At 29.8% G+C, this 144,179-nt stretch overlaps 8 protein-coding genes and 2 long non-coding RNA genes across 22 annotated transcripts; 5 read left to right on the forward strand and 5 right to left on the reverse strand.

Annotated features, from left to right (window-relative positions):
- Nucleotides 1-11,265: 11,265 nt before the first annotated feature.
- On the forward strand, nucleotides 11,266-90,671 carry LOC148227273 (uncharacterized protein C01C4.2). Of its 7 annotated transcripts, none has more exons than XM_088202601.1 (6): nucleotides 11,266-11,501; nucleotides 28,753-28,854; nucleotides 85,272-85,513; nucleotides 86,235-86,753; nucleotides 90,024-90,142; nucleotides 90,205-90,671. In XM_088202601.1, the coding sequence occupies exons 1-6, from the start codon at nucleotides 11,366-11,368 to the stop codon at nucleotides 90,356-90,358; spliced, it is 1,272 nt and encodes a 423-aa protein (XP_088058727.1). In that variant the 5' UTR covers nucleotides 11,266-11,365; the 3' UTR covers nucleotides 90,359-90,671. The 7 variants fall into 7 exon arrangements, with proteins under 7 accessions (XP_088058727.1, XP_088058733.1, XP_088058728.1 ...); XM_088202607.1 differs by lacking the exons at nucleotides 11,266-11,501; nucleotides 28,753-28,854 and adding exons at nucleotides 63,873-63,993; nucleotides 78,133-78,536; XM_088202602.1 differs by lacking the exons at nucleotides 11,266-11,501; nucleotides 28,753-28,854 and adding exons at nucleotides 63,884-63,993; nucleotides 78,133-78,545.
- A 4,585-nt stretch (nucleotides 90,672-95,256) lies between these two features.
- Nucleotides 95,257-98,044, forward strand: S2P (membrane-bound transcription factor site-2 protease). The gene is made up of 2 exons (XM_088202623.1): nucleotides 95,257-95,412; nucleotides 95,484-98,044. Exons 1-2 carry the CDS (start codon nucleotides 95,338-95,340, stop codon nucleotides 96,885-96,887), a joined length of 1,479 nt encoding a protein of 492 aa, XP_088058749.1. The 5' UTR covers nucleotides 95,257-95,337; the 3' UTR covers nucleotides 96,888-98,044.
- LOC148227275 (LYR motif-containing protein 2) lies at nucleotides 95,741-99,290 on the reverse strand. The gene is made up of 2 exons (XM_088202624.1): nucleotides 99,176-99,290; nucleotides 95,741-99,105 (listed from the first exon to the last, which is right to left on the reverse strand). The coding sequence occupies exons 1-2, from the start codon at nucleotides 99,212-99,214 to the stop codon at nucleotides 98,887-98,889; spliced, it is 258 nt and encodes an 85-aa protein (XP_088058750.1). The 5' UTR covers nucleotides 99,215-99,290; the 3' UTR covers nucleotides 95,741-98,886.
- A 902-nt stretch (nucleotides 99,291-100,192) lies between these two features.
- On the forward strand, nucleotides 100,193-104,277 carry LOC148227276 (uncharacterized). Of its 3 annotated transcripts, XR_015811965.1 has the most exons (6): nucleotides 100,193-100,264; nucleotides 100,392-100,456; nucleotides 100,524-100,590; nucleotides 102,147-102,232; nucleotides 102,309-104,018; nucleotides 104,104-104,277. XR_015811965.1 is itself a non-coding variant. In XM_088201989.1 (5 exons), exons 1-5 carry the CDS (start codon nucleotides 100,219-100,221, stop codon nucleotides 103,797-103,799), a joined length of 1,755 nt encoding a protein of 584 aa, XP_088058115.1. In that variant the 5' UTR covers nucleotides 100,193-100,218; the 3' UTR covers nucleotides 103,800-104,277. The 3 variants fall into 3 exon arrangements, 2 of the variants coding, with proteins under 2 accessions (XP_088058115.1, XP_088058117.1); XM_088201989.1 differs by having other exon boundaries at nucleotides 102,309-104,277; XM_088201991.1 differs by lacking the exons at nucleotides 100,193-100,264; nucleotides 100,392-100,456; nucleotides 100,524-100,590 and adding exons at nucleotides 100,657-100,683; nucleotides 100,759-101,519; nucleotides 101,606-102,057 and having other exon boundaries at nucleotides 102,309-104,277.
- Nucleotides 104,278-105,954: 1,677 nt separating this feature from the next.
- Pfdn2 (prefoldin 2) lies at nucleotides 105,955-106,783 on the forward strand. Its single transcript, XM_088202424.1, has 2 exons — nucleotides 105,955-106,126; nucleotides 106,188-106,783. The coding sequence occupies exons 1-2, from the start codon at nucleotides 105,996-105,998 to the stop codon at nucleotides 106,486-106,488; spliced, it is 432 nt and encodes a 143-aa protein (XP_088058550.1). The 5' UTR covers nucleotides 105,955-105,995; the 3' UTR covers nucleotides 106,489-106,783.
- A 1,481-nt stretch (nucleotides 106,784-108,264) lies between these two features.
- On the reverse strand, nucleotides 108,265-114,221 carry Mocs1 (Molybdenum cofactor synthesis 1). 4 transcript variants are annotated; one of them, XM_088202423.1, is made up of 10 exons: nucleotides 114,040-114,210; nucleotides 113,882-113,978; nucleotides 113,604-113,771; nucleotides 113,375-113,538; nucleotides 113,226-113,310; nucleotides 111,411-111,474; nucleotides 111,102-111,351; nucleotides 110,923-111,043; nucleotides 110,635-110,701; nucleotides 108,820-109,097 (listed from the first exon to the last, which is right to left on the reverse strand). In XM_088202423.1, the coding sequence occupies exons 1-9, from the start codon at nucleotides 114,133-114,135 to the stop codon at nucleotides 110,646-110,648; spliced, it is 1,101 nt and encodes a 366-aa protein (XP_088058549.1). In that variant the 5' UTR covers nucleotides 114,136-114,210; the 3' UTR covers nucleotides 108,820-109,097; nucleotides 110,635-110,645. The 4 variants fall into 4 exon arrangements, with proteins under 4 accessions (XP_088058546.1, XP_088058547.1, XP_088058548.1 ...); XM_088202420.1 differs by lacking the exon at nucleotides 110,635-110,701 and having other exon boundaries at nucleotides 108,265-109,097; nucleotides 114,040-114,221; XM_088202421.1 differs by lacking the exons at nucleotides 110,635-110,701; nucleotides 114,040-114,210 and having other exon boundaries at nucleotides 108,265-109,097; nucleotides 113,882-114,014.
- Nucleotides 114,222-116,087: 1,866 nt separating this feature from the next.
- Nucleotides 116,088-124,242, forward strand: LOC148227279 (nuclear exosome regulator NRDE2). 2 transcript variants are annotated; one of them, XM_088202455.1, is made up of 15 exons: nucleotides 116,088-116,240; nucleotides 117,370-117,652; nucleotides 117,725-117,965; nucleotides 118,037-118,253; nucleotides 118,401-118,562; nucleotides 118,685-118,726; nucleotides 120,504-120,670; nucleotides 120,740-120,933; nucleotides 121,002-121,225; nucleotides 121,288-121,627; nucleotides 121,701-121,839; nucleotides 122,260-122,480; nucleotides 122,548-122,840; nucleotides 122,904-123,109; nucleotides 123,176-124,242. In XM_088202455.1, exons 1-15 carry the CDS (start codon nucleotides 116,180-116,182, stop codon nucleotides 123,290-123,292), a joined length of 2,907 nt encoding a protein of 968 aa, XP_088058581.1. In that variant the 5' UTR covers nucleotides 116,088-116,179; the 3' UTR covers nucleotides 123,293-124,242. The 2 variants fall into 2 exon arrangements, with proteins under 2 accessions (XP_088058581.1, XP_088058582.1); XM_088202456.1 differs by lacking the exon at nucleotides 118,685-118,726.
- On the reverse strand, nucleotides 116,098-117,548 carry LOC148227280 (uncharacterized). The gene is made up of 2 exons (XR_015812017.1): nucleotides 116,641-117,548; nucleotides 116,098-116,597 (listed from the first exon to the last, which is right to left on the reverse strand). It is a non-coding gene; the product is annotated as an uncharacterized LOC148227280 (long non-coding RNA).
- A 2,313-nt stretch (nucleotides 124,243-126,555) lies between the features above and the next one.
- On the reverse strand, nucleotides 126,556-133,304 carry LOC148227281 (galactoside 2-alpha-L-fucosyltransferase Sec1-like). Its single transcript, XM_088202634.1, has 2 exons — nucleotides 132,610-133,304; nucleotides 126,556-129,371 (listed from the first exon to the last, which is right to left on the reverse strand). The coding sequence occupies exons 1-2, from the start codon at nucleotides 133,194-133,196 to the stop codon at nucleotides 128,957-128,959; spliced, it is 1,002 nt and encodes a 333-aa protein (XP_088058760.1). The 5' UTR covers nucleotides 133,197-133,304; the 3' UTR covers nucleotides 126,556-128,956.
- A 2,201-nt stretch (nucleotides 133,305-135,505) lies between these two features.
- LOC148227282 (uncharacterized) lies at nucleotides 135,506-136,438 on the reverse strand. Its single transcript, XR_015812051.1, has 4 exons — nucleotides 136,237-136,438; nucleotides 136,119-136,156; nucleotides 136,018-136,044; nucleotides 135,506-135,943 (listed from the first exon to the last, which is right to left on the reverse strand). It is a non-coding gene; the product is annotated as an uncharacterized LOC148227282 (long non-coding RNA).
- Nucleotides 136,439-144,179: the final 7,741 nt, after the last annotated feature.

Here is a 144,179-nt window from a genome sequence, read left to right on the forward strand (position 1 = left end):
TAATTAAAGATGGCTCGACCAGTCACAAGAGCGAAGCCCCGGCGACGAACCTTATGCATACTTGAATATCTGGAGGTGTCAGACATCTAAAAGTCATAGACCTTCTCCGTGAAGCAGGTTCTTCAATGTGGTCTTTTGTGGGGCCGAAGGCAGAGCCGTGTCTTACTCCTACATCCGTCCTCGTAGGGGACTCACCTGCGAGTGACGCTCATATTTTTGTTTCAGATTACATTTTGAAAAACAGAAATGCGTATTTGAATCACTTACCAAAATTTTATTGCTGAGTCATCCCTTATCTCGTCGTCTTGCTACGGCATTGAAATTGCGTTATTTTTCGTCCGTGTGACACTTGTAACCGCAACGTTGTACAACATTTAGTTGAGCTTCATAACTAAATTCAATTGGAAAATGTTGTTTTTTTATTAGAGCACAAATTATTAAATTTAATTATTGTTAAATTATATTAAATAAGTTAGTTTTTTTCTGTATTTGATTAAATTTTGATATGATTTTCATTTGTAGCACATTTTATAAATACTTAACACAAACGGATTTTGTAGAGCGCTATAACAGAACTATGATATATGACGTAAGTAAAACAAATTATATCGATTGATTGCTTTAGAAAAAGACTGAAATAATTTATTTTCTTTCAGCAAATTAACGTTAGTCAAATATTTGAAAACAAGCGAAGGAAATAGTAAAACGTAATTAAGCGAGTTAGTGGTTAACTGTTCTTTTAATATTAGTAAGGACTACTAAGAGTAATTTTTCTTTTGTATTATGTATAAAATAAATGTAAGTATTAAACAATTTGTTTGTTCATTTAGTGGCAGGTGAGCAAGTCGCCCATCAGCGATTTACTTCGCAACTGAAGATAGTATTTTATCCCTTACTTTATAAGATTTCCTTACTCTTCAGGCGTTTCCTGTATTGGACTTGTATTAAATCCATCGTAAGTTGATTAAGATGATTCGTATTATACTTTATATTTTATGTTTTTTCCTATAGATCTCTTTTTTCACCATTGCCATATTTATGTCCCTGATTTTGGAACAAACCATTGGGTGTCCAATATTGTTCTTAGCATTTTATTTTGGTCTCTATGGTTTTGGTTTTATGACGCTACTAGCTGTTTATTGTCAACTGACAATTGGGATTTTCTCCTTATAGCCAATAATATTTTCTTAGGGCACATTCTAAGTGTTTGCGTTTGATCTTTGTATATATATGTCTTCCATGTGAGTCTTTTGACCATTTGCATCCCCAGATATTTGCCATTATCTGCTTGTGATAATAACTCAGTAGAAATGAGTAAATTAAATTGAAATATTTATTTATTTTTCCAGCAAGTGAATTAGTACAATAATAATTAAGGTATTTAATTTACTTCTACCTAATTAAATTTAATAAAATAAAATAGCTATTTATTAAAAATATACAAAACTCTTGGTATTTTATTTTAAGAAAATAACAGTGTGGTTTTAAAATATAATTCCTTAGCATTTCCTTGACATAATAGCAGTTATGAAACTATGCTTTTTATAATTATGTCTCAAAAATTTTCCTTAAATAAAATATTAGTTTCAAGTAAAATACCAAAAAAATGATACTTAAGAGTTTGGTCACGCCTGACTTATATACATACACAATTGTCTGTATATATTTCTCTCTATATAACTACATTTTGACTGATCCAAATAAAATTTACAAATTTACTATTCAGGACCTTGCTCGAAACATAGGCAACTCTAAGCTAGCTTAATTCAAACCCTACTATCCTTCTCGATATAAATGTTTATTATATTGAATGCCATCCACCTCATTTTTTATTAGTTGCACATTAGGAGAATGATAAAATTATAGCTCTTTCGTCTTTCGCCCTTCTTTACCTAGAGATAATTTTTCAACTATCGTTTAGGTCTTAGAAAAACTAAGACACACATCATCAATCATTAAACATAATACGCATTAATTTAAATAAAAACAAACAAATACTTTTTGGTTATTTTCTGTTAAAACTTTGACGTTAAATTTTGTTATATTATTTATGTATACTTATGATCTATGCATATATAAAAATATAACACTAATGATTCCCTCGAACTGAAAGTTTATTTGCGTTAAGTCTTAGGGCCCATACGCACTGTCGGCTAGCCGCCGGCGACTAGCAGCCGCCGGCTCAAAAACGTAGGTAACAAGACTAGGCGGCTAAGCCGAGCGACTCGAAGTCGGGTAGTACATTCGCGAAGAAATTGAAATATTAATTTTAAAGAGAAAAAAATATTATTTTAATTTCAATATAATATTCAATTTCCCCGTATGAAATATAAATGTATATATCTCACACAATTTTTTAGATGCTAAATTCATTAAATAAATCGAGAAGCAAGAAATAATATAATATAATTACACATATTATTTTACAATATATTTTTTTCGTTATCAATATTCATATAAAATTATTGTAAACAATTCAGGATTCAATTTCTACGATGAGGTTTTCTGTGTCGAAGCCATTTTGTGTGAATGATGTATAAGTCGTCTCGAAAGTTGCTCCTCGTGCGAATGCACTCATCTAAACCCATGCTTTTATAGGTTGCCGCGACAGGCAAGTCGCCTGTGCATCACCTCTGCGCAGGATCGCGCCTGACGCTCCGGCGACTCGGCGCCTGCGTGCGTATGCACCCATTTAAAACCATATAAAGTACAGTCGCCGGGCGGCTAGTTGCCGGCGGCTAGCCGACAGTGCGTATGGGCCCTTAATGCCGGGAAATGCTGGGATCATAAGATTCCCTATCGAGCTCGACGGTTTACCGTTACATTCTAATTAGAATCCACTACTATTTGCCTCTCAGCCATACACCGTGGGGGTGTTACCCTGCGCTTCTAAAGAAATATTAACCATTTTATTTTTATTATATAATAATGCTCTTTTCTTATAATAAATACAAATATTTTATTGCTTTTGGAAACATAGTAAGAACACAAATAGTAGGAACACAATTAATAATGACTATAAAAATTATATTTATTTAAAAAATCGTTGAAATTCTGCGCAAAGTTAAAAAATCAGATACATAAGTAGCAAAATTATGGAATGAAGTTAGTGGTATTGTAGGTTAATCAAATTCATTTATTTAACAATCCAGAACTGACGCCGATCCCTTAGAAATAAAAGTGGGAGGGGTGTCGCACGCAACGAAGAAAGAGATAAAGCATGCTATTTCGTGTAACGGTACTTCGTCCAGACGACATGGGAATCTTATGAAGCAGAACGTTAGGATCTTATGTCAACTCAAGAAATATATGTACTTATTTACTCAAATTACTCAAATTACATTATTTTATATTTCTAAAATATATTTTCCTACGTAAATTCATATTTATAATTGGAACAATGTTTATAATTTTATTTTCTATTATTATGTGTTTGGTATGTAAAACATTATATTCTTCAGTCATTAAATTATCTTTTCTGTTACTCTTAATTGATTAATCTAGAATCAGAACATCTCTAATGTCGAAGTAATAATTATATCATCAACACCTGTTTATGCATGGATCGATTGGCACACTATCGCTTCTTTTAATAACGGTCGTATTAATATTTTCAATACACATAATCGAATAGCTGCAACCAACGTCGAGTACGTACCTAGGCACGTATTATTTTGCAATTCAATTTGCGATTGAATATTCAATGCGCTATACGTTGCATCCCAAAACCTAGATACATGCTATGCTTGAAATATCCGTTTTACCTATGACATCATACCAGCTGTCAAGAGTAACGATAACAAATCACTTGTTGATCTCTTGGCGAGCGCTATATGGAAACCACCCTCGAGAGGGGGTGAATTGGTGGGTGGTCTAGTTGTTGGCATGACCGCGTTCAATTGACTTTCGATGTTGGTCTTGAAAAATAAATTAAGCGTGCGCAGAACAAGTGTTAGTGGTAGCGAAGGGAAAATATTACACTGTAAACGTAGTTTACGTTTATTTGCGCGGAGGCGTGGACAAGATAGATGGAGGCTGAGCCCCCGGAGGAAACAGGCCTGACCCTGTGAATATGTACGTGAACATACAACAAAAAATGCTAAATAATGCTACTGTGTTTAAAGTTAGGGTATTGTCGAAAGACGGCATTTTCCCGACTACAGTGTGATTCAGAATTGATATATTAGTTAAGTATATAAATAGAACTTTTAAATAAAAAATACATAGGCTTAATAAATAATCAATAAATAACGTATTGTTTATATATAAAAAAATATTCTACACTTAAGGTCATACTTTTCATATCTAGCATATGCGGGAAGACATAGTAACACATATCGAATGGTCCACCTAAGTTGACCTTCAATGAATAGTTTTAATTGGACGAAAGATACACATTAATAAAGTTTAATATACCTACATTTTAAAAATAAATGATAAATAGGTAGTGCCACAGACTTATGATGCTTGACTTGAAAAACGTGGCACAGGAGTTGTGTTACTTCGCAGTAACTGTTGGCGGAAACATGGTACACCTGCTGTGCCATCGGACCTAAACGATTGTCCAAGTCAAGACATATATCTTGTATCATTAGTCTATATAGTGCACTAAATGTATGTACACTGAAATGTAGTTGTTTTACTGTGGCGATCACTAGTGTCATACAGTTCACAAATAACGAAATTAAAATGGCGCTAATGAGGTCATTTAGGGGGGGGGGGAGCAAGTAGGGGTAGGTCCTTCCTAAATTTAGTGAGAAAAATTCTTATCATTTAATGAAGAATTATGAATCTTAATGTAATCGAAATATTAAAAAATAGACCACTAACTGGCCAACTTTTGCTACCTTCCCTTCTGAATAAAGCTAAAATGACGTCCCTGATTCTAAACCAGATTTTTTTTGGGTTATCCCTACACATTCTTGAATCTATCCCGAAAATAATCATATCGGAATACATTCTCACGGGTAGATGCATATTTTTACCAGTGAAAATATATTTGATCTGGCTGGTAATGATAAATTTATATGATTCTATCTTTTCCATACGTAGTATATACATTTATATACTTATCATTATTTATTTACACGCGATGTATCTGAATTTTTCAGCGAAGTTAAATTTTATCTAATGATATTTAAATACATTTTCACTAGTAGATATACATATATTTCTATTTAAATTTTAGTCAAATTATATGCTGCTATAAAATGTCTATGAAACTCAATTTGACAGTTGCGAAGCGTTCATTGCTGTTCAAACCCAAATCTAACCTACACAAATTAACCTAACCCAACTTGCCTAATGACATTTTTAAAACCAATTATAGTTTTAGAACTTTCATTAGGTCAAGTGCAAAATATAAGCTAAACCAACTCATCTCTCAGAGGAAAATAAGCTGAAGACTAAGTACAAACAGACGTAGCATCTCACATATTGCTCCATAGTTGTCTGTACTTCGATATTACACTATGTTTTAAAAATAGGATAGCTATTTTTACCGATATAACTTCAGACTTCTGATATGAGAGTTTTGGTCAAAGTATATTTATATCAAATTTTGGTCAACAATTATCACATCTCAGAAGTGATAATTATTTTTGTCGCAGCGTTCCCACTGTGACGACAACGGCACGATTTTATTGCTTTTGACGTGGATTTTTAACTTCTGACATTTTGCAGTGTTGCTTTCAATGACAATGAAATTGTTAAATGGTTTTTAAGACTACTTAATATTTAAGAGATGTGAGATTTTCATAGAATATTTTATAGTGGTGGGAGTAAAATAGCGTTATTAAACAGTTTTGAGAAAAGTTAGGCAATTTACACTTTGGGATATACATATATAATATTTTACCAAGAATATATACATGTTTAAGAAAATAAAAGCAATTTAATGAGGTATTTGTAAGCATATAAAATGTACACTTATTAACAAGAGTCCATGTGACTGGTTTTATTTACGCTGATCTAAAATTGATAGACTTGTTATCTTTTTCAACTAGTTTGTCCATCTTGAAGTTGTTATTCTAAATATATTTTGCTTTAGAAGCTTTTCAATTGATAGTGCTGGTATATGTATATAATATACTATAATATAATTAAGAATCAGAATTACTTTACTTATTGAATTTTAATTGCATTTTAATTATTGCACGCACTTGAATCAATTTGATATTTTTTAGAAAAATCTTGTTATTAACTGCTGTATTGAAAATGATCGACAGGGGTCTTTATTCTCGTTATTTTAGCAACCCACAGGTATTTATCACACAAACATACCATCGATTTCAATAAAGAATTAAAACACCAGACTTCATTATATTTATAGTAGAAAATATTTTTTATAAATAACATTTATAATATATACATTGTTTTCGTATACATACATACTATTACTGAAAAGAGATATAAAAGCTCTTTGTAGAGAACATATCATGTAGGTCATGCTTTAATCTTATTTATTCTCTTCGATATTCATTCATGAGATTGTCCAATGAAATAGAAATGCCTAATATAAGGTGATCGAAATAATGTCTTACAGACACGATGGATAATTAAGAAAATTCGTTTAGAATTCATATATAAACTGCTGCATCACTATGATTTTTTGACAATAGTTACATAACTATCGCTATACGTATAATCTGTAAAAATCCGCATATATGAAATTGGATATAATAAATTATATTCAAGGAACGTCGAACATCCCTTTTTTTAAAGTCCTAATCGAATTTTCATGGCTTTTTTTTATATATATCATTATAGGCACTTGGAAAAAATGCCTATTTGACCTCGACCCTAAAATCTTTCGCATTATATTATATTACAGAAATTTAAATTCATTGCCAATATTAATTTTCCTTTCATGTTTAAAAAAGCATTTTTTAAAGAGATCATCAGTCATTTTATTTCAGGAATAATGAGATCAATTCTTAACATATTTTCATGTAACTTGATCGAGACGTAATTTACGAGTGTTTTTCGCGAATATATCATAGTTTGCGAAAGCTTTTTATTGCTTTGTTTTCACAAGCAGTATGCTCAGAATGTGAAGGAGATAAATAAATCAAACCAAAAGGGTGTTTTATTTTTTATGTCTTAGTGTAAATATTGTACAGTATATTTGTATACATGTTTATGTAAAACACAATTTACGTAATGCGCTATAGTAATTATTTTTAGATTTATCTGAACACTTAAATTAATAAATTATAACAAATCCGTCCAAAATGTATTTTACCATGATAAAATATATACCAATATATAAAGATTTTGATCTACTCTTAAATTTTAGTATTATAAATATTTATAAGAAATTTTAAGAGATAATTTACCGAAAATAGGTCTATAAAAATATGTTCAATTCTATAAAAGAAATTATTATCAAAACAGTAAGCCTAATTAGTTTACTGCGAACACTAAGTGACTAGATATAAATAAAATATTGTTAAGATTCATATTGGCAAACAGAATGAAAGTTTATTATAAAATAAAATTTCTAAAAATATGCTCATGCTGATATAAAAGACATTCGCAACAATAAATTATGAAAGATAAACCGCAAAGCCTTTGCGCAATTTTTCATTCCGTTTGTGATAATTTAATATTTTTTACGCTATTGTAAATGCTCAAAGCAATTTTTATACATGTTTTATTAATTATTATCATCATAAAATACAGTTATTTTGGTTATTTTTGCAATCAGAGTCGCTTTAATAAATTTTCAGGGGAAACGTTATTAATGGGATCGCATTACGCGAAAAAACGACAATAACTTTCGCTTTTAATTATTAACCGTCATATAATATCCGAGGTTTTACATTTCGCTTTAAATGTCGAAAACGACAAAGGGCAAAGGATAAAATTATAGCTTGATTATGAAAGGCGATAGTTTCCCCTTGGGGCTGAAATCTAATTATCGACATTCTTTGCATCGAAAAGGCGTGACTTTGTAAGGTAGTCGAGCCAGAATTATCGCAATCAATCATTTCCTTCAATAGTATGCCTTTTGAAAAATTCATCAGGTGAATACGGTAAGAGTTTGCGCAAATACGTATAATACGTACGTACATGTGCCCAATATAAGGTACAAACCCGAGAATCGAACGCACCCATACACTTTCCATCAAACATTGCGAGAAATTATTATATCGTAATATTATATTATGCTGTGCACCATTATCTAAATGTGTTTCTTGATACCTTCTACGTTAGGTGATCAGAGTAGAGCGAGAACGTGTTAATAATAAATATTTAATAAATATACTAGTAGAAATTATATTTTCACATATCTTTCATTGTACAGAATCTTGAAAACCCAGAATTTTGGTGCAAATAAGCTTTAAAATAAAAGTAAGCGATAAGTTTGATAAATTGATTTAATAATAGACTTATCGAATTGCTTGTATTTATTTTTTCCTCATTTTATATGCTGTATAATATATATTATTATAATATGTTTGATATTTGCTTAATGTAATCACAGCGAGTACAGTAATCAGAAGTATTTTATCAGAATTTATATTGTAATATACTAAAAGATTTTCAGAATCACTCATAATCGTTGGGTAAAAATGAATTAAATAAGTATTTAATAACAGTACTAAAGCAATTTAAAAATAATATCGTTACCAATAATAATTAAAATTTGATTAGTATTTCAGAAAATAGCCTAAAAATAAAACTTTTCATATAGCACTTTAATTAAAAAGAATTATAATTTTTAATAAGGAAATTAATAATGGAATATAATAAATTTTAATTATATATTATTTTTTTTGCAATATCAGTAAAAAATGATTTGTCCATTGAATGTATTTTTTTAAATTATGTACTTTAATGCTTTTACTAAATTTATTAATAAAATGTTTTATACATTAATGATTGATTTTGTCATGTTCATCAAATGAACCATTCTTCTATTATATTTACAATTAAAGAGATTAACTTATGCTATGAAATTATAAAAAAGGCTAATTCGGCATGTAATAAATCGTTTTAAACGTCTAAGAAAAAATGGAGTTCCTAGATTAAATAAGACACCACCGTGGAAAACGTTTTAATAGATAAGGTCACTAAGTACATGGCATAAATCGGTAGGGGTTAGAGGGTGAAAAAATAAAGCGTGCATTCGGGGTTTCCCTCGAAACGGCCATTCCAAATTCACTCTAGCATAAAAAAACTTTCTGCCTTTTTTAAATTATATGTTCCACAAAAAAGGAGCGGATAAGAATATATTTTATGGAGGAGAACGCGGGCAACTAAAAAAACACATTCTCAGTCATTTTTTCATAGACAAAAATCACAGAATTCCTCTGAGATTTTTTTTATGATATTTACACAATACATTAACTTGGATTTCAATCAAGAAAAGGTCAACCCAAATCTCTTCACATCCCCTGATCCAGATCTTAGAGCTAACCCACTTTAGAGACGCATACAAATTTTACGCACAAACGAAAAAGATTTCCTAATTGTTGCAAAACGTATCGATATCTATTTGTAAGCTCACAAAATTTTACAAAATAATTAAAATTAAAAATTAATACTGCAGAGACAATAGAAAATTTTTCAGAACAAATGTCCTGTTGAATCTGCTGAAACTGCGCGGGTAAATATATTTAATCCCTTGCTTGCTTTGAACCTAATAATACATACTTTAAATAAGTTCATAGATAAAAAAATAATAAAAAAGTAATAAAAAATGTAAAAACGTTTATTATTGGGAAAAAATTGAAGTAAAATTATGTATGTTTTATTGTGATGTTGTTGAACATTATATATATATATTTTATGAAAATATGTTATATATTTATTATATAATAAAACTAAAAAGCCGTAAAACAAGCACGCAAATATTAATTTAGAACTATTACTATTTGTTTCTTCACATCAACGCGAAGACTACTACTACGTAAATGTAAACAACTAGCTAGTTATTATTTAAACATGAATTAGTCAAGTTGTCATGCTCTTTATATAAAAAATAATTTAACAACTAACCTCAAAGCTTTCATTAAGTTGAATAAAAAAGTATTGCGCTGAACTTTTTTTTAAAATAATAAATATTTTAAAATAATAAATATTTTAAAATTAAAATTATTTAAAAATATATTAGAAATACGACCAATAACACTTAAACATTATATTTTGAGAGAATAGCAGTATATTATCAGAACATCCAAAGATAAAGTTTGCTACAAGCTTAGTTTCCGAACTTCATTTTAAATCAAATGTTTGAATAATAAAAAAAGAGCTTTTTAAAGTTCATAGAATGTTCTATAGAAGTATAAAAAACACGTATCTAAGGATATCTTCGGATTTTCAGTCATAGTTGCTAAATCGTAGAATTTTAGCAGAGTCAGAGTCATAAAAAAAAATCGATTTCGACTCCTTTTTTTTTAATAAATATTGTTTTAAAAATGCATAATGAATTTTTTGACAAAAAAAATAATTTTGAAAAAATTATGACAGCCAAAAGTTTTTCAATTATTTTCTACTTTTTTATATTAATTATTAAAATTAAAAGATTATCGGTGAAAATATTTCAATTTTAATAATTTTATACGCTTCCAAAAAAGGTTAATTTGATCAAAATTGTTTAAATTAGAGTGGGAGTCGAAACAACTCTACATTCATTAAAAGTAAAACTCCTTGAAATGAACTCAAATATTTTCGAAACAACTTCAATATAAGAAGTAAAACACTAGACTGAAATCAAAATATGAAAATCAATAACAGCTATGTTATTAATTAAAAACTGCTATTACAGCTTACAATCAACTGATGTGCCTAATTTAATTTTGCTTATTCATCACGATATTCACTTTATGATTAGAAACAAATATGAAACCTTACGATTTCCCAAACACACTAAAAATTATAAAATAGTAGGGAACATATGGGCTTTCATGTATTTATCACCGACTTAAATCAATATTTTAACGTGTGATATAAGTGATTTGTAAGAAGATATTAAAAAATACATTTGTGAATTTTATATGTACTACATACAACTATGTTTACCTTCGGTTTTGATTGAAGCTTTGAAAAATCTTGTTATCTATGTATGTAGATTTGGAATACATTTCTACGACACCTTCGACAAAAAAATGCTTTCAAATCCAACTCCAAGACTCGATATAATTCTAAAAAAAAAATTAAAAATAATGTGAATATTTTGAAACTCCGCAGAGGACGTTCAGCGGCGCTGCCGAGCGTGTATGGGTCCCAGCTGGCGCTGGCGGCTGCGGCTCTCCGATTGTACCGGCAGTGGCGTTCCGCGGCCGTAGCGAGCTGATGCTGCGGCGTCGCCGGGCGTCGTTTTTTGACATGGACGCGGGAGAAACGAAAAATTCAAACCATGAGTGACAGGGGCCGGTTCAGCAGAATATCACCATCCCCAGGGCGGAACGGCAAGGGTCCCCAGTATGGGTACACGCCGTGTCCCAGGTCTGAGGAAGTTGGCACCGACATCCTATCACCCACCAATCACGAAGGTAAAATCATTGACTTTTGTATGTCAAGTTCAATAATATTATTATTATTTACTAGCTTACCCGTTTTATAATGCTTAAGAAAGTTAAACAATATCGATTATATTCAAAAACTATTTATAACAAAATACTGAAAGCTAAAATATAAACGTCATTAATAATACAAATTTGAAGCAATTATAAAACAGGATTTTTTACTGTAATTATGATTAAAATCTATAGCGCAAACAAAACTTAACAAAAAATATGTAGTAGGGCTTAAAACAAATATTTTTTACCTTTTTTAACGTAAAAGCTTTGATTAACCTTGAAGGTAAGACTATTAACAGAAATCACTATTTGAATATATAATATTCATATAATTAAATTTTTTTGTCTCCGTTATATTTTTTTTTTGTTTATGTTATTTTGTTTATACAAATTTGAATATATGTTACACCTTAAATTTTTAGAATACTAAGTATTTTCGTTTAAAAAATATGTGCTTTATATTTGTTGTAAAATTTCATTGTGGAATAAAAATAATTCATTAATTAATCACTGCAAAAACAAATAACCAATAATAGTTTTTAATTAAAAATACATTTTACTTTATTGTAAACTAGAACTGAAAATTAATTTCAATAATCAGATTCGTGTTCAGAAAGTTTATTTTAGTCAAATTCATATAACTTTATTATCGAAACAATTTATTGCTGAATGGTAGGAGTTTATATTAAACACAAATTTCTCTGTAAAATTTAACCTAAATATTAAAAATATTATTGTTATCAACATATTTAGTATTGAATATATTTTCATATTCAATATTTTACAGTAAAAATATATAATACATATAAAAACACTTTTAATAAGTACATTTTTATATCGTCTTTAAATTTAATAGTTAATTTAAATTTAAACTTTATTCTGTTGTTTATATGCTGTTTCTTATGAGCAAGACTAGTAACCAATCATATAGTTTTAAAAAAAATAGTTTGCAATTTTACGAATTAAGTTGCAAACTAATTTTTTACTCCTCCGTTCTTAAAATATTATTTATAAGCATTCCAAGTTATCAATCAATGACGAAAACATCACAATTATAAGATATTTACAAAGATCCAGATTAAAGATTTTTTACAACTAAATATAATAATGCCAAAATATAAGTTTTTCCATATTTCAGGCTTGCAAAATTGAGCAGAATCCTTGAGAATGTATGTTCAACTTTTTGAGCTTAGGTCATGTCACAGAACTCAAATAAAAAAATGGTATTTGAGAGAATATCTTCTATATAAAAATGTTTAAATAAATGGTTTTGCAAGCCGCATCAACAGGCGGTGTGGGCCGCATATTGTACATATATACATTGGATCACAACACAATTTTGAAGAGCCTACATTTTTTTTATTAGCGATGGACTGCGTAATAAGAATGATGTTTATAAAAGCAATCTTAACTCATAAGGTTTTTGTTTCACGAGCGAAAAGGATTAAGTTAGATTTTTACAGCAGTATAGAATTACGCCATTAATAAAACATATGTCTGTGTTGTCAAAGACAGTTCTCGATTGCAGCTTCAGTGTTTATTTATTTACTTAAATTATGATTTTTGTGACGTAATAGGTTAGCATAATGCGTCAAATAATATATAAGAAAGGAAAAAAAACATAAAATATTAAAAGTATATGATACGTATCAGACCAGCTCCTCGTAGCTGACATTAAGTAAATTAATGTGCAATGCCAGCGTATAAGAATCTGGATAGCGACTTCAGAAGAAACTCTAATATGTATCGGAACTCTCGTAGGCATTTCGGATTCCTAAACTACAATTATTCAAGAATAGTTAGATTATCAATAGCACCCCTTAGGACAAACTTTCTTCGAGAACTCAGATAAAAGAAAGGCGCTGGGATACAAAACGGATAATAAAAATATCTCAGGAACATTTTCTGAAATTTTCCGATTAAGAGTTGATTATACTGTGATTCTAAATTATAGATCTAGATTCAAAAATGCGGTAAACAAAATCGCAATACAGGATAATAATAAATAAATGATCATCAAACGTTCCTCATAATAGAGCCGAGCATCTTTAAGGATTTATCGCAAATATCGTTAACGTGAAGAGAGAACATGATTCAGAGATTTTCCAAGGACGTATCTGAAACCAGAACTTTCCCATCGAGATTGTATGAATATTTTGACGATAAAAGAGCTCGGGAAAATTGCTTAATATGCCATTTTCTTACACTAAAGTGCAGACGGTTGATGGAAGCTCATATCATCACAGAGAGTAAGAGTCCGCAACAAATCTAATGCTTTTTAATAATTTTAGTTGCACCTTAGAGTCAAAAATATTATTTGCCAACCGCCATATGTTACGAATTAACTGCGATTACTTAAATAATACAGGAATAATCGATTCAAATTCACTTTTTTAATAATAATTTTTAACTTTGTCAAATGCTTTATCAAAATCAGTGTGTATGATGTTTATTTTTATTTCTGTATGAAGAGATTTCGACGCTTTTTGCTGAAATACTGCTGAATAAATGTGACGAAAAACAAGAAGATGGTGTAATAAAACTTGCTGAAAGTGATTGAAGTCGTAACTATGGATAATTATTTTTTTATAATTTACAAGAAGATGACAATACTGGTGCATAGTTCTTGCTGCAAAATTTATCACACAATTTCATAATTAAATATCAACATGTGTATCGGTTTTTGAGGCTTGTTTCAGTCTGAATACCAATATAATAATAATTAAATCGTACCTTCTTATAAAAACAACGAGGAATATTTTTAATTAATTAAAATTTTGCTTTACAAAATGAATAATTCATTTCTATGCTTTACGTTGATTTTAATAAAAAGATTATTGCTATGGCTCCCATTCTGGAGCATATTTTCAATACCGGTATTTTAGCAATTATTTTAATAATGATAAAACATTTTTCATGATTATTCTTGACTTGATATAATATTTTTTTATTGACAATATATTAAAGCATAATTGTTTTTGGGTTCAAGTACTTATCACCATATTAAAAAAACATTATATAAATTATAAATTGTAAGCAAGTACTTATTTGGCGTTGTTTTCACTACTATTTTTTCACTATATCACGATATTTTTATTGAATGTTGCTGCAAAAAATTAAAAATTATATACGTGTCACAATGCTTATTTAAAAAATGTTTTTAATAAAACATAGATATGCGTACCTAAAAAAATAAATGCCCATTGACTAGTGCAAAATTAAGTACTGAAAATACGTACTTTATTCACATGCAATGGTCTGTATGTTAGTAGTCTATTGCAGTAGTAATTAGTAGGTAGTATATGAATGACAAAAACAATATGAAGAAAACGATACAATTATTATAAAAAAAAAGAATAAATTATGACTCATTAATTTCAATTATTTATAAACTATTATTTTTTCCGTTGTAACGCATTGGGTTTACGCCTGTCAAGTTGCAACGATATACTTGCTAAATAAAATATATATAATAATATTTATTAGTATTATATTCGTGATGATTATGTTAAGCGAACGCATGGAATTAAAACGAAACGACCGTTTAGCCGATCGATTAACATTTGGGAACGCTTGTATATAGGCACTAATGGGTTATTTATACGTTTTGTGCGAGTCGGTGATTTGCCACGTTAATTTAAAGTTTTGTGCCGCATCGTTCGTTATGCGTTAAAATCGCAGTTACTTGGTGGTATGTTGTGTGTATTGTTTTTTATCGCGTGTCTATACGAAAATAAATATTAATGTAAAATAATTTCGATGTTCGTGTTATTGAAAATATCAGAACCATGTATAAGTACCTACTGGAATCGTACCAATGAAAAATCAACGGAGAGTATTTTTAGTTAACAACTAGCTTAACCAACCATCTATTAAAAAAATATTACTTAAACGTTTTTTTTAATCTAAATAAAACAGAATCAATGACCATTTTATGAATTTCTTATTTTACATTTAGAAAATTGTACAATATAATGACCTAAATAAATGGAACAGAATCGTCACATTTGATTGCACGTTGTCATGGTGAAAAACAACCCTTTTCTATTCAGTAATTCATGTCTGAACCTTAAAAAAAATAATTTGCTTAATTGCTTAGAATTTATTTGTTTAGTTGATAATATAAGTCATATACATACATAGTTATATATGTATATATATACTATATAAACATAATCTTTATTTTATTGTAGGTTCGAGCTTAGGAAATTCTAAATTGAACTTCGTCTATGGTGACCTAATTTTTTATGAAAATCTGTGGTAGACTAACCGTTTTAAATATTTAATTACCAATCAATACAAAGATAAACATTTGTTAAAACACGAACCATTAAATTTGCAGCCGGCTATTCACAAGAAATTTAAAGGTCGTACCTTAAAGCCATGTCAAATCACGAATGATTTGTTGGCGCTAATGATACGTCACTAGTGATAATTTTAATGATTATCTAGGCATTCTATTTAGTTTCTCAATGTGTTTCAGTTTTTGATAAATGAGAATTCTAATTTTTACTTGTTATTTTAATATACAATATTATTGATGAACATAAGACTGAATAATTATTGAAGAGAATAATCTTTATTAGGATGATGATTATTTTATAATGGCCACGAATAATTATAGAGCATATAGTTACAAAAAAAATTTTGGCTGCCGTACTTATACACGAATCGTAGAGAAAACTATCAAAAACATTTTTTATATTCCGGGCAAGATTAAGATCATTAAAAAATCGAGATTAAAGTTCGCCAACATATTATTACGAAACTCGATGAAAAGTTCCCATACATTTTTACAATCTACCGCTTTTTTATTATCTGCTTATTAATGTAGTTCTTTGGATATCAAAGCAACGATTAGACCGATTAAAGTAGCTTAGAAAGTCGTAAATATTTTAATGTCATTCAAATACTGCCGACCTCTATTAAAAACTTCTAAGAAAAAATGCATATTTTAAATTATCTGGCACGGACGCACCCTTTTTTATGCAGCGGTTTAAAAAATAAATCGGCTGTAAACAATTTAAAAATATTTGTATAAGATTTAATTTTGATTAAAAAGAGTTCTCGATATGGTATTTTTCTTAAAAAATTCTCAGAAAGAAACACACTTAGTAAACTTGTTGATACATACGCAAGTAACAAATAAACGCTTTTAAGTATAATGTTATCATATTAAATTAATACTAAAATAAATTATATTATGAATTACAGGACATCAAAAAACAATATTTAAACCAAAATAAGCATGGCTTTAAATTACTGATAATAAAAACAGTATATAATTATTAATAATTTTTTTGTAATACTAATGTGTCATTTGAATGTTATCTTCTTTCTTTAATGTATACCTTAAGGCCGGTTTCACACGTGCCGGATAGATTCACCCGGCACCGGGCCGGCGCCGTTTACAAAGCTTTCACACGTAGCCGGTCTCTGGCCGGTTTCTGGCCGGTTTCTTCCCAACCCGACCTAAACCCCGTCAACTGGTGCCAGTAATTTAGGATTAACGGCTTCACATAAGTCCTTCCACACATTTCGCGTTATTTTTTTATTTTTGTATGTATTCTACTAAGATAATTAAAAGAGATTACATTAATATAATTAAAATTTCGAGGTCTATTTCTTCCGCTATTGCCTAAACACGAGGAATATATATTATATTTTATTACAAGATACCACAATCACTGTCAACGGCCCGGTTCATGTTTGAGTTTTACCCCCACCACACTCAACTCGGTACCCGGCGCCGGACAGTTTAGTGAGCGCGGCCGGCGACAACCCGGCAGTCAGCGTCGGGCCGGCGCCGGGTAGATTTGTCCGGCACGTCTGAAATGATAAGTACTAGCCCATACAACACCATCCCCACTACACGGCGCCGGCCCGGTGCCGGGCAAATCCACCCGGCACGTGTGAAACCGGCCTTAGGATCTTAAGTCAACTCAAGAAATATATGTACTTATTTACTCAAATTACTCAAATTACTTTATTTTATATTTCTAAAATATATTTTCCTACGTAAATTCATATTTATATTTGGAACAATGTTTATAATTTTATTTTCTATAATTATGTGTTTGGGGATGGTGTTGTATGGGCTAGTACTTATCATTTCAGACGTACCGGACAAATCTACCCGGCGCCGGCCCGACGCTAACTGCCGGGTTGTCGCCGGCCGCGCTCACTAAACTGTCCGGCGCCGGGTACCGAGTTGAGTGTGGTGGGGGTAAAACTCAAACATGAACCGGGCCGTTGACAGTGATTGTGGTATCTTGTAATAATATATAATATATATTCCTCGTGTTTAGGCAATAGCGGAAGAAATAGACCTCGAAATTTTAATTATATTAATGTAATCTCTTTTAATTATCTTAGTAGAATACATACAAAAATAAAAAAATAACGCGAAATGTGTGGAAGGACTTATGTGAAGCCGTTAATCCTAAATTACTGGCACCAGTTGACGGGGTATAGGTCGGGTTGGGAAGAAACCGGCCAGAAACCGGCCAGAGACCGGCCACGTGTGAAAGCTTTGTAAACGGCGCCGGCCCGGTGCCGGGTGAATCCATCCGGCACGTGTGAAACCGGCATTAGAGCGGTGGTTCTTAACCTTTTTAGTGAGCCGCACCTTTTTGAGTCTGAAAATACGTTTCCGCACCCCATTGAAAAATGTGTTCTTATTTTTTAATTAATAAAATACATTTGCTGCAAGATATATTTATTTATTTGAAAATATATATAATACATTCATATATTACATACAAAATAATATCATTTTTTTAGTTGCTAGGCTGTTGTTGATTTTTCATAATAATACTTGTGAAGCGAAGCTCCTTTTTTTAAAAAGAGACACGCGTAAGTTCAATTAATTTACATTTAAGCGATTTCTTGCTTTAGTTTTTATATGAAAAAGCAATAAAAATTCCATTTTACACATGTAGGTGGTGTCAAATTATAGAAGTAACTGCAATGCTTCTTTCACTAGGTGTGGATAAAGGACCATCTTTGTACACCAGAATTGCGATCGTCCATCAAATGTAGCTTATATAGAAATAGAGTTTTGCTAACATTAAATGGCTCACGTAATCGTTTAAAATAGATTGCAAATTCAGGTACATATAATAGTATTTTTTTAATTTTCCAGAACATTTTAATCAACCAAGTGAAATATTGGATAATTCCCATTTTTAACTCGAGGTGTCCAGATTTTTAGTTTTTCAATAAATGAAGAGAATTTTTTACCTAATCCTTGGCTTGGTGTGTAACATTCATTCAGGTAGCTGAATATATCTGCTAAGTATTGTATCATTTTTTTCAAAGTCTTTACTAAAAAGGAGTATTTATTAATTTATTTTAGAATTCTTCACGCAATTCAAAAACCCTGTTTAGAGAACAGCTGTATTTCGGTGTGAAAAAAACCACAGTATAAGCAGCACCGATTTCTTCACAAAAGGTACAAAAATACAATGATTAAGGTCTCGTTCTCGTATATTTTTTATTTATTTCTTTATTTTATTAATTTATTTAGCTTAATAGCTAATCTTTTACTACATTTATTGCAGTAGTTAAGTGTTGTTTTATATTTTCTGGCAAAGCTTTCGATTTAAGTGCATGATGGTGTAATATTCAATGCTTTTTTGTAACTTGCTGTAATTCTGTCTTGATGTATGTAAAAAAACTGAAATTTTTGCCCAACATTGCTGTGGCACAATTAGTGCAAATTGAGCTTATTTAATGGTGAAAAAATCTTTGCTGTGATTGAAAACATCAATTCCTCTTGAAGTTTACTACAGTGGCTCATTAAATAGGAATTCTTGTATCAAATAATTCATCCAGTTGTATGCTTACTTTTGGAGTAATGGCTTTTATGTATTCTACTACTTGCAGTAAAATATCTTCACTGAGATCATTTATTTCGTTGTAACAGAATCTAATACTGTTTTCGCAATTATTAATGAACAAAGTTTTATTAATTCCCCAGTGGTTGTGTGAGGTTTTTTATAAATACTTAGCGCACAGATATGACGCTTCTAAATTTTGTGATAGTACCACTGGTAAAAATCGAGACTTTTTTGACTTCAAGATGTACATACTATGTCCTGCACCTTCACCACCATGCACATTGTTGAAATGATCTAACAACTTTGATGGTTTAATATTGAAGTTTGAATATATCTTGGAACATAATATGCATTGTGGTTATTGCGTACCATCCTTTTCTGTTGTACAAGTGAATCCATAAGCAGCCTAATCGTCTTTCCATTGGCTTTTTTTTGACATAGCGAGGGTTTACTACAATTAATTAAATAATAATTATAAATCGCGTATCAAATAATTATAGTTATATTATATAATATATTATTCAAAATTTGCGAGAAAAATGTTTCTGTAATCAATTTATCCTATTCTGGTTTTATTTATTTATTAATTAAGTATATGCTTGTTTCTGCGTCAAATTGCTATGTAACGTTCGTATGCTCATCTCAAGAAGTTTCTCAATATATTGCCAATGTCACAAAAAGCAGTGGTAGATACAGAGTAAGTGAATAGGCAGCCAAACCTGTCAATCCTGTTTCAAAAAAAAAAATTGACTGATGCCATCGAAAATGTTAATATTTTTCTAATACCACAAAAATAAATTTATGTAGTTAGAAACTTCTCTCGCACTCCCAGAAATACCTTGACGTATGCTTCATAAGATTCCCATGTCGTCTGGATGAAGTACCGTTACACGAAATAGCATGCTTTATCTCTTTCTTCGTTGCATGCGACACCCCTCCCACTTTTATTTCTAGGGGATCGGCGTTAGTCCTGGATTTTTAAATGAATAAATGTGATTAACCTACAATACCACTAACTTCATTCCATAATTTTGCTACTTACGTATCTGATTTTTTTAATTTTGCGTAGAATTTTAACGATCTTTTAAATAAATATAATTATTATAGTCATTATTAAATGTGTTTCTACTATTGTTGTTACCAAAAGCAATAAAATATTTATATTTATTATAAGAAAAGAGCATTATTATATAATAAAAATAAAATGGTAAATATTTCTTTAGAAGCGCAGGGTAACACCCCCACGTTGTATGGCTGAGAGGCAAATAGTAGTGGATTCTAATTAGATTGTAACGGTAAACCGTCGAGCTCGTTAGGGAATCTTATGATGCTTCCCGTATCACAGGTTAATATCCACTACTTTAGGGAATTGCATATTGTTTCTAAGATATCAGAAATTAATCTTAAGGTAGCATACATCATAGTTCAACCATATTCATTGACTATCTTACTAATTTAAAAATATTATATAGTAACTATTTTCAAATTGATGATGATAATAATGTTGAATTAAATTAAAATGCTGTTTAATAATAACAAACACACGTTCATATTACACATATATGTATGTATTATATTTATATACATATGTATAACATCTCATTCTATAAAATACGGTGCATCACGCTCCCACGTCGACCATAAAATGTTCCACGGTCGACACTATCAATTTCGCTCTCAAATCGGTATTTTCATGGTAAACCTATATCATTGATTTAATTAAATATTTATAGGGGCTTATCCAGATATTGCCCAAAAACGTCGATATGGTACTCGTCACGTTCTTTGTTTAGGGTTTGAGTACTTACAAATATAGTTTGGTTACTGCTTTGTATAATATAATGTACTCAGTAATATCTGAAAAATTATTAAATTATTAAAATAAAATATATTTTAGTTTATTGCTGTTATTTTTAACCAAAATTAGACACAAAACAGTAAAAATTGTATCACTGATCAATTAAGTCAATAAGCCGCGTTTTTATTCAAAATATTTATTATCTAAGCCTTAACGGTTGACATTATTGACAACAGTTAAAACCGTCGCTCTTTTTATACCCCCGGCACACGAAAGACAAAAAGACAGTTAACGGTCGGACCGAAAGGGAAAACTCACAAAAGCTCACACACATACGAAGCTCTTTTCGATTTCCTCCATATCGAATATGTGTATATAACATTTGTTTAAATTCGGCAAGCAGCTCGTCACGCTATGCGAATTTTGATAATTAAAGCAATGTGCGAATCGTCCGAAAGCTCTGTAAGTTTTGGTCGGATCATCATCGTAGTTATTTCGGGCCTGTACCTTTTTTGCCCCCCGATAATTATCTTAACGACTCAGCTGGATTAACTTTAAAACAATTTCGTCGCAGATACCTACCCCAATAATGTCGTGACGAAAGTTTATTTTGGTTACCTCACATTGGCGCATATGAGTCACTATGAATGAACACACATGTACAGAATGTTTTCATTGGAATGTCAAATGAATTCTTGTAATCATATTTTTTAATGTAGTTCTACATATGTGGCTCGTGATATGTATAGAGCACGTATTAATCGACTGATAAATGAATCGGAAACCTTTTTAAGCTCATGTTTTTTTTATATATTTTATATTTATATTCTTATGTGATTCATTTAAGCTCAAAGTCGCATTTAACTCGGTTAATTTTTGATTGAATTAATTTTCTTAAAATACTATTTTTATTTTAATACAATTTTTAATAACAGTGCTAATATTAAAATAATAAAAAAATAGTTTACTTTGCAATTCGACTAAAAGCTTGCGAACCACCGTTTATCGACCAGTGGTGTGAGGCTTAGCTAAATTTAGAAATGAGTGTATCTTCCTTATTGAAATTCTTGAACATATCCATAAGGCAATTTATTATTTAAAAATGTTTGTTTCGTATCCGACGTTGCTCGCGCTTTGCTTTACATAATATTATATTATTCAACACTTGGCCACAAGTAATGTTTTTTTGCTGACTTGATTTCATTGTTTTTTGCTTGTGATAATGCGACATAAAATTGACCACGAGAGAAGCAATCTCAAATAAAATATATTGCAACCGCTTAAAATGAAATTTCAATCTTATTTTCACGTTGGTTACTAACATTAAGAATAAATTTGCGCCGAACATATTACGAATTAGGGAACTCAACTTATCTTAATATTTGAGTAGAATATGGTGCTTTCATTGTCGTTTCCTAAATTGATAAATTGCTTTCATTGACTTTTGGATTATATGGCGTGTTTAGTTTTGCTCGTTTAAAGTAATTAGATGTAGTTAATTAGCAAAAATAAAAAAAATGTTCTTTGAAAGCTCATTACGGTGTTGTTGTAATTAAAATAATGGTCTAATAACTAAACATTATATACTATATATTTTTTTTAAATCACAGCAATATGTTATGGTATAATATATTTCACTTAAGTGTTCTATTTATGATTTTTTTTTTAAGATAAACTCTATAACTTATAGTATACGTTTTTATTTATGTTTAAATTTTATATGAAAAACACTTTCACACAATAATTTTTATCAGATTAGTATTTTCCTAATTATTGATGTTTATAAACTAAGCTTAGCCTCATACACTAAATTATTTACGAAAACATTTTTTTAAATATGCTTTTAAAAAGACGATTAAAAATATCAAATAAAATGTAATTTATAGCTAAAATGTGACGTTAGCTGAATGACAATTACGCAATCTTACTAACTTCATATATTTATCCTATTATTAAATTAAATGTAAACAAAATTTCCTAGTATTTAAGAAGGTGCCTTTTTAATTGTTTACTTCACGTGCTCAAATTTTTTTTAGCCTCTTATCAAATCACTATCAAATTCCTATTGCTGTGAACATCCAAACAAATGGAAGGGAAATGTTATATAGTATCAATAATGGATGTATTTCTATGTGTTTTATTACAAAACAATTGTTTAAAAATATGATACAGGTGTAGTGGGTTTCAATGATTTATTTAGAGATCCCAAAATAACAAATGCGGTGCCGTACTTTATGAATTAAGACCTCACGCGAATAATATTAATTAACTTTAAAAAACGATATAGAATCTTGCCATACAGTAACAGAGTTGTGCAACAATGAATATAGTAATCGTGCAGGACACCCAATATCGCACAATAACCACAAACTTTCAAAAGTCAATAATAATCATTCATAACCTGGTTCTTAATAAAAATTTAAATATTTTTTGGTGTTAAGATCAGTTATTTTATGAACACATATTATTTTATACACATATATTACACCGCTATCAGGCGGTTAAGTTTATATGATAGGTCTTGGAAGTTGGAGTCTTTGCTGGCGTGTCGAGTTGTATTATTGTCGGCTATGATATCTGTAGAGTGCTCTCGTGATTGCAGTCCCCGGGCTCGTATCTGCTGCAGTGACTTCGTGGAGTCTCTCCTGGTGCGATTTCACCGCATATTAATCATGTCTTTTCTGATTTTTTTATCAAGTGTCACATTTTTTATAATGCTGATTCGAGACAGAAAATGATATTTGCGGGGCAATTGCATTGCTGCCTGGACTCACGCACAAAATATATTTAGAGCCTAAAATAGAAACGGTATATATGGCCACTCCGGCGATCGTTAACCAAATAGTAGAAGAATTTAATTTTGCCGAGGATGTAATGCATCGTCTAGCTAGAACAATTTTGAAACAATATAATTTTGCATAATAAGCTAGCATTCTTTATTTTTAAATAAGGGATTCAATAGTATTTATGAAATATTTCCAATTATTCCTTAGTCACAAGATCTCTCTTCCATTGTAATGGAAAATTCTGTTGATTGCTTTAATTTCGAGACGTGATTTAGTTTGTTCGAAATGGTCATTAAAATGAGCTCTAAATTATAATAAATTGTGCATGTGGTTGAAACCTTCATATGACGATTTTTCTCAAGAAATATACTTTTTTGAACTTCACTGCCTGAGATCAACATATATATTTCTCTTTATGTTTAGTAAATTATATATGCTTCTGAAAATAAACTGTAACTAGATTTTGCGGTAGCTAACTAGCTTCAAATTTACACGATTTGGCCGCAAAACCCAAAAAAATTATGGTATAATTCGCGTGTGTGTTACTTTGCACACGCTTGGGCCCACATACTAAGTCCGCGAATTTCCGCGTAGATGTCAGCATTGATTGTGAGAAAAAAACAACCTAGTGTCTTTTTAACTTTGTAAATTATTTTGAACATATCAACTTTAGTTCATTTAGTAAACTGAGGAACAAATTGATCTTTTTTCGGCACTTAACGCGTAAAGACTTATTTATTGTAAAATGTAAAGCACATATTTTTCATCAACGATGACGTACAACCTTTTCTTGACAATAAACGTTATAACATCAATATGTATTTTTCCACATATTGCCATAAGCAGAAGCAAATTGGCTAATTATATTAGCGGCATATTCTTCTTGCGCATAAAATATACAGATCACTGGTATTTTATATTTTGAATAATCACTGCAAACAATTCACAACCTATTAAAAATTGCTACGTTACACAGATCCTACCGGAAACCGCAGTATTTTCAACCTAGTAAGAAAATTGCATTTAGTTTTACTATTTTTTTTTAGTTTAACTATGTTTTCGGTTAAGTTAGATTAGTTGTTAAATTACTTCACAAATAATATATGGTTCACTGTTGGTTTAGTTCTTGCAATTTGTATAAATATACATTGAAATTTTAGTAATGATCGTTTTATTGTTCGTCTCATTACTTTATTTTCTTGTAACATCGGCGAAAAAAAAAAGACAAAATGATATTATTAGATCGATATTGGTACGGTAGTTTCTCAGCGACCTTAATAAGTTTTCGGTCTTCGTGTCTAATATATAACGAAATCAAACGAAAAGAATTCAAGGACGCAATGGAAACCAACAAATTAACTCTGCACCAGGAGGATATTAATCGGTCACAAAGTGAGAGAGAGAGTAATATTTTCTTTTAATTACCGAATTTGGCAAGATTCCAATCACGATTTTACGGAACAGATTAAAATAAAAAAATGTTCGAACGGATTAAGTTGATTGGTTTGGTGATTAAATAGTGAAATAGATATATGTGTGTAATTTTGTTAAATATATTATTTACCATAGTTCCACAATTAGTATGCGAAATGCGGAGTTGAATTCTAAAACGCAAGTAAATTAAGATGATTGTGAAAATTCATCCGCTTAAAACGAGTTAGGTTACGAATTTTAAATATCAGAATTAATTAAAATGTTTAATTATCTGTTTGAATAAATTTATGTTATGTTCAATACTCTAATAAATATATTTATTTAATTTTATAGCCGCGCGATCTTTGAGTTTGTAACAATTAATTATGTTTGACTCGCAATTCAGTGAGGTAGCCAATATGCATTGATGTTTTATATTACATTCATGCTCAACATATTTAAGTATGCATGTATGATATGAAATCCCAATATAATTTTTTAATCATTGTCATTAAAAAGGATACATAAAAAAATCCTAATTTACTTGTATCCAAAGGAATAATATTTCGTCTGAATAAATTTAACTAATTTCCCATAGATTATTTTATTTTCCCACGTTGTCATTCTACGCTATTTTTTTTTCTCCGGTGTTCCGATTTCATTGTGTTTCTACCCATTTTAACGAAATCAAACACACATATAATCTAGAGATATATTTTCTTATATTTGTAATTATCAGTATGTCGCATATTTTAATATCCTAATATTACTATTTAGCATCCATCTAATAAATCTAAACATATTTGTTTAAATTATTTTAACCGTTTTTCGAAAATTAAACTTTATTATTTTATACACAGATAACCTAATCTAATGGTTTTATTATGCTAATTAAAACATTACACAATGATCTTGCTATTCTAATTAATATTTAATCATATAATATTATTTTAGTAAAAAATATAAACATAAATATATTATTAAAGAGGCTTTGTGGAGCAAAACCCCTAATCTAGACGACCTTCCAGTTCGCTTACGTAGATTATTTCTCACGCTTTGTCTTTATAGATTAAAAGCTTTAGATTATCAAATGTGAAATGTGTTTGTGAGTCTTTGAACAGAACGATAACACTCAAGTTATACAAAAATGAATCTATTTAATCCATATACGTTTTTAATTGAAAGAATCAAAATTATTAACAATTAAATAGACACGCATTACTGAAATTCCTTAGAAAACTTTTATTTTTTTAAAGATTTATGGATCATGATCTCACAAGATTGTATGACATACACTAGCACTGTCGCAAATACAAATTAGCTAATTAACTTATTTAATTGTTTTATAATCACTTGCTATTTTAGAGATTTTATTCAACTTATGTTTATCAGAATATTGGGAACAAAGGTTGCTAAAAATATAAAAATTAGGTATTACACTTAATTAATAAAATACCTTGCATAATATTAAAATACATTTTAATCTCTGGTTTTTATGAATATGCCACTGATTTTCTTTAAAACGTAATGCGTTTTTACCCTTTCGTGTTTGGTAATTCATAAAAATTATGCTAAATGCCCGGAAGAGAGTATTTGCCCTATTTCCGCTCCTGTTGCCGCAATCTAGATCGTAATTGGTCAATTAGTACAATTTTATGCCCTGAAACGGAACCTGAAATGTGAAATTATTTAAAATTGTGTGCTCGCTTAATATAACATAATTTTAATTGAACTGAGCTTTATTGCAACACGTTATATTATACACTAGGTAATTGTATATGAGCGAAATCTTCACGAGCGATTTAATTTCACGCTCTGTGGTATTAAATAAACCAACTATACGATAGTATGAAAGCTAGTCATGACTGAGGTTAGTTGTGCGAATTTACCATTTGAACTGACAAGTTATTGTGCTGGGCTTAATGAACAACTTGAGTTAATTTAATATATGAAATGAGAAATACTGCATAATCTTTTCTATATGTAAAAGTGTTGATTCGAAAATCTAAGTATATGAAAAGTCTAAAAAATATTTGTCGGATTGACTTATACTCACTTTAAAAGAAACTTATTTATTTTTCAACAAAGTCTTATTGACCACAATTAATTTTGTAAGTAAAAGACGCGTGTACTAAATAACAATAATTCTGAACATTTTATTTATATATTTTTTTCTAATTTTCCGCAACAACTTATGAAGTATTTTTTTTGTTTAAGTACTGTACTAAAAAAATACAAATTTTTGTCTCTAAAGAAATTTTCCTTTATTTTTTAATTTATAACACAAGTTAAGCTCTCTTGAGAATGCTAGAATACTTTTGTGTGATACAGCAAAACTTTTTGTCCCGCAAAACTTACATTTTGTCCCGCAAATCTTGAGATGAAATGTATTTAGCAACTTGAATAGATGTATACATAACAGATTTCAATCTTGGAGGAAGTTTGATTCCACATGTGACAATATAAAACACAATGAAATATCTTTTTAGACCTTCGCATTCAATAAAGCTGCCTTTGGTTTTTCTTTTAACATTAAATATGTATCTGCATTTGATAGCCAATTTTGTCTTTCAGTCAAGTCTAATCTCTGGTATATTTTACAAATAATAACTATTTTATGAGCTAATCTAAGTTTATTAACGCTATATGGCAAATGATTCGTTTCCCATATCAATGCAAAAGAACAAATTTGTTTGATCAGTGTTTCGTTAAGAGTTACTAAAAAATGTTTAACTCAAACATACATTTTCATTCGATAAAATCTTGTGGTATGAACTAACTAAACTTATTTACAGCAATCTGCTCATTTAAACTATAACGATTTATTCTTCGATTGGTTCATTTTTTAACCTTGCTTCTGAATTTGTTAATGATTTATGTATTAAATAATATAAAAAAGCAGCGACAACTTTTTAGACTAATGGTTACCAATTTGTTTGCCGTTTACAATTTATAGCCAAATATAGAATCACAGCTATTTTTAGTAATAAAATAATTTTATAAAAGTTATTTATGAATTACATTTCAAGTAATTGTCTATAAAATTTAAGATTAAAATTTGGTGGAGAACTGAAAATCGAATCTGCTGCGCCATTGCTAACCTTGATAATATGAAAATGATATTAATAAAACGAGTTAAGAAAAACTTTCATATATATTAATTAACGCTGCTATTTAATTTTCTAAAAATTGTAATAATACAGCAACGATATTTTGCCATGTCATGTAATTGAATATCCTTTATTTTACTTTCATTAATAGGATGTTCATGCCGCAATATTACATTTTTTGTTCTTACATATTATATATGTATACTTACGTTTATACAAATACATTTATGAATATGCATATATTGTTATACATAATTTAAAATATTTATTATTCAGGTGAAGGCCGTTCCAAAATGGGTGTGGATTTCGCCAAATCCAACTCCGTCAAACAGCCGCTTCTCAGCAAGGAGATTCCTTTGCCTATTTCGCTGCCTCCAGGTACGTACTTATTTAACTACAAATTTCCGTAAGAAGGCTTGCCCTTTTATCTCATCGCCGACATTTGTGGATAATTGCGATTATACCCTTCTCGAGACACCGCAAAAAAAACTTTACTCGGAATATATATTTCAAGATGTTTCCGCGTTAACTTATTCCACTCGGTATATGTGTAAACTTTAAAGTTTATTCCCTACGTACTTTGCGGAAAATATGTACTTTTTTATCGTTTAGGATGCTTGGGTAATACTATATATAAAATTGAATGTATGTATACTAAAAGAGAACCTAAAATTATTTTGTTAAATTGGGCGAAAATTTTTATGTAAGGTTTTCAGTAAATTGCCTTCTTGCAATGACGTACCATTTATATCAGAGAAACTTGGTTCTACCATAACACTTCTCTTGGTTTTATTATTACGATCATGCGGCAAACTTTCTTAATAAATATTTTAGCTAAAATTCTAAATGATTGAAATATTTAACACAGGATTTAAATTTAAAAAAGCTTTATAAAAATATAAATACAATACCAGTATTACTGCGTGATACTAAAAAAGTTTTTAATATATCGTTCCCAACATACACATACCTTCCGTATCACATACAAAATACGTTTGTTACATTTTTTTTAGTATTTAAATATTCACAATATTTTATATAATTTTAAGTAATTATTTGGAATTATAATAAAAAATTAAAATACGCCAGCTTTCATGTGGGATTCGATCCCATGTCTTTCATTTTTTCGACACTGCTCTATCGTGCTAATTAAAATAATTTATTTAACATTATATTTTGCAGGAAATTAAAGAAATACATCAATCAACGCAGGATGTAGCAATTATAATATTACAACTAATTTATTTTACTGAGAAATCAGTTCACAAAATAGTTTTATTAAGATAATGTAACGAAACCTAACAGTGCTTGCGATTATTTTTAATATTTTCATTTTTTAATTATCCGTAAAATTTGTGCAATTACCGTATATATGTTTTCAAGATAGTTTGTGGTATAAAGTCTGAAAGATCAGGATTCAATAAAATGCGGCTGCTTTCTTAGTATTTTAAGGGTCGTTTCGGTCGATTCGGCGTAGCTCAGGTTGCTGCTAGATTGGCTGAACTCTCGTTTATTCCGGGTCGAAAGCGAAGTGGTAATTCTGTGTTCTAAAAAAATAATTTAGTACATCAGTGTTCAGGTTTATATATACTTGAGAATTGGAAAAGAGTTTAACGTACTTTTCAGGCTTACGTGATGATTTATTGTCTAGTACATTTGTTTAACGGTAAAAACTGGCAACGTAATCATTCTATGGAATGTATAATTCGGGGATGATTGGTACCTGTTCGTACAGTATTCATTTGCATTTGACACTGACCTTGCCTTTGTTTAAGTAAGGTCCTGGCTTTTACTTATAGTGCTTTAATTAATACTACTTAATTAGTGGATCAATTTTTATAGCAATTCAATGCAACGATTATGGGTGGTCCTGACAGTTTTTTTTTTATAGAAAATCATGCCTGAGATTAGATTTGAAAATGAAAATTTATTAAAATGATTATTTTATTGAAAAAAATATTTAAATATATTATTATTTTCATTATTAAAAAGTAAATATTATATACTCGTATATATAGATATCTTAGCAATTTTCTTCGATTTCTTCCCAACAAGCGTGTTGAACAAAACGCGAACAATCACTAATAAATTATTAAAGTGCCACGCGCTCCGCATAACGAGTCCGAGCATCCTTGCCGCCTTATCGCGAATTTTAGCGATGTACATAGAAAATCTTCATCCCAGCTCGAACGTCATTCTCAAGTTATTGACCGAAGTCAACTGCAACTTTTTTCGCTGAGTAGCTTATCGAAGTTGAAATCGAAGTTGCTTAACTTTTGAAGAAGTAGCTAATTTTTATAACCCATCGCCTTAATGTTAGGAACGTTGTGATACGATTCGCTGAGTTCTCGCAGAAAGTTGTATATTTTTTCAAACTACTGATGGATGCTGTCATTAATCCAGCTACAGGCGGCCGTCGACTTTCGCACATAATTGGTTCCTGAAAATGTGTGCGAATGTTGAATGTACGAAAGTAGAGGAAAGTAAAAAAAATTGAAATTTTGTGTATTTTGTAATATTTATTTATTAAGTAAATACAAAATGTTTAAGAGCCGTTTAAGATACATGTTTAAGTGTGGTTTGCGGGTGTTTCCTTTAAAAAGTTATCAAGAGTTAACTGTTTTCCACTATTCTTTTTCTTTTCTTCATATAGTATTTTATAACATGCTATGTCTTTATTGATCGCCCTACGCACTTGACATATGCGTTCTCCATTGGGATCACAATCTTCCATAATATTTAAAAATTTGTCAAGGTGCGTGAAGGCTTCATTCATATTTTTCATTGTTAAAGATTTTTCCAAAATAAACCTGTCTCATCTACATTAAATATTTGGCTAGAGGAATATTCTCCATCTTCAATAATTTTGGATAATTAGGAAATAAATTCTTTTGCAGCATCTTTATCCGCATCAGCCGATTCTTCAGTAAATTTAATATTATGAAAAGAATACCTCATTTTAAAATTGTAAAACCAACCGTTACTTGCTTGAAAAACCATGATAAAATCTTTTTTTTTATGCCGTCCTTCCAATCTTTGTGCAAACTAAGAGCTGTTGCTTGAATAATTTAAATACTCAGAGGGACATCTTTTTGATGTTGGTCAGAACGTCTAATAATTTCCATCTTTGTCTCGAATCGTATGAAGTTTATGAGTCCTTGATTTCTTTTTGTTCGTATCAACACTGAAGTTTTTCCGTTTCTCACTCATGTTTATAATTTTTTTTAAAAAAAAATTAAATTAAAAAAAAATGTTTTTTTTTTAAAGTGCGAAATAGCGAATTGTGCGAAAGTCAAACGTTCAAAAGTCGAGGGCCGCCTGTATTCTCGAAAAATTCCAACTTTGGGTTTCATAACGTCTTCGGAAATCACGACCGCGTCCTTTTTTGATAGCCGTTGGGGCTAGGACGTCCGCACTTGCCGACCCGCCCATGGCTGTCGCCATTCGGCTCCTTAAAATGCTTAATTGCACATTATCCCGTTTAATGTCAGCTATGAAGAGCTGGTCCGTTTCATATCATTTAAGTTAGATAGTTTATGATTTGTTTTGTTTGATTATTTATATATATTATTTTGAATATATTTTTTTCTTGTGTATTGAAATAATTAAATTATTGTTTTCGACCATCGTGACTCATTGGGGTAACCTATTACGTTACGATAATCTTAATTTAATTTAAATAAAAAATAAAATAACAAACTTTATCTAATGCATTTTGAAAATCAATATAGACTACATCGACCTAAATTTTAGAATCCATTAAATTCTATACATTATTTTAAACATTTTTCTTTAATTTATTTAATCTTTATCTTGCCTTTTCATTACATTAACTGAAATAAGTTATCGATTTATTTTGCACAAAAACAGATCATTAGACATAGTGATTAAGAATTGAAATGGCTATTTTTTTATAAATATCTATATATTTTCTATAAGCTAAGTTAAGCTCCTTATAATAAATATGCCATATATGTATGACCTACCTTTATTTTTATCCTTAAGATTAAAAAAGTTTTGTAAGACTTAATATATAATGATTAATCACATTTAAAAATATAATAATCACTCATTTTTATATCCTAGATCAAACTGAAAAACACTAATTTTCACATGGGATATGAACTTAGGTATATTATGTGTAAATAGTTTACTAACAGCACTGATCTACCGTGCTGGTTAATTTTAAACACAGGCAATATTGTTGCTATTAAATAAAGCCTTATAAACTAAGCTACGTTACACGCACCTTAACAAAAACAACATTGTTGTGAACCGAGTTAGGTTAGGTTAGGTGTCTAAACTTTTAATATTGCTATTTTTATTGTACAAGCTAGTTTTTTTGTTTTGAAGCAGGGTTTAACTAATCGATTTTTATTTAATAATGTATTATACATATATACAAGTAGAAAACTTTTTTATGCTCTGTAAGTGTTTTTTTAAAGAGTATGACCGTATTAAAATAAATATACCTACTTTGTTGATATAACAGAATTATTTTTGGCCTGGCAATTACCGCTATATAATTTCATGAATTAAACAACAACAAAGTCCATACACGAGCCGCACGCTTGTAGCTTTAAGTTTGGACGTTGTGACACACATATCACACCAAATTATAAATACGCACGAAAGTTCTTCTCATTGCGAATGCGCTATTTAAAGCTCATATACAGATTGGCGTTGAGTGACGTGAATTAATTCGGGCAGGTATGACACACCTACGTGCGTGAATTGCTCGTCCATTTCGGGACAATTGAGACCATAAACGCGTTATTGACACTAAGGACACTTACCACGTAGTGGTAGTAACTACTAGTAGAATAGACGTAGCATTATTCGCACCGCGGCCAATTGCTTGTCTTAAAATAAAATACAATTTATTTTCATCTTGGCCCCGAGATGCGCCCCGATCGGACGCTTTGCACCGATTTATCGGATGCTGTAAATTGAGTGCAGGTGCATCTCCGCTCGTAGCCTAAAATTGCTGCTCAACGACATCGAGAGCATGTTGATAGTATAACATTTACTTTTCTGTTACCATACAGTGTTATTATCCATTTATTTATAATGTGTATCATGATAATATTATATGAAAAATATAAAAAATACAGTATATATGAGCAGCCCTGGCCTAACAAATGGGTTATGTATAAATAAAAACAAGATAAGGTATCAACTATTTAAAGCTTGATTTTAATATAAATTTTGCCCCCCTTGGCTTTAATTACAGCTGCAATCATTTTTGGCATAGTATCAACTGATGACTTTCAGATGGACAGAGATAATTTTCTCCAAAACATCTACAATCTTTCACGCAGCTTTGCTTTTTTTTCACAGTAGTGTTGGTTAACCTTGTTTTTATAGTATACCACAAATGCCCTATTTGATTTAGGTCTAGTGTATGTGAAGATCTATCTAAAACCGTCTACTTATTTGACGCATATCAACACAAGATTTATCGCAAAGTATAATAAATATCGCTGACTTTTTACAAACAGATGGTCACATGTATTTGGAAACTCTACAAAAAATTACATTATATTGAATTTCAATCTTTAATATTACGTAGTACTATTTGTGCAATTCTCGCATATTAAATTCTTACCCCTTCTGCAAATCGTTTCCACCCCCATCTACGAAGCAATCGGTAAAATGATATTATTTGACTTGTATACGTATGTATTATATAAATAGTGATTTATTTAATTATTATTCATGTATGTATAATTTTACAAATAAGAATTGGATTCGCGAATTAAATGACTTTCATATAACCTTATTTTAAATTCTATTCAACATTAATGATTAAGAGGATGGTCTTCTCTAAAGACTTTCCATTTCATAATCTGGACCTACATATATGTATTTTAGGGGACGTAGCCCTAGGGATGATTGACTTCGCGGCCTTTAATTAAATTAAATTTACATGTGACAAATGGAAGATTAACAGCGTGCTGTTTCTCCCGACTGCGGTGAAGGTGGCGCAGGTGGTGATGGCCATAGATGATGCTCCGGGCTCTTGTGGCTGCGTGCGGCGAGTGTCAGGTGTGACTCTTTGAGCGGCTGGTAGTTCGGGAGTTCCAGGAGTGATCTTCTGGTCTGCGGTGAGGGCGCGTGGCTGGTTCCTCCAAATGGCTGCTGGTAGATCTTCTCTCTCCTAGACTGGATGGATCGTCTGCATCGCAGGCTCCCTGACCGTCTCTTGTCTGGTAGGGTTCCTCAAACCGTCTGCCCTCTCCTCATCGGAGTCCAGGCTTATATCCTTTAGGGGTTGCACGCTTGCTGGCCAATCGCTTTTGAGCATCGATCTCTGCAGTCGCTTCGTAGAACTTGAAAAATCAGATGTTGCATTTTCGAAAGCGAGTCTTTTGCATGTCCAGACTTTCGAATTCTTCGGAAAGGGTTCGCAACGTGGTGATTTATTGCGTCCGTACCGTTTTGTCACAAAAGGTTTTGTAACGACTCGTGTTGTGTGTTCGTTAAGAAATCCCTCTTGTGCCATGATATTTTTCTCATTGTTAATGCATGAACGTTTTTGTTCACGGTCATCAACAATGAGACAATTGCCCTTTTTTGTATGTGGACCTATTTGTGTGGTCGCCACAGTACCAATATTTGGTATGCTAGTTAAACTTATTTCGGACAGCAAAGCATCAACAATGAAATTAAATGTGGGGATCTCATTTTTGAAACTCACGTTAATGAATATGACCAAAAATGATCATTCATCATTAAGAATAAACAACACAATATAGTGTAAAGTGTGCAACCACGCATCGGCTCTCGTTACGACTAGAAAAATGGGTCACATAAATAACACGCAAGGATTCTCCAGTGCATTGACAAAATATTTTTTTGTTGTAAACAATATATTACTGGAATACAAAAACCACCGTATGGCCACAATATTACCGTTGTATAATTTAACCTTAGAGATGTTTATCGAACCAATGTCACTTTCTAAAGGCGTATACATATTGGAAACGATTGGCTGGATGATCGCTGCAATATTCTGATTTGTCAGCAGGCTTTGCAGCCCTGAATACTTAATGCTGGTCTCCAATGAGGAGAGGGCAGACACCCGTAGAAATACTGTCGCTGCCGCACCAATCAGAACTCTAAGGATCTTCCACTGATAACATCCTTCCGCCAGCTTTTCCACCACCGCTCAGAGAATAACGATCACGTCCATCATAGTCTGTCGCAATACGTAATATTAACTAATAAATTCTTACTAGTTTTGACCTGCGTCTTTCTGACTACAAAGTCATACTTAAATATGTATTCTGATTTCTCGATGTTTTTTTTATTTCTAGAGAAGTAAGAATTATCATTTTCGCTTCTATTTCGATAAATTTTGATATATAAAAAAATATATGAAATATAAATTATGTGCTTTAAATAATACAGTTTAATATTGTAGATATTTTTATATTATTGATGAACAAAGAAGCAGATAATCGACAATAACGGATCAATCTACATCGATTGCTTACATAACGTAAAGTTATAAAGATATTTTGGGCTCCCATATTTAACCTGATTCCTAGAAAAAATTGTCAATAACAGGTGTTGCTATTTTGGTTTTTCATGATAGAAAACGTCTTTGAATTATTGAAAAAACGAGATTTAGTTCGTTAAATTGTATTGCGTAACTCTATAAAAAGCCCCCATACATTTTTTCAAACTGCCAATTTCAACGCGGAGCAGTTTCTTCTTATTTGATTATTATAGTACATAGTTCTTTGATTACCAAATATATAAGACCGATTAGAGTAGCTTAGAGAATCGTGAATTTTTTTGTCATTACTTCTGACCTTTATTAAAAACTTTTTTTGACGCCTAGCACAAACCCACCCTTTCTCATGCAGCGGTTCTAAAATATTTTACACATTCTTAAAAATTCAATTTTTATCAAAAAAAAGCTCTATGAAACTAATAAATTGTATATATAATACATTAAATTATAGCAATTATATCTATATTAAGCCTAAAAATAATCTTAGAAAAATATAAATAGCTTTCTTGCAACCTAAAATTAACACAGTGAATGGATGGTATTAATAAATATTATACAAGAGATCTCGACTATTTTTCGGTTGCAACCAAAATAGGCATACTCTTACTACAATAATAATAGATATAAACCGAATTTTAAAAATATTTCAATTTAAATATGAATCAAAATCATTTTGAAGTATTTATTGTAAAGAAAAGTGAGGGGAAATGTTTAAAGTTAGGTATTATTAGTATCATTTTTTATAAATATACATAGTGAAATTTAGTATTTTTTTAAACACTAAACCGTTGTCTTAATTTAAGAGCTTTATTTAACTAAAAACCTATATATTTAGTATAAGTCGCTTACTATTGATCTGAACGATCTGGGTTCGAATTTTATATAGACCTTAATGTTTTTTTTAATTTCTATCGTATCTGTGAGATCTGTCGGAATTAGGGATTAATAAATAATAATAATTCAGATCGATCGTCTCAAATTAGGCTTACCTACATTTTTCTAATCTCATGGGTGAATATCGTGATAATTAATTCAGCTAATATATTTTATATATTAAAATTAAATGAGTCATATAACAGCGTTTTTTCATCAGATTTCTGTACAGTAAAACCCAATAAGTATCAATGAATGAACGTTCAATATAATATTGTATCACTCTTTTTCAATAGATAAAACACACTGATGAATATTGACTTAGCAGATATAGTACTTTTTATAGTATTTTATTAAATAAAAAAAGTTCTAATATGAACTTAAAATTAAATTCTAAATTAATATGTAAATATAAATTTATACATATTTTACCCTTACTTTTGAGGTTTAAAATTGGTACATACAAAATCGTATGTAGAAATACAGAATTTTAAATAGGCAGTTTCTCTGGCTCATACCTTTTTAAAATGCAATTCCAAATACCATTCTTAAAATGCGCAATGGTGCCGGAAAGCAGATTGCGGCATTTAAAAAAATAACTTTCGTAAAAGCGCTTCAACGCGTTTTGAATTAAAAAACATATAAACTTATTTATCTTACATTTTTTTGCACAATGTTATATAAATAGGAGAATAATGGCACGAAGCCGTAATAAATTATAGAGTATTTTATTATGAATCGCCAAAATACTAATAATATGAAGTTTTTTTATTATTTTTATTTTGCAAGTATAATACATCATATACACATTATATACCGCCTGTCGTTTAGTTATTATATTGCTATATATATAAAATTACCACAGATAGAGAACTTTTGTTGGCACGAGCTTCACAAGTTCAAGTTTATCGCTAAACGTATTACGTGTTTTATCATGAGGAAAGCGTTTTTATCTTAAAAAAATATAATACCATCTTAATAATAAGTTTATTAAACATAATTATATTGGAATAAATTTCACAGATTTTAAAGTAAATATTGTTTTAAAAGAAAATGCTAAAAAAAATTAACTAGAACCTGTAAAAACTTTAGCGTAAAAAAATATTTTTTTATGTGTAATACGTGACGCAAGAGCCACGTTTTTTTTCATATTTTAAAATATAATTAAATAAACTAAACTTTTATCACAGTTTGTTGAAACATACGTTTAGCAATAATTATTGAAAAGCCGTAAAACAGTACGCAAAGATGTTAAAAAGTTTAGTTAAAATTAAATCATAACTGAATATTGCTTAAAAATTATTACAAAGGAAGGATACTTGCCGTATTCATATATTGTAAATAAATGTGTAGGTTTAGCTTTTTTTAAGTAGTAGAGCTGTAAATTTAATATCAGAATAACATTTTCATTATTTATATTTTTGAGTCGGTGTAAATGATTGAATGTAAAAAATACATTTCCTTTTTTAGCATTGTGACTCACCATAATATATGTAAAATTTTATAAATTTAATAATATTAATAAGCACTCAAGTTCATAATCTATTTATGCGGCATGTGATTATTACATCCCTGTAAGGTCAAACACATTTTTATAAACAACTAATTGAATTATTCACTAGTGTTGTTCCAGTACATGTAATATGTACACTCGGACGCTATCCTAATGTATTTATAAAAATTACATCGATTCAATTTTTATTTATTTTAAAGCTCTAGAAAGCAACATGTTATCTAGAGTTTAAAACTACTCTTCAACAATTTATCACAAAAAGTGCACAACTCGATTAGATACGTCAACCATAAAATATACAACGCGGAGTTGCTGCACTGCGACAAAGATAAGGCAAATTCGATTGGCGAAAGCTCTCCCGTGGACATGTTATTGCGATCTCGCGGGATGCTCAATCTTTAGACGTGTTTTCGTGAAAAATTCATGCTCTAGATGGAAAAACACAAAGGACAAACATTGGTAGAGCAAAGGCGAAGGAAAAAATCCGTCTATGTTTAATGCAGGGACGTCGCCGATTGATCCGTTGAAACCGCAATATTTTCCGGTGGAACAACAAACATTTTGTGTATTCAAATCGGTTGGGTCTTTGCTACGTATTATGTTGGGTGAGACTTTATAAAGCTTCCATTTAAGCTTCGGTCGTCTAGGAATCAATAAAGCGCCTTTAAGTCTCTGTAGAGCGATCCGTTTAGATAAAGCAGCACTTGTTGCTAAATATGCCAATCCCTCAGTGAATACAAATGTTATTTTAATATAATTAATTATTTTCATACATATTTTCTACTTATTAATTTTCTATTTACGTAAGCTTTAAAAAGTATGTTTTAAAGGATGATAGCTCGTAAATCAGCAACTTTGCAAAAATATATAAATGTAAAGTATAGTCTGGCAGTTAGTTATATATAAAAAAATAGAAACAATTCTCAGATATTATTAACAAATTAAGGTATATTTCGCTAGGCATTGAAGCTAAAGGGTGTTGTCGATAATGACTCTCGGGTAATTTCAGTTTTGGGTTTAAACTATTCCGAAACGTCTTTAAGAATCACGATCGCGTCCTCTTTTAATGACCGTTAGAGCCAGGATGTCCGTACTAACCGACTTGTATATGTTTGTCCCCATCCAACTCTTAAATACGATAGCATTTCACATTGCCCATACCATTTAATTTCAATATTTTGTCCATTTTATTATCCCTATTATTGTTTTGTGTATTATTTATTATCTTATGTGTATTGAAATAATACTACGTATATTTTTTACCATTGGAATAACCTGTTAGGCTACGATGGTCTTAATTAAATTAAAATAAATAAATATTTTTTTTTTAAGCTCTAACCGAGCTTCATTCCCCACAGAGTTGTATATAAAAGCGTTGATGAGAGGAAAAAATATATTAATCATAATGTGAATGTTGAAAATAAAGCAAAATAATTAGGTTAACAATATTTTGTCACAAATACAAAATATGTTGCATTATGTTGCATTATTCGCTTAATTTATATGTAAAATTAGGAACTAAATTAAAAAATTTTTTGGAAAAAATTAAATATTTTTGCTTTGACAAAACTTGATAATATTTTTAAATACTAATAAAAAAAATTCTGAGATTATTTGCTATAAATATTTCTTATGGTTTTATAGAAAAAAAGTAAAATTTTTGGTTTAACCCTTTGAGTAGTGAGTTAATAAACACACACTTTTAATTTTTTAATATACAGATAGGAGTGAATGAAAATTATTTCTGTTGGTATTTTTATATTATTATTTTATATTGCATTTATACTAAATTATAGAAGAAAAAAAACAGTATTTCCCAACGTATATTTGCCTTGATTTATCTAACCACTTTTTTGTATCAGTATGTTGTATTAATTTACTTAAGCACTTTTCTATTATTTAATTTTGTTTATTTATTTTAAGCATATTTTATTATATATATACTATTCTACTTATGTGTATTTTTTTATATTATATTTTTTGGTATGCTAATTTATTTCATGCTCTACAATTGATTAGCATTATTATTTATAAAAATCATTTACATTAAATCAAATTACAAAAAATATTTTATCATTATCGGTTATTTTATTTATTAAAACAGTAAAAGTTCGACCGCCGTACATGTACGGCGATACCACTCAAATGGTTAAGAAGGGATTAAAATGTATATTTCACAAATACATTATTTTCAATATTATTATATTAGTTAATATTACTTTTCTCCTGCTACATGTGACGTGTTACAGTCCATAACAAGTGTAAAGTTGCAATTACGCTTTTTGGAAAATATAAAATTCCTATAAATAGACCTTTATATTTAAAATAAAATATTCGCTGATTTCTCTCTGATCTCTTGTTCTGCTCTCGGTTTATTTTTTAATGTGTCATTAATGATTTTTGGGATATCAATATTAAGCTATCTGAATTTTAGTTTTAAAATATAATTAAAATTATTTCATAATAGGAATAAGTTTAGATTCTGTATCACTATTACTCATAGTACATTTTTGTTGATTTTTATTTATTTTTATTTTATATACAACACATAATATATTCCCTATAAACTGGATTTTTTATATTTTATATGTTCGATCTAGCTCGATTTAAATTTATCATCACGATATTCATCCGCGAGATTAGGAATATCTATGAAAACCATATTTTTGATAATCAATCGAAATTATATAATAATCACCAATTCTAATTTGCATATAGATAGAAATTAAACAACCAAAAGGTACACATTGGATTTAAACTCAGATATTTTCAGATATTAATCACTGACTACGTCTTTGGTCTAGCACGCTGGCATTTATTACAAAAAATTGTTTGTTTTTTCTGTCGTTAACGTTTTATAGTTTGCTAATTATATATTCTACTATTTAGACAACTTTGTTTTAAATTCCTTGTTTATATACAGATTTATTTTGCTGTTATTATTAACAGTTGTATGTATTATATATACATTCTTCTTTTAAGATCATTTTTATAATTCCTTATCAAATTGAAATATTTATGTTTCTCTTTTCTTTAACTTAACTTTTATAATTCTACTACTTATTTTAATATTTTAACTTTCAAATAGTTATATATAATATTGAATATAAATGTAGTACTCAAACGAATAAAAAAATTAAAAATAGGTGCATGAAGATGAATTAATTGTTTGTGTTAATAAATAAATAAAGAATTTCATTCTTTCTGCCAATAAATTAATAGCTCTCTTTATGTATTGGAGTTGTGCCAAAATAAGCAAACCACTCAAACAATACATCTCGATAAAAATATCTTAAATTGTCAATCGTTTATATAACAATAATACTGTATTATATAGATCATAAAATAATTCGAATACTTCATCACCGGTAAATCACCTCTATACATAATTGAGGCTACCCTCGAAACAATTTATAGGATCTAAAACAATTTAGGAACCCGCATTGTGTATTGCATCGACCAAATATGATTTATAGGTAATATCACAATATAATAATTCATAGTATATTGTAGTACATATATACTTGGGTTAATTTTCCCTGGCTGCGAAAATGTAATGTTCGTTTTACTTCACTAGTTTTCTTAGGAAAACATTTGTCAGGCGAAAGTTTTTATGTCGGAACGAATGCTGACTTACATTTTCGCGTTAAACCGAATTGAAATTGACTTGAGTGTTTTTAATCCATAGCCAGTTTTGCTTATTAATCGCAAATTTTATATTAAAAGCATAAAGTTTAATAATGCTCGCGAAAGCTCATAACAAAAAATGTACTGCTTTTAAAATTATATGGTGGGCTTTGCCGCAGATATGCCCTAAGGGACCCTTTCGTTTTGTATATGTTTTTATGAAACATATACATTTTAATGGCACTATAAAGTTAATAGATAATATTTATATAATATAACTATAGGAAAAACGATATTAACAGTAGTATAAATTACACCAAAATCCACGTGAGACATGAGATAAAATGCATTTTAGCATATTCAGCCCCATTTACCGCATTGTGTGTGTTTCAAAAGGCTTTGGTTAATCTTCCGTATATATCGGGTGGCTTTCATAGCGATGAAAATTCGCACAAAAGCATTTAATGACATTAATAATGTTATCAAATGCAGATAATGCTGTACAATACCTAAAAATTGATTCGGAAAATATTCAATTGGATTAATAGATATGTGTCTTATTAATTTATATTACTTTTCACACAAATTAAACGAACCATTTTTGTAAGAAATATAGGTAATAAAATCTGTAGTTGATTTTTTACAATGCCAAAATCATTAAAAATGTATTAAGTAGTTTCTTATTATTTATAAAATTTAGATCTCAGAGATAGTAGATGTTAATAATAATAAAAAAAAGTGTATATGTTTTATGGAGTAACAGCTTTTATACGCAAATTTGACCTTTTTCGTTAATAATGATGAAAGGCAACGTGTTAAAATATACATAGACTTTAATATTATATTTTATAATATAAAACTTAGGCATAAAAAATGCTTTTGGTAGGCTTATATTAAACAATGAAAACTTTGCCTTTATAGAATTATCTAAAGATACATAAAAATTATGTTTCATTAACAAGATACACGAGAAGCAGTAGCGGAACTGCGTGGCAAAATAACCCATTCTAATAGGGTGCATATTAAAATAAATTACATATTTTTTTATGATATTTACATGATAGGTTTAGATTGACATCGAGCTTAAAGTCAATGCATAGTATGTTACATTATTTATTTATGTAATACATACATAGATATATGATGTAAATAAGTACGAATATATGTACTAAGCTGATTTAACAAAACCTATATAATACGTATTTATGTATTATTTTTAGAAGGGTAATTATCCACGATTATGCGAATAAACACCGCTTCCTCTGCAGATATTTATTATGTAGTCCTTGAAAGGTTATTCGCTGTTATTTCGTGGTTTATGAGCGAATTTGCACACGTACAAAAATTAACGAACCCAATTAGGTATGATAAAGGCGTACTCTCTCTTTCTCACTCTCGAAAGTATACAATAAGGGAATAAGGGCATTACGGCCACGTATTTATACAACATGCTCGCTGGTGCTCGTACATAAAGAACACAAAAGGCCGTTATAGTTCACAATGTCGAGAACGGCTGGGAAATCGTTAACAATGTCAGCGGCTGTGGAATTGCGTCCTCTGGGAAATTTTGCGTAAAGAAAACCTGCTTTTTCTATAGTCGAGGTCGTTATAGATAACCCTCGGACCTCGAAAATGAGTTTCTGATACGAGAAATAGACAATCGCTATTGCTGTTCCAAATGTATTTAACTAACTTAAATTTAAATTGACTAGATCTTATATTAATATAAATATTATATTTCTAAGATAATAAAAATAATATATATGTGAAAGGTATTAATTTATTTTTATTATATAAAAATGTTACAGCTTTTAAACAAATTCAGTTATTAAATTTACAAATAAATGGCACACTCCAAAAGCTTTTATAACCTCATAATAAAAATTGTATTAAGGTAAATGAAATTCAATTTGGCGGATTATTGAATCGCCTGATTATTTTCCCTTAGTCCTTCTTTAATACGTAATGATATTTACGTTTATTCACGTGGTTATGGGAGACCTTGTCTCTTAACATAATAATCCCGGGTCGGTCTCAAAAGATTATGATTGTATCCATTTTCATTATGAGTCTTGTAGAAATTCTAAGAAAGTCCAAAATGCAAAGGCTTGCGGCATGTTTTACCAACCAGATATTTTAATATTTAGCAGCAGTGTGGAAAGAAAAATATTACAAAAACACGCAGGTTTAATTTATTTTTTCGATATAACACATCGAAGGTTATATGCGTTTGCGTGATTTGGCTTGTGCTTAAATCGAAATAAAATATGATTTATTTATCGTGTAAAATATAATTTAACGCGTAAAATATGTATATATTTTTTAACATATTAACAATTCTTTGATATACGTACGAATAGGCTTATATATATATTTTAAAATTTAATCCTAATCCTTTAAATGATATTTGAAAAACAAGAGACAGCGTTGGTTTGGCGAACACGAAAAGCTACTACACTGAAACATGTTCTGAAAATAGCTCAGTCGTCATTTAACTTTCCGAATTTTAATTGGCATTTTTGTTATTTAAAAAATCTAGAATATTTTTTATCGCTATAGCAATATTTAAATGAGCCACTTGTCTTAGTACGTTGTATAACTATACTTTGATTTTTTAATCTTCATAAAACGCGAGAGAAAAGTTCGAACAGGGGTTACAACTGAAACTTTTTCGATTAGTAAGGAAATTTTTCTTGTACTTTTTTTCTCTCGTGATAAAAGAGATTCAGATGATTACTTTGAAATATTTTTTTAATCGTGAATTATTGTTATTATTCACACAACTATCACGCCAAAAATTTCCCTTGGATGACTTCCGTAACTAAAGTTTTAACCGACATTATTCATTCACAGTTTCCTATTAAACCAAAACAGTTTCAATTCATAATTAAGGTATTTATATATACACGGTAAATAAACGACGGTATTTATCGTGTACATATGTACTAAAATAAATTTGTTAATAAATAATGTGCTCAACTACCTTTTATTTATTATATAATTATTTAAACATAGTATTAACTTATTTGGGGTATTTTAATTTCAATCTGCCGTGAAAATTAAATTTGAACTCTCTTGGGCAAGGTTGGCCAAGGACGGAGAATATAGTGCGTTACTTCGGTTGAGTTCGGTTCTGCCCGTTCTAAAATCTCTCGGAAGTTGTCCGAGATTACAGAGATCAGGAGGTAAAGTGGGGATACTTCAGTCGACTTGGCCAGCTTCGAGCGCTTCCGAACATTGTCGGCAAACGGACCGAAGTCAAAGAAACCGAAGTCGGAGCTGCTCTTTAGAGCGCGAGCGGTGAAAGAGATAATGATATGGTTTTTCGCAAACTGAGATTTCAGTATGCGCGTAGGCGTTCTATGGTCAACACGCATGACGAGCGCTGCATTGTGGTCACGTGGTCAAGCTAAAATATCACATGCTTATCGGGGACTTTAACAGACTCTTACTGACATCTTTGAATATTTTAGGGCCCCAAAAGGGATTAATTATATTTTTGTTAGTATATTCTTCTAACATACATCGTTATTATATTTTTTTCATATAAATTAAATAATAAGTGGTACTAGATTTTGTTAAAAAAAATCGTTTCGAAAATCCTTAAGTATTTTTCTAGATCGGTTCATATAAATGTCACATTATATTCTTATTTAGAATCGATGGCGACAAATTCTAGGATAGTCACAGATGTGGTGTTTGTATTCTGAAGTATCATTTTTATGCCTTGTGGCATTTTGCAAAAGCCGACAAAGATTTTGCGTAAATAGAATATTTACGACCGAAAAGTTTTCACTGATATTGTATTGGTGAGTGCCCACACAAACTTTTATAATTATCAGTAGCGTAATTTTAATAATATGCCAATTTGAAAAATTACGATTATTTGGCACAGTTTTCGATCGCGCGCAAATATGTCAGCTGTACGTGACAGCAGCCGCCGTACAGACGTCATTCACAGCCGCCGTCCGTACGGCATATGAAATTTGTGGCAGTGTGACCTCGGCCGACTTCAGTTCTTCAGTTGAACTTTGGTTCGGACAACTTCCAGAGAGTGTAGTGCAAGCATTAGCCAGGAACTCTACTGATATGCAATTACAAAGCATATGTGCTCAATAACTACCTGAAAATTGAATTGCAGATCCGAGCTTTTTTATTCTCATGTCAGTGCCGGGTCATAAGATACTGGCATTTCAAGAATCATTTATTTTTTTCCTTATTAATCTATACAGTGAATTTTTGAATAGTTATATCTCATTAACTTCATAAAAAGTAAAAAATAAAAGGTCAATAATTTACCCTGTTTGAATAAGAGTTTTTTTATAATAATTTTTTTAATTACTTTTATTTTAACAATTACAATAAAATAGTTTTTAATATGTATACTTAATATATTGAAAAATTAATTAAAATTCGTAATATACAGACGATAAATATATTTTATATAATGTGTCAATATTTCAATAAAATGAGCTTGAAATACGCTTTAATAAAATATGTATTTTATTTATTTTTGCCATAATGTATAGCTTCAAATTGAAATTTTAATATAACTTAACGCCAGTTCCTTCAACGTAACACAGCTCAATTTATGAATTCAGCACACGGTTCTTTTTACGTTTCGTTAAATCTGAACGTAAATCATCATTGGCGTTACGGCAATTTTTCAGTAACGATTCTATTTGTTCGCTGATATCCAATTTCCTCAGCAGTCATAAATTTCACCCCCCATTGTTGTGACAGTCGTTCGATTCTGATCTAAATATTAAAAGCATCATATTTGTGACACAACGATCGAATATCTGCAATACAGTTTTTTGGGGCAAAAAAACGCATTGTAATTATGCGGCTAATGGGGAAAAGTTGGTCCGACGACCTTTGACTGAAAAAATGTTGCCCGAAAATATTCATAACACGCAAACGGATAAATAATAACATTTGTGTGCAAATTGTAATATGGCTTTGTGTAGTTAAGCCTTGGATTTTGAAATTATATGCTGAACTACATTAGTAATCTTTAAATTATGGATTAAGTTAATATTCGAACTATGAGAATTAATAAAATTGCTTTATTTTAATAAAAAAAACGATTGATTTAATTTCTAGTATAAATTGCTTATATATATTGCTTCGTTATTTTTTTCATATAAATATAAAAGTCGATAGTGTTATTACGGAGAAATAACGATAATGTCTATCGTCGCGTGATAATGCTCATAAATAAGCTATATTACTAAAATGCATGTATTTTGGATAAGTATTATACTTTCATGTGTATTTTTATGAAGACTTACATACATATATCGCACACTATTAATTTATTATTAGTATATATCATTTATTACAATTGAAGTCAAGTGACTTATTACCTGTATATTTTTACATTTACTTAAAACAAAACTAATCTTATGTTTGCTTTTAATATTTAACTACAAAAGTTACTAATTAACGCTTATTCGTTTTAAAAAGCACCTACAGTACAATGTAGTATATTCCACATATTTTTAATAACTAATCTAAAGTTTGTTATATTTATTGTAAATTCCAATTGTCACATGTTTTCTAATTCACATATTCATACTATATATTAATCACTAAATGGTCTTAAACTCAATATTGTAGATATATGAAAGACTTGGTGAAATATGTCAAGCTGTCATTACCCAAATCACTTCATTGTTCTACATAATATAATGGATTGTAATATATATACATATACATATTGTACTCTAGAAGGATTTGTCAGGTCGGTATGTTAATTATTGACTTTGACATTTATGCCCTACTAATTCATCAAGATTACGGATAATACCGATTAAGTAAATTATTAATAATTTTTATTACTAAACTATGATTTACATTTCCATATAAAAACAGTATTTTTAACAAGTTTTTTTGTTATAATTAATTCCAAAAACAATTCATTGAGTAAGAAATATAATGATTCGTTGAGTTAAACTAAATTGAATTACTTTATTATGATAAAAAATGTCAGGTTCCTCAATTAAACCATTTTTCTATTTCTAATTAGAGGGATTAATTCATGCTATTAAATAAAAAAGGCTAGCTAGTTCGGCTTATGATAAAGCATTTAACCGCGCAAAAACTTTGTTAAAATAATAAGTAAAACCATGTTAAAGATTAAGTCGCAAAATATCCGTCATGAATCAGAAAGGATTTAAATATCTGTCGCCTTGAGAAGAGGAAACGCGTGCATTTGGGATTGTCCTCAAAATAGCCGTTTCTAATCTGTTACAACAAAAGGAACGGCCAACAAAATCTCGCGTAAGGAGGCCCATGGATATAAGCAACCATCTTTCATTAGCGCTCACACTTAAACATTAACTTCGGAGCTCAAGGCATCTGAACTTTAAGCGCTCTCTAGCCTATGTAGACTGCGACAAAGAGGAGGGCAGTACAACTTCAGGCCATTGAATATAATAGAAGCTTCCGCTTCTCTCTTCGCATCCAATGACGTCCGAAATCCAGAGCATTTCGGATGTATATCCATGGAAAACATTTCTCGATTGTCGCACAACGAATTAATTAATAACAATAAACTTTGTCCTTACAAAATAAACCCACAGACCCGAAGGTCCATACAAATGCAAAAGGATATTATATATGCGCATCGATTATTATCATAGATAATATTTTAAATGATGTTTCTTATAAATGTTCCGACTACTTCCAAGAATTATTAAACGGTAAATAGGAGATAATGTAATCCATCACTTCCATGTACTACCATGGGTCCCGACTTAATCCCTTATTTTATACTCGAGGGATGTCTTCTTGGCCGTATCAAGTATATTTTTAACTTATCTCTTAAATTCCTTAGATATGAAAGGGGGTATGGTATATGTACATACACTGGGTGCCTTCGAGTGTAAATTTGTCTTGTCGAAGTAACATTTATACCAGCGCTTCTCAACGTGGGGCGCATAGTTTTGCTTATATGTATTTTTTTAAAGCAGCTATCATTTTCTTTTTCAGAATTCGGTTTAGTTGGGGTTCACTAATAAAATTAAAATAAAAAAAAAACAGAAATTCAGAAAACTAATATTGCATGAAAGGTTTCAATCAAAATTATTTTATGCATTTATGTTATCTTATAGTATTTATCACATCTTTATAGAATACGCTACTGACATAAATCTTAATGTATAAGAAATATAAAATTACTATAATGGATTTTAGGAGCACGCCATTTATCGGCATAATGATAATATATAGGTTCAGTTAATTTTTATTAATTAGAATGTCTTAACTTTTATACTAAGAAATTAAAAAAATTCACACTTGAAAGTACAAAGTTTAAGTCTTCTTAAATGACATTATTAAATTATGCAAAAGTTAAAATTTATGAAATTTAAAGCCGGACTTGTTAAGGTGTTGAATTATGGCTGCGACAAAGCGCTTTCAAGGCACACACACTAACCACAATTTATACTATCCGTTTAACATTTTAACTTTTAAGTTAAACTCCTAACCGGGCGTGTGATACGTTTGCATTGAAACGACCTTAAATACTTGTACAAACTATACGCCCTTCGTTCAGCCATGACATTTTCCATTTGATTTCTATTTTGTCACGACATGATAACTGGGTTGTCCCACTAACTACGTTAAAAAATATCATTCAACGTTATATACGTATGCTTGAAAATAAATTTATATGAAAAAAGCTTTCAAGTGAAGCTTTCGTTTTACGATCGCAACGATTCGTTACGACCGAGTATTACGATATACATTAAAAGTATTTAATACAAACGATTGAAAAATAAATAAATCATCTCATGTCTTTTACTGTTCGGTTTCGTGACCGTTTGTCCGTTTAATAATGAATTCATGGAGCTTTCACGACCTTGCAAAGCCATAATGACGTCCTGCAGTATAAATGAATATACAAATGTATTATCTACTTGATCAGGAAAAAAATGTGTATATGGCACGACAAGTGAAGTTTATACCATTTGAAAAGATTTGCTGGATATATACACAAAGCATGTTGAATATTTCAAACACGTGTTTACTGTTTTAAAACGTTCACGTTTCCAGTGGGAAAGTTATTCGGAAAATGCAATATACGAGAAAGCAGGAAATACACCGAATATAAACATGGTTTAAGGGGTAATATTTTGAAAAATACGACTTATTAGGTATGGAGATTGTTTTGACTGAGATTAAATGCTATTTTTAAGCAATCTTACAGTCATAACAATGTACTCGTTAAACTGTTAAAATTCGTCTTACATAAATTTGAAGTAATCGTATAGACTTCTATAGAAATCCTACGCATGATAATTTATAGTTTCGAAGTTCAAAAAACAAGCTTTTCAAAGCTTTTTATCAATGTGATAAATGTATTTTTTCTCTCAGCCGATAAACTTTTAAGCGCTTCTTAACATCAAAGTTAAAATATCGAGGATCTTGTAAATTGACTAACTTCATAATTGTTAACTTTACCGGAAGGACTACAAACTGTGCGGGTTACATAAATTTATTTAAATAATTATTCTTTTAAGTTATTCTAGATTTATCTCCTGTTTTTTTAAATAGAAAATTTTCATTAGTTTGTATAAGTACATTTTATTTCTTAATATTTAGTAGTATTTCTTTTAGTCACAAAAAAGATTTTCATTATAAAATCAGATGTATTGAAAAGTATGAGAAAATTGATCACATATTATTTGCTAATACTATGTCATAAGATAAAAACAAACTTTATAGTAGCAAAGCCCGTAACGAATTTATTCGTGATAATATTTAATAAATAATAAAATGTTATATTATTATTTAACGTCAATAATTTGTCATTTATGTATTTCTTTTAAATATTTTTATTGTTTTTTTTTATTTAAAACAGACTGTAAATTTGTAAGAAAAAAACATAAATAATGAATTATTAATAACATTTTATGGCGTTTTGAACGCAAAAACGCATACAAAAGACTTTGTCGAAATCTATTCGAATTCATTCTCGAAAAAAATTTGTCGTCAATAAATTCATATTTTTCATTAAAAATAGGCTGCAAATTTTTATCAATAGAAAATAATATTTTAGTTCTTTTACAGGTGTTTTTAACCAAAAATCCAATAATTAAAAATATTTAATTAAAAAATATTCGGCTCTGTAAATTATCGCAAAATACAAAAATAAAACATATTATTATTCGCAGCGCTAATAATAAAAAGTCCAGTCATTAACAAAGATAAATGTATTCAAAATAATTGCACGTGTCTACGAATTATATTTATAAATAATTACCTAGCTATTAAACATTTCTATCTCCCACATCCTTTCAGCAAATCCAGTGTAAAAGAAAACCACTACACCAAACCTGTTTAACAAAAAAACTTGTGAACAATGGTGTACAAGTAACCCTTCAGTGAATTATAAAAAGTACTATAAATAAAACATCTCATGAACTCTTGTTCTATAGGAGCAATAAAGAATAGAATTAGCTTAATTTTTTTTATTCACACTAAAACAACAAACAATTCATTACCTTTTCATTAATGTATCACAGAAATAAACTAACCTACAGCATATTATATTTAATAATAGCACTGACATTCATCTTAAGTCACTGAATTTTTATCAAATATTTAACTAATATTTTTTTTTATATAAATGTTATGTTTTATTAATACATGATGAAAAAATCAAGCATATGTTATAATTTAATGTAAAATATTTGTATAGTATATTACAAATTACCAAGGACCAAACGTGAGTGAATATATATTTGGTACGATGCAAAGAAAATTACCCTAAACAAACATTATGTAGCACCAAACTACCGACTAAAAGGTACAAATCACACTTCCAAATCGTGTAACGATAATAATTTTATCCGTCCGATACACGACTGCGGAACATTTCCAATTTCCACAAGGACTTTTTCCTCCTTTTCCGAGGAGCGATGAAATATCGACGCAATGGCGTTATATGACACGCGATTTTTATGGAGCTCTCCCTTATGCCTGCATTGGAATAATTCTAACATCGCGTGACGTAATGAATTCCCCCCTTCCCTATCCCTTTAACTGTTTACCATCAAATGTTTACTTTTGCCGCCAGATCGCTAATATTAGGATTGAAAACGCATGCCAATGAATTATGACCCTTTCGTGGCTTTATAATATATTTATTTCGACGGGCAATAGTTTGTGTAATAAATTTCCCATTTCTCACCTACTATCCGACACGTCGAATTATTTATATGGACAACTAAAATGTAGTACGATTTAGGTTCATGTGTTTATTAGCTTTCGTAAATAATAATTGATTTATATGTTTTCCTTATTATATTTATTAGAATTATTATCATATGTATTGTTAACTTGCATATGTATGTAAATACAATTTAATATATTAAAATATGAAAATTCTTTCTCATGAAAATATAATAAAATTTTCATATAAGTTCATATTATTGTGATATCATACATATCATGAATATAAAATGCATTTATACTTTACAAACATACATGTAAGTAAATATATACATATATACAAACATATGTATATCATCCAGATAATTTAAATGCTAAATCGATTTTTAGAATTTTATAAAATTAATATTTATATTGTTATAAATATTATTTTTTAATTAAATTGCAAAGAGACATCTATTAGAAATAGTTCAAACTAAATAAATAAAAAATATTTTACTACTTTAAATAATTTATAATAAATATAATATATGTAATAATTTAAAAGTATTTTTTTTAAATATTAAAAAAAATATTTATAATAATTGTGTACAAATATTTTATGTATACAAATTTTACTACTTATTTTATATAAATGTCAATAGATGGCAGTAGTCAGAATATTTCCAAAAATATTTATTTTCATATTTATTATTTTTTCTTTGAATTTCGTTTTGTATATATTTAAAATTTGTATATGTGTATGATTTCGTATGTATGTATATTGATTTACAGAAAGTCGCGTTCGCGTGCCACGTTGACTAATATTTCCGAATTGAACCGTTTCATATTTTGTATGTAAGGAAATAAATCAATTTTTCTCTTGTGTTTTGACATGTTTTAGTGAATTTATTTTTACGTAACGAAAAATTACACTGAAACCGATTGAAATTCATGCTTTTCTTGAAGCGGAACACAAATACGACATATGACCTATGATTTGACATAAAAAATTGTAACCAATAAATCTTTTTGTAAATACATAATATAGTCAAAACAAAGCTAACTTTTATATTGAATTAAAAAATATCATTTAGCAAACAGTAGTATTTTTTTGTTTACTTATTATTGTATTTTTAGCATGAGCTTTAGGGAAGAGAATAATTTGTTTTTCTGACCATGACTTTAATTTGGGATGATATGTGCATTACAAATTTAATTAAAATAAGTAGATATAAATAAATTATTTTATAACTAGCTTTATCGGTTAAACTACTGCTGATAATATTAACATTATCAGTCATTTAAGCTTATCTATGGAAAAGATTTGACTGAAAATCAATAAAAAAAAACAATTATTGTACAATATATACAGCAATATATACTGATAACCTACTAAAGATCATCTAAACACTGTTTATAACATTATAAATGATGATATATAAATAACCACATACATATATGTGATTTTTAGATCTGTGTAAATTGTAGAAGCACATGTAGGTGGACATTCATCTCACACTATATTCATCATTGATATTATTTGATAAATTAAAAAAAAATAGTATCAATGACGAATATAGTAAAAGGTTAATTTCCACCGAAGTGTACTTCTGCAATCTACACAGACATTTAAAAATCACTCAAGATGTGTATTTATAGAATATTAATAGAACGTTTTCTGCTTTTTCTCTTTTTTCATAGTTTAGATGAAATCAACACATATTTCAGGTTTTAGGACTGAGTTGTGTGACTTTGTCAGCCAGCAAGACACATTATGAATATGTCTGGTATAAAATATGTATACCATATATGCCGTAGAGTTAAGATAAATCGAAATAGTAAAGCTGAATGTCGATTTAGCAATCCAAAACATAATCGGTAATGTGTCTGAATTAAAATAAACCCTTTTACATGTTCTCTGCGAGCATATTTGACGATTCATAACTTTTACTAATTACTGCCGTATAAACGCCACTGCCGTTGCGCGTCATCTGGTAGTTAAATGCGAACTTATTTATCTTGAAATGGCTTAGATCTTCTTAGCCATGTGTTTTTATGATTACAATAATATTAATAATTGGTTACAGAAATTTTACCCACATTTATTAATGTTTTTTACATCCTTAGAACCGTTTCGTAAACGTCTATTGCTTAGATTTTTATAAATTTGTTGTGATTTTCATTTCTTTGTTGCTCTTATGTGACATTTTTTAGAGCTAATTCGTACGGTGCCTATTTATATTTGTATTGAAAGATAAGTGCGTGCGGCCGCACGCCCCTTTCTCTCACTCACTCAACATGCGAGCGAGCGAAAGAGAAAGGATTTCATCGCACGCGCTTTTGTCTACATACATATGTGTCTAATTTTATTATTTTATATTTTCCTAAATATTGAATTTAGATTTATTAGTTTAATTTTTTTATAAATTGGTTTGATAGAAATTATTATTTAACCCACATATACTAAACAAATATACTAAAATATGTATCATATACATACATGAGACATATTTACTTATTATATATGTTATCCAAAAATGCATGTTTCGAAATGCTTAAATATCCTTTGTTACATAATATTACTTATTTACAGTATTTCCTACATATTTTTTATAAATTTGTCTTATTAACAGATTTTATATTCTGTACTGTTTTTCAAAAAAATAGCCAATAAATTAGCTGTTAGGACCAAGTAAAATTGTTAAGGCCAAGAAATGAGCTTAACGGCCATAAAATATGGATTCGTTTGACTCTAATTTCGCTTCTCTTTAAAGTCGACATGGATACATATTTAGAAGTACTAATTACATTGTCTTTATTGTAAACTATATTACAGTTGTGAACTCCATTTGCTAAATGCTGAATGCTATCATCACCAAAATATTTCCAACATTCGCACCATGGATAAATATAGTTTGATTGATATGAATCAGTAAGAATATGACTTATTTTTTTACAATTCATTTTAACTGCCCTAGTTAGTGAAATTATATATATTTATATATATATATAATACTAGTAAAGAGTATATTTTTATTAAAAGTACACATTTATAGTAACAGTTGCGAAACATCCATTTGCTTTTCGAATAAAAACCTAACCTAAACAAATTAGCCAAACCCAATTTGAATCAAACCCAACCTATTTTAAGTTCTTAAGCTAGCTATAGTTTTATTATGCTAGGTTTGGATATAAGCAGCAAATAAATATTTTTAAATAAATTTCATAGACATTTTAAAGCAGCATATGATTTTACTAGCCCCTATCAGTTAAATTATATTTTTGCTAGTAGATCTAGTAAATATATCTATCGGTGAAATGTTTTCGGATATCATTTCACTGAAATAGTGAAATTATATTTATACTAGTGAAAATATAATTTTACTAAAAAATACACATTTACTGTAACATATACATACATATGATATATTATAAATATGTCATCCTAATATATTTCCCTGCAAAAAATTGAAGTCTAATGTCGCGACTTTCAGAATATCATATTGTTTAATCTTTGTGACCAGGAAACCCCAAAAATAACCTGCTTTATAAAGTTGAATAATACATATACGAGGGATGTATATATAGTTATAGGAATTTTCTCATTGCATATTTACTCAAAAATTTTATTTTATTTTGTTTATTTCTCTTTTTACTTTATTAAAATAATAAAAATGTCTGCCCGACCAAATTTTTCTTTTCATTTTTCTGAATATGTGGTAAACACTAAGCGCTAAATTAAACTAAAATGAGGATCAAATTTAATTACTTTTGCAATATAAATAATTTTTCAGCTATATAAATGTGATATGCTTACTTATTTTTTTCATACCTAAAATTTTTTTTTATGTTTTGTAATACTCAACTATGTTCCGTTGTATACTTTTTTTAAATAAAGAATTTCTCTAAGTTTTACGATCTGCTCCCAACAGACTCATGAACTAATTAGTGTTCTCGTAAATAGTCAAACTTCTATTATCCATTTCTAATTATTTCTTGACAATAATATTTTTGGGTTAATCACTGCGTTCACTAAAAGCTCATTATTCCGTTTTTTAATTTATCGTTCCAACGATACACAGTTCGTTTCTATTCAGCAGATTTAAACTTAAAAAACAGACTACAAACACTAAACTATTTTAAGGTCTCGATCTGAATTTTAAAATTTTTGCATAATTATATAAAACGACTTTAGCATACTAAAAAACCGATGTTCGCACGCACATTTGTCTCGTCTGCGCATGACGTTTAACTATCAAAAAAGATTCTAAAACTTTGTAAGCCTTTTTTATATATAATATATAAAAATAGCTCCCATAGAAATTATTGTATAAGTTAAAATTGTTTAGCTATGTTTGTTAGCCGGGATGTTCCGCATCTAATTTAAAAACCACTACAGTTATAAAAATCGTTACTCTGTTATTATTGTCACATAAAAAAAGTGAAAAATTACATTTCAGTGTTCTAAAATTGTAACAGACGACAGAAAAAATCTTTTCTTTTCCAATACGATTTTTACGGACAGTGCCGGAAGGAATTTATTCTCAACAACACGATTTTCCTTTTGGTACATGTATACTCTAAGAGTCTCACATATAATTATGTTGCCTTTTGTAAACAACATTTAGGGGAAGAAATATGTCAGAGGTCAACTCGCAAACATATATTGTTAATAGCAAATAATTTAACCTTGCTGGGAAAACTCTATGATGAATTGGACTTTAAATTCTGTTTAGGTTATCAATTTCTTATAATTACTTTTAGCTTTATTAGGTAATAATAGAATCGCATGCCTATGCCTACAATAGAGTACATGCATACATGTTTATAAACGCCAAATTATCACTATCACTAATTTACATCGAACATATATACAATTTCTAATCTGATTAAAACTATATTACCATAGTTATATTTTTGTGACGCTAATTGGCCTCACCCAAGTTAAACAAGTAATCCACTCAGTTTAGAACTAAATACAAAATATATGTCGATGATATGTAACGCTGTTGTTAATGTTGCCTACTCCACTGGTATTACTTACATCGCTAAGTCATCGTGTGGGAGTACACAAACTTTTAATAATTACACAATATCGGTTATGTTACATTCAAATACATTATTGACTCTCGGTTAAATTAGCTATCTGTTGATTTTAGCACGTAGTGTTTGATATTTTTGCATTTAGATTTCTTTGTTCCCAATAATGTTAACCGAAATAGAACTTATTAGCCAGATGATGCCAGATAATTTTTTTTAATTTTCACTGTAACATATTTTTTCTTAGTATCCAGGGTTCATATGTATATGTAAATAAGTCATTTTTTTATCTATTAAACATTTACAGTAATTATATTAAGGCATAGTGTCTTGTGGTTGATACTAAAATTCACATTGCTCGCAATCTGCTTATGCTAATTGCGGTTTATAACCGCAATTAGCATTAGCATATATATATATATATGAAGATATTTTATGTAAATACTGCCTTGTTTTACGATATATGTATTTACATATAATATAATGTTGTCACTAAAACAATATCAGAACTAGATTGGTCATACATCCCAACAGGTTTTAAAGTCTCTGAAGATAGACTTACATTTTACTTTAGGGATTGCAAAACCAAACCACTTTTAATTTATCACAAAAAAAATATTAAGACATCATAATTTTAAAACATTAGTACCTGTTTTATAGAAATGAAAAATTGTAATATAAACTAGAGGTAAATTTTTTTTTCGTAGATAACAACCTAATACTTAATATATTATTTTTCATCATAAATTCTGATCATACCTCTGAAAACAACTTCCATTATTCAATTTATAGATCAATGTATAATAAATATAATAAAAAAGTATTACTTTTAGACTTAATATTAAAAATTTATTACCTATTTAGAATTATTGACGAGAATAATAAAAATCGTTACCGCAATTCTAAAAAGTGTATGACATTTATAAAGCTGTTAAATATATAAGTATTGCCTGGAGTGCAATTTTAATATTTACGATCAGTAACGTATATAATAAAATTATTTTATAGTTCTTCGAAAATAGTATGGTAACTTAAGAGGTTAACGATATTATTAGAAAAGGAAAAATCTTTCATTTAGGCGATGGATATTTGATCTTTTTATGATTTATGACCCTTAACTTGTGACTTAATCCATAAAAATAATTCTTACGGTATCTCATTTCAACAAAGAAACCCATTTTTTACGCTGTTAAAATGCTTTACCACAAGTCGAACTAGCCTTTTTATGATTAATAGTTTACTTTAATCCTTTCAATTGTTAAGAGAGGAGTGGTTCAGTTTATAAACGCAAAACCATTATTCCTGCACTACACTCTCTGAAAGTTTGCCAAGGTTGGCCAAGGACGGAGAATATAATGGGTTACTTCGGTCGAGTTCGGTTCTGCCCGCTCTAAAATCTCTCGGAAGTTGACCGAGGCTACCGAGAACGGGAGGTAAAGTGGAGGTAGTTCGGTCGACTTGGCCAGCTTCGAACGCTTCTCTTTCGAGCGCCAACGGTGAGATACTTCCCCTTTCGCTCTCTCGCGTGTTAAGTGACGAGAGTGAGAGAGATAATGATATGGTTTTTTGCAAACTGCGATAGAACGAGTAGCTCGGTTCAATTTCACTATGCGTGTAGGCGTCCTATGGTCAACACGCATGACGAGCGCTGCATCGTGGTCACGTGGTCAAGTTATAATACCACATGCTTATCAGGGACTTCAACAGACTCTTACTGACATCTTTGAATATTTTAGAGCACCAAAAGAGATTAATTATATTTTTGATAGTATATTCTTCTAACAGATATCGTTATTATATTTTTTTCATATAAAATTAAATAATTAGTGGTACTTGATTTTGTTAAAAAAATCGTTTCGAATATCCTTATGTATTTTTCTAGATCGGTTTATATAAATGTCGCACCATAACGAGTTCTTATTTAGAATCGATGGCGACAAATTCTAGGATAGTCACAGATGTGGTGTTCGTATTCTGAAGCATCATTTTTATGCTTTATGGCATTTTGCAAAAGCCGACAAAGATTTTGCGTAAATTGAATATTTACGACCGAAAAGTTTTCACTGATATTGTATTGGTGAGTGCCCACACAAACTTTTATAATTATCAGTAGCGAAATTTTAATAATATGCCAATTTAAAAATTGCGATTATTTGTCACATTTTTCGATCGTGCGCAAATATGCCAGCTGTACATAACAGCAGCCGCCATGCGTACGTCATTCACGGCCGCCGTCCAGACGGCATATGAAATTTGTGAAGTCGACTTCAGTTGAACTTCGGTTCGGACAACTTCCAGAGAGTGATTAGAATATACACATTGTTTTACAAACTACTAATTTATTTATTTAAGTATTTTATAATATCAGAGTAAAAACTCTGATATTTTAAAATACTTGAATAAATAATAAATAATTACATCTTCAAATGCCTTTTCGTCAGTAGCTTGCTTATTGAAGATATTACTTTTTAGTTAAGATGTTAATATTTCTAAAGCTTGAAGGGTGACAATATTTTATAGCTCAATCTATGATGGGCAGTCGTGCAATGTAAGGGTGCGCATTGTCGTGAAAGAGAATTGAATCAAAACTTTTCAACCGACCATTGCAGGGCTCTAATCCTAATTTCCGAGATAATATTATGCAGCTGTGGACTTTTTCAGTGATTAGTACTTATTTTTTATATCATTAAATCAATACAAATAATATTTCCTTTTAAGTAATTTTTTTGAGCATACAAATTTGTAGTATTTTGTAATATGAAACATTAAATGCTCTATTATTTTTTTGTTAACATATAAATATGTATGTGTGCAGGACTTTTTGGCTTATAACGCTGTGGAACGGCGTTCCGGCACCTTTTTATACAGTATTTTTTATGTTTAAAAAAATTGACAATCTACATAACATTTTATTTCTTTATTTTTACGTAAATATGACGTCATTATTTTCATTTTACTTATTTTCAAGTTTGAAAGTTGTTACAACAAAAAATTTACAATAAATAAATAATAAATGTCCCAACGCATGACATGACTTTTGTAGCATCAATCTCAGATTAATTCTTTCTAAGCTGTGTTGAAAAAAATGTCAGCGGTTTATACTAACATATACTGTCTTAAAATCTACAAACATATAGTGAATATTGATTGTAAATAGCTAGTATATTTAATCAAAAAAAAATATCCATAAATTCAATTACCAAATTAATAAATTTTAGTATGTTATGCTATTAATATGCTTGACTACTATTATAGAAATGTATGTTTATAAAAATTGCTTAATTCCCCACTAGCTACTAACCACGCGTTCGTTGATTAACTAATTATTTAACCACTATAATACACGTAATTATCAGGTGAGCGCATCTCGAGGTTATTTATGCGACTGTCACGCGGCTTTCCGTTACCGTCCGCGAAAATATAAATAACGCGAAAATAAAACGGTGGCAAGAAATAGCATACGCTCTCGAAACTTGCGACTATTAATACCCTCGTTTATTTTCGACGCGAAAATCTGCAATGACACTTTTCTTCGGTAACAGCCATGCAATTACACCCTTTCGACTCGCGTACAACCAAGCGGACGCCAACAATTTTATTATTGCTTAGGTGAAATTTATTAGTTAAGCTCCAGTAGTAAAGTGTTATTATTAGACCGACATTTTGATGCATAATAATCGCTTTAAACTGTATTTTTAGAAGTTGAATGTCTGTGTAATAAAATAATTTAGTTTTATTGCTTGTTTTGATTTGCTTATTGGCAATTAGGTTAATTATACTCATTCTGTTTTCGATACTCAACTTAAGTGGTAGAATATGTATTTGTATTTAACGGCTTTAATCTCTAATAAAAATACCTCAAAGTATTTGTGAAAGAATAATCTTTTATTAAAACATTTTATATGCATAATTTTAGTAGCTGAGAAACCATTATCATATTTTTTTATAGTGAAAAATGAGTAAGAATAATATTTACATCACATTTTACGACAGCAATGTACACTAGAAATACGCTTATATACTAGGGGTTTTAAACCTTTTTTTAAATATTTGAGTATCAAAAGGCATCTAACTGATTCGCGACTTCACTTAAAAAGCTCTATATTCAACATCTGCTAGTAAAAGCAAATAATCGATCTATAAAATATTATTTTTATATGCAATTTCTAATCTCTCAAATATGATAAAAAATACTTTCATGGGCTTTTAAGAGTCGTCTCAGACGATTCGGTGTAGCTTCTCTTTTGGCAAGTTTGTCTGAACTCTCGTTAATTCCAAGTGTTTGTTTTGAATGATGTTTCTGAAATAAATGATTTAGTTATGTAATGTTCTGGTATATATTATTTTAATCAAAACATCCAACTTACCTTAACTTGATTATCTGACATATAGCTATGATTCGGGGCGGAGCCAGACTCTTTGTTATTTTCTAATCTATATTTTATTAAACTGTATAACCGTGAATCTAAATCGGTCAACATTGTTGAATGTTAATCTAGAGATGTTTGGTTTCAACGAATGCTTTAAAGCTGTTAATATATACTGCTTAATAAATTTTCTGACACTTTTCTTTTAATTAAATGAACTTCCTTGCAATGATTATAGATGATCCTGGCAAATAGAATAAAAGTTTAACATATGATATATTAATGTCAATTGATAAACTATTATTACTATCACAGTCGGCAAGCACTACTAGACGAACAACGCGAGTTTCGTCCGTGTCGTTCCACAGTCACTACCTACTAGACAAAATCAAAATCAATTTTGATTTTAGAATCAATTTTAGTTACTCAAGTCACTGACGTTATATGAGTATCAAGTTCATTCTGGAATATTACAGGGATGCAATTTGTGTCATCTGCTTTTTTGTTTATTATTTACGACATATGTGTGATAAATAAAATTAATTATATACGGATTCAGAGTATTCGCACAAATTCGTACAAAACTGTGGAGATGGTCGATCTGCATCGCAAATTTGGAATTATCTTACAGTTAAGGCAGAGGTGCTTAAGCCAAAAATACTTGAGTTACGTTCAAGCAAGGATAGAGATTTTGTATGTACATCGCCAAAGTTTGCGATAAAGCGTCGATGATGCTCGGCTTTGTTATGCGGAGCGCGTGTCACTTCAATAATTTATTAGCGATTGGCGTTCTGCATGATACGAAAGAGAGTTGCGATCGCGTCTCTTATTCTTTCCCATTGCGGCCAGGAAGTCAGCGCTTGAAAACGCTCCTCTTGCACGATCCATCCAGCTCCTCAACGAGCTTGCCAAGTACAACGAGCTTGCCTCATTAAAAATTAATGGTTAAATTTGTAATAAAATACAATACTTTTTTCTTAACGAAAATAATTTATGTCCTTTGCTTTCAATGAAGTATCAACTATTTTAAAGCGTTTCTTCCATTATTTATAGTTCAATGTGTATACTTCTGGGATAAAATAATAATTGCAATAAATGGTATTTTTTCTTAAGAGAAACATCATCACTGACCATTTGGTAAATAAAAAATATTACAATGAGACCAAATATTATTATCTGTAAAACTAAGCCATGGCTTAAAAAATAATAATACTTCTTAACTAATATGTCTATATATTTATAGCACTTTCACAATATTTAAGTACACAGTCAATGATTGTGTTACGGTTATTATTTTCAGTCTTGATGATTCTTTAGTTTAGGATATAAAATATAATACAAAAGACATTAAAATCAGAATCATGTGGGTGTTTTGACAACTGAAAACTACATGAGATTAGATCACATGTTTTAAGCTTGACTTATAGAGGATTGCAATGTGTTTATTTAAGCTCTCAAATTCCCTAGATTAAATTTCTTATATGAACTTTAAATTTCTATTTTATTTGATTTATAGATAAAATTATATTCAACATTTTTTATATATAAAATTCTATAATTATACTTACACGTTGCGACAATCGATCGTTTTTATCATATTTACATCGTACACATAACCCAAACATATCAACTTCATAGCCTAACAATTTCACTTCACTTCTTTCCTACACTTATTCCATAAACTTTATATGGCACCGCGCGGCGTGTTTCGTATCGTTTCAGTATTTCGATATTTTATATGCGATTTCACCGTTGATTACCAAATTAGCGACGACCGAGGAAAATATAAGGTTGGAGAAAACATCCAAAAAACATCAGCAGCCATCTCTTCTTAGGAAGGCCAATTCTATGACGCAGATGAATCTACAAATAAACCGAAAAGCGTATGAATATACGTATGCGCGTTGTCCCCTATTTATATTAAACACACTCTCCATCCTCCTCTACCAAGAACATAAATTTATTTTTCTGAATATTAGTGATTGCGTAGGTGGGCAACCATTTTAATTGAAGCAAAATTTTAAATAATTATCAAAAATAATACATTAAAAAATTGTTTTTGTTAAGCTTTAAATTGTATACATAACTTTTTAATTATTTATTGCATTTATTAAATTTAATACAATTATAATACGGTTATGAATGTGTCATTATATTATTTCACTTAACCAGTATCAAGTCATTTGAGTGTGCCAGCCAAAGTTGTGCTCGCGTGCCAACGATTTTGAACGTCTGAAATAGGCGTTATACCTATATGGAGTCCGAGGGTCGTCTGGAAATAAAACTATTCAGTTTTCACGCGTCTGCCTTAAAGTCGAACGTTACCACTGATCAACGCATTAACTGTGTGCGAATTTAATTGATTCGGTTAAATTGCATTCGATAATTGACGTAACTAATAATACTTGAGTGTATGTAAAACATAATAATAAATTACTTATAAATAATAATAATAATAAGTTGTTTAATAATGTAATAAATTCAATTAAACTAATTGATACTATCCAAATATTTTTATGTTGTAATGTAATATATAATCAAAAAATCATTGAGTTAAATACTTAACATTTTATAACTAAAATTAGAGCGAAAAGGTAATTTATACCTTGAGGGTCGAATATTAAAAAAAATATCATATTTACGTTCGCCGTGAACTTTTATATAGTGTGTTTACAATTGAATTTTACAAATTATGTTATTAATTAATTTAATAAATAATAATAACGTGTTTCAAAGCTAAAATGAAATTTAGCTTTCTATGTTACTTTATTATAATCAACTACTTATTCTTTATAAATAAAGTGTAAAAAAATGCTGTAAATATCATATTTGATCGAAAACACGAGACCTTTACTTTACCATATTTTTTTAAATATACTGTAAAATTAGTATATATATATATTATTTTTGATATAATGGCTTAGTTTTGGCATCATATTGTGAAATATTTATAGCTAATAAACAACTTTGTCCCTCAAAGTTCTTGACACAAAATAAACAGAAATATCAAAATTTGCTGGGCTGACTGTAATTTGTCTAGTATAATATTATAATTAAGTAGCTGATATCAGTACGGCCTGTATTTTTTTCCTAGTGTTTTTTAATTTCTATCTTGTCTAGGAGATCGTAATTATAGATTCATATATAATGATAAATCTGATCGTTTTTTTAGATTTTCAAAATCTCTCTGATGAATGACATATCAAAAAAAATACATTTAACCTAGCACGTGCATAGTAACATCCATTGATTGTAATCTGTAGTGATTATGTATAATTAATAAAATGTAGTCACTGATATACAGACTTGATTTTCAGTCTTGTGTCTCACTATTTATTTAGTATTTGCTAATTGTATTTACCGAAGAAGATTAACTATTAACAATGCGGTCTTAAATGATCGTAAGACTTATGACTTATAAATCCATGAATTAAATGTTAAGTTGCGTTTAAATAAAAGTCAGTAGTATTATTAATAGTCTGAACCATTTTCAGTAATGGTCAGTTACTTTTTATATAATATTCGAAGATCTATTTTATAGAGCGATTTTTTATTTCATGTTTAGCAACACATATTATTGTTTTTTGTTAAAAGATAATTTTAAAATATTAAAATTAGCAACTGACCATTTTTTTTAAACTATAGATTTTTAATATATAGTAATTCAGGTTAATATATAATCAGAAAAGGAACTGAATATTGAAGCTTAAAATAAATTACAAATTGATATTTTATTTTGATTGTCTTTATTATTAATTTCAATAATAAAAACTAGGATAAAAATTAAGGGAGACACAAGATCTATTGTAAATACCTCATTACAATAAAAGATGATATATATGTATATGTAATTAAATTATCACATCTCTTAATTTATTGATGATACATTAAAAATATATTTAAGCGCTTTTTATTTGTGTGTTCTTCATTTGTAAGTAATGCAACACAAGCAGCTCTTATTGAAAGATAACACAGTAAAAATATAATGCAATTTTTTTCTTAATAATTGTATTGTAATCAAAAAATTGTTGATACAATGCGAACAGAAAAATAAGAGACATATCAAAACGTTTATTTTAAATAAATATAAACTGCACTTTTTTAATGACTTTTTGTAGGCTTTTAATATTTTTCTTTATCTAACATTACCTAAGATACGCGAATTTATTACCTAAGTTTACTTCTGTCGTACTTATTTAAGCAACTGCCATAGATATTTAGTTTACCAATAATCCTGACTCTTAAAAAATAGATTAATTTTGGCTGATAAATAAAGTAAGAAGTAAAATAAAGTTTCCCATCAAAAGATTTTACATGCTCTGCTAATATGCTTTAATTTTTTGTTGCATAAAGAGGTTCTCATTCTATTATATGATACAATATATGCCTTGGTATCTGAAACTTATACCTCAGCTTTTTGATTTTGTAACAGCTAGACTATATTTATGTCCCTAAACCTTAAATAAAAACATTTTTTTATGCATCATATTGAAAGCTCTGTTATCTGATTTTTTTCATAGAATTATCTGCTTTATATCAACAATATTTTTGAAAATGCAATCACCACAATTAAATGCTTAGAATTTTATTGTTATTCATAATAGGATAGCAACTACGAAAAACCCTAACATATAATTTATACTTCAGTACAATAATGACATAGGAAAGGTCAGGTAGCAAAATTGCATTTTCGTGCATGTAGTGTTGTTTATACAAGTCTACCTTGAAATCAAATTTTCCAAGAACAGCAATTTAAAAAGTGGCTCGAATTATAGCTTTTGAATTTAAAATAATCTTTGAACACCCTATACCCGTGTACGTGTACGTGCAACTCCATTCATCAAATCTCAGTCAAAAAACTTACACGCCAGTCGAAAAACGTCTCTCGGTCGACCGCAAACGTTGACACATTGTATTCAGTATTATATTCGTATTAGGCGAACATTTTAAGGGTCTTTTGTAGTCGAATGCAAATTTTCTTTTGTGCCCTCGATCGTTATCAACGACCCACCGGCTACCTTTTTGATGTGAAAAATCGATTTTGACCTCTTTCATTTACACTCTTCGGACGGTCAAGAAGGGTTCGGCTTCGGATGCGTTTGATTATTATTTTATCTACATAAGATACACGTCAACATTTAAGTTATTTATAAAGGAAACATTTGCAAGTGAGGGACAGGTAAATTCGATCACGCGAACCCAACCAAAACAAACTGTTTTCTATGAATTGTAAATAACATATTGTTTGTTATAGCACAAACCCATTTTGTATAGTGTATGTTCATTTATATTATAGTATTATACGGAAAATACCCTAATTGCTATGTCAACAGATAATTATATGTATATGGTAGAGCTTGCAAGCAAAGGAAATGTGTGTAATGCTCAATAGTGATAATAGTGGAGGTTATCGTATGCCTCTATATATGGGTTAATATTATATATTTATAAATATATAAACGTCAAAAACAGAAATTGTTGTTTATGTTTTTTCATATGGGCAAAATTTTGATCATAATATTCTTTATTTTAATTTAGCAGCTAGTATAGCAAATTATGTATAAGCTACACTTTTTATCTGGAATCTAAAATATTATTCCTTTAAGCATAAAAAAAATATTAAGTTAACGGCAGATTTGCTTTTATTAACTCTAAAGGTGCGTGTGTCATATTTGCTTTGTTATTTTATACCAACACATATTTTAATATTTTTAGTTCATTTAATACGATACAACTTAATTTTAAACCAAATCATGTACTTTTAATTTTCACTTTGCAGTGAATAAATTGTTGTTATTAAATATAATAATTGATAGGATTTTTTATTATTTATATTTCAATATCAAGTAGATAGTATTATAAAAGCATCACATATTACCACATATCATATAAAATAAAGTAACATTGTAAAAATATATGTTTTAATTCATAATTCTTAATTGATTTCCCAAAAAAATTACATTATCTGATCTCTTTTAAGCTACAGACATATTAAAACACAAATAAAACTGTTTTATATAAGTGCGTTTACCGTTTAACTATATGTAATAATTTGTGACATCGTTTTCATTTTCCTAACATATAGAAATTTTAAATTAATGAAATTATCTTAAATCTACAGTGTTTAATATTTATAGGCAATATATTTGCCTAGTAAACAATTTTTGTTTACGTTTTCGAAAGTCAAATCTAAAAAATTTCTCTCATGGGTTTATTCACTAAGCGCCTTCGCTTAAAAAATGTTTTCTTACGCGTAATTTTGTAGGATATCCTACAACTATTTACTTCAAAATTTCTTGAACAAAGGGACATGTTTTTTAATTTTCTACGTTATCTTTATTGTATATAATACAAGTCATCTTATATTTTAATATATTTTAGGACACACATGCTTTGAATTCTTAATGAAAAACTTTATGAAATTCCTGCCGTTTTGAACCTACTCGTAACCTTGCTAGAGTTGTATACAAGTATCACTATATTAAATTTTCATTGCCTATTTTCTTTAATAAGTTTGTCCCTTTACTATTAAAAAAAATAGTAAATAAACCATATTTTTATTATAAACATGACGTTGTATAACTCTTCAACATTTCAGCTGCATCAAACTTACTTATTCATTAATAATGATACTGCAAACATACATTTAAATTTGTATGATAATGTATTACTTTTTTGTTTATCTTTCGTTGTAACCTAACAGGTGTTTAATTAATACATTACAACGGATTAAATCTGTAGCAACTAGATTAGTCAATCAGACATAGTAAATACCTACAAGTATTAAAACCACCAGACTTTTCAGTCTGTTAATCAGTGAGATCTATATTATTATATATTATTATGTGTATTTTAATTTATAATCAGCTGGTTTTTATTAATAACGCATTTTTATAAATTAAAATTCGAGTCTGCTGCCGTGGCTCGAACCCGCTGCCTCTAAATTACCAGTCAAGACCGTACGGACTACGCTATTACGATTTTTAGTAATGTATTGAGGTTGCAAGCATAGGAACGTAGTGGCTTTTCACTTTATTCTACATTAGATATCTAGAAAGATATGAATAAAATATTTTTTTAGGTATAATGTTTTTTATAAATGATTTTATATTATCTTTTTTTAATACGGACCCATTTTAAAATGAAAATTTAATATATTCATTGACATTTCAGATTCACAGATAAAACATGTACGCATGATTCGTTTTATATATGAATTTTTAGTATAATTCCTCAAATTTAACGTACCAAAAACCATTAGAAAGCAAAACAAATATGTTTTACTCGTTTGATAATATTGTCGTTACCGCTAGCTTCAGCGTAACATAGCAACGTTATGCTTGCAGTGTTTTTTAAATGGCTGTGTCTATTCCTATATCCGTAAAATGTTAATTTTGCTATTTTTCTTTTATGCAAGAAAAAAAATCCGTACAATATCGAAATGAACAAGCAAAAATTCATAGTAAATAAATTAGTAGAATACATTTACAAAAACGTTTATAGAAAACAACTGTTTTTTTTATGAAACAACTCCCAAAAAATTAGGCATTTGATCAGAAAAATAATACATTTCAAATCAATCCAAATATAAAAATATTCGGGCTTTTATCTAAATATTTTAATAAAAATTCGATTAATTCATATTTTTTTAATTAAAAAATATCGATAATAAACATAAAATTTTCATATACGAATTTATGGTTCAATGTGTTTTTTTGCGCATGTTGGGTGTTGAAAAAAAAAGCTAATGAAAGACTCATAAAACGTTAGAATCATAAGTTCATCATTTGCTCCATTCAATGTTAAAAAATAAATATAGGTAGGGGTATTCTAAATAAGTTTATCTCAAAATAGAACGCTTTAAAAATATTTTATGAACTATTTTTTTTACATTTGTAGATTAGCTCACATTTATAACTCAATTTTATTTTTATATATAGTAAATATTTATTTTTAGCAAAAAAACATATTTTATTGTTTTCTTTAATTTTCTTATTATCATACCTTACAGTAAAAAAATACACATTCATTTCAACTCAACATAAAGATTTTACAACTCGTTACTTTTAGGAAAATTAGCATACGTTGAATTGTTTCACACGCTATGCACTCTATTTAATATTTATGAGTCAATTTAACTCGTTCTTCAAACAAATTAAATTTGTGTTTTTTGCTTAAAATATACTGTTTTTATATTTATAATATATTAATTATTTATATTTATTAAACATAAATTATGACTTATTTTATCAAAATCCTTGAAACTGACTATTTAATATTTTTGTATATATACTATATAAAATCTAAAATATATAAAATCATTAAAATTAAAAGGTTAATTGCTTAATTAATGAAATACAATTTATAGCAGAACATCTAAAGATACTAGCTGCTGCCAAAGCTATAAGTTACTCTTTCAACGGCCGGACTTCCATGGGTGTAGTATAATACATCGTATAAAAAAATCAATTTTCAATAATATATGTACGTGGATGTTCCTAGATCGTATGCAATATTAAGTGGCAAAATATACATTTCATCGACCCACTAGGCTATTATTATGTTAATAAAAGATTATACGTGGCCAACGCGTTTTGTAAACAATCGATTCGAGGTCGCCCTTCGGATGCCGCCCTAATGACTGAAATTCGAAGGTGGGGTTTTTTTACCGAAAGGCTACTTCTAAAAAAATAATCATAGAAGTGTCATTGTATACTTCTACTTGTCATTTTCCATAATTTCGCCGCGTAATTTGCATGAAAAACACACGAGACTTAATGGCAAAAACACGTCGACCGTAAAAATGTAATGGTTTGCCATTTTTACGTACGCAGTCGCTGATCGTAAACATTCAAAGTAAAAGTGACATTTTGTATGTTTATATCATTTGCCTTAAACGGAAGGGACGCGATTCGTTTTATTGTAATTAGGTAAAGACAAAAAATTAACTTTGTCGTAAAAATAAATAAAATAATTACTTGTGACAATTCAGCTTGGCTCACATATTGTATATGAGGTTGTCAGCTTTACAAAAGTATTATTCAAAAGCAAAATAATATTTTTTATTACTTGAAAAAATATAGTTATTAACTATTGCGCTGTTTAGATTTAATCGGTTGTTTCCGAAGCATAAATTCCAGACCAAATGTGAGACTTAGCTGCGCAAAATTTATTTTCTTAGAAAGTATTCTCAATATTAACAGTTGTTCTGTGTTTATTATCCTTAGAATCCAAGTTGAGTCAGGACTTTAAAAGCTTTTCTAATAACTTTTCTAGTTAAAAAGATCAATTGTTCATTGTTTAGGTACGAACTTACGTTGAATAAATTAAAGTTCAAAAATCGTAGTGCTTGCAATCCAGATTTTTTTCTGAACTGGGATTGCGGTGCTGTAAATTTTCTGTATTATTTATTATTTTCTTACTTAAAATATTATCTATTATTTTCTGACTTTAAGTTTTAAGTAAGCTCAAATTATCTTTCGTCGTTCGTCGTTCATCGATGATCTAATTTTGGTAGCGATTTTGCCGCATCCTGAAAAAACGCGCACAGATTCGACACTGACAGGTGTTATGGAAAGTCGATCATAACATTTTTCGAGGTTTATTTAAAAATATAATATAAAAAATGGAGCTCTTTTATAACTTGTGTGTGTATACATGATTTTAGAAATTAATTCACCACAAAACGCTATCTCAAGTTTTACTCGCAGGTATTATTGAACTTGGGGTTCAACTCTATGTCGTCGTCTATGGTTTATATATCTAACTTTAAATTCACTATATCTGACTCGAAATTTACTACATATATATCTGAATTGTTTTTTAATGATTCTTACCTTTTTGTAAAAATAATATTTTTAAATAAATATCTACCGTAATCCTGATATTCAGACTAGTTTCAGCACCAGGATTACGGTACCAAAAAAGTTCAGGGTACCAGGATTTGATGCATTAAAAAATCTCAAACATTAGAAAAGTGATTAAATGATGGTTTTGGTATAAAATATATTATAATACTTCTAAATTATTACACTGAGACTGGTTTGACAGTTGTGTCATTAATAATAATTATTATTGGAGAGCTATCCTATAGTCTATTTATTTTCAAGAGTCTGTGCGCAAGAACATTGTTTAACGCGTAATCATAACATGCTTTTAAATTTCTGCCCTGTGATTGGTCGTTCGCCGTAAGATCAATCGTTTCATTGAGAACGACCAATCACAAGGCAGAAATTTAAGAGCACATTTTGATTACGCGTTAAACAATGTTCTTGCGCACTGACTCTTGAAAATAAATAGACTATAGTCATCTATCTGACTAAAAGTAATATTACAATAAATTTTCTGCTTTATAAATATACTAGCATTTACTCGGCTTCGGAGATAGATTCAATTATTATGTGTATTTTTATAATTGGCTATTTACACTATTTTTAGTCTCTTGTCTTCACGTATATTGCAGTAGCACGTAGTCGGTCGACAGCACTTCGCTGTTCAGTTTATTCAGTGTTTTCATTTGCATGTATTGCAGTAAAGAACATAATCGGTCGTCAGGACGTTGCTATTTAACTAAAATTCAACTTAAAAGTTGAAAATAGCACAGTTGGTCTGGAAACGGTAGCCGGAATAACATGTGCAAATGTCACGTCGCTACTGTTTATCGTTCTTATGACAAAAATTCACGTGTATTTTCTGTTTTATCGTATTATATTCGATTTATTGATTTTATATTAGAATTAAGAATCATATATTAACTAAAAAAACTTTCAATAAGATATTCAAAAAATATTATTAAGATTAATAATTTATTGTCATCATTTAAATTATTATTTTTAAATATATATTTTTAACCATTATTATAATTTTAGCAGTTCATTGAATTAGTTGTTAATAAATAAATTATTTACATACATTTCTGACAAAAATATTTAGCTTACCAACTTCATAAAACTTTGTTAATATTAGTTTATATATTAAGTTATGGACTTTATATAAATTTTAAAAATATTTTTGTCAGAAATGTTCTTAAAGTCTGAACTTAAATAAATACAGCTTATTAAATAATATTTTTTGCTTTTTTCACTGATTTAAAATAAAAAAATATATATTTTTTTATTTTATCAAATTATGTATTATTATTTTTTGCACTACGTTTGTTTCTCAAAACCATCGATGAGTAATTTTCATAGAATACCACTATACTTTTTGCCATTATCTCTTCAGATTATCGCATAAAATGATTCTCTGTAACCAGTGATTCCTTATCATTTATAATACACATATTTTGAAAAGGCGTTTGACAACGTCAATCACCATTTTATTGTAAATAATTTATATAATTTTAGTTAATCGGTTTTAATATTTGTCAGGTAATCGGTGCAAAACTATCGATGGATGAAATATATTAGGGTTGTAATATAGGTCAGAGTTAGCGGTTAGTCGCGCTCCGTATACCCAATAAACACATTCAAATAAAATAATTGAACATTGCATCATAAGCTTATTTTACAAAAAATATCAATTCTGAAGCAAGAAAAGAAGGCACATCCTTTTATTTCAAATAAAATCATTTTATCAGCTCAACTCAATGAAAATTATTTTTATTGAATTGAATTGAGTTGAGTTGAGATTCATTCAAAGATCCGTACAATTGAAACTGTTTCTAAAATTTATCACTTATTTGTAATTATTTATGAACAGGCTAAATAGTGTTATTAATAGAAATTGTTGTCACTGCGTCTAAAAAAAACAAAGACAAAGGTCGTTTTGAAAAGCTTTAACAATCGATAATTCTGGTGAACAAGTTATAAAATTATTCAGAACTGTTTTTTTTTGTGAACCGCTTTTTAAAAGACAATAATATCGTAAATTCTGCTCGCGCTAGGTGACCAAGAATAGAGCATATTAAATGGCTGAATGCTGATTAAACTTATTTTCAGGGTCACCAAATGTAAAATAGATAGTTCAATCCTTATATTAAATACCTGAATAATATTTTGAATATTTTTTTAATATAAGTTAAATATTGTTAGGGCAATATATTATTATCATTTCATGAAATATGGTTATACTTTGTCAAAACAAATTGAGTAACTTTTTAAAATGAAGATTTCAACTTTTTCATTCGCGTTTCTCTCTGTTTAGTTAATGTAAAAAAATATTTTCAGCTCTTGTTTGATTCGAGTTTTACACCTTTGTTACATATACGCCATAAACACAGATTATAATTACGATTGTTCACTCAATTTTATACAAGTTCTCACATGAGCTGTAATACGAATATTCGCGAAACGATTCCCAAAAATACTTCCCCGGGGACACTTGCCAAAGAGCGTCGTTGTGTGACCCAAATATCGTGACAAACTTGCTCCAATCTTATGGTGATACTTAGCTTTAACGATTGTTTGACAACATTATAAGATAAATCATAAATATGATATAATTAGCTCCTTCGAATCAGGTGAAATATTTTTTCTATTTGCGAAACCATGGATCAGTATGTTCGGTGAGCGACTAATTTAAGGCGCTATTTTGTATTAATTATTAATTTAATTATTTTTCTTAATTAAAATTCCTAATTGCATATTTTTAATATATAATTGATTAATGGCGTTCGCACCATTTCAATAGAAACTGGCCTTTGCCAATTGGCGCTCGTACAACTTTTTGTGTGAATAAACCTATTCGAACGATCTTTTTAATTTATCGGCGCTTACTTGTTCTTTAATGTTTTAATTTATACTGCTGTTTCAATGCTGATTTTATCATAATTTTAAATTTTAATGTATGAAAGGAATACGTGTTTTAGAGCATTTTTTTATGATAATATATGATATTATTTTAGCAATAAAAATTATTAAAAGCATATAAAAAGATATTTTTACTGTTACGAATCAAATACACCACGTGCGAGATACGTAATAAATGTGACATTTTATTTTCTTTATCTTAAAAAATGTTCTCGTTTGTAATAAAACTGTAAGGATCGCAAATGTATAATATAATATATAAACATATAGTGTAAGATCGTAACGATTTGGTGATGAAAAATAATTATTTTTATATGAAAAATATTTTTAAAACACTCGAATTTATCAAACAAACTTGAAGTGCTTAGACAGAGTAATCGAATTAACTTCCAATAAGATAATTCAATTATTCCTTTTGATTCCATTATGAATTTTACAAGAGTTTTTTATGTGAATAGAGAAAAAATAAAATTCATATTTTATTTTTTGACAGGCAGGAAATTGTGGAAATGGAACTGTGAAAGCTTTATCCGTGTCACATTGATCTTATGATGAATGATCCTACGTAAAATGTTTTTAAATTATTTTTCACAATATTATGTACATAACAAGTATAAATAATAGTTTTTCTTAATTACTTTTATATTTGTTTTTCATCTACTAAATTAAGCTTTTGGGATTAATTCAGACTATTATAATAGAGGCTCCATTAATCTGACGAATAATTTATTTTAAGTGCCAAATTGGGTCAACAACATTACTACAATAGCAAAAATATTTTAGTAAACATATTTGGAGTTTATATTGTATTATAATATTTTTTAGTTGAAATAATGGATTCGCTTTTCTACCTTTTCTATACTTAGACACAAATTATAATTTTTAATATTTAAGTCGTACATTATAATAATCGAATGTATGCATTTTTTAAATAAACACTGATATTTTAAACTTTTATTTAAAAAATTAAAGTAAAAATCTTAATTGACAAAAAAATGTTTTTTAGCAATTAAGATTCTCGACTGTTTTTAATACAAAAAATTAAAAAAAAAAAAATGTTATTGATCAAAGAACAGTTGTTATTAAAAAAAAATTTTAATTGTGAATAAATAAACACATATTATTCTGAAATTGTTTAACAAATACCAGTACTAATATTTTTTTTAGAATATTCCTAATATGTTATATATCAATGAAAAAGTATTAAAATATATTTTTAAAATAGTGATTGTATCACTACCAAAGTTATATGTTGTTTAAAATAGCAATATATAAAACTCTAAATAGGCGGTTATTAATTTATTTTTATCATTATCCATCCATAATATATCAAACAAGAAAACTTTTTAATGTTACTGATTTTTAAATTGCTGCTATATCAGTTATAATTAGTTTATCTGTATCATATAGCATCAAAAAATAATTAAATTACTTTAACCATCTACACATATTATACATTTTTTTTCTAAAAAGATGATATAACTCGAAAGTAAAATTTTCTGTATCGTTAATTTTTTTTACAAAAAAAAATTATATTTTAATGACATGTTTATAAATAATTATAACATATGCATGTAGTTTATTACGAATATTTTTAATAAATTATATGCTGATTTTTTTATCCAAAATTTAACCAATAAAATATGTGCATTTCTTATAAAAAAAATACTTTTTTATAAAGTTCAATACAAGTATGTCTTTACTAGCAATTGCATTTTTTGTAATAGTCCTTTTTTACGGCTATTTCCCTAAAATAAAACTGCAAAGATTCTACAATTGGATATATCTTTATAAAAAAAACTTTGGGCTATTTAGGATTTTATGAAATATATTTATATTTATTTTTTCTTTAAATAGACATTTTTTCGGTCGATTTTTATTATTTATACGGCTAACATGCGAAACAATATTTTTTTAGTTTAGTAAAATTGTTATTAATATTACCATGACACGATAATAATACATTAACTAAATACATAAATTGGTATATATTTTACAATGAATGTGAAGTTATATTTTCACTTGTATAAATATATTTTGACTAGTCAATATCAATGAAACTGTATTTTTTTCACTGCGCGGATGATCTGGTACACGTACATTCGGAACATTAGCCCTTAACAGGTGGTGTGCCGCCCAAAAATATTTTCTGAAACGAAATTAGCTGGTTTAAAATTGAATAGCGGTATTCACTACTATCAATTAACGATCACAAAGTACGTCGCTTTTTTATACTTGTCACGCCTGTCATATGACGGTTTAAAGCAGAATATAATTTTACTAGCACCTGTCAGGCAAATTATATTTTTACTATCTACTAGTTAAAATGTGCTCCGATATAATTTCAGTGAAAATATATTTTCACTGTAGCATCATACATAAATACAATTAAAAACCTATATATGCTAGAAATTGAATACAAAGTGCAGAAAATATTTTTAAAGCACTTGATTTTGCGAATAACTTATTTTTATTATTATTTTATAGCTTATTTTAATATTAATTTTTAACACAGTCTCGCAGATGCTCTCTTTAAAAGCCGAATCCGAGTACTGGTCTCTTTAATTTAAAATAATTAATCAGTGACAACTGACATATTTCATTCCATTCTTGATCATGAACACCACGTCTTACTTCTTTGAATTCACAATACTATTTTTTACATTTCGATAGTTTGTAACTAGTTAGCAATAAACAGCGACAGTTTCTCTAATCATTTTAGGAAGTACAGTTATGAACATCTCTTGACATTGTTTATAAAATTTATCGATCGTTAAAAATCGTTATGAATACTTCTTGACATTGTTCATAAAATTCATTGATCGTTAAATACTTATTAAAACAATTATTTTTTCGTGTTTTGATGCCGAATGGGTGCAATTTTGCAGCCAAAATAAACGCCAAAACAGTTTATTCAATAAGGTATTGTAATAGTATTGAGTTGCATTTCATATACTGAGTGCTAGTGCTCTCTCGGTTTGCCTTGGATGTCATCTATCTGTTTGAGCTCGTCTCTAATTGTCAGCCGTCTTAAATCAACTCTGATCATCTTGTCTTGAATCTGTTGATTGTCTCACTGTGACAATGTTTTTACATTATTGATTTGAGACAGCTTGTGAATCACAGATGCGGGTGTTGGTGGATCATTTGCATCGCATAATTATTCAAGCTACAAAATATGTTCACGCCTTGAAATAAAACTCTTGAAGAGCATTAATACAAGGGGTATATGACAATAGTGGTTTTTATGCAGTATAGACGCATTGTTTACCGCGCTCCTTTGCGCACAAAATGATAGTTTTTCTTGTGCTTAAGGGTGGTTTATGTACTAGCAGGTAAGTAATCTGTTAAATCCTTTTGTCAAACGAGTTGCTTATATAATATTTAAAATTGTCTTTTAAATTAATGAGTTTATTGATAAAAATGAACGAATTTCATTAACTTGTTTATTATAAATATAACATTTTATTATTTTATATTTCAATAAACAGATTATTTTGAACGTTATGAATACTTCTTTACATTGTTTATATAATTTAGTACGGTAAATCAAAACGTTTTATCTAATTCTTCCGTGATAACAAATGTCCTTCCACTTTTTCGTTTATTATAAATCTTGCTTCTTTCTGTTTAAATTTACATACGGTTAGCAGTTATTCTAAGCAAGTAAACGTTTCACTAATATTGTATCTTTACTCTTCGAAAATTGTAGCTAGTAGATAAAATAATAAGTCAAAGTATCTTCGTGTAAATTAAAAGTGGCAATTTGTAATACATTGTTATTATTTTTACTAAATCTAGTTAATCAAAAATGCTGATAAAAGCAAACAATTGCAATAAACGGACATGAATAAACAATAAGTCCAATCTCGCTATAACATTAAAGTGACCCCAGGGTATGAAAGCTTTCAACTCGGAAGCTTAAAAGCTCAAAGCTCGTTCAAGCTTTTCTCGACTTTTCGACCGCACAACCGATCACACCGCATTCGAGATGAACCTGATGATCAGGAAGAACTTCCGGGGAGAGCGAAGCGGCGGGGGCGGTGGCGGCGGCGGGGGCATGCGGATGGCCAGGAGCGGGGGCAAGCGCTCGCGCGACTCCGGCGCCCCCAACCGCAACTACAACTCGGGCATGGACGACCGGCACTACCGCACGCACATCTTCTTCGGCGCCGCGCCGAGGAACAACTACTCGCTCCAGGAAGGTTTATACAGTACATTAATTTTTATTATTCATCCATTCTATAATATAATGTGATATTCAAAACTGTTATAATTAGTTAAGTATCGATTTTTTGTTGTTGTTGAAATATTAATCTGTGCTATCGATCATTTTTTGAGGTTTGACTCGTGTATGTGTCGTGCTAAATACAGCGTGATACATTATTAAGTATACATTTAAAAAAATCGCCATGAAAGTGACCAAAACTGTCGAAATTTGTATATTTATATGTGTTGAAATTAATTAAGAAGTTTGAAAACATAGTTAAAAATTTTAGTTCTGAAATTCGTAAAATAATTGTTAAGAATCATAGATTGAATAATTTATTAGTAAGGTTAACTATAATTTTTATAAAAATATTTGTGTTATGTCATAATAAACTATACAAGGTGTTACAAAAGTGAATAATTATTATTATATTGAAAGTTAACAGTTAAAAACATATATGTACTTTCGAAATTATTTTTGTTACGTTTATAGCAAACTTTTATTTTAATGTTAATACTCTTTTAAGCATAAATCATTAGCGATAATGTTGAAAAACAAGTTCTTGTAGTGATACGTTTGATACAAGGCATAGCATTAGTGAAAGCCATGAAAAATTTAAAACATATTTTAAATAACATATAAACCTACAAAAAAATCTTAAATAAATGTTATATATATTTTTAATTAAAAACAGCGAATATAAAATTCTTTATTATTTTGCTCATTTTTCAATTACTTTTTTTAAATAAAAAATGTATAAAGCCTATTACAAGTTATTGTACTTACATATTGTCACTAGTTATGCCTTAAATGTTACAGAAAACGCCAAATCTCTTTCTTGAAAACTATTTATATAAAGGTTTAACGATATAGTAACTAAAATAAATCATATTTTCATTGATGCATACAGCTAGATACGCTTCAATGAGCTTTCATTTGATGTGAGAATTTCTAAGATATATGTATCTATGTTATTCTTTGTGTAGCCAAATTTAGTTCTTATTTTATATTTATCATCAGAAATTTACCATAAATGTACTAATTTTAGGTATTTATTATTTTTTATTGCCATTTTAATTGTTACATTTCTATATCATAAGCAGTGCTTGAGATTTGAGCATTTAAAAATCAATGCCACAATATATTTTTTTGCAAAAACCTTGAAAATATAATAAATAAATATGTCTTTGATATATTAACTATAACTAAAGATTGTACAGACTTATAGCAAATTTAATCTCAAAACAATTACATCCAATTGTTTTTTAAATCAAACCTTAATTTATATTAGAATATTACAAAAATATAAATATTGAACTATTATTGACACACAAAAAAGCTCATTTTAATTAATTTGTAAAGTAAAACTTTGCTATTCATTATAAGCTTTTTTGCTGTGTATATTTATGTCAATAATAATTCATTAACCATTTAAACTCCTACGACTAATTAATGGGTCACTCTTTTTTTCAGTATCTCTTTTTGAAATAAGATCGGTTTACCGAAAAATGTTACATTCAAGTTGTTCAAAATAAACTCATTTTTGTCAATCAAAATTGCACTTATATTCAATATTTTTTTATCTGTATCTTTAGTGTTTATACATTAAAAATATTTTATTATTGTTTTTTTAAATATACAGCGTGTTTAATAATTTGTATATTACTTACAGATCTTGAAAAATATGCTTAAGGGAAATTTATGATGAAAACCATGTATTGGAATTATCAACCCTCTTAAAGCAAAATACATTAACATATTATAAAAAATTTACTCTATCTCTGCATTGTCATTAAATTATTTTTTTATGTATAGCTTTTTTTAGAAAAGCACAGATATAATACAGTATTTATCTATTACTCCTTTACTTGTGCCATTAGTAGATTAAGATATTCAGAAATGCCAAGTCTTAGCAAAAAACACAGTATAATTCAGCTGCCAATTTAAACGAATTATTTTAACATTTGATTTATTATCTGATAAATCAAATCTATAATTAAAACAATTTTAAAATATTAATCTTTTTATTGCTAATTTTCAATAGACGTGTCGTATTTAATATGTTATATACATACACATCATTACAAATTAGTCTACATAATTTATTATCGTATTTAACCCTTTGGACGCGATAATCGACTACAGTCGCTCAATTGATTTTTTTATCTCTTTACGCAAAAATCAGTAAAAAAAAATGTTTTTAAGAAAAAAATTTTTTTGTGAATAAACATAAAATATCATTTTAAATAAATAAAAATTAAAAAATCAGAACATTTAAACACAGAACCAAAGTAAAATTTGAATTTTTAAAAAAAAAATTATATTTTTGATTAACGCGTCCAAAGGGTTAAGTACATCTAAAATTATTTGTTTCCGATAATAATTAAATTAACATTGAAGTCAAAGTATAAGAGAAATATTAATGGCAATTTAAAGTAATTTATCACTTTAAAACAAAGACAGTACTTAAAAACTTTATATAATGCTTTTAACTTTTTTTAAATTGTTCGAAATTAGTCAATGGATTTTTAAGTTCTAAATATAATAAAATATGTTTAATAACACTCAAATTTAAAAGGATAGTAATACGTCTAATACTTTCCGAAATATGTATTTATTTTTAGATACAAATGTATATAAAAATATTTTTAGATTATATTAATATTTTAACTATATGCAATATTAAAAATAAATAGCATTATTTTCCCATTACTTTCTAAATCTTAAAATAATGTTTACTAAACGCGTCTTTGAGTACGTTTTCATCTCGGAAACTTATCTCTAATCTAGGAACGTCGGTTGACACATAAGTCCCTCTTTATAAAACCATACATAGATAGCATATGCACGTATTTATGACTCTCAAAATCAAATGTGTACATAGGTGTATATGAAATGTAACCCACTGTATAAAATATTAAAATGATTTCACTCAGTTTCGCTAGCATTGTTCCAATATCTATTTGTAGCATCTAGTCTACCGCATTTCCCGAACAACAAAACAAAATACTTAGTATTAGAGCACCCTGTGAAAATCGACACGCGTTTTTCGCGTGCTCTAAATATTTCGCTTTGTTATTTTAGAACGTCATCTCTGAACGCCACGTGTCATCTTATGAGCTCGTCAATTTGGCATTAGCGAAGAAACAGTTACTTAACACTTTCATTAATTTCTTCATCTTTTAATTTAGGATTTTTGACCTTTCCTTACGTATGAGAAAGCCTTTCTCGTATTACTCCTATATTCCTTTTAATGATTATATAAAATATATTCAAAAATAAAATATGTAATATTTCTAGTTATAGATCTATTCTCACCTTAAACTTTTATAAAAATTAAAGGAAAAATCATTTTTATGGAAAATAAAGAATTTTCCATAACTGTTTTATATGAATTGGTTACTAAAGGTAATTCATATATAAAAAAATAGATCAGGCTTGAGACTATATAAATAATGAAGTGTGTATATTTCTAATTAAAATATTTTAAAATATCTTCCTATGTTTTTAAGTAAAATAATATTAAGAACTCGCCACTTTTAGATATACACAAATTTATGGTGCCATGTGTTTTCTGCGCTCGTCCATTTAGCATTAGTAAAGATGTAACTGTTATTTGACTCGTTTAGATATTTATATAGTTTGTGTTTTTATATATGTTTTTCTGTTTACAAAAACGCCCACCCACCCAACACACCGTCTCATTTTTAATAGAATGTTTACATTGCTTAGACAACTGCGATGTTCGGGGGTTTTAGTGTTTTTTGATCTCGCGCACTAAAACCGCAATATTGCGTATTGAATAATAAAAGTTTTGGGTGTTCCACGGTTGTCTTAGGTCAGAAGTAATGTCGGCATTTAATAAAATGCTTTTTAATCAATATGTTATTTTATTATCTATATAAATACATAATATACAAATACACAAGGCCGCCTTTTTGCACAATAAAAGTCAATGAAAGCAATAGAAAAATGAAACATTTTTTTATATTTATATAATAATATAGTAACAATCACACAAAACAGCTTTATTATACATTTTTGATCATGTGAGAATACACATAAAAATTATCCCCCAATTTTTTTGTGATGTGTACATTAATTAAATTACAAAACTTGTACGTAAATCTGAATTATTTAATTCGTTTAAGACTAAATCATCCATAATATCGTTTTACGCTATGATTGAGCTAAGATATTTTTATACCCTGAAACTATTATTAATTGTAGTATTGGATAAATTCTTAAAATCACTGAAATATTCGAAAACATAATATGTCAATCATTTTTATAAATGTTATATTGGGGCTACGAATTGGCATGTTATTAAACATCCACCATAATATTCAGACCTTGTTTATTTATATAATTTTTTTCTGAGCATTACAATTTTTGTAAATTATAAAAAAATGAGGCAAAGGGCAGTTGAATTTTATTTATATATTTATTGCAACAAAGTCATAGGTCTTTAAGTTTATTAACAATAATAAGATTATATATAGATGGAATATAATTAAAACTACCAATCTATTCAATTCAATATATTAATTTTTAAGTAAGTCTTATAAAAAAAAATAGCTACCCTTAAATAAGTCATCTTTTTTCATTGAGACGTTTAAATATACTATAATTTTACAAAAATATATTTTAATAATAGAGAGAAAGTATCTTAATATGAATCTATTATATTGATAATTCTTCAAGCTTAAATACTGTTTTTCATATGTTATATTCAGATTAATGTAATTATAATAAATTATATGCAATTAATTATATAATTTAAATTAAACTTCATATATTTGTCATTTCATATAAATTTTTTTTATTAAAATTGTATGTATATACCAGGCGCGTACGTTGAGATACATTCCAAATGACGAAAGTGAGTGAGAGATAAAGGCGTACGTTAGATGCGTTCCGCACGCGCACTTCTTCTCACTCACTCTCGTCATTTAATACGCGAGTGAGCGAAAGGGAATGCATCTCACGTATGCGCTTAGTATATACAAACATAGTTTAAATTTGCAGTATATTTTAAGATTTCTTCATCCTTCAAAAGGTTGACATAAGAGATGATTTTATGTTTTTTTTTTATTAACACAAATATATAAATTAAAGTTTTTTTTTGCATTATGTAAATGTTCATCGTATTCTTTTAATTCAAACATCGCTATATTTTTTTAAATAAATTTATTTTTAATATGTATTATTTAAGCAGAAATATAACACTATTAAAATGTTCATTTGTTTTATAATAATTTAAATATTTTGTAATTTGTTCATTGTATTTAATAACAAGTTATATGAAAAATTGATTTATTATTTTACTGACTAGTTAAGATATCATGCAATATTACTATAAAATTCAAAGGAATTAATATATAACTATGAGCTTAGGCTCCTAGTATATTAGTGTGTGTTTATAAATTTCCAATAGAGCTTTATGAGCGCAAAGCGCGAGATTTTAAGCTGTATTTGTTTTACTAATTTAAAAAATCACTAATATATAATCTATCAAAATTCCACCCCTATTATTAGTCACCCTTGTACGACCACAATCTGCATACATATAAGGTCCTACATGCGACGTTCACATTATAAAATCGATACAGAAAAAGTATTTTTTTTAATAACTATTGAAAAACATTTTACCAATTCAATTGTAGAATACCAATCTTTTTTTGTACCTAAATTGTGTAAAAAATGATTTTATTAAAAGTATTTTGAAGATTTTTTTAAAAATAATTAATTAGCTGTATAATTTATACAGATAAAAAGTTTTATATGTATGTGTATCATCATACTCTGTTATAAATAAATGCTATCCACTCCAACTTTTACTCAGTTGCAATTTAGGACCCTGATAACAATATAGTATTAACCTCCCCCAAACCATTTTTATATACCTCTTTTTAAATCTAAGAAACCCTTATCGATGATTTTTTTTTTAATTCAAACAAATAGTTATGTTTATTTTTATTTTATTTTATTTTGGATAAAGAATTGTCTTTTAAATTATGTATGTATTTAAACATCATATGACTCTCTTTAACACATCGCCGTTAAATTCCAAATATGGATCTCTAGCAATAAATATATATATAATACATTTTATGTATTATAATCATCTTATTATTTTATTGACCGTGATATAAATATACATATATGTATATATCCTATATACTTTTCATAAAGTATAATATTTTCCATATCATTAAGCTTTCTGCTAAAATTATTTTTACAATAAATTTAAGGTTAATAAAAAACTTTTGCCAAATAATATCACAAGATTTTCGCCCTTCGATTTTTCAGCAAATATATAATAATATTTTTTAACGCAAGCCATAGTTTATATAATGTATAATAAATAAAAGTTACGAGGCAATATATTAATGGCTAGTCACAAAAAACCAGACGTCAGACCGGAAAAGGAAAAAAGATTTATGTAGCTCTTATTCTCCGATGCTGGTATTCAATTTTGAATCAGTTTTTTAAAAACATAGTAAAATACTTTAACTAAGACTGAAACAATGTTTCATATTGATTTTGCTATTTTTCGTGACTGGCAACGTTGCTCCAACATTCCAAATTTTTGCCATTTCAATCATATACATACAAAGTACATATTATTCATATTTTATACCGCAATTCCACGAAGTCGGTTGATGCAAATTCACGTCTATATCCCTTTGAATTTGTTGTTATTTATTTTATTTTTATTGTTTTTCAGAAAAATGTGGCCCTGTCAGCAGCGCTTTAGGTCAAGTATCTTCAGCCGGCGGAGATCCAGAACCTCCACAGCCTTTGGTGACGAGAAGACCTAGTGTCAGTCTACCAAAATGGGCGACTAACCCTTCATCAGCTCCAGTGCCAGCGGCTAGACTTCAACCACTATCCCTAGCCACTCTAGACCGAGATTGTTTCATAATACCTGTTCATAGTTTGGATCGATTTTTGCCAGATGGAGTTCCAGTAAGTATAAAAAAAACATTGGATTGCTGCAAGTCATGTCCTTTTAATGAAAGTCACATATTTTCCACTATTGTAAGTGAAGATACTATGATATTTTTAAGTAGATAAATAAGTATGCAAATATTAATACCAGCACGATATACTGATTATTATAAGAATTTAATTCCGATCAATCATTACATATTAGGTATTCCTAAATTTTCCTAATCTCACGGATGAATATTGTAATAATTTATTATAATTTGACTAGCTCGTAAATATAAGGTATTAGAAATTCTCTAATAATGAGCTTTTTCGCTCAAAAGGGTAGCATATGTATATGTATAAAAAAAATGAGAGTATTGTATTATATTTTTATTGAATATTCATTAGAATATTCATTAGAATATTCTTGATAAAAACTATGCACCCCAAATTCAAGAAAAACTTTAAAACACTTATTGCGAGTCCTTCCTTAATTCAATGATTCACCTTACCCAAACAGGAGTATCTAAAAACGCTTGGTGACTAGTTTTTGGTTTTCATTCGCATATTTTAAAACATGTCTACGTACTTTATGGTTATGTTTTAATTTTAACACACGTGTATATACTATATCCATATTTATAATAAATTGTAAAATAAATCTCAAATAACTTTTAACAATAAGGACATATTTTTGCAATGATCCAATGCAATATAATACATATTTTAAATATAATACTAAATATAAATATTATAGTTTCCAGTGACACCGCCACCAGCCGAAAAGAGCACGCCGAACAAATCTCTGGTTGCCGCTAATCCGCTGAGCATTTTGGAAGTCGCCGATCCGAAACTCTGCATCTTAGCACACCTGATGAGTCCCCTGGAAGCGATCGATCCAATTTTAGAGTCTCCTCTGGTGAAACCACTCCAAAAACAGAGGACAGCTGCCAGCGAACTATTGTCTGGTGTGGCCCAAGCGAACACTGCCGTGGGAGGGATGCTGTTGGCGAACATGGAGAAAAATTCTGAATTTCCTTTCATAGCATACTATGTGATAAACAGTACACAGACTGATCCGTTAGCGTTTTACAATAACATGAGAAGCGCTTCGTTGAGCAAATTCGACCCAAAGTCCATGAGGTATACTGCCGCACACACATTGGACTTGTACAGCGAAGTTGCGACTATTTGCAGACCGCCTTTCCACGATTTGACGAATGGAGTCAAGAGATCGCACACACCTACGACTGGATATATAATCAGCGTATATAAGGTGATTTTAATTGTTTTATACAAATGAGTGGCATATAATCAAAGCTTATAATACGTACAAATCGAATTTAGAGACTATTGAAAAAATATTTTTTAATAACTACTAAGAAAGTAATAAAATATTGTGTTCACAAACTAATCACTTGAAGACCATAAGATTCCGTTTCAATTAAACCGTCATAATATAACTTTTACCCTCTGAATGTTTAATCGAAATATTTGAGTAAATATAATTGAAACCGTCATAATTTATTATTTTCTCAATGAATCTTTAATCGAAATATTGAGTAAATATATAATTAATAAAAGTCTAAAGTCAAGAATATAAACGTTGTTCCGAGATATTTAATATTTTTGCACGTTTTTCTCAACACAAATAAATAAAAGTCTTTGGCTTTTCAAAAGCTTTTGTGTTGTCATTTAGCTTAATTTTTCTATGATGCATTATGTTTTCTCTTTCTTATTATTTTTCTTTCATTTAATAGACGAATAGCTATATCCATAGTTAATCACTATGTATTAATTTTTGAAAAGCATCGCACCAAATTATAGTTAAAACTAACATTATTTTGTATTCTAAAAAATATATTTACATGTATGTGTATCAGTATTTACAAACACTTAAACTTATTACAATCTATGCAAAATCGCGAAATGTAAGTTTTGGATCTATGCCGCTCAATTATTGATCACCAGTATAATTTACGTTCAAGATGGGCCATAAAGATTGAAGAAAAGACATATCACTAGGTAAAAAAGCTTTTATCACTGACGCTACATACAAGACCGTGTTTTTTTTTGCTTAATCTTTCTCTTTTTTATACGAGTCAATACACAGTTCTAAAGTCGACGTCGCGCAAATAATTAGAAACATTTATATAAGAGTTCCTATTCCTCAAAGTATATGTATTTATAAAATTACTAGCTGTGGTACCTGTAACTATTATATATTTTATTATCAGTTAAATTGCAACATCCATCACTTATTATAAACAATGATTTTTGTTGAACTATAAGCCATTGGGCTATAAAATTGACCAGAAGAGAATCATGCATCTATTAAGACAATTTATATCCCATTGAATCTATCTACCTTTTGATATGTATTACCATTATGGGATCAATGGAATTCTGTGAATAAAAACATTGTCGCCTTTAAATCTATCAGTGAGCATCGATGCTTCAATCAGATATGGTTAATACTATTTTAAGGTTTGAGAACCCTAGGGGTGTGACTTCGTAGCCAATGAGACGCTTGGTGGAATCTAGTTAGAGTTTTTATTAGCTTATATTACAATTGTGACAGACAATAAATGGCGAGATGTTTTCTCCGAGTGATGGTGGAGAAGCTGGCGCAGGGATGATGTCCATGGGAGGCAGCGAGTGTACAGCGGAAGTTGATCCGGGCACCGGGTTGGAGGAGTTCCTCTCGGGATGTAAGCCCCCATGATAGTATGCTGTCCGCGGGTGACGAGCGTCTGCTGGTCCCTTCGAGTGGCTGCTGTTCCCTTTGAGTGGCTGCTGGTGACTGCTTTCTTCTCGTCTGAGTCCAGCAATCACGATTATACAGCGATCATCCAGCCAATCACTGCAGTCACTTCTTAACATCACTTCTTGACATTCGCTTAATGAGCATTGTCCAAGGTCGTATTGCATTGCAGAGGAAATATTGTGGATCCGGTTATTTATTATATCTATGACCGCTTTGCAAAAAAAATATTCTCTCAATGACGGAGAATATTTACTGTAAAAGCAAAACTCGTGCTACTTGTGCAATTTTTCTGGTTGTAACAAGGGCTTTTGTGTGTGGTTCATCCTTTACACTACTGTCTTGTTTTATTGTTGATAAATGATCATTTTGTCACAGTAAATTAACGCAAGTTTTGAGATTAAGACCTTTACAAACGTTGGCATCTCTGTGTGATCGCCACACTATCATAACTTAACATAGTAATATATATGTATTTCATATATCTCTGCAGTATTATAAAGTATGTTGTGGTAATCCCCTTAATTTAATTAAACAAATCAAACAAATAACTAATTATTAATAATCACTTATTAGAGTATAATAAACATTCCTTAAATTCTCACCCCTTAATCGAATGTTACAAATTTTTAGTCATTCATTGTATGTATCATACTAACATAATTTTTTTATTTAAATTAAATTTAGACCATCGTGACTTAACAGGTTACCCCAATGCATCTTGATGGTTAAAAAAGAATACACAGTATTTTTACAATACAAGTAAAATAAAAAATATATAAAGTAAGAAAGAAAGAAAATCCCAAAATATTAAAATTAAATGATACGAACCGGGCCAGCCCTTCGTAGCTGATATTAAATCTATCAATGGGCAATGCCAGCGTATTAAGGAGCCGGATGGCGACAGCCATAGGCGAGTCGGCTAATGCGGACGTCCTGGATTTAACGGACATAAAAAAGGTCGCGATCGTGATTCACAAAGACGTTCCTGAACCCAAAACTAGAATTCCTCGAGAATAGTTGATTGTCGAAAACACTCTTTAGTAGTTAAAAAAATACGACATACAACCAGCGAATCATATACCAACAATGCTTCTAAAATAATGGCACTGGGAGGCAAGAACGAATAAAAAACAAATATTCTCTTATAAAGGTATCTCAAGAAATCTTTTCTGAACTATTTCGTATAAGATGGAGTATTTTATTATTCGGGGATTTCAAATTATAGATCCTTATTTATGAATATTGCGAACTATCGTATCATCAAAGTGAATATACGTTTCTCATAAGTTTAGATTTATCGCAGACGTCATTTACGTGTATTATCTAAATTACAATGCAAAAACTAAATTATCAAAAGGATGAAAATTAAGTAAATTTGGAAAACTATCCTAAATTTTTGTTACTGTTGGTTTAATTAATTATTTAAGTAGCTGCTTAACAGTATTAAGTGACATTGCTACTTTAAAATAATTATATAATTTAATACCGCTAATAAATATTTGAAAGTGTGTCGCCTAAAACTGTTCTTTTATCGCGAGTGAGCGCCCTTGCTCAACGGTTGGGAGCTTTTTACAATATTTGACTGTAAAAGAAGTAGAAGACTGTTTTTAAGTCAAACCTTTGTTTTGTAAACGATCTGTAAACATTTTTAATTGCTAGAGATTTATCAAATATGTTACATCCTTCGATCTATATTGGCCAGAATGTAACATTGATGACTATAGTAATTTTATCACTTTAAAAAAAACTATTGTACCAATCGTTAATTTATATGTCTAGGTTTTTGAAGGAGATGACGGAGAAAGATTCGAAAGAAATTGGCTGTATTGGACAGGAGCTAGAATGCTGTATAGGCATTTACCTAAAGCTGCTGGATTAAGAAGAATTGCGTTACACAAGTATTACAAAATAATTTATATAGATAAATTAGATAATTATTTATATTTTTATTTTATTTTAGGTCAGTGGCAACTCGTGGTGATCGCATGTATTTGTTGGTTTGCGAATGTGGAACACTACTTCAAGATATGTCAGCTGCGGCACTATTAGTTCCAGCTTTGAGAGCTAGACTTTGTGGTTACACCGGACTTTATAGACCCATCGAAGCTTTCTAGATTAATTTAAATATATAAAGACAAGTAAAACATGACTACTTCTGTGAAGTAACATGTTGCATACAAAAAAATGTTAAATATTGTTCACCGAAATTTTTGCAATTACTATTAATAACGTATAATATTTATTAGGAACAAATTATATTTTTCAACAATGAAAAGTTATAATTTACCAAGATTCCAAATGAGTAGTGCCTTTTTGGTACGTAAAATTATATGCAAGTGCTATTTAGTGAGGGACCGAAAAATCGTCTTTGTAAAATTAAATAGTTTTTAACAATAATAAATTTAATGTAAAATTACCAAAAAAAAACTATACGTAATATTTTAATTCACATATTTTAATTAAATTTAGATTTTATTATTATATTCATTCCACGACAGAGCTTCCTAAATTTTAGATTTTTTTGGATCTGTTCGATACAGTTTTGATCCTTTACTCTAATATTTAGAAGACAAATACATATTTTTATTTTATTATATTTATAGAAAATTAAATTCAAGATAGATACAGTAGACAAAATTACTTAAATAAATTCTACCTTTTTGAAAAAATACTTATATTTCTTAATATGTTTCGATTTGTAATTATTATAATAGTAAAATATCAATTTGAAAACCTCATGCCGTTTATTATTAATTATTAAACATATAAAACTAAATTTTATTTATAATTACGATAATTGTATATTATACTTTTAAAATATATTAAAATTTATTATCTTACGATTTATAATACTTTTAGAATGCCTGTGATTTTAGGTGAAATATTATATAAATTTTACATTGCGTTATTTTCTTCTTCAATTAAAAATATATATGATATATAAAAGTTTAACTAACATTAAAAAACATATCACATGTTTGAATAATATTGAAAGCATATCATAGAATTGTAAAAAAATGTTTTAATAACGCAAATAGGATTTGCTGTTGCAAAAATATTATATAAATCTAAAATTATATTTTCTCATATCTAATAAAATTATTTTTGCAAGCGCAGATCCTGTTTTAAATTTTTTACATATCTGATAAATGATTAATTTTATCTGTTACATTAGATATTACGTTGGTAAAAATTATTAATCTGACTATTTATTTCGCACAAAACTGCCTGAATAACCGAAATTGTTCCGATAATTTATTTAATAATTATTATTGGTGCTATATATTTTTAAGATCTTTGTCATGTAAATTTCACACACACATATTGCCTTCTTATAAATACACTATAAAAATGTATTCGTCTATTTGCTAAGCCAGTAGATTGTTTTCTAAAAAAAACTTGGCGTTAGTTTGTAAATACGATTTTAGTGATTGAAAATTTGTAAAAAAAATGACCAACATGACTTAACGGGTTGTGAATATTTCGCGAAACGATTAATATACGTATTTATAATAGAAATGCTTTTGTTAATAGTTCTTATAAATAAATAAAATATTAATTATAAACGCTTGTTTTAACAAAATAAATAGCTTAATTTCATTAAATTAGTAGTTGCAATTATATTCTTAACAATGTTTAAAAACACTTTACATTAAAAATATGTAAAATTGAATTTGAGTATATTTTTTAACAGTGCCACAAAAATATACATTTAAAACCACCTGATCAAAGTTTTTGAATCACAACAACCATATTTTTATATTTAAATGTAATTGCTTATTGCAAAAATGCTTTGTTTAGTAATATTGCTTGTATATAATATTATTATAAAAATAATTGCTTAAAACCTTTAATTCATATTAATAAATATTTTCCTTAATCCATATCCCCATTATTATTCATTAAAATAAAAGTTATAATTGGACAAATATTTATAGTACAGATATTTTTATTTTAGAAATATATTTAACAATTTGAAATTAAAACATATCTTGTATTACTCCCTAATTGCCAATTAAACCTGCAATATTAAATATTTTAACGTTAATTTTCAGTGATGAAAGTAATATATATTTTGTGTTAGATTTTAGAATATTATTTCCATTATTTTATGAATGTGTAATATATTTTAAATATATTTAGTTTTGTACAATACAACATGTTTGGTGATTTCATACACGTATGTGTCGGGCAAAAAAAAAGTTTGTACATAAACCTATATTTATTTATAAATAAAATATATTATAATTTATTAAATTGTTTTTTTTTTATTTTTTTACTCTATATTGATTGTATTAAAAAATATTTAGCTTAAATTTGTGCTATTTTTAATATATATCGTAATAAACAATTTATCAAAAGAAATGTCACCATAACAATAGGAAAAAATAACAATTATGGCTAACATAAACCAATTTAATATACATATAATCTATTACGATATAATGATATTATTAAAGCAGTGATTAAAATTAATTTGAAATCTAAAAAAAGAGAAATAAGAAGCATTTAAATAAAAAAGGAGATGACTACATTTAATTTAGTATTTATTTGTGTTATTTTATACAAAATAAAGAATAAAATAAATTTTGCATCAAAAGCTTGACAAAAACCAAATGTAGTGTTGGACGAAGCGACAGATGTATTAAATCATACTAAAAACAATACATTCATATGAAGAAATAAAATGTGAAGTAAAAGACTTGTCAAAGAAGTGGGCGCTGGTGTTATATTAAATAATTGTTTTTTTTTTATTTTTTTAGTTACGCCACTGTCTAGATAACGCTTTTTATGATTTTTTGACTACCTATAACACAGGCCTGCGATGTAAAAGTTGTCTTGTGTAAGTAGTGATTTATATAGCTTTTCAGGTGCTGATTACTGAAAAAATAATGAAAAAATAACAATCTCTCAGTTTCTTCACAAATTATATTTCTAATTTTGCCATTTAATAGAATGAAAAGTACAGTGAAACGATTTTTATGTACAATACATACATTTATGATATACTAAATAATTTGTTTAGGTGTGTCAACACTTAAAAAGAGAGTACAAATCAGAATCAAAAGCATTTGCCCTAAAACTAAATAAAACTAGCGTAATTACAACAATAAAACTAGTGACAACAAGTCTGTTTCTCTAGCCCCCACACACTTCCCCTTTCATCTCAGCGTCTCTCCGGTCCCTTCATCCACCTACAGTGTGTATCTAAACTCTGTGCAGTATACGTGTCATAGTGTTCTGAGTATTGTGAAACTACTTTTTAGTTACAGTGTCACTAAAGAGTGTTTGTTTATTTTTACAATGAAAATGGCTTCCCAAATACGTGTTTACTCGCCGTACTTGCTTGCTATATTTTTGGCAATTATACTGTTTAAAAATATTTTTACTTCACTTCAATCTTCCTAAAGAATCTGCAGAACTTTAAAGTTCTATGTTGAAGGAAAAAATTGTGGTACCTGCTACGTCATTTTATTTTTTCCTCAAGAATGTGATCTTGTTTTATTTATAGATGTTTTCAAACTCATGACAGATTTCAACGTTGAATACAAACCTAAATATTGAAGGCTTTTTATTGTATCATCAAAAATAAGTCTGAAAGCAGTACTTTTACACAACAGTAATAAGTATATATCTTTTCTTGTGGGACATTCAGTTCATTCGAAAGAATGGTATAAAAATCTTAAGTTGATTTTTAACAAACTTTCATATCTAGATAATATTGTTATGAAAAGTTTTAATATGAACGCTAGATAACCAGCTGTTTCCACTGTGATGGCACGATTGCTTTTGCCGTAGATTATAAACAGGGACGTCATTTAGGAGGGGCAAGTGAAGGAATTCCCCCCCCCCCACCTTTGAATTTAGCCAGAAAAATGTATGTAATTTAATTTAAACACCAATGATCTTCATGAAATTAAAGTATTAAAAAATGATCTCTGACTAGCCAAATTTTGCCCCTCACCTCTTTCCCTCTATAAAAATGTAAAACGACGTCCCTGGTCAAACTAAAAGTATATTGGTAAAGATATGTCAATAAAAATAAAGACCTTGGGCTGTAACATGAATTTAAGTACATTTCCTCCAATCGTATCTAGACAACTTTCCTGAAAATTTGAGTACAGTATGCGAAGAGCAATGTGAAAGATTTCATAAAGACATAAAGATAGCGGAAATGCGATACCAAGGAAGATGGAATGTGAACATGCTCGCGGACTATTGCTGAATGTTGAAAATGATCCTCAGCAAGTTTACAAAAGGAAAAGCGAAAAAATAAGTTTTTAGAGAAAGAAAAAAATGCTATAAGAAGATTTCTTAATAATTTTAGCTCTCATATTTGTGTATTTTTGGTATATATTTAATAAATGTCAACATGAATACACAAATATGTTAAGATTGCATTTTGCTCCATTTTTTTGTCAAATAAAATTATGTAATAGAAAAAATGGATGTTATTTTTAGAATCAGCGCGAAAAATTACATAAAAATCAGTTCACAAAACTAAAACAATTTTCAAAAAGTAGTTTTTTGCAGGCCTGTGTAATTAATATATCTGCACAAATGGATATATATATTATGGGGGCCAATATAGATTTGTTATGGCCAAAAGTGGTCAGCGCTGAAGTGGCATTGTTGTGGCGGTTTTCGTTCTCTCTACCGGCAAGCTTGTAAGGGTTCGGACGCGTGTCGTCGCGCGTCCGCCCCATTTTGTAATGTAAACACCGTAACCGTCAATAAATATACTACTGCAGCGGCTCAATCTGTGTCTCATTGCCACCCGCCATCATCCCCGTCCCTAAAATATTTACAAATAAAAAGTATATGATGGTTTTATAATAGGTTAGAGACCATGTTAGGTGTAAAATTCGATTTAAAAATACAATGTTCGGTCTTACCCCATTTACAATAAAATTATAAATAAAAATAATAAAGCTATTTATTGTAATGTAATAAGAACGGTAAATAAATGAATATTTTTACTGGTCTGATATTTCCATGATATGGCCAAAATTAAGAAAAAAGCAACTGTCAATTGAACGTTTGCAATGACCGGGTCGCGTGGTTTATCCATGAACTATACAGTGAATCCATAATGGATTTCACTACCTTATTGATTGTCATTGGCATCATTTACGGAATCCTTTTATTTTTCGACTGCTTTTTCAAAGTTAGTCCAATAAATACGTTAAAATTCGCTAATTAACCGTTCAAAACATTAAGGTATCGTTTGTGTTTCAGAGCTGTATGCATTACCCTTACCTCGCTCTGCTGGAAGGCACCGGTCTGAAATTTGGATTCTTGCATATGTCATGGTACACCTCAGCGTTCAACAGAACCGTCTACCGTTGGGGCTCGAGTTCGCCGAGATTCCTACAGCAATGGTTCAGCTTGGGATCGTACATCACCTTAATACTCTTACCGATCTCCATAATCATCGTATTGAAGTCCGGCGCCGACTACTTAACGCCCGATGATAACAAATCGTACGTCAGGAAGGGTCCCATTCTCGAATCTGCCCTTCCGGGCGTAAATCTACCCATCGAAGATCTTGGTTTTTATTTATTTTCGCTAGTCTTGAGCAGCGTTATACACGAAATAGGCCACGCTCTGGCTGCCGTGAGGGAAGACGTACAACTGATTAATTTTGGATTTCATATATTTTTTATTATACCGGTCGCTTTTGTGGTAATGAGCACCGAACAGCTGCACTCGTTGAATCCGTGGAGGAAGCTCAGAGTCTATTCAGCCGGTATATGGCACAACATTGTATTGGCTGTGGTGGCTTATGTTTTATTTTTAGCGATCCCGTTATTTTTTGGATACACTTACCAAATCAATCAAGGCGTCCAAATAACTGAGATTTCATCCAAATCTCCGCTCTTCGGACCTAAAGGATTGAATTATCTAGACACTATTACGAATGTGAACGATTGTCCAGTAAAAAACAAACTCGATTGGGAAGATTGTCTTATAAACATTTTATCGCAACAGTGGGGCGTATGCGTTTCTTCCGATTTTGTCCGCAAATTTGACGAATCTGTCCCGACCAAACATTCCAGCACTGGGCTGCTCGAATGCTGTGAAAAATTCGACAGTCAAAATCTTTGTTTCGAATACTTGGAACCGGCGCATGATAAATTCGAATTACCTCAACATATGTGTCTTCCTGTTAGAAAGGTCTTAGAGAGTAACTTTGAAAAATGCTATATTAACGACGGTTTCAGTTGTCCCGTCGAGTATCATTGTGTAAAGCCCATTTTACAAAATACTACTAGTTTGATCGTCATCAAAAGAATAAATAAACCGGACGTATTGTACATAGGTCATCCGTTCGACATACACCATACTGTCATCGTTTCACAATATATACCCAAAACCAACATTTTCTTATCGAATATACCCGAGGGCTTCGAAAAAGCTATGAAATATATCATAATGTTATCGATAGGTTTAGCCGTGGTCAATGTGTTTCCGTGTTTTGTGTTCGACGGTCAGTTCATAATACAAATCTTTATCCAGTTGATGTTAGTATCTAGAATGAAGCATAATAGCATAAGAAATTTTGCATTTTGCATTACGTTAATCGGCACCATAATATTAGTTATAGTATTTGGAGCTATGCTGTGGAAACAATTACTATAACATGTTATTTATACCGTGTATGTAAACGAATGAATTTTTATTTCTTCTATCATACTAACTTTTAACACAGCAACTTTTATATGATGAATATTGTTGCACTGTTTTTTGAAAAACAAAATCTATACCCAAACTATCATTTCATTTATCATTATTAAGCTTATTTGATAATATTATAGTTGAGACATTGCTTCTCAAAAATCAGTGCAATATTTTTATACTAACTGCATGACTGATTATGGCTCTTTTTTTAAAAAATAACTATCCATAAGCACAAGACTATATTCGATAAAATAATTATTAAGAGTTGTAATATTTGAGTCGACACATTTAACTCCTAAGTCATACATTTTTAATTTTATACTTTATCAAAGCCAATGATATTTTAATAGTTAATACAAACATCATAAATATTATCGATTAATACTAAATGTGTATTGTGGGTTTGTTCTAAAAATTGGTTGTATATATATATTATTTCGCTTCAGAGAGGCAAAGTTGGTTCTGGTGTACCTTATCATTCATGTATAATGCGACAGGTCAAGTCGGAGGAGGGCCTGGTATCGGCTAACTCTCAAGGTCGATAATGCGAATGTTGAATTTTATCTCTTATGCTGGGTTAAAACTTTTATCTAGTAATTCGTGTTCTAGTATGGCCTCAAAGCGTGCGGGTCACAGTCTCTTCAATGATAGGTTTTTTCTTATGTTGCATCGGTAATGGAGTCAAATGTTTTGTCTGGTTTTGGTATTGCATTATATACGGTTGTGTGGGTCTGCCTTACCCCCACCAAGCAAATTGGTGGGATTCAGAGGATCACCGATGTACGTCATAATGGAACTTTTTGTGTCATTTCTCCTGATATAAGTCATTGCATCACAAATCGCCACAGCCTTTTGACCAATTGAGGCTCGGTATAAATACCATGAGATAACTCAAAATAATAGAACCGCACTGCATAATTTTTATCATCTGAGAATGAAGCATTGATACATTTTTGAGCTCTGTGCGTAATTTCTCTCTTATTAAACTATTTTGACTCACTCTTTGAAATTTGTTTTGCTTCATTAAGAGCTTTCTACCGTTGTGTTACTTTATTTATAAAACAACAGGCTCGTGACCTGTGAGTTGTCAGTTTACTGGATAACAGAGTTATACACAGTGAGCGATGTAAATAACGACATTCATGTTTTAAAATTTGCATATGATAGCTTATATAATATTTTAAATGTATTTTTTTTTATATAATATATAGATTAATGTTATTACATTATTAATCTGTACATTTACCTTATTTAGTAATGTTAGTGATGTAAATTTGTATTTTTTTGTAATTATATTATACATAAAATATGTATTTAAATGTACATTTTGATTTATTTTAATAATATGAACAATGAATGGCCTTGCACAATTAACATAAAATTTGTCATAATTAGTATTTTTAAATATTAGTCTCACTCACGTCTCACAAAAGGTCGCTGATTTTACAATAAATTTTTAGATTAGAAAACTTGAAACAGTGTCCTAGTCATTAACAAGCTTTATGGTAAAAACTAGAGAAAGTTTACATATTTTTTATAACGAGTCTTTTATCAAAAAAATTTGATTTTTCAACTGAAAAAGATCAATCGATCTCAGATTTTAATAATTGCTGTATTATAATATATTTACAGATACTATGATTTCCAAATAGTCATGAAATCATGCCATTTATTTTAAATAAACTTGATAAAGTTCATTCATGTTTCTATTAAATGGAAATCTGTGATAATGTCGAATGTCATGTGTTGATGAATGTGTAAATGTGTGAACACCTAAGTATTCTTAAGAATGTATAATTGTGTATATATACAAATTTGAATAACCTCCGAATTTTATAGGATAATAGTGTATGTGTAAAATAAAGGATAAAAAAACATTTTGTCTCGTTATTTATTTATAAAAATACAATCTATATATAAATAAAATACTTTAATTACAAAACAATTAAATCAACAACTATTACTTGCTGAAGTCTATGCTCGTCTTTAATTCCCTCAGTGCTTTTTGACCGTGCTGCATCATCATCTTGATTGACATTTCATCCGAGTGGTGCTTATTATTTTTAAAATCGTGTCTCACCCAATCTCTTAACTCTACTCGACTCTTTTCATCAGGTATCTCTCGTATTGTTCTCATGAACTGCCTATATAATTTAATCACTTCGGAGCGTAACATAAACTATAAATAAATCTTTATGAAGCATACATATTTTGTCATAAATGATTATTTAAAAAAATTGTAGGTTAACCTGTTTTAGACTTAACGTATTAACTGGTATTTTATTCATGTTATAATGTGCAATATATTATATCATTTTGCTTGGAAAGAGAACTGTCAAGGCAAATATGTTTTTTAAATATATTGGCCTAAGCACAAATAAAAATCAACCACATGAAAAATAAATATTGCATGATTTTAAATTTAAATTAGGAATTGTAGAAATTTAAATGGGTTTGCCCTCTTCCTTACTTTAATTTTCTTTCTCAATTTTCCAATTAAATTTATGAAACCTAAGTTTCTTAAATGGTATTAACATAATTTTTATGACAAATAATAAATAAAAATCGAATGAAGCATGTGTAATCGTAATTTTGACCAAAATCATGCCGTAGCCGTTGCAGTGGGAACGCTTGCTACCAATAAAAATGTCAATAAAATTATTATTGCAGTGGCTCAATCTGTATCTAATTGCCTCCCGTCGCCAAAAAAGAAATTAGTAAAAAGTATTTCCACATCAGCAAAAATACGTTGTCGAGCGAGTAATCGTTATACGCCGAGATAACGCCGTGAAAATGCCTCGGAATGCTTCGCGTTCGCTTTCTGTGTGACGAAGCTCGAAGGACTCGATATATTACAAAATAAAAACGCCTCGCCACGCCTTCGCTTCGCTCTCTGTTTGGAAAGGCCTTTAAAGCGTTGTCTGGAGCTCTATGCACCCGCCATCTGTCATCAGTCCGTCGAAACTCGCGCCATCGTTTGCTTTTCGCCGTACCATACGTCAAAACGGGTGGCAATTACACACATATTGTGACAGTATTTTATATAGATTATAATAGTTACATGTTTGTTATCTAAAATATGTGAGTGATCAGTGGACGAGGCACCGATAGCCGTTGTCTTCGCGTTAGTGTTACCCACCAAGTCCCGGCAAGTTTTGGGCAGAATGAATAAATTAATGGATAAATAGCTCTAACATTTTAATTTTTAGCAAAGCTCATGATCATTTCAACAATCACGCCATTCAATTCAGCCATACTCAATAATCAGTTGCATTTGGACCAAACCTTGGTAATGAACTGTCAGTTCAGCTCTGTCACAATGGCGTTTATTAAAACCGGTACTATTTTATTTTATTTTATTTTATTTTATTTTATTATAATTAAGAATCTCTTCGGCTAATACATTTTGCCCGTTAAATCAATTAATACTCACATTTTTTAACTGGTTAATATTGAAATTGGCAGAACCTGACATTGAAAACGTAAAAGAGACGCTTCCTTTCGTTGACGTGATTCAATGTATAGTAGAGGTAAAGAACAATTATATTTTTTAATGCATTTCATCCTTAATAATTCTTTTAATTATTCGTTTCAAAGTTCTCAAGTGTAAAACGCGAAAACGATAGCAGCGAAGATACTATCAAAGACGACTTGTTCGAAATGGGTAAAAATATTTATATATATATATATACATTTACATTTACATTTACATTTACATACAGTAGCGGTCAATGATAGGTGTCCACCCCCAGAAAAGGTACAAAAGCAGATTTATTTATTTTCTAACGGCTAATGTTTCTCAGAATGATTTTTTCTTTCATTATTCCGGTAGTTGGCGACCGGTTTTTGAAGTGTTTACGCCGGTTTTCGCGATTTTATGTTTAACACGCCAAAAGTACCACAATTGACAACATCGAAGAAAATTTTGATTCTGGCTTAAGAAAAATTCAGTTATTGTTATATTGCAAGCAAAGTAGGGTGCAGTAAAACTATGCTAAATTACCTAAAAAAATATGAGGATTCCACATCCTTACAAAGGAAGAAAGGCTCAGGAAAACAAAGAAAGACCAATTTATCAGAAGATCGGCTATTGAAACGGATTTATTTACAAAACCGTTTCAAAAGTGCAGTGAATTTAAGTACAGAGCTCATCAGAGTTCATTGAAGTTAGTGGAAATGAAATAAGCGTAGAAACTGTACGTCGCCGACTTCTAAAATTTAGTTTATACACAAGGATGCTGGCAAAAAAACTGCAACGATTAAATTAGGTCCAAAAATTGTTTAATCTTCTCAGACGAAAGCAAATTTAACTTGCTTGGGTCAAACAAATCCACTACGTCTGGCGAAGGTCAGGTGAACGTTTGAGTGATGAGTATATTCAGTCGAAAGTCAATTATCTTGAAGATCAGATGATCTGGGGATGTTTTTAATACCACGGGGTAAGACAACTAGTATTTATTGATAGGACAGTAATGCTGAAAAATCGAAAATTTATTTTTAGAAAAATTATTTTCAACTATTGAAATGCACTATGCGTATGAAACGGAATACATATTCCAGGACAATTCTGCACCATGTCACCGTGCTAAAATTGTAAATGTTATTTTTTCTTATTAGCATGTATCACAGTCAACATGAAAAACAAAATAAAAATTAATATTTTTTATCCATAAATTCAGGTGAAGGAATTTATCGCACAAAATGGCATTCCAACCTTAGAATGGTCAGGTAACAGCCCCGACTTAAACCCCATCGAGAACCTGTAATGGGAGCTATAATGGGAGCAAGAATCCAAAAGAAATAACCTTCGTCGAAATGGGTCGAATCGATGAATTGATAGAGTATTACGAAATAATGGATAACCAACTCAATATTAAATTTTGCTTTATTTGTAGCTTATTATATTATAATAATTTGCTTATTTCCAAATGTGTTGAAGCTTTTGCAAGCTTAATAAATTAATAAAATAATATATAAAGCATCATAACACAAAGAAATGCATATTTTTCTAGGTAGACACCTTTCATTGATCGTTACTCTATATATGTATACTGTCACATTTTAATATACATAAGTAATAAGGTGACCAGACGTCTTCCCCATTCCCCAAAAATTAAAAAAAATGTCAGCGGTGACTATTTTTAATGTTCTCCTTCTTTGACTTTTTCAAAATCTGGTCACCTTATATTTAAGCAACTCTTGGTTAATATATGATTTCAGAAATGCACGATGTTAAAGATATACTTACAGCAAACACTATCGGCGAGGTGAATGTTTCATCTCACCAAATTTACAACGTCATCAAAGTAAGAGCGGAATATTCTATTTACATTAATTATATTTTTCGACATTTATACTACCTACTACAATTTTTATTTTTAGCAATCAGAAAGTGAAAAATCTAATAATTTACTATGTGGAAAGCAAACTCATAGTGATGTTTGTGACTTTGAGTGTGAAAAATGTGGAAAAGCATTTAACAGTAAACAATGTCTTTCACGACATATGCCAACTCATAGTGATGTTCGTGACTTTAAATGTGAAATATGCGGGAAAGCATTCAAAGTTAAACAAACTCTTTTACGACACATGAAATCTCATAGCAATGTCCGTGACTTTAAATGTGAAAAATGTGGAAATGGATTTCAAAGAAAACAATGTCTTTCACGACATATGAAAATTCATAGCGATGTTCGTGACTTTAAATGTGAAAAATGTGGAAATGCATTTAAAAGAAAACAATGTCTTTCACAACATATGAAAATTCATAGCGATGTTTATGACTTTAAATGTGAAGAAGCATTTAGAAATAAACAAAGTGTTTCACAACATATGCCAACTCATAGCGTTGTTCGTGACTTTGAATGTGATATATGCGGAAAATCATTAAAAAATAAACAAATTCTTTTACGACACATACAATCTCATAGCGATGTTCGTGACTTTGAATGTGTAAAATGTGGAAAAACGTTTAAAAGTAAAAAATCTCTTTTACAACATATACCAACTCATAGCGAAGTTCGTGACCTTGAATGTAAAATATGCAGAAAAGCATTTAAACTTAAGCAAACACTTTCACAACATATAAAAATTCACAGTAATGTTCGTAGCTTTGAATGTGAAAAATGTAAAAAATCATTTAAAATTAAACAATGTCTTTCACGACATATGTCAACTCATAGCGATGTTTGTGACTTTAATTGTGAAAAATCATTTAAAAGTAAACAAAACCTTTCAAAACATATGTCAACTCATGGTGATGTTTATGACTTTGAATGTGAAATATGCGGAAAAGCATTCAAATTTAAACAAAATCTTTTACGACACATGCAATTTCATAGCAATGTTCGTGACTTTGAATGTGAAGAATGTGGAAAAGCATTTAAAAGTAAATATTGTCTTTCAACACATATGATAACTCATAGCGATGTTCGTCGTTTTGATTGTGAAATATGCAAAAAAGCATTCAAATTTAAAAAACATCTTTCACAACATAGGAAAATTCATAGTGATGACCGTCATTTTAAATGTGAAATATGTGGAAAAGCATGGAAAACCAAAAAATATCTTTTTGTACACATGGTAACTCACAGCAATGTTCGTGACTTTAAGTGTGAAATATGCGGAAAAGCATTTAAAAGTAAACTTTGTCTTTCCCTACATATATCTACTCATAGCGATGTTCGTGCCTTTGAATGTGATAAATGTGGAAATGCATTTAAAAATAGAAAATATCTTTTACAACATATGTTAACTCATAGCAATGTTTGTCATTTTGAATGTGAAATATGCGGAAAAACATTCAAATTTAAAAAATATATTCTTAAACATATGAAAATTCATAACGATGTTCGACATTTTAATTGTGAATAATGTGGAAAAGCATGTAAAACCAAAAGATGTCTTTCTGAACACTTGATAACTCATTGTTCGTGACTAAATGTGAAAAATGTGAAAAGGCATTCAAAACTATAAAAAGACTCACATTATATACGTACTCATAGTGATATTTGTGATTTTAAATGTGCAAAATATGGAAAAGCATGCGAAACTAAAACATATCTTTCTAAACACATGTTAACTCATAGAGATGTGCGTGACTTTGAATGTGAAAAATTTGGAAAAATATTTAAAAGTAAACAAAACTTTTATATATAATACATATGTATTTATTTAGGTTTATATGGCCAAAACTTGGCGGCACTCTGGTAACGCTGGCGTGACGGACACTTCTCTAGTCGACTCTGGCGGGCTTGTACGCCAGTGCGGACCCCGTGCAACCTTCACTGTATATGTATATAAATAACATGTAACAATAAATATTCAATAAAATACTACTGCAACAGCTCAATCTGTGTCTAATTGCCACCTGTTACCTCCCGTTCTCAAAACTCAATTCCGTATATTTCTCATCATCCATTTTGATTCAAAAACATCTAATGATTCATTCTCAAATATTTTTTTTAAGTTAAATGACACGATAGTTCAATTAATGCATTTCCTGAGATAGCGTGAGTGATCGACTATTTTCAGAACAATCGAAGTGAACAAACAGATCTACAACCCACAAATATCCTATACGCGGATCGTTTTCGGAAGGAAAAAAGTATTAAAACTATCAAAAAGCATGTTTAAATACTTTATAATATTAGAGTTACCATTGTTTAAATTAATCGTGATTACAATAAAGAAAACATAAAATACTACTTCCATTTTTCTCATTCATAGCATACTTTTTTAAATGTCTCAATTTTATCTGCTACACTAAAATAATTAGAAAAAGAACACAAGCTGTAAATTCGATTTATTTACCTCGTTAAATATGTCAACCATATATGCCAACTTATAGGTCCATTCCTCGTTGTTAAATAATTTAGATAATACCATAAGTTTGTCTATAAGAAAATAATGAATTTCTTTAATTCAAAAACACGCGATAGCATTTTTCTCCTAGATAGCCATCTAATTTCAGTATAAAACAAAGTATATTTGTGTTTAGAGCCTAAACTATTACATTTATGTTTAAATAAGCTGCTATTAGTAGATTTTCTTATAAAATTTACAACTGTAATAGAATTATTTAAAATTTATAGGAGTTCATGAAGCATTATTTTAAACGCCATTACTTTATGAAAGATTATAGTGATTGGTTAAAAAATTAACATTCGCAACTGCTCGAATCTTTGAGGTTACTCCAGAACGTACTCCTGTCATTGTTGGGGCATCGTCTGTGCAAAGACCAATGACCCATCTCCAATCTAAACCATGATTTCTATAATATTCGTTAATGACCCAAAATATGTATAAGCTGGTTGCACTTTTTTGGTAAATTCCAAACATTTAAAATTTACTATCATATATATACATAAATTTGACAAACCCTATCAACACAGCACCATTAGATATATCAAGTGACTCGTCGATTTGAAGGGCAAATAATCGACTTGCTTTTAATCTATCGATTAATTGACTTTCAATGTCAAATGAAAAAGTTTTAACCCGCCGTGAAACTGTAGAAGCCGAAAGGGCAAGACAATAAAATTACTGTGTTAAAGAAGGTTCGCCAAAATTTACATAGATAGCGTCTTAAATTGAGGGTAATACTAAATCTAATCCCATTCGGTATGATACTTGGAATTTAGCAATTCTGTTCGAAAGGATATATGATAGTTCATTCATATGAGATTTACTTATATTTAAATTATTCCCATTGAAATAGATTCCTGTTGCTTAAAGAAATCGATGTCTTCGTTTGCCAATCCAGAATAAAATGCTATTAAGTGTTTTTTAAATAATGAAGGTCTTATCGAATTATTTGAGAATATTCGATGACAATTGACGCATTTGGGAATGGATACTCCATCACGAATGATATTGGTTAATACATCCAGAGTGCATCCAGTTAAAATCGACCTAATGAGTAAAATCTTATAAATAATTGTTCTTTTGTAATAATTATTGTAAGCAATAAATATTAGTAAAATATTTTGTTTTATTTATTATTTTTTTAGCTGGTCGAAAACATTATTGTTATGACCAAAATTGTGAAGTTTCTCTGAGGTTATCGGCATGTCGGGTCCAGCTCCGGGTGTCTCGGCTGCAGCCGCCAGGGCCATCGAAGGCTTCCAAACCCTCAGACAAGAACAAAGAGCCCTCGTCAATAAATTATCCGAGTTGGAGCAAGAGCTCAACGAGCACAAGTGAGTCGGACGTTTTAACCTATGCGTACTAAACATTTATTTACCGCTATCTCCGTTACAGAATCGTCATAGACACATTAAAAGTCGTAAACGACGATAGGAAATGTTTTCAAATGATCGGCGGAGTGTTGTTTGAAAAAACTGTAAAAGAAGTACTGCCAGTGTTGACGACGAACAAAAACATGATTACCAAAGTTATCGAAACGCTCACCGATCAACTCACGAAAAAAGGAACTGAAATCAACGAATACAAAGAGAAGCACGACATCCGCATCAGGGGGCAGAACGAAATGCCTCAAGAGCCGGCGGCGGCCGCGCCGTCTTTGTCGGCCAAAAGCAACGTCTTAGTTACTAACAATTGAGGATAACGTTTTATTTATTCGATATTTTACCCAATACTAATCGAGCTTTAATCATTGACTTTGCGATGGTATCCCATTTGGCGTACACGGCTTAAATTATAAATCACCATTCTAATCTGTATTAACTTTTGTTGAGAAGCTTGTAATGATATTTATTTCAGTTTTAATGCAATTCTAAAAAGTGACAGTAAAAGTTATTTTTATTCAGTAATAAGTGGTACTTTATAAATAAACAATTAATTTTGTAAAAAATATATATTTCTTTTTTACAATAAAAATAAAAATATAACAAAAATATACATTTTTTATTATAATAATATTCATACAATGTTTAGCCACATCTATGGCTGACATGAATTATCAACTTTACAGGAAGATAAAAACTGCAATTATTTTCCCCTAAATGTTGAGATATACACAAGTTTGCGAAAATAAAAATAGTGTTAATATATTTGCATTGTTCAAATATAAAAAGTCGTAAAAAAATACAGTGATACGAATCAGAAACCAGTCAATTTGACGGGTTTCATTTTTAATGTTGTCAATATATTTTTTTATATATCGTTAATGAGAATTACCAAATGATTGTTACAAAAAATATGAAATTAAACGCCCTTTGAATCAAAACACAAATATAAAAAAATAGATCTAGTCTAAATATCATTGACTTATACTGTCACAATTTAAGAATGTTTAATTTTACGTCGATTAGTTAAAATAAATGTTATAATACAAAAATGCAATAATTGGCAAAACAAGGTTTGGAGAGAGCTCGTTTTCAGTATACAAGTTTAGATACAACAGTGTCGTCATATTAGTGTACATGCTTATCCGTGTTTTATGAAAAGGCTTTTTCGTCAAAATAAAGTCCAACATGAAAAAATTATGAACATAAATCTACAGAACGGAAATATTGTCAATTTGTACTTGAAATACATTAAGAAATGAGACAAGGTAGTATTTTATCCCCTATGATTTTTTATATTTATTCTGAATTTTTTTCGACAAGGTATTGCTGAATACAGATGAAGGGAAGAAAGTAAAAACGATAAACTATTGACACGCAGACGCCGAAGGGTGAGTCCTGCAAAACACAGCCAACGAAATTTATTCGAGCTTGCCAATCCCTAATTCGGCATGGGACTTCAGAGACCATCTAAACTGTATGGCATTCCTATAAGTCTCGTTGATGTCATTGCAAAAAGAAAGATCTCACATATAGATATAGTTGAAGAGAGTTGCAAGTAATAACTCATATAGAAATTTGTGACAGTTTGTTGCCATCATTTAAGATCGTAAATCTGAGAAAGGTCGACGCATGTTCATCGCGCCTCAACAGTCGTTGTAGAAACATTGCTTCTTATGTACCGAATATTACATTATTAGTCGATCAAATTGTGGGATCTTTATCTTGCGCTTGTAAAAGAAAGTGGAGATGGAAAGATTAAGCTACAGGAAAATTATTATGAAAATCCAAAGAAAAATAACTTTCAAGTGTGGAGTAGTTTTATAAAGCAGAGTTGAACCCATTATTTATTCCGGACAAGCTATAGATGTTTTATTATTATGAACATTTTTCAATGATTTTAAAAATCCATTATTTTATTAGTGTGATAAATTCTTACAAGCAGACGGACGATATATTTACAACAAAAAAATAAATACAAATTTCTTGATATAAAAATATATTTCTCATATATAAAAATACTTTTAAAAAATATAATGATATAAAATTTTGAAATATATAAATCAATAAATTTTTAAAAAATCATGGAAGACTCATCAATGGCATTTAATATAATAATAATTAATATAAACATAAAATAATCTTTCACCAGTTTTCTCTGAAAGTCAAAAACAGTAACTAACATAATTTCACTACCCTACAACTAATAATATCAAATATTAAACAACAACAAAATAATTGATCATTTACACGTGCACTGGATAAAAATACTCGTCTGTTTTGATCGGTTCTTTGTTATACTTAATTTTAATAATTTCTTCTGGACCCGATTTCTTATTAACATAGCCAGATTTCCCCCCTTCTTTTCTCACCAGATAAATGTCTTCGATCTTCAAATTGTGCGAAACAGATTTGCACATGTCGTAAACAGTCAAAGCGGTGACCGCGACGGCAGTGAGAGCTTCCATTTCGACTCCAGTTTGTCCTTCACACGTAGCCGTTGAGGTGATAATGATTTTTGTACCCGAAATCTTTAAATCAACATCCACTTTGCTCAACGGAATGTTGTGGCAAAGCGGTATCAATTCAGACGTGCGTTTTGCAGCCAAGATTCCAGCAATTTTAGCCACTGTTAACACGTCGCCTTTCTTTATTTGATTGTATTTGATGAGTTGAACGATTCTTTCGCCGATTTCTATGGAGCCTCTAGCTTCGGCTGTTCGTCTTGTGATTGCTTTGCCACCAACATCTACCATCGTGGCATTTCCTGATTCGTCAACGTGACTCAATTTGTCACTGCTTGATGTAAAGCTTCGAATGTTGGAGTAGTTCACATTTAGAATGTTGTGCAAGAAGTTGTTAGTAGTGGGTGATTTAATGTAATACTTATTGTAGTCTTTTGAGAATTTTGCAGTATCAATAACTATAAAATAAGACAATATGAATTTTACATTATGTAGCAAAATATGAATAATACATACATAGTACAGATTATTTTCATCCATTAATATGATCAATATGATACATTAAACAGTTTATACACGTAGGAGATACCAACAAGTTTCCTGAATTTAAATTCTCCATGTAAACTATATGTAGTGGCATTGCTTATTGACAAGTTCATTATTGATTATCTTACAAAGTGAAAATTATTGCTAAGATATAACAGCAATTGTTTTGAAATGCAATTACTCATGAGGCGTAAGTTTTTCGAATGGTTAAATAAATTTTAATGCGAAAAGCAATAGAAAATAGTGCTTATTGCTTCATACTTCAAAATACCCTCGACTAAAATCTTTCATTCGACATTTTGCTGACTATAACGAGAATTACTGATATAATCTCTTAACTGTATTCCGGAATAAAAAAAATAGTGTCTCCTGAAGCACATGAGCAAATAACATTTTTCCGAAAACATATTTTTTATCATGTAATAAATTGATATATAGATTAAAATCCGAAAAGACTTGGCAATGAAAGGGTCAAGATTACTTTGAAGAGAAATAGAATTTGGTATCTGTATGTAAATTTTATTTATAAATTCTAAAAACTTTTGAGTACCTCCTTGAATATAATATTAATTTATTAAAAATTCACGAATATAATATAGTGATATGAAATTTTTATGGAACGTTCTGCTGCGAATTTCTATATCAATGTAACTTATATGTGACCACAGATATTTAAATAACAACAATCAATATCATAGTTCAAATTCAAAAACGATTTTACATCAATGTAAAAATCGATGGAAACAATTTCAAGATTCAAAAGATGATGTCAGTTGCAACATGTTCACTCAACAATCAATATAATTGACGGAGAAGGGACAGTCAGTAGTTATTCAGTTGAGCTTTTCAATTTCCTAAATCTAAGAACGTTTTAGTGATTCGTAAAGAAATGATAGCTACAAAATATATAATACTATGTACCTTTTAAAATGTATTTTAATATATTGTTTTTATAAAAATATACATTATATATTAAATAAAAAACAATCTTGGACTGAGAATAAACATCAATATTTTCGCGAGTTATTTAATCGTTCAAAATAGTCCTAATTCAATAATTGTTAAATTCCAAAAGTACTTGTGAATTTAAATCTCTAAATAGCATGTGCTAATTTGTCTCGAAGTCAATATATACTTTGAAAAAAAGAATCTCAAATATGATTATAGTGACGGTAGATTATTTAAATTTCTATGAATTAAAGCATGCAAAATAGTAAATTTAATTAAGTCATGGTATTTATTATGGTAGTTAGTTTTTAATCACAGCATTATGAATATGTATGAGAGTAACATACAATTAGTAGTTCCAATAACAAGTTATCATTATTAATAAGTGACCTATGAAATGAGTCTACGCATTAAGATGGATAAACACAACCACAAATGATATCAACAATTAGGCATGAATAAATTAAGCAATGCGGTAATAGAACCTGTTTATTTACATACATAGAATTGTGCTATCCACCAATTAAAATCATTGGCCGATTTTCCATTTGCGACAGATTCTTCATGCCTAAAATCAGATTTCAAATACATTGCAGTATAAACTTGATCACCAATTTGGTTTTCAAGTATGTTTATCATTAACGTTCGAGTTAAGTGAACAACAAGCCAATGATAACCTGATAAGCGTTGTTGATGTAATTTAGAAAAAAAATAGTTTATTAGTCATAAAAAAAGCACACTTATCGAACGCTAGGAATCTAGAAGCATTTTTTAATAATAATAACTTACCAGCGTGTTGTTTGTTTTTTCTGCGTATTGCGGCGCCAATCATACACACTAAATCGTCTTGGCTGATATTATTTCTAAGTGCATCTCTTAAGCTAATCTCAGCGTTGCCGAACAAACAAACCTATAAATGTTCATTATGAGTACAAGTTTTATTTTGATAGAACGTAAGGTTTTAATACTTTAAGGTTTCCATCAGCAGTGAGTCTTATTCTATTGCAAGATCCACAAAAGTGTTCAGACATGGACGTAATGAATCCCACTTGACCTAGAAAGCCTGGCACTTGCCAAGCTTTAGATGTATCGTTCGGTTGGTTTGGAAGTGGAGCAAAATCTGACCATTTACTTTTAATGGTATCGACCATTTGCTTATAGGTCACCAATTTATCGTCCTTCCAACTGTTACCAGCAAAAGGCATATATTCTATAAACCTAAAACGAAATAGAATCATAAAACAAGCCCACGCTATAATAGTGAAATAAATTCTCACCTAACATCAACTGCCTTATCTTTAGTGAATTCTACAAAGTCCAAAAGTTCATCATCGTTGAAACCTAAAATAATATATTTATATGTCGAGTTATATCAGACCAAAATTATATACAGTAGAACTACGTTAATTTAAAAATGTCGATTTTTATAAATAAATAAAATTCTAAAATAATGTAAATAATATTTTTAATTATTTTTTTCGAAATATATTAAATTCCACATTGAAAACGGAACATCCTTGAGTAGCGAGTTCTTTTATACTTTTTTTGCTTTTATAATATAACTTTATTGAAAAATATACATCGCATGTAAATAAATGATGATATGTAGTAAATGTATATATTACTATTACTATGTATGGAAAAGTTGAAATTATATAATTTGACTATATCTGCCGGATAAATTATATTTTATTAGTGAAAATATGTAACTACCAGTGAAACTGTAATCCAATATGAAATGACATATTTTAAAAAATATTTTTGGGATTGATTCGAGACAGTTTTTTTTAGATTTTCTTTAAGGGATAACCAGAGTTTGTGGTTTATAATCTGGGACGTCATTTCAGTTTTTCCACGGGGAGGAGGGGGGGGGGCAAAAGTTTGTCAGTCAGTTAACACTTTTATTATTAAATTTCGTAAATGTATTTTACGTATTTTTTAACATTATCTGGCTTTTGGGGAAATTTTTTATATCAATTCAGAGGCTCTGAATATTTTTTATTGTGTTTATTTATTTTGTACTCTTTAATAAAAATCATTTACATTAAATCAAATTAAAAAAATTATAAATATGTTTTATAATTATTATTTCTTCAGTTATATAAGTAAATATATAACTATCTGGGGAACCTCAAAGTAGTGAAAGATCGATCACCCTACATATACGATGATACCATTCAAAAGGTTTATAATATATTGAACTCTGTATTTTGATAAAATATTTAATATTGATATTGATAGTGATAAAAAAATTTAGCTATCTATTTATATTTCATTGTTAGTAAATCTAAGTAAAAGATTACGACTATTGAATAGTTGCAAACAAACATTATCACTGCAGTGCATATCTTATCTTTTATCCCTTTCAAAAACTATGATTGGATGGAGTTTAAGCAACAATAAATATTTTTGGAAATTGCGTAAAACAACAGTTTACAACTTCGTGATATCAAAAGACTTCATATAACAATATTAAAGGTCATGTAACAATTGTTTTCAATGTATGATTTTTCAATATAAACTTGAAGCGTGTTTTGTCACAGAAAATAATGCATTTTCTCATAACAAAAAAAAAAACAATCTTGTTTTAGTAAAATAGGACATAAAAACAGCAAATTTTTATATAGCGTTTTAACAATACTTATGAACGAGTCAAAGTAAAAGAACAAGATATCAAGAATGTATGAAACAGAATAAAATAGTTCTTTTTTATGATTCTAATTCATTGAATGAGTAATTTTGATTTAAATTCTTATATTATCTATAGATTATTTTGCAATTATGTCACATTTATCTATATATATTAAATTTTAGCTGATAAAAAAGTTATCAAACTTTACGATTTTATATTGAAGTCAAAAAGAAAAGTTTAGAAGAAATACCGTATAGGAAGTAGTGATGATTTAATAAAATTTGCATTAGCAAATGTTGAAGTCAGGAGGCAAAATTAATTTAAATAAAAATATGGCTTCAAAGCAAAAATCCTAAGATACAAATAAATAAAAAATGCCTCTCATTTAAAAATAATACTTTTTTAAAATTAAGGTATTTTTTAATTATCCGAGTGTTACCGTATTAAAAAACATGCATACCTTTCATTACTACACAATTGACTTTGACTGGATTATAGCCCAATTGTAAGGCTAAATCGATCCCAGCTAAAGCTCTTTCAAAACCCTGTTAAAAAATAAAGGATATTTGTAATTTATTAATTTAATGTTCTTTTTATTAATCTACATACCTTTCTGCGAGCCATTAGTTCATATTTATGTGATTTGAGTGTGTCTAATGAAATATTGATAAGATCTAATCCTGCCCTTTGTAAAGGCACAAGTTGTCTGGTGAGCGTTAATCCGTTTGTTGTCATTGCGACACATTCTAAGCCCGATAAAGCTTTCAATGATTCTAAAAAATGCATTATATTATTTTATTGATATATAAAATATTATAGATAAAATATACGTTTTTACCTATAATATGAACAATATCTTTTCGAACAGTTGGTTCTCCACCAGTCAATCTAATTTTAGAAACACCCTGCTGAACGAAAACCTTCGCTAATTGTATCAGTTCATCAGTAGATAGCAATTTATCTCTTTTCGTGAGAGTCACTCCTTCTACCGGCATGCAATATTTACCTAAGAAAAGAACCGATTATCTATAGATTATTTTGCAATTATGTCACATTTATCTATAATTATATGACGTGCATTATAAATCATGTAATTGAAAAAAATATATAGAATACATCTCAAGTTGCACTTCTCGGTGAGAGAGATGCGCAGATACGTGTGACGTCTACCGTAAGTGTCTTTCAAAGGATCGATGCTCTCAGATGGCTTTAGCTGCAAAAATACACAGAGTTAATTAACAGAATTTAAATAAACATGGAAATGGAGTGTTTACGTTCGCCGTTGTAATGGCTGGGTTTATAACGGTAGAGAAACATGCGATATTTTGTTGAGAAATTGCGATCCATTTCGTAATTTGTCGAAAGTACATGGTAATCGAAACGAATCACAATCTTCGGTATCTTAATTACGACTGGAGAAAAGTTGCCTTGAACCAGTATTGCCATCTTTAAAAATATCTTGTTTGACACTAATGATAACAGTTGATATACTTATTAAAAAAAAAACAATTTTAAAAATAGATAGATATTAATTTTGTAGCTAAATAAAAAAATAAACTAGAGTTGCATAATAGTTGTCAAGTTTTATTAAAAAAAACTGTGACTATCGCATGTCAAAAATAAATAAAAAATCCTCAACACTTTCTTTCATTTGAAATAATATCTGATATAATTTATGAAATAAAAGCGTAGGTACTTGTTAATTATATCGACGCCATGCTCAAATATTGGAAAAGTGGCCAATAACGTTTGCTTCACAAATACGTTTTAAAATTTAAAACTTAGTTTTTATCGCTGTGCGTGTGTTTATTCATCGATAACAAACGATTATATTGATAAATAGGTAATTGCAATGTTTAACCGATGTTTAGGGTAGAAATACGTGCAAAAAAACTTAGTTTTAAATCATAAAACACATTTATTATGCAAATATTGTTGGCCATTTTCACAGACATTAGAAGCAAAAGCAGAAAAATGTCTACTATTGGTTTTTGAGCGTAGCGCCGATATTCTTAGCAAGCGCCTAATATAATACAAATAGTGGTATCATAATTTACCAAAAAATATACTGAACATATTTTTTATATTGTAAATTATGCTAACGCGGTAAATTAATAATGTAGTCGTTGACCAAAATTTGAAGCTCGATGTTTTCAAAAAAATATTGTCTGGGAAGTCGGACTTAGGAATTATTAAATAATTATAATTTCGATCTATTAGGTTGCCAAATAAAAATAAAAACAATTATCTTTGAAAGTATGCAGTGTTCAAAATAAAGTATATTTTTAAGACGCGCTTTTAAATTTATAAAATCTTTACTGAATATCACTGAAAAAATATTTACATAAAAAATGTTTGATAAAAGCAGAAGAATATATAACACATCATTATTTTACTAAGTCCTTTATAATAAATATAAACTAATTATATAAGTATATAAACTCTTTTGACGCGGGAGGTGACGGGTGGTAATTAGACACAGATTGAGCCGCTACAGTAGTATTTTTATTGAAATTTGAAGAAGTTACATATTATTTATAAGTGATCAAAGCATGGAACCCGCACTCCTGGCGTGCGCACCAGTCGGCGTCAAAAAACCAATATTCCGTTACGCAGTAATGTGTCAAACCAGAGTGTCGCCAAGTTTTGGCCATATTGAAGTCTAAATAAATATATATTTATATATATATATATATATATATATATATATATATATATATATATATATATATATATCTATATATATATATATATATATATATATATATAAATAGAAATATGCCCTCTACACCCTATAATTCAATTTGATAAAATTGAAAAATCAAGTAATATTTTTTGAATAAAAAATAAAATCATTTATTTAGGTATTTTATTTTGAATTATTTTTAGAAAAGTCTTTGAATTTAAAAATATCGCAATAAAGCGTAATTGTGGCCTATACAAATTTTCAATAAATTATAAATGAAACAAATTCTCTTTCATTTAATAAATACAGATTATTAAAAATTGATGTAAAATTCATACTTATATAATATATTTTAGCGACGGAATGGTGACGGGGGGCAATTAGACACAATTTCTTATTGAATTACTTGAAGTTGCTTACATGTTTATTTATCAGTGATTGAAGATTGCCAGTGGAGAGAATAACCGTCACGCCAGTGCTACCCAAGTGCCGGTAAGTTTTGACCATAACAAAATCTAAATTTAAATGTAAATAGGCCCCAACAATATTAAGTTAAATATATTTTAATATTCTCGTTATTTATTTTAATCATAATCGCAAGAAAGATAGTAAATTATGGACACCTATTTACGTATTACGGCCATCTGTTTCGACGAATTGTCATAACATAATGGCGGCCGATCGGTCTAGATTTGTTTTGCGTTAAATTGTGACGCTTTGCAACAGGAATGGCACTTTTCCCTGCTTACGGCGATGCCGTACCCTCAACGTCGACTTCTCTCCTAACTGGTATGCGTTCTTAAGCGTAGTTGTGTAGAAACATACGTTTTTATTACCACTGCGGCGTTGACCTTTAATTATGGAGAAAGAGATAACCGTCGGTTTATATTTATCCAATACATAGCGAACTCAATGCTGAACATGTAAATAAGGTCGCCGGCTTGATAACAATGGACGATTCTAGTTTACGCTTATTTTATGGAACATAACCTACGAGTGTTATCTGTTTATTTTTAGTGAGTTTAATTTATTATCCGCAATTATACCCACTGAGTACTAGTCCCAAGGCACCATCTTGTAGTTCTTCAAATGATATCTCTCTTAGGAATGTAAATGTATATTATTGTTCTACTGTGTTATATAACACTAACGACAAACTATATATTTTAGTTAAAAGCTCTTGCCACACATTATCAAAACCTTACTGAGCATATTTTTTATTTAATTTAATTTTAATTTATGTTGTAAATATTCCGTTACAACATTACAAGCATTAGCCTATTGCGTTACAACTGTGTAAACACAATCAATGACTACTAAGGTAGTATTGAAACACCAGACTAAATCAGTGACATCTATTTTAATATTTTTTATTATGCACAATATATTATTTACATTATTTATACATAAGAAAACCTTATCTATGATGATCAATCAAAATTATGATGATGTAATTATCACTAATTTCCATCTCTTAGACAGGATATAAATTGAAAAATCCATGGTTCATATGGTCACATTATATCACTTGTGTACCGTAATTTCGATGTATAAAAATGACAACACTGCTTCTATAATAAATCTCTACATGATTGCATTGGTCCATTTTTAATCTAAAAAATGCAATATGAAGCACAACTATCATATGATTTTTTCCTTAAAATAACTAATTTTAAATGGTACTGGCTGATTAGTGACAGGCCAACGCCGAGCTTACACTTATAAGAGCATGCATATAATGAAGCAATCTGTATTTTGAATTAATAGAATTTTAAAAACATAAAATTATCAAATGTTGCGTTGGTTCATATGTATGTTAAAATTATGTTATCAGTGTATGTGTGCAAACGCGGCGTTGACCTGTCAGTAATCGATCAGTACCTTTTAAATGTATTCTTTAATTTACAATAAATTACAGAAATATATTCGAAAAATGTGCACGATGAGAAAAGTCCAACAAAAGATGTCGACCTTGATGTCACTGAATCAAACAAGGACAATCAATCTGAAGAAAACTGTCCCAAAATTAGAAAAAAGAAGAAAAAAAAAATAAAAAAATATTATTACGAGAGAAAAAAACCAAGGAAAACAAAAAAACACGATGAAGCTATGAAAAACAAAAACGATCTATTTTATCTTGACAATAATCTTGATTACCGTTACATGCAAATATCTAGACTACGTTATCCAGTCAAGCCCAAGTAATCTTTTTTTCGTAGTGATTTTAATTGTTTAAATATATATTGTTTTCTAATGATTTCAAATTTATTCAGATATAATGAAACTTCGTACAAAATTATGGGTAAATTATACAATGTAAAACAAAAGTGTAACCGGAATGAGAGATATTTTAATATAACGAATATTAAGCATTTAGAAATGCTAGAAAAATATCGCAACTGGCCTACAGTGTACAAGAATGATACAATAATGGAGAAAACTGAAATTTATAGTAAGAAGATAAAAGATAATCCATACGATACTGATACATGGCTGGAGTACATAGACTTCCAGGTAAGTAAAAACTTAGGTTCGATTTGTTACGTTTGAAATATCACATATGTTAATAAACTTGTATTTTGAAGGAGGAGATATTCAATCACGAATTGGAAATTAAAAATATAGCGAGCCAAGCGAGCGCTCGTAGTTTTTGCTTTGCCAAGCAATTGTCGATGCTCGATGTTGCGTTAAAAAACAACTACAACTCTGTAGCGCTCATCACCAAAAAGGTGAAGATTTGGGAAATAAGTCTACCCAACGACGACTATATAAGACAATTGAAATCTCTCCTCGCCATGTCTGGTAAGACCAATTTATTTTATTTATTTATTTTTCCATTAAATTAAGACCATCGTGGCCTAACAGGTTACCCCAATGCGCCACGATGGTCGAAAGCAATGCGGACAAACAGCGGTAGTCTTTTATGATTAATGCTACTTTTAATTGTAGAGTTATCCACTACCTGTTTGAAAAGAGCATGGCTGTGGTACTTGGACGGGGTGAAATATTCCATGGCTATTTGCTCGACGCCGACTATCAAAGACGTTTATGCAGCTGCGATAAAGGCATTGAGTCGTGTAGAAAGAGAATCGTTTCAGAAATCACACTCCGGTACGTAATATTTAACCATGCTCAATATTATGTGCGTATTGTTTATGCACAATAACCTACAATATCTTACATAAATATTTATCTTATTCACAAAAGTAATTGCAGATATTTATCTTAATTAGCTGTACCCGGTTTAACATATGTCCATCGAGCAGACATTCAAGGTTAATAATTAAATATCATCATTTTTATTATAAACACCGTTAGGTTGTTATATTATCAGTAAGCACCTCTTTTGATAATGTAGGTGTAGTAGATATTGGATCCAGTAAAATGAAACCCTCGATTTTATCATCATTATCTATATTTATTTGACATAGTCTTACCTCCAATATCTCACATTACAGTTGAAAGCCATATTTTCTCCTTTTAATGAATTTTGTTCTTTGATAACATTGGTTTTATTATACCTTTAAGATTTGGTCTTTCCTTTCATATTTAAACTGTTTCAATTTATCGTTATACAATAGTTTCATCTCTGTGAGTACTAGTTTTCAAAAGTTCATTATTTTAAGCTATTTGAATATCTTTATGTTAGCAATTACAACTTTGTATTCTTAAAAAATATAATACCATTATAAATTGCATTAGACAGTTAAAAGATATACCAGCCATTGAGAATGTCAACTCGGCATAATATTAACTCGGAAATATGAATAATTTCAGGAATTTTGGCGATTACAGTGGTTTCTTTTATTATTATTTTGTATTTAACTGCTTATTTTGTCGGCTCTTAGCGGTTATGGCTATAGCTGTTACAAATAATGTAAAAATATTAAATCAATTTCGCAAAACAAAATATGGCTCAATCTGCTGTAGATTGCTATACATTGGGAAAAAAATTCACTACCTGCGTTGAAATATAACTATTATATACTATTAGAGATGGTTATTCATCTAAAAATTAAAAATTTCAAAATATTCCACTACAAATATAGAATATTCGAATATCAGACAAATATATTCAGTATTCGAATAATCTAATTATAGTCTAGTGTACGCGGATATTTGCTCACTCTAATTTTTCATCAACATTCCTTCAGCGAGATTCGAGAGTACTTTTACTTTATTTTGGAAAATATGCTTTTTAAATAAGGCTTTTGCACGCATAGTATTATAACATAAATAAGTCATATTTTTAAATAGCTTCACCCGTGTTTTGTTTTTAGTTCTCATCCCTTAACACTTGACCATAGACGATGTTATTTGTTTATTTATTTTTATCTGCCAGCACATATAGGTGTTTTGGATGCTTCGCTCTTGACATATCGAAACAAAATTGACCACAAAAGAAACATTTCTCAAGTCAATTACTATAACGCTGAGTGACTGTATTCGTAACCAATTTATTGTCGTGGCGACGGTATGGTGATTGAAGCCAAGAAACAATTTTTTAAATGTATTTACCGAAACTATTCGATTGCTTGTATCATCGACACTATTTTAATAACTATATAAATAATTTTACTCGACCTTAAAAATCATAATACAAATCCCCGTTGTAATTATTTTTTTGTAACTAAAGATTTTTATTGCTATAATGTATGGCCTCTTTTCTGCGTCAAAATCATGTATAAAAAATCATATAATCATACCAATGTTATATTATTGCGGGTGTTTTCAATTCAAAGTGGTGCAATGATGTTACTCTCAACACTTGGTAATTTATTTTTAATATATCGTAATATAATAGATAACTTTTTAATTAATGGTGAAGGTTATTACTTTTACATACATGGTTTATTGTTGATAAGGTTAGCTTTCCTTTGATTTTTCAACAGGTACTATGCTATTGTTGCCGTCTTGAAAAATGCGTGTCCAAATATCAATTTGTTGACTACAAAAAGGCGACTTGTGACTCGTATGTTTCGAGACTGGAAGTGCACTAGCTAATATGTACCAGTTTGTCATGGACGTGGATAACCTTTCTTTTTATTATAGAGATTACATACCGTCTTGGATTATTCCTGAGACAGGCTGGTCTTTGGGAACAGCTGCTAATGTTGGTCAAATTGAATGTAGAAATAAATCTAGTATCCAAAGATGGTGGATCATTAGAGTTACAATCTAATGTAAACATGGTGGAATTGATGGATGAAGAAAATAAAGTATTCTATCATATTTTTTACTGCTACGTACTTCTTTCGATTATGATTATATATTATTTTCTGTATTAGATTTTAGCAAGCGGATTGCCATTGCATGTCGTTTGGACTCGCATCGAGCTATTACGCAGCAAATCTTTATGGATTCCTTCTCGAGAGGAAACTAGTGATCCTCAACGTGTTGTGTTCTCGACCGATTACACAGATTTCATTAAGACAGTGTCCGATAAATCTGAGATGTTTCGTCTTAGTTTGAGTCTATTGAGGTATCTAGTATTTAAACATATTTAACCTTTTATATTATCATAGGTATTAATAATTAAATAATTTTTAGACTGTTAAAAGTTCCGTTTTTACCCATTTCACACGCCTTGATGGACGATTTGACTTCTGATAGTTTTCCCATTGCTTGGGAAAATGATTGTATTGAAAATATACTGCCGTTTTATTATTGTTTGATTATGGACTTGGATTCCATAGACCAAAAGAAATTTATAATTATGTCCAGTATTTTAAAAGATTTTTCTGACGAACCCAACTATTTTGATTCTTCCGGTGGTAAGTGAAAATATAATTTGAGTTAAACATATATGGAATAAAAATAATTTAATATTTTTTAGAATATTTTAAGTTTGTGAGCTATGTAATGTGTCATTCCATCAATTGGTTTGATAATGAAGAACAGACTGCTATAATATTGTGGTGGATCCGTTTGATGCAAATAGTTATAGCAACGACTGCGAGCTATACGACCGCGGATAAAATGAAAAAACAGATAAGTTCGATTAAGAAGAGCATCAAAGAAGTTTTGAAAAAATATAGTGCCAATACAATTATATACGTGGAGTATGCTTTGTTGGAAGCTCAAGTTTCTGGCATTAAACAAGGTATCGTAATTATAGAAAATTGCCTGAAGAGCCTACCCTGTGAGAGAAATATTTATAGAGTGCACAGTGTCAAGTATAATTTATTAAAAATATTTTTTAGTGATATATAAATTTTTATGGTAATTGCATTTTTTTTTGTGTTGTAGATGCTATGTCGAAACGTTACTAAAAGCTAAAGATTTAAACACTACGAAATGTCTTTCACTCTTATCGGATTTAGCAAATAATGTTCCGATTTGTGACAAAGCATTAGATGATGAACAACTCTCCAAAGCCGAAATTGAGGTAGTATTTTCGATGTTAAAAAATTGTTTAATAATTATTAGGGATACGAAAATTTTTCATTTTGCTGTAAATGCGAAAAAGATGCGATAAATGCAAATGTTATGAATGAAATGCGAAATAATATATTTTTTATATTTAGTTTATATTAAACACATAGTCAATTCAATCAATCTTTTATTCACTTTAAATTATTAATGCTTTTTGCTCTTTCTTGACTTATTGTGTATATTATTTATTATTTTTCTTAAATTCTGTCTATAAGATGTATGCTATGGATCTCGTACAATAAATATAAATGTGAAATAGATTTTATTTGTCAATAAACGCGAAATTCATAATTTAAAAAAGCGAAATTGTAAATAAATATATGCAAAGTTTCCGCTTCCCTAACAAATATATTATACTAAAAAATAATTTTAGTTTACAGAATATACAGACCTTCTTCTATTATTCTCTGATAAGAATGATAAAATCAATATTGTATCATATATGATTCCAAATATGACAATAGATTGGATCTGTTGTCATGGTTGGTATCTAACATTAACGCAAAATACAGAATCTTTATTGGTGTTTTACATGAAAGTTCTTACAGCTACTTATGTTGATAAGAATGATAAATATTTGCCAGAATCGAAAATGTAAGTTTATTTTTATTTTTATTATATCATTGTAATATTAATTATTGTTTTGTTTTTATATACATAGAAAATTGCACGTGAGGGAAGGATTTTATGAATGGATCTTAAAAGCGTCTCACTTTTACCGGCAAATATTCGAAACGATATTTAATCACCAGAAACAACCGTTGATCAACGTGTGGGAGAGTGCTTTGGAAGAATTTCCGAACAATTCTTTTATCATTTGGAAAGTAACCGGTAACTTGTTTTCGAAAGTGAGCGTTAAATGGAAACTGTCCAATTTGATCAAACGGACAACTACCCAGGGTGTCGCCATTGCTCTGGTTTTACAGAATTTCATTAATCTATATCGGAAATATGGTATGAAATTTGATCTTTTAGTGTTTATGATTTAAGAAAGGTAGCAAAGTTATTTTTTTCCAGATCCGACATATTCAGACTGGTGGCAGCCCGGTAACGACCACAGACTTAACAATCTCTTGTTAAATATCGTCAACGATAAGAACTTCAAGAAGTGTTCTTTAATATGGCGCATGCTCATTGAATTCACGGCGTGTCATAGTAGCGAATCAACCAATGTGACTACAAAATTATTATTCCAAGCTTTGGATGAATGTCCTTGGAATAAGGTAACGGATTACTTTCTAGCTGAATTTATTTACGAGTTAAAAATATTAATTCAAATCTGTTTTTAGGCTTTATATTATATCGGATGTGTTCGAGTGCCATCTGAGTTTTCTAATCTTATTGACATTATGCTTGAAAAGCAAATAAGACTGCATGCAATGCCAGAAGAATTACAACCATTGTAAAAAACTTCTTAGGGTGCCATATATTTATACAATAGTTGGTCGGCAATCTTAATTATGTAAGTAGTTTATAACATAGAATTAAATTTATTTTTGATTATTAACTATAATACATAGTAGAATCTTGAATATCCAGGGTAAATGTATATTAAGATGATCCGGATAATGAGAGTAGAAAGAAAATATAAATATGTACCTACTATACCTACAGATTACTTGTAGCTCTTTTTCGAAGCCACCAAATCATGTATAATTTTAAGATATGTAAATTGTCTTGAGTAATATTCTTCCTACTTTACAAACCACATTCAAATAATTGATAAGCTTCAAAATTTATAGAAACAAAATATACTCATTATCTTGTTTCTCTCCGTTCCTCAATTATTTCCTAGTTCTTCAAAATATGAAATCCAAAATCGTGCAAATCCAATTTTTTTTATTGCTTCTTAGATGATTTCTATAACACCCTCATTTAACAAATCTATAATCGAGGTTCTTTGATTTTATTTTTATTTGCTTGATATATTATCGTTTGTAATAGGGCTCTAACCATTTTTACTATTATTAAAATAAGTTATGATATTATTGAGTGTGAATTTAATATTATCGTAGAACGATTGCCATAAATTACGTCTACAACATATTCAATAAAATTGATCCGTTAGATATTTTTTATAGCAGCTAGGATAAGTTTAAATGCATTATTTATATTATATAGTTTTTAAAACAACAATATATGTTTGACATAATATATTTAAATATGTATGGAGCGATTCTCAGCCTTTATAAGACTAATGTGTCAGATTGCCGACTACTACTACAATTAAATATAAAAAATATTATCATTACCCTTGAAGGTGTTTTCCAATTTTGATGTTGTGATAATTATGTTCTGTGATATGAATTATTTTTGTATAAATTTTAAATAATAATAAAATAAAATACGAACATGATAATTTTTTATAATTTATTTATAATCAAACCATACAATGAGTCTATCTACTGAATCGTACAATTGAGTTTTACAGATCTATAAATTTATATTTTAAACAACTAAGGGTTGTCTTTTATTCGATTACTTGAACAGGTTCTAGATTGATAATCACACGAATGCACAAAAATTCAACGATATATTTTTTATTATGTATAATTATTCTATTTGATTATAGTAATCAGATGAGATTCACAAGACATGTATAAGTAAGTACACATACAGGAAATGTCAATAATTTACTTCGAACTAATGAGTGGTGAGATTGATAAATTTTAATATTACAATAATGTACATATTATAAATATGTTTATATTATAAATATAATACGAAACAAGACGTTGTATAGAGTGAATACACATTTATATAATAATAATATATGTAATAAATATATATGAAAGTTTCAATTAATATCACAGTTATGAAAAATAAATATTTTTACAACTGGGTATTTGAAAATGAACCATTGTAAATGTCAACTTTTTAAAAATGAGATAAATAAATATTTATATATAATATCTCATATAATAAATACATATAGAATTTTAGAAACCTTTTTTGAAATATCTGGCTGCAGGTATATATGATTTCAGTCGTACGCCAATTTAATTTTTATTTTTTTTTCTATAATATATATCAAAATTTTGTCTAATACAATTTGGTACAATAAATGTCAAAATATATTGGAATTAATACGTTAATTTGGCTCAATTGGTTAAATTTGGAATGTGTTACATTCTATCCAGATATAGTGATAAAAAATAAATTTGATAGGTATAATTATAAAAAGTATATTATATCTTAACTGTTGTACAAATATTTTTCTGATCTGATAATTTTAAATACTTATATAATATAATCTGTTTTTTAATGATTTTTTGTAGAAAAAGATAAGTCTCAAAAAGAGTAGAACATTTCAAGTGGTAAATACATTATATGTATACAAAACAATATTGACTAAACATCAACTTATTATATAATATTTCACGTTTTAGGCAAATTAATTTTATAAATTACATTTATTAGGTGTTTAAAATGTAGAAATCAGCAATTTTTATTTGAGGCATTGCATTTCCGCAACAAAGGAATCATCACAGGAATCATTTGTAGTGCAGAAATTTAAAAGCATAGTATTTGCTTTGTGATGGGACTAGAAATTATACCATTTTAATGCTCATTGTTATCGAGTTGCCGATCTGTATACATTGGAGAACAGAATCTTGTGAAATTAACATTTCATAGTTAAAATCTTAAATCAAGGATTGTATTGGTGCACGCTGTATATATTTATATTGAGAGTATTCTAACCTCCTATTTGTAATGTGCAAAATTACGACATATGATTTCACATAATGCAACGGTATTATTATAGAAGGTACAATATTAACTAAGTGTTTTGATTTCTGAAACATTGCCAGTTGACAAGTTTCTTTTAAAATTTTGGCAGCACAATTGATTAATTTCTCCGTCTTCATATAAAGTCCGATTTATATCATCCAATGATAAAGATCACCTTAAAATTTTATATTTGTAACATGCCAGTGTCGGATAATATAATACGGACTTAAAACTAGTGATGCAAAATTTAACAAAAAATTAAATTTTAATAGAATATAGATCCGTTCTGAAATACACGCATATATAAATAAATAGTCGTCTTAATTTGTACAGAAGAATAGAATCACATTTATACTTTGACATTTACTTTTTTTACAATTTTTTCTTCCCAATAAGAATTATGTATAATAATTTACAAAAATAAAATATTATCACGCCAGTTCGAAGGTCTCTTAAATATTTTCTTCTTGATTAATTTCACAGCAATTTCGAATCAGTCTGCGATCAGATACGTCGTATTCACAATGAAAGCAATGCACATCCGCGTATCTAATAGAACCACGGTAGCAAAGTATTACTGTAACTTTTCTACAGCGGCTCTAATACATACACTAGAAACTATCTTGTAGAAGAAATGACACCGAAGGGTCGTTTATCTTTCAAGATTGTTTCCAGTATAGAAACACATATTCGATTTTCACACGCACACACAAAACACCGAGCGAATATAATCAAACACATCCTTAGGTAGTGATAAAAAATAAACACGTTTCGTTATCACAATTAGACAAAAGACAATACGAGAAGTAGAAAAAATAGATTTAGACGTATCCGTGCTAGAATACGCACGATTTGGCACGAAGAATAAGATTCGTTGCTATAGTTGTGCAACTTTACGTTTATAATATTTTTATATACATGTATAAAACTTTAGGTGTTTTCTTTTTTATAATTTAAATATGTATAAATATAACGTTTAAATTGATTTGGGATAACAGATTCCGGTCGATTTGTACAGATTGAGGCGGATGAACCTAACATTCTTGAAAAGTTAAGAGTGAGACATGAATGTTGCTATAGTTTTTAAAAAGTCAATGATCGCAATAACAATCTATATGGATGCTTTTATCATTTGGTTGGCTTTGGACTCATCCAAGATTATTTTCCTCCTCGCTCGCTATCTTGGGTCATACGTTACCAGTCATTGACACTGATCATTCGGAGATCTTTTAGTATGCTGTCAAGCCGACGCAGTTGTACTTTACTTGCACTTTTCGTACCCTTAGGTTAAATCAAGATGTTGTATTTTAATATATTTTATGACATCAGACTCCCCATACAACTCCTCGAGTTCCTTATTATACCGACACTCAAACACTGTCCTCGCAAGTAATTATTAATCTATGAGTAGCATTAAGCAGGAGTATGAAAAATTATCATTGCCATGGATGCATGGAGAAACATACACAAGAATGTGCTTTCAGTCTTCTTAAAAAAAAATTGCAATGATTATTAGGGTATTCGATTTTACCATCTTAAAATTTTTGATTTGGGAGCTGAAAAGAAATTTGTTTATTTAGTTGTTTCTGCATTGACTTGCAATGCTTGAAAATAAATTTTGGTTTGCTGCATTGATGAAAAAATAAATCTGACAAGTTACCGGTTGTTTTCTTCATCGGCATGTTTTGTCAACAAAACAATTGCCTCTAAATTTGAAGAAACTTCTTGATACTTGTCATGGTACGTCGCATCATTAAATCATTTTGTGAATATCAAGAAAATGAGCATTCAGTTGTGCTTTTCCACACAGAAGTACTTTGTATCTCACTAGGACAAGTTTTAGAGTGAATGTTCTATTTTAGGTCATTGGAATTCGCTCAAATGCTAGGTTACTCACTTGCTTTTTAGCCTCGAAGGATTAACAGAGAATATCTCTAGCGCTTTCCTTCACTTGTTAATATTGAATTCATAATTAAAACTGTGCATGATGGAATTGGAAATACTATTTGAAAGATTTCATAAGAAAGGATCATAAATCCATATTCCTAGAATTTGCTGATAATTTCTTATAAATAACTGAGGCAAGATTTTATTCATTTGTAGACAAATTTAGCTACTGAAATGCAATTTAAAAGAATACTTTGGTATTTAGCAATGTATATGTTGTCAGACTTGGTAGAAAAGCAAAACATTCAGTTCTCTTTTATCGATAAAGACAAAAGAGACCCGAATTCAAAGGCAGACTTAGGTTCAGCAAGATAGTTCAATGAATGAGAAGCAAAAACAATACAAGCAATTTAATCTTATGTTCAGAATTAAGATTGACTTTACTATTTATCCTCAGTACTGTATATGGTTCAATCTTTGACTCAAAAAATATAAATTTACCACCCCTACTTTTGGGAACTTATCTATCGTTCTGAGATATTCACATTATTTTTGTAGCAATATTCATGTTTCACTGATTAACACGCTCTTAAAAATGATCAAGTTCACCGCCATCATTCTGTATGATGCGATACGCTGCGTCTAACGCAGCATCAGTCGCGTCACTATACAATTATATGCGACGAGTGTTCTTTTGGCTGTTTTCTTTTTTGACACAATTTTCGTCCGATAAATTTTGTATATAAATTTGGCAAAAATGTTACGACGCTCTCGCGATTATTAACTAATTTTGGACCGCACGTTGAAGTCGATCAGAGCGCTATTTTAGTGTATAATAATATTTTATAATAAACGTTAAGAAATATTAGTTGCGACATCGAATAAAGGATCAAAAAGGGAATTCGCCGTCGAACGATCTAATTTTGAGACATGGTTTTCGTACAGAAATGGTCAAATTGGTAACAATGTTATATGATAATATAAAATTTGATCACAATAGAAGCGGTGGAAGCGCTGCTTCCTTTCTATTTAATATTACATCGTTTGATTAATAGAATATATGTTTGTCGATATGGCCATAAAAACTGGTCGTTTATACTTATCGATTATATTTTTAGCCTAGAAATTGAATCACAAACCGCTTAAGGTAAACTGCATTCTATCACATTTTTAATGAAATTATAATGTTCGGTTTAACCGATTAACTCATTATGTAATTTTACTAGATATATGTATATTGACCAATATATTTTGTAGATTAATTAATACAGATCATTGACCCAAATCTACTAGCCATTATAATGGCGAAAACTTTCCATTGGTTGGATATAAGGAAATATTGAAATAGAGTAGCTCCACTATTCCGTTATGCCGCTTCCAAAATAGGATTTAAAAATAGGTGGGGGATATGTTACCAACTCAACTATGACTATTTGAAATTAGTCTCAAAATTATCCGAGCACGCGCCAGTGAGGCAAGAGACTGCCGACTCGGAGCGAAGAGTGCCTCGAGACGTTGTACAGTAAGGTTTCTCCGCCGGCTAAGATTGCGCCCCATACTCCGAAGGTGCCGTAGTCGATGATGGAGTGGTTGCACGAGGCCATCAGCGCCAGGTCCTCGGCGGGTTTGGACCCGCTGAGCACCTTCACGTTGTCCCTGCCTGCTGCCAGGTGGCGCTCGCACCAAGCAGGGTCATCGCTAAGCACGGCGAACAGCACGTCGGCAAACTTGCGTTCGAAGTAGTCAATGGCGCGGTGGAAGTAGTCAGGCTCTGCCAAGGAGACAGTTCGCGTACGCCACAGGTAGCCGCCGTAGTCAGTACGGCGTACGTGCACCGCAACGAAGGCTCTAGGGGCGCGTGGCAACCTGGAATAATTAGAGCATATAGTAATATTTTTAGTTGTGTATTAGAAATATGAAAATCGTGCCTCTACATGTCTCCCCGATGCGCCATGATAGCATTAATGTAAAATAATTTAAATATTTCATACACATTTTGGCGACGGGGGGTGACGGGTGACAATTAAACACAGATTTAGCCGCTGCAGTAGTATTTTTATTGAATATTATTACAGTTATATGTTATAGCTCAAGTGTGTGTGAGTGAGGCGTGCGAGCCCGCCAGAGTCGACAAGAAAAGAGTGCTCGTTACGCCAGTGTTACCAGAGTGCCGCTAAGTTTTGACCATAATAAATCTAAATAAGTACAAATATAAATAAGCCCCCTACAACATCATAATCATATTAAAACACACATTTTAGTATACGAAATGTTTTGAATAGTAGAAAAAATGCTAGCGGCGCACACCTAAAATATGGCACTCAGATTTTTCTGGACAGGATTATTCCGGATATGATTTTTGTGGACAATTTTTAATATATTAAAAAATTAAGGTTAACCTATGGAGTGTTGAATTTTTAACTACGAAGTTCAATGTAAGAGGGTAGGGCAATAAGTCGTTAGAACATCTAAGAGATGGCGCTAGTAGAATCGAAACAAGTTTGTTTCTGAAAAGTAGCATCTCTCAATAGACTGCTGTCAATTTGTCACCCATTTCCATTCGTCCTTTTATTTTTACAATCGATTGAAGCATACAACCTTCGTTATTTTTGAACAATGGAAAAAAACAGCTTCGTCTAGTTATATTTGAAAAGTAAAATATCGAAAGAAATCAAAGCCGAGTTGGATGAAGTTCATGGTACATCTGTACCAGCGTTTAAAACTGTTGACAATTGTGTGAATGAGTTTAAACGTGGTCGTACATTCACAAGTATAGAATGTTCAGGACGTCCACTTGAGGTGACTACGCTAGAAATGATCGACAAAATCCACAATATGCTCTTGAATGATCAACGAAGCAAAATTCTTGAACTTTTTGAGGTCACAGGCATATCACATGGCGCAGTGGTTTCAATTTTGTACGAAAAATTGGGTATGAAAAAGATATCGGCAAGATGAGTGCCGCGTTTGCTCACTTGCAATTGCAATTGTGTGGTAAATTCAACGGTTGGTTTGGCGCTTTTCATCGCAATCCTAACAATTTTCTGCATTGATACATAACCGTTGATAAAACATAGATTTACCACTACAATCGAGAGATAAAGGAATAGTCGAAACAGTGATAATCCGGCTCTAAAGAAAAATCAGTCGATATGGGCACATTGACTACTAGGAAAAAGAACGAACGATAAATGGAGTGTGTTATGCGTTGTTATTGGACCGGTTAAGTAAAAAAATAGGAAAACACGCCCAAATTTGGCCAAGAAGATAATATTCTTCCATCAAGATAATGCACGGGTACACAGTTGTGCAATTTCAAAGGCGAAAATGCATGAATTACGATTCGAGTTGTTGCAGCATCTACTGTATTCACCAGTTTTGGTACCCTGCGACTTAGCCCTGTTTTTAAACATAAAAAAATAGCTCGCTAGAAAAAGAAGCCTATTTTGAGGGCCTTCCGGCAGTGGCGTAGCTAGGGTATGTGCCTTCCAGGGCGATCCTTAAAATTGCCGCCCCCCCCATACATTTTTTTCAGTGTCATAAATTCAGCATTTCTTAAAATAATAAATTGGTTATTATTAAGCTCTTGTTATTCGTAGATTTATATATGTTTTAGTGCATTCAGGGTTAAAAACCACACTAGACGATCCCATCGCGAATATGCCGCCCCCAAGCAAGTTCCGCCCGGGGCGGCCCGCTCCCCATAGCTACGCCCCTGCCTTCCGGAACCTTATTTTTGAATGGCTTAAAAAAGTTGGGAAAACGCTGGTTTTGTATCGTATTGAGCTAAATGGGTACTATGTTGAGAAATAAAATGAATCAACCCAAAAAATGTGTTTTTAAATTGTTTTGTAAGTTCTTATTGAGCTACTCTTGTAGCAACATTTTTAACTAGTTGACATCTATAAAAACGGACAATTAAATGGCAAATAAATATTGATTAAGACTTTTTTTAATAATATATTAAAAATATTTTTTTCCGGAATAATCAGTGTCTACAAAATTTCTGTCCAAAAAAATCAGTGTATGGAATAATTAGTGTCCGGAAAGTTCCTGTCTGTAAAATCGGAAAAATCACCGAACCTATATAAATTGTTCTAGCTTATTCTAGCTAACGTTACCAGGGCCGAGCCTAGCTAGCGTGTAAGGCGTACGGATTACGAATAATGCTTTTAAAATTACCATTTTTTAAATCCGTATATTAAAATAATTGGATACCGAGTATATTCGCCAGTTTTTTCAACTATTCGTTATTCGAATATTTGTCTAACTATTCCTTCATATTTGTAGCGAAATATTTTTAAATTGTTCATTTTTAAAAACACCACAAATTGAACACTGTTGTGAATTATTTTTGAAGTCTGTTTATTACAGCAACGCAGGTAGTGACCTATATTTTCCGATGTACAGCAGTATTATCTACTTATAAGTTGTGCAATTTATCTTATTATATTTATGTTATTTATAGCAGTAACGGCCGTAAAAAGTAATAGCCGACACACAAAATTATGAATAATAAACACTTTGTAGTTGCCGAAATTCCATAAAGAGTTAATATTTTGCTGCTGTGGACTTAATCAATAGCCAGTATTAATTTCTCATATTTTTAGTAAATCAATACAAATAATGTTTAATTTTAAGTAATTTATAACAGTAATACATTTTGGCATTCATTATTTATACTATGTATTCAGATTATTTATTACATTCGATATTTGAATAGTTGAAAACAATGAATATTTTATCTGTAATATGTACTTATAACATGGATAGCAACATTTAGTCTTTGATAAACAATCATGACGAATCTATTTGTTTATTAACAATTTTATTTCATATTAAATTGCTATTTTCCGCAAGGAAAACCCACGCAATATTAAATATTTCATTCATAAATGTTAATTCATTCATAAACTGCTATCTTTTCTAAAATATGTTCAGAGATTATAGTATCGTTTTTAAAGCTAAGCTAATATGACGAGTAATACTAGTAATAGTAATATTTTATTTTTATTTGTGTTTTCATTGGTCACTGTGATTTTATTTTTAAATTTAACTAAGAAACTAAAATTAATTATGTATATATATTAAAGAAAATAAATACCTGGCGCCGGCAGCCGCCAGCAGTCTCCTGGCTCTTTCGATTAGACTAGGCTTGAACGACAGCTCCTTCCTGATATCAGCCGCCCACGACAACACCAGATCCGGAAGCGCCGCATATCTCGGCAGCACTATGCTCTGTCCGGTGTTGTTCCACGAATCCAATCCGTTAGTGATAGGTCCTTTGGGTCCTTCGCAATGTCCCACGTACGCTAGCGGAGGCACCGACAGCTGATCGAAGGCGTCTCCCAAGCTCCTGGCTATACACCTCGGTACGTAAGCTTCCAGCCCAGTCCGCCTAGCCAAAGCCCACACGGAGGCGTATTCCCAGATCTGATTGCCCAATCTGCCTCCCTGGGCCACCGTCACTATTCCATCTCTGGGACAATGGGTTCTCCACGTCGGTGGCACTTTGACCGGCTTCAGGTTGGACTTGCACAGGGAGCGCTCGAGCGACAGGTAGCCCTTCCACTCGTCCGAAGGCTTCGGCTGGGAATCGTATAGCGGAAAAGCGAACACATGGACAGCGTAGATGACGAAGCCTGCCAGGATCATTGCTAGGGCCAGCTGATTTCGATCGGATCGCGCCATCGGGGCTCCTGGCCGAGCCGCCGACGACGCCGCCGCACCTCGTGCTCACATAGCGGACGCGATCGATAGCGCGCAGACGTCCTCCGTCCCTGGTTCGGTAGCAACAGGGCCGGTAAGGTAGGGTACTGCGAGGTCAGGGTAGCGGGAAACTCTGGGTTTGTATCTTGACTCTGAAGCGAAATACTATGAATGGAACCAGTGGTGGCTCGTGATAATTCGAATGTATAATATTATAGAATATTTATACAAAAATATATTATACAATAATACAAAATTTTTAAATAAAAAATATTCAAATATAATTAAATTTTAAATATAAATTAAAATGAGTGGCGGCCAGTGAAACGTTGTGTCTCATTCGTACGATTGCAAAACACCGTGAGGATGCGTGCGCGTGACAGAGAAAGAGAGGTCCGGGGCCCCGTCTCTCTTACTTGTCACACGCACGCATCAGCACGGTGTTTTGCGATTGTGCGACTGAGACACAACGTTTCACCGATCGCCGCTGTTTGTAATAATGTTTCTTTCGATACTCAACGTAGCTAAAACTGAAAGTTGATTTTGTCATATAAATTTACTCATAAATGTAAAACACCCTTCTGGCTCGTTCGTCATCATTGTAGGGCAGCCAGTCAAAAGAGCGTGCGTCAAATGAGCGCTGCGTCATAAGAGCGCTGCGTCATAAGAGCGCTTACTAAAGTAGAGCTGTAACAAAATAGCGTACATCAAATGCGCAGACGCAAAGATACTTGGAGAAAATCAAGTAATGAATATTATAGGAATTAAGTATAGAAAGTATAAGTATGTGAGAAATTTACAAAGAATAAAAATTCACGGTATATAGGCGGTAAATTAGTATTTTATGTGCCAGAGCGAAATTACGATTAAAATTAAAACATTATTATTTATTAATTATTACGTACGATATACAATACATATATTTTGTGCTAAAATGTAACGCTGATTTTGAATTTATCATTAGATTTGTTCTGTAATATAATATTTCGACTCGATTTTATCGTCATATCTATGGTCAGAAATGAGCCACTATTTATGTTAATTAAACCAGATTATTTATATTAATTATAATTAAAAAATATGTTTATAATCATAACTCATAATTCGGCACACGTATACACATATACCAAACACAATAATTAATTATAATACCAAATTAACCTAACGTCGTGACTCATTTCTGACCACAGATATGGAAATTTTCGATATACAAACATGTGTGGGATTAATAATATATGAATTTTCTTACAGTTTTGAATATAAAACATTAATCGTTAAATTAACTGAAATATATTTTATAATATTCATACTCAGCCCCCATTCGTGATAACGTGTAGTCGTCTAAAATAAATGAAAAAAGGCCTGGAGAGCCATATACCTGCCTTATATCTGTACGCATTCATTACAAATCGAGTCGATAATTATTTGTCAATTTAATGAAACATTACAGAACTAAATATATGTATATCGTACGTAATAATTAATGAATAATAAAGTTTTCATTGACTAATTATTTTAATTTTTTTCTACTTTAAATATTCATAATCGTGATTTAAAGTCGAGATTTTTCAACTTTTTCAGTTAAAAAATCTAAAATTGTAATTCACTATATGTTAATATGTTTTATTTATTTAAAATAAAAAAATATTAAAATATTTTAGTTTTTAAAAAACTTTCAAAAAAGTTAGTATTGAATCAACACTTTTAAAATATATTTTTTACATATCAAAATAACAAATTCGAGTTAAATTATTATACCCCATTCGGTTTTTAATAAGACTGGCATATCGCCTATATATTATAGTACTCGAGGAAAATGATTTTATTTTTGCATTTATTGTCTTCGTTAAACTATTTAAATACCTGTCTTGATTATTTATGCACACTTATTGTATGACATAAGCAAACTGAGTAATGAAGAATGCCATGGTGTGACACACTATTGTAATCAATTGATACAATATATTATAACAATGATTCGTTGATAGATCATCGATCGAATATATAATAGAATGCTTCAAATACTATTTACAAAATATATTCATAATGATCCATACATTTAAGACAATGTATTATTATTTTTTTTTAATATGTATACTACACTTAAAGATATCATATTTTGTATATGTTTATCATCATTATGCATGTTCATGTATGACTGACGATATGTAATAAAAACTGATTAAACAATGCATTATAAAACTAATTAATAAATTAACATTTAATTCCAATAATACTATAAATTGTTATTTTGTAGTACTGTACTAATGGTAGTAAAAAAACAAACATTAGACAATTGCTAATTAAATATTTATTAGAAGGCGTACATCCTTTGTATTGAATTACATTGTGTTTATTTGATTTATATAACTTATACGTAGTTTGTTATGCATTTTTATAAATTATTTAATTAACGCGTAATTCTACATTATTTACAATTATTAAAAATAATGCAGAATCATTATGTTTATGTTTGAGTTGAGAAGGCGTTTTAAACATGTAAATATATAAATACAAGTTCACGGTTTATGCTTTAAAGTCAATAGTGCATTGGACAATTATTTTCTCGGTTTGCGAGAGTATAAAAAACAATACATTAATAACGTAATAACCGTGTAATAACTTTAATAAACTAAAAGTGTTATACAAAAAACATTACATATAAAATATATGATATATTGTATTTTTAAGGATGGAGTTATATAATTAATAGAAGTACTATGTATATTCTGAAAATAAAATTAAAATTAAAGAACATTTTATTTATTATTAAAAATATATATCTATATATAATATCTTATACCATTGCTGAAGCCGAATAGTCATTTATCTGAAAATAAATAAAAATAAAAATTAAATTAAAACTTACATTTAATGGAAACGTTATATTTTCAGCATAATTACTTTTATTAAGAGATCCTTGGATTCAATCATCAAGAAGACTATAAATTAAAAAATATTTCATTAACGTTGATTGTATTTTAAAATATAAGTAAACACAAATTTGTAGTGTAATAATTACGATTAAATGCCACCAGCAATAAGATAACAAAATACTTCGCCATCTTCGTTTCGTATAAAAGTGTAAAATGAATTATAAGAAAAAGACAATTGAGTGTTTAATAAAAATAAATCATTTGTTTATTTCTCATATGAAAAATATTGTTTTAAAAATAAATAATTTGAAATTTCAGTTTTTTATATGTGAAAATAATTAGCGAAACATTTAATATTATTATGCTATTTTATTTAAGGTTAAATAATTAAAAAAAAATGTATTTAAAAGAAGAATATCAATGAATATCTATTCGAGAAGAGAGTCGATACTCAAATGAGAACACAGTAAATATTTTATATAATATATAAGGCAAACATGTCATATATCCGATTACTCAATTAAGGACAATGATTAAAGATATACTACATATACAATGGTCATCATTTATAATTTGTAACACAAAATATAAAACAACTGTTACAATAATTAAAAAAGTTTTACTATGTGTTAAAATGTGTAGCATTAAGTTTACTAGTAAGATTATATTTTCACTGGTAAAAATATATTTGGATATGATTTCTCTGAAATGCCAGAGAAAATATCAATTCACTGTAAATTCACATTCACAAGTGTTGTATCACATTTGTTTTTTTATTTTTCTAAATAAATCAAGAGAGTGTTATAAATATACAGATAATGTTATCACTTAAATATCCTTTTATATATATTATTATATTATTGTTTATGTTATCGTAGGATATTTCTCAATTTTTATGTAACTGTATAAATAGGCCCGACCCACTGGTAAAAAGGAGAATCAGAGTGGGATTTGTGAACGGAGGCCGAACGCTAGACGTTGTTTCGACTGTAAATAATTAATTCAAATATTTATTAGAGACAACAAATGAAAATAATAAAAGATTTTACATTAAGTGAATTAGAACATTATTTTTGCTCCTTTATGACAAAAATAAAATTGGTGGCAGCGGTGGGATCCCGACACTCCAACTGAAGAAGGAACAACAGAAGTGCATCTCCTGAAACTACGGAGTTAGACTTTCCAGTCTTTCAACCGGGACCCGAACAAAAATTCACTTAAATCGTCAAGTCAAGAAATCTCAAAGAAGATCAAACGACTGAAAATCAACATCGCCTGTGGGTCCACCACCAAGTTGATAGAAGACGTAAAACCTTCGATTTCCATACAAAGACGAGTAAAGCAGCCATACGGACATCTGCGTGAAGGAAACTCCCGAGACGAGCAGCCTTCGATTTCAAACGAAATACGTAGAGAGAATCAACAACTTCCCAGAAGAAACCTCGTTCGAGCAAGAGCCGCGACAGCAGCAGACTCAGAAAACGAAGATCTTCATACCAGCACAGCCCCTCAGAAGACTACATTCCGCACGAGCAAAAGCCGCGACAGCAGCAGACTCGGCAGACGGAAGATTCCCTGATTGAGCGAACGCAACGACGAAGGAAGTTCTACCCTTGAATCCAGCAAGATCTCATCACACCAGACAAGATGTTCAAGAACGTCGTAGTACTGTGAGTCTATCTTTGCTATATTTTCGGGTTGTCCAAATTATTTACATACCGATACATTCTGATCTCATATTAAACTACACATAACACACATACATAACCACATAATCAAAAATGTCTATTCCAACATCTCCAATAGTTACTAACAACTCCAAAAATGGATCGATCAATCTCTCTCTCGATACACTTATGAAATTCGTACCTACATACGATGGAAGTCAAAAAGATCTCTATCCTTTTATTTACGACTGTGACACAGCGATAAACCTCTGTTCCTTAGAACTAAAACCAATTTTACTAAAATACATAATTCATAATGTCACAGGCAAAGCTAAATACTCCATAGCGAATTTTGAATATGATTCTTACGAAGAATTTAAAGAGTTTTTAATCTCCTCATTCGGAGAAAATAAACATTCATCACAACTAGAATACGAACTTAGAAATTGTAAACAAAAACCAAGAGAACCAGTCATAAAGTTCATCCAAAAAGTAGAAATCTGTACAAATAATTTAATAGGATCGATAAGGCTATCAGTTACAGATAAAAAGGAAATATTCGGACGTATTAAACAAATAGAAGATAGTGCCTTAAATACTTTCATATTCGGATTAAATCCGGAACTCTCAACTCCTGTTAGACTTACGAAACCTAAAACTCTTTCAGAAGCTTCTAATACAGCATTAGAAGAAGAAAAGTTTCTAACCGCATTCAGAGAAATGCATATCAGTTCACCCTTAATATGTAACATTTGCAAACGACGCGGACATAATGCTTCTACATGTCGAAATAATAATAACCGATTTCCAAGATACCAAAATAACTACAATAACATAAATATCAAAGAGGAACGAAAAATAAACCAATTTAGCGCGAGTAAAAATCCATCAAAATTCTGTCGTTATTGTAAAAGGAATAACCACACGATTGACGAATGTAGAATTAGAATATATAACAATGAAAAATACGGTAAAAATCAATCTAATCAAAGTCGCGATCATTTAAACTCCAGGAATTCCGAGACAGCTGCCGTGTCCCGGAATATAAAAAACATTGAAGGCAGAATATTAACATTGAAAAATACAACCGCTTTTGTAACTTTAGATTGTTATCAAGCAGATAGACCTCTTAAATTTCTTATCGATACCGGAGCAGATATATCAATCGTAAAATTAAACTCATTAGAAAGTGAAGATATAGTCGACGAATCAATAAAAGTAACCCTTCGTGGTATAGATAATTCTGATAACCCAACAAAAACATTAGGAGTTATCAAACTGACTTTCCCTTTCGATGAATATATAATTCGTCATAAAGCTCATATTATCGCACCTAATCAAACAAACATTCCCTTGGACGGAATATTAGGAAACGATTTCTTAAAATCAAACAAGGCAATAATAGATTACGAAAATAATTACCTACTCGTTAGAGATAAGAGACTAAATATTCTACACCATTATTCTGATAAACAAGTTACGTTAAACCCTAGAACTGAAACAATAGTTTTATTAAATGTCTTAAATCCGGAAATAAAAACAGGAATCTTGCCTGAAACAGAATTACTCCCTGATGTCTATTTGTCGCGAGCCATTACTTCTGTAAATGAAAAATCCCAAGCTTATGCTACAATACTTAATTGTAGTGATAAAGAAGTAAAGCTGACAAATACTAACATAATTCTAGAACCATTCGACGAAACTAAAAGTTTCCTTTATTTTCAAAAAAGTGACAAAATAGATATAACACGTAACGATAGAGTAGTGCAACAACTTCGAGTCGCACATCTTAATAAAGAGGAATCCCATTCTATTATATCACTATGTTCTGAATTTAATCGTGTATTTCATTTAAAAGATGATCCATTATCCAAAACAAACACGATTTCCCACGAGATACCGATAACATCGCAAATCCCCATCTACACTAAGTCATACCGATACCCCGAGGTACATAAAAAAGAAGTTGACAAACAAATTACAGAGATGTTAGACCAAAATATTATAAAACCCTCATCTTCTCCATGGTCAGCTCCACTATGGGTAGTCCCCAAGAAAATGGATGCTTCTGGAACTAAAAAATGGCGGATCGTGATAGACTACCGCAAATTAAATAACGTAACTGTAGGTGACGCATTCCCCTTACCCAACATAAGTGAAATACTAGATCAGCTAGGACATTCAAAATACTTCACAACCCTAGATCTCGCTTCAGGATTTCACCAAATTCCAATGAATGACAAAGATTCAGATAAAACGGCATTTTCAACCCCAACGGGTCATTATCAATTTTCACGTATGCCTTTTGGATTAAAAAACGCACCAGCGACTTTTCAACGATTAATGAACAGTGTACTAACTGGATTGCAAGGCATTAAATGTTTTGTGTATCTGGATGATATCGTGATTTTCGCAAATTCTATAACTGACCATACGAACAAACTTCGCCAAATCTTTAAACGACTAGATAAACATAATTTAAAACTACAAGCAGATAAATGCGAGTTTATGCGCCATGAGGTAGCATATTTAGGACACGTCATTACTCAACACGGCGTCAAGCCTGATCCTTCTAAAATATCTTGTATAAAGAATTATCCTAAACCGCAAAACGTTAAAGATATCAAATCATTCCTAGGATTAGTAGGATACTATCGAAAATTTATTCTCAACTTTTCTAAAGTCTCACAAAAACTAACTATCTTATTAAAAAAGGACGTATTATTTAAATGGACAAACGAACAAGAAGACGCTTTCGAGACACTTAAAAACGCATTAATTAACGAACCTATATTGCAATATCCCGACTTTACAATTCCTTTCACCCTGACAACTGACGCTTCAAATTCTGCTATAGGGGCAATCCTATCTCAAGGAACCCTAACCAAAGATCTTCCGATAGCTTATGCTTCTCGCACACTCAACAAAGCAGAAATAAATTATTCCACGACTGAAAAGGAATTACTCGCAATAGTATGGGCATGTCAACATTTTCGTCCATATCTATACGGACGAACTTTCCAAATAATTACGGATCATCGCCCATTAGTCTGGTTAATGAACTGCAAAGATCCAAATTCACGACTTGTAAGATGGCGTCTCAAACTTGAAGAATTTGATTATACTATTTCATACAAAAAAGGAAAACAAAATTGCAATGCTGATGCATTATCACGAATAAATATAGATCCGATAGCTAACAAATTAGTATTTCTTAATAAAACAAAAGATAACCAGATACCCAACAGAGATAAAGAAATCAGTATTCCCAATGACGAAATATTTGAATCGTACGATAACTTTCTCAAGTTTCAAAATTCATCGACCGATTCACATCTTAACTTAAAAGAAATAAGCCAAAGTCTCTTCGACCAGAAAGACAATCTGGGTCACTGTATATCAGCTGACTTAGAAATGTCAAAAGGAATAGCAGCCGAAATTAAAGAACAAATAGAAAACTACGACGAACTTTTTAATGTTTCCAGAACAGTAGGAGATATTTTAATCTCAGACAAAGGAAATTTTAAAGTATTTCATTTAATTACCAAACGAAACTTTTGGGAAAAACCCTCTTATAAGGATATCTTTAGAACATTACAAAATTTACGAAATTTATTAAGAGAAAACGATATTAATTCAATTTCAATACCTCACCTAGGTTCAGGATTAGACCAACTAAAATGGCAAAAAATAAAACTAATGATTAATTACATATTTAGAAATTCAAAAGTCACAATAACTATTTGTTCAAATAAAATAATTGTACCCAAACATGATCAAATCCATGAAATCTTAAAAGAATATCATGACTCTATTATAGGAGGACATGCAGGTTATAATAGGATGCTAAATAAAATAAAGTTTAAATTTAAATGGCAAAATATGCACAAAGACATCGCAAATTATGTGAAACAATGCGAATCTTGTCAGTCAAACAAAGTATACCGTCAAAAGATTAAGCAACCCATTGAAATAACCACAACTAGCGAATGTGCATTTGAAAAAATCGCATTAGACATAGTAGGACCATTACCCCTAACCGAGGATGGCAATAAATATATCCTAACACTACAAGACGATTTGACAAAGTATACACAAGCATATCCAATACCAAATCATGAAGCCGAAACAATCGCAAGGACATTTACTAGCAATTTCATATGCCAATACGGCGTTCCAAATTCAATTCTTACCGACCAAGGTAAAGAATTTACTTCCAATATTCTAAAAGAAGTCTCAAAATTATTTAAAATACGGCAAATCCAAACTTCAGCATATCACCCAGAATCCAATGGAGCTTTAGAGAGAAGTCATAGTACCCTTAAGGACTATCTCAAGCATTATATTTCTCCAGAACAAACAGATTGGGATCTTTGGATTCCCTTCGCTATATTCAGTTATAATACTACTCCACACACTGCAACGAAGTTCACACCATTCGAATTAATCTTTGGTAATTCACCAAATTTGCCGTCAACCTTAACCAAAACTGAATTTAAATATACTTATGATTCCTTCGCCGATAATTTAAAATTAAAATTATGTAAATCGCGAGAAATGGCTAGAGAAAATTTAATTAAAGCAAAGGCAAAAACAAAAGAAAATTTTAACATTGACAAAAGGTTACGAACATTTAAAGTAGGCGATCGAGTATATCTAACCAATAACGCAACAAGATTAAATAGATCAAAAAAGTTATCACCCAATTTTAATGGACCATACGAAGTTGTAAAAGTAAACAACCCATTAAATATTACAATTAAAATAAAAAACAAAATAATTAAAGTCCATACGGATAGAGTAAAAATAGCTCATTAACGATTCAAATTCATTCAGAACCTTCGAAGTTAAGGATGATATTCTCTTTTTATTACTATATATATATTTCATGTATAAATTTTAAGTAGTCCGAGTTATCAAACTTCGAGATGAAACATTCCAAGTAGTCCGAGTATTCAAACCTCGAGATGAACCATTCCAAGTAGTCCGAGTTATCAAACTTCGAGATGAACCATTCCAAGTAGTCCGAGTTATCAAACTTCGAGATGAACCATTCCAAGTAGTCCGAGTTATCAAACTTCGAGATGAACCATTCCAAGTAGTCCGTTCAATATACGTTATCAAAATATTTAAACAACTGTAGGCTAATGACAGCTGCAGTATATATATATATATGTTTTCACAATAAAATAACTTACCACACACACACAACTCATACATTCACCTACAATTCTAAATTTTGTACATTACAACAGACAAATGGATAACTCGAATTGTGGCATAGATTGACCAGTGATAATAATTGTTAACATGTATTATATTTTTCGTAAACAAAACGCCACTCGTATGTTTACTCTTAACGGGGGAGGTGTTATAAATATACAGATAATGTTATCACTTAAATATCCTTTTATATATATTATTATATTATTGTTTATGTTATCGTAGGATATTTCTCAATTTTTATGTAACTGTATAAATAGGCCCGACCCACTGGTAAAAAGGAGAATCAGAGTGGGATTTGTGAACGGAGGCCGAACGCTAGACGTTGTTTCGACTGTAAATAATTAATTCAAATATTTATTAGAGACAACAAATGAAAATAATAAAAGATTTTACATTAAGTGAATTAGAACATTATTTTTGCTCCTTTATGACAAGAGAAACAAATATATTATCTGTGTGTGAATCACATTCAATATTAAAAAAAAAATCTTTCATTGACGTTCATTTTTATCAACATTTCTTTCAGCTGTCTATCAGAGAGGAAAATGTCGTTCAACAATCATTACCTAATATGTCTTATCTGCGGACATCACAGGACCTGTCCGTATTGATGCGGTTTCGAAATGAAGACTACGAGTGAATCGCTCAATTTTCTTTATGCGACCCAAAAGCCCAAAAGCCCTTCAAGGGACACCGTAAAAATATAAACGACACTTTTTCCGATAGAATTCCTCCGGTTCTATCGTGGAGGTAGACATAATGCGCTCGTAAAAGGGAGCCCTCGTCCGCGATCCAATCACAAAAGCCCTTTTGATATTTTTCTCTGTCATATTTATAAATATGAAATACATACGTCGATTACGCCACCGTTATTAAAAAAACTACGTACAAAATGGGTATGTACAAATAGAGAAATAATATATCAATACCAACTACGTAGCCTTTATGTAAAAAATATATTGTATAGTATAATTATTCAGAGATTCACATTTACAAAATTTGGTTGGTATATATCTTGTATTTGAAACGGTTCTATATGAAAATCTGGTCGTCTTAAATCTAGAATCTTGGGATTGGTGTGTCTTTAAATTTTTATGGTACTGGGTTAACCTTAACTGATGAATATCCATTGAATGCACTGTCTAGTTGAAATCGCTTATTGGAGTTGTATTATAAGATTGAGATAAAGTGGGGTC

This window comes from Plectrocnemia conspersa, unplaced genomic scaffold (assembly GCF_051122295.1).
Source record: "Plectrocnemia conspersa isolate PC_06_02 unplaced genomic scaffold, ASM5112229v1 ptg000013l, whole genome shotgun sequence".
Taxonomy (NCBI): Eukaryota; Metazoa; Arthropoda; class Insecta; order Trichoptera; family Polycentropodidae; genus Plectrocnemia; species Plectrocnemia conspersa.

Bases quoted from the DNA above. Each gene is read 5' to 3' on its own strand.
- LOC148227273 (XM_088202601.1), top strand. From the start codon at position 11,366: ATGAGTGACAGGGGCCGGTTCAGCAGAATATCACCATCCCCAGGGCGG. The intron at 11,502-28,752 runs GTAAAATCATTG...TTTATTATTCAG, and splicing joins ATCACCCACCAATCACGAAG to GTGAAGGCCGTTCCAAAATG. The intron at 28,855-85,271 runs GTACGTACTTAT...ATTGTTTTTCAG, and splicing joins GCCTATTTCGCTGCCTCCAG to AAAAATGTGGCCCTGTCAGC.
- S2P (XM_088202623.1), top strand. From the start codon at position 95,338: ATGGATTTCACTACCTTATTGATTGTCATTGGCATCATTTACGGAATC. The intron at 95,413-95,483 runs GTTAGTCCAATA...TTTGTGTTTCAG, and splicing joins TTTTCGACTGCTTTTTCAAA to AGCTGTATGCATTACCCTTA.
- LOC148227275 (XM_088202624.1), bottom strand. From the start codon at position 99,214: ATGAATAAAATACCAGTTAATACGTTAAGTCTAAAACAG. The intron at 99,106-99,175 runs GTTAACCTACAA...ATTTATTTATAG, and splicing joins ATACGTTAAGTCTAAAACAG to TTTATGTTACGCTCCGAAGT.
- LOC148227276 (XM_088201989.1), top strand. From the start codon at position 100,219: ATGAACTGTCAGTTCAGCTCTGTCACAATGGCGTTTATTAAAACCG. The intron at 100,457-100,523 runs GTAAAGAACAAT...TTCGTTTCAAAG, and splicing joins TGATTCAATGTATAGTAGAG to TTCTCAAGTGTAAAACGCGA. The intron at 102,233-102,308 runs GTAAGAGCGGAA...TTTTATTTTTAG, and splicing joins AAATTTACAACGTCATCAAA to CAATCAGAAAGTGAAAAATC.
- Pfdn2 (XM_088202424.1), top strand. From the start codon at position 105,996: ATGTCGGGTCCAGCTCCGGGTGTCTCGGCTGCAGCCGCCAGGGCCATC. The intron at 106,127-106,187 runs GTGAGTCGGACG...TCTCCGTTACAG, and splicing joins CAAGAGCTCAACGAGCACAA to AATCGTCATAGACACATTAA.
- Mocs1 (XM_088202420.1), bottom strand. From the start codon at position 114,135: ATGTACTTTCGACAAATTACGAAATGGATCGCAATTTCTCAACAAAAT. The intron at 113,979-114,039 runs GTAAACACTCCA...GTATTTTTGCAG, and splicing joins CAGCCATTACAACGGCGAAC to CTAAAGCCATCTGAGAGCAT. The intron at 111,475-113,225 runs GTATGCATGTTT...ATATTATTTTAG, and splicing joins CAATTGTGTAGTAATGAAAG to GTTTCAACGATGATGAACTT.
- LOC148227279 (XM_088202455.1), top strand. From the start codon at position 116,180: ATGGCACTTTTCCCTGCTTACGGCGATGCCGTACCCTCAACGTCGACT. The intron at 120,671-120,739 runs GTATTCTATCAT...TTTCTGTATTAG, and splicing joins TGATGGATGAAGAAAATAAA to ATTTTAGCAAGCGGATTGCC. The intron at 123,110-123,175 runs GTAACGGATTAC...ATCTGTTTTTAG, and splicing joins ATGAATGTCCTTGGAATAAG to GCTTTATATTATATCGGATG.
- LOC148227281 (XM_088202634.1), bottom strand. From the start codon at position 133,196: ATGGCGCGATCCGATCGAAATCAGCTGGCCCTAGCAATGATCCTGGCA. The intron at 129,372-132,609 runs GTATTTATTTTC...TAATTATTCCAG, and splicing joins CTGGCGGCTGCCGGCGCCAG to GTTGCCACGCGCCCCTAGAG.